Consider the following 120,922-nt stretch of genomic DNA (forward strand, 5'->3'; position numbering starts at 1 on the left):
ATCCTTGATTATTATTCAAGATTGCGACCAATGAGACAGTATTAGCACCAGAATGACAATGATTATTGACAGTGAATATTCACCGTGCACATGATGTGCCAAGACAAGCCTTTGTGATGACCATTTATCTGGTCTGATCAGAGGGATTTGCAGAGCATTAAACTCAAATCCGCCCCAAAATAGGATTCACGGAATGTTGTTCCTGTCTGATCTCGGACCTTTCGAGTGTAGTTACATATGAACAAGCCTCTTTCAAGAACATAAACGTCAAGGAAGTAATCTGGGATGACACTAAGTGCCACTTTTTGAAACTGCCATTCACACTTGAATGGAGACGGAGGTTGTAGACAGAGTGACAGCCAGGATGATGTTTTTGGTGTTTGCACTCAAGCAAATATTCTACTAATTTGCAAATTAATTAAGAGTGTAGCAACCTCCAAAGTTCATTCATGGGCTGAATCCCAATCTCCACCCTTACAGACTCACAGTCTCTGAGGCGCATTCGAGGTAAATCTGTGAGGGCTTAGGGCTGTCCCACTGTCAAATCAAATCGTCAAGTGCATGAGGGATCTCTCACAGACTTTTTGAGCCCTTTATACACACTTTCCATAAGTCCGCATCTATGCAGACTTTGCCTAAATGAATTACCCACAGTTCATAGCGTTCTGACGTTAAACACGGGGTTACCATCGTGTTATGTTGCGGTGCCCTTGCAGCCTCTCACACTTAAACACTTAGGGTGTAAAATGCATTTTTGTTTACTTTAGCTTTTACTTTAGGTTTTTTCATTGTTGTTGTATTTATGTGCTTTTTTTGCATGAACTGCTTCTATTCTTTTTAAAATGAAGTTAAACATCATGTTTGCAAATCATGAAAAAAAAGTCCTAGAATGTGAATGTGCTGAGAAAGCCGCAACAATAAAATGTAACAACAAAACATGAAACTCACTGAAGTTGAAATTTCATGACAGCAGGTAAGACTGAAGTCATACATAATTACCATAATTATGAGAACTGAATCAGTTGATAGCACTCAGTAAATTATTGTTTACGGTAGTTAAAGGCTCACAGTCAAAGGGAAGGTAGGTACACTATGGATAAAAAATAAATGTTGTTTTGTGTACAGGTGCTGCAATCTATTTTGATTTCACATCTCTAGACAGATGGAGTATGAAATATGACCCATCCAAAAATAAATGAGAGTGAAAGCTAAAAAAGAGAAGCAAGTAATTTCTCCTGCAACTTCAAAGGCTTAACAGTGCATTTGAACAATCCATTAACAACACAGTGATAAAAATAATTCTTGCACTTGTTTTGATTTTTAAACAAATTTGTTTTGAATTTTTCATCTTGTGTCAATGTACCTAAAGCATTATTTTACCCCATCCACACATCGATCATCTGAAATCACACTTCTTTACATCCCTTTATCTTTGCACTGACAGATGTTACTGAACAGCTGCTCTGGGCTTGTATCTAAAGCACTGGGCTCCCATCCATCTCATGCGACAAATATGGCAACAAATCAAGTCAATAGTGGCAAATGGTGAGTAGTATATAATCTATTGTTGAGAAATGCATGCAAGATGTGGCCTTCATCATTATTTATCAGGCTTGCAATGCTGTACCACATGCATTCCTCTTATCTCCATCCGCTTGCTTTTAAACCTAAAATAAATGAGTTTTCAGATTTCCTTTTCATGAGCAAAGACTTTTAAATCAATATACATACTGAATGAGCTCTGAGATCCCCTTTGCTCATTGCAGACAGAAATACTGTTTGATATGTCATTGCAGGTTGATATTGTTCATTGATGTATTTCAAGGATCTAAACCATAATCTAAGATCAAGAGAACCTCATCCTTTAAATAGTATTAAGAGGAACACACACAGAAAAATAATTAGGCTTGCTCTGGTTGTCTGCCTCGCACTCACTGTGGCCTGGCCTGCCATTAAAGGGATGGGACATTGGAGCATGAAATAATCACCAGATTAGTGCGTGCTGGAGAAATAATAAGTCATGGCTGCAGTTTGTTCCTCATTAGTGTCAAACAGCACATGGCTGCAATTGTCAGTGTTTGCTGCTAACCTACACAGTGACACAGACTGAAACTGTATATGTCAGTTTGAGTATAAATGGATTCAGCCCTAGCACAGCGCCAAATCCCCTTTCACGTCCCACCAGGTGACTTTCATTGACAGGCTTCTGCAACAATTCACCACATGACCACAGCACTGAGTCAAGCTCTTAAAACATCCAAGACCTGTGCAGTTTGCTATTTTGGAGCTAGTCTGTTGTCTGACTGGTATGTCCATGGAAAGGCTCCAATCTGCATACAATGCCAATTGTTGCTTGGACCCATAAGATGACCTTGACTGCAGCTGTAGCCTTTGCTGGGTGGTACTTTAACAGCCAGGATAAAAACAGAGCAAAACTAATTGTACATTTCAGATACACATTAAACTGTATTGCTCTTATTTTTCAAGAGGGAATCTGCGACTGAAAGACACAAAAGCAGAACTTATCATTGTACATGTGTTCAAAGTGTCAATGCCATACAGTTCGATTCTGAGCCGCTATATCTCACCCTGCCGTATGTGATGTAATGGTAGCCAAGTGTGAAATCCAGTTAGGGAAGCTACAGAGACCCTATTTTCAGAAGGAGGAGGTAGATGATGAAAAGAAGAAACACTCTGAAATAGACTTTGGTGGGCCTCCAACAGGAAAACGTTACAACAAGAAGAACATGGTGGATGTGAACTTTGATTCAACTCCAATGCTTGCATATCTTTTTGAATATGTGGAATTTTTATGTGGGCTAACTACAGATTGACACATTTGTAAAAATCAGATGCTCCTGAGTCTTTCATCGGGGTGACTTCAAATTATGTAACACATGTTTTGCCACTTATATGGGATTAAATAAATAATAAATATTGAAACAGCTAGCTTAGCCTTGTTTAATTAGAACTGATTAACTGCTATGTGAGCACAAGTTATCATGGATGTGAACATAGTTAAAATGCAAATTAATCTAAATAAATTAGCATTCATCGGTTGAATACCAATTATGTTTTAAAGAAATATTATATCTTGGATTCGTTTTTGTCTAAAACATACAAAACTGATATACAGTCAGATACATAATTAAAACATTTAAGTAATGGACTGAGCATTTTCTGCATTTCTCAGTTGAGTACTATTAAAATATAGTTTTTTTCCCTGCTAAATGCAACAAATTCTGGCCTAAACCAACCAATAACAGCATCAGAAAACAAGGATATCTTAGAGGCAGTTGCTATCTAAAGGGCGTACTTGTATTAAGATACCTGTCAATTGATATGGAAGTAGTAGTGGGTTCTGATCTTGGGGCAACCCTTTTTACTCACATATAGATTCATTTAAACTGCAGCATTACAGTAAGTGTATGCAGCGCTTTGTAACTGCATTAACAGGCAGAAGCTCTCCTATGACTCTGTAGAGCTGTGGCAACAGTTCCACTGTGATAATTTACCAGCACTCAGGATATACTGTGCCCAAGCCAATCCTTATAATATTAATGTGGTTAATAGGCCAGCTGGATTCCTGGTAGATGTGACACGTTCATTATCAAAACCACTAAGCAGTCAGTGCAGAACACGAGCTTGTAATTATACTTTCTAACTAGGACCTGATGTGGTATCTAGTTTTGTGTGCAGTGGTGACAGTGCCAGTCTGTAGAGGCTTCCCTCCAACATAGACCCTGTTGCAGTGTTGTTTGGCAGAAAGTCTTATTTAGTAAAGATAATATAAACACAGTTTTGGGGGGCTCACAGCAGGATATCCCAAAATTTTGTTTTTAAATACATCAACCATTTTAGCCTTTATAAACAAACCTTTATGCTTTTCCTGTTTGTGTGAGTGTGTGTGTGTGTCGCAAAGAGACATCATACAACTTACTGAAGTTTGAACCACTCTTGGTACCATTCTTTCACAATACATTAAACACCTCTAACATCAATGTGCATCCTCGGATAGTTCATGCATCAAAAATTACACTCTGGAAAGTAATTAGAAGAGAGTATTAATTATTCAGGGGCAGGAAGTCAGTCTACAGGCTTGTGCTGTCAAACACCAACAGTCAAGCCAGCAGCTGAGCCACAGCACCCTCTTTTGGTCACTGGGTAGCTAAGCAGGGACTAAATACTAAACTAAAAAGTAAGCCTTCTTTTGAATCCCCAATTTAATAGATTTATATTATTTTGTTTTCCTCAACTGACCTTTTTTTTTTTTACCTTAAACAACATGAGTTCACACACAGAAACAATGGGGTCATTTGGATCACTAAATCATTCTGACATTTCCAAGATAACTTTGTATAAAAGTGTCCTCCCATTAGATCGATGACACTTCACGTGAGTTTGATTTAAACCCCATTCTCCCTGTTCTCTGTGTTACCTTGTCCCCTACTGTATTGCTGTCTTACTTTCAAGAGTCGATGAGAAGAAAGAAAAAATGTACTGAGGTACTTTATATGTAATGATCTTCATGGGGACATTTCATTCTCTAAAGTTTACTCAGAAGAGCAGTGCACAGCCACAATCAGAATGTCCTTGCTGTGAGGCGACAGTGCTAACCACCAAGTCACTGTGACAAGCGCTCGTTTATTCTGAAATTGCATGACACTTTACATGCAGAGACAATATTATACTAAAAAAAACATGTTGTTCTTCACTCCCACAACCCCTCCGCCGCTTTCTGTTATTGATCAGTTAAATGACCTACTCTGCTCTGTCCACATCACATTTCTTTACCAACCAGAACTCTAGTCACATGTTCTCTTTTGGTTTTCTTAGTTGCACTGTGAAATGTAGCCTCATGATTCTGTTGGTTGTGTGTGTTAATGACAAGAGAAAGTTTCCTAAAACTTGAATTTGATAGTTCGAAAGCTCCAGCAGCTACCAAAAATGGTCCTTGAGATGAGGGTGCTCTGTCACTAAAGTTTCAATCTCAACCTGCAAGTCAACATTGGTGAGAATAGCTTGCTTTTTAGAAAAATCAATAATTCTGTGAAAACTGTCTGCTGATGAAGATTGTGTGATGTGATTGAAAGCACAAGAACAGCTGCTAAATGGAGCTTGAGGTGAGACTGTTTTGTCAAGTATAACATGGTGTTAGATTTGGCTGTGCAAATTCTTTTCCCACTTGCTGGACTTTGACAGTAGTGACACACTCCCTCCCTGCTCTGTTTTTGTATTTGGATTAGCGCATTTTGTTTCACCACCGCTGTCTTATTGCAAAACACTTTGGTCACTTAGGAACTTGTTTACACTGTTTGGCAGTCTAACATTACAACACATTGTAAGTTGCATTCTTTTTTAATTGTAATTTGTTCAACATCAGCATTGAATCTTTTTCTTACTACACATCCTTTTCAAAGACCCTTGTTTTGGTTTTATAAGGTTAACAATAACAAAATGTGACACCTAATAAACTAAATGTATACGAGATGGCAAAATGTCTGGCTTCCAAATCCGTGAAAATACAAACTACCACTGGTATTTGTGTTAATTCCAGGTCACAGGACAATGTGTCAGAGACCTTTTGATGCTATAGTGATTTCCCAGTTGTGTGTAGAGGTCAGTAAAAGTCATTGGTTACCTCACATTGCTTATCTTTCTGAGACATATGTTTGATAAAAGTGGCCTTGATTACTATAGACATCAAGGTGGAAGAATGAGGTGTGGAATTATGAAGCCTTCCATATGAGCAGTGTGGATGTGTAACACATGTTCAGAGTCTGAGGGACGAAGATTCTTCGACCAGATTTGATCCTTTTTTCTATTTCTGAGGTATACCTTTGGGAGACCTGAGTGGGTGAGCTGTCAAGACAAGAATGAGTTGCTTCGGAGAAGATGAGCTAACCCTGACCCAACTTGAAATAGCTTACTCTGGGGATTTCACCAATTGTTTTGAGACAAAGGAAGAGCATTGATTGTGTTGTTTATGACGTTCAGTGACTTCTCGGGACTACAGAAAATGGGATTGAATGAAGTGAAGAAGTCTTTCCAACTCCAATCCCAAGTTGTTTTTCCAGGCACAGTGGTGAATCACATTTTTTTACCCACTAACTGTGGTTTTGCATGTAAAGCTTTTTGTGAAAAGGTAAAAATGTGGGTGGAAACAGTTTTTTTAACGTACATATGGAAAAGATCAAAGTATAAATAGAAATCTTCACATGTGAAGTCATGCGAGCTACATGAAACCATAAATACAGTAAAAAAATGTTCACCCATGAACCTTCATGTGCCCAAAATATACAGTAGATTTGAATTTATATCCGGGGATACATTATATTGCTTTGTTTTTTTGTTTTTTTAGTTTATATGTCAAGCATACCTATGTGAATGCTGGTTTGTTAATGTGATTTTGAAAAGTGTCAAAAAACAAGCCCATTGTCTGAGATGGACAGTAACATCCAATAAAAATACGGTTAATGATAACATCAATAACACATGCGATGATAATTTGAAGTGGGGTGGGGGAATAAAACATCATCTATCTGTAACATTCTGTAACATTTGATGGATTTCTTGCAGACTCTGTATCTAGGGCACGAATATGTGTCTAACTTCTCGGATGATCGCACATTTCTCACTACCCCGCGAGTGGTCCTATAGACATTGACATTTGATACAACTGATCACTCAACTAGCCCTGCGATGGACTGGCAACCTGTCCAGGGTGTACCCCGCCGTTCCCCGATGTCAGCTGGGATTGGCTCCAGCCCCCCGCGACCCTGTACGCAGGATAAGTGGTTGACGATGGATGGTACGATGGATGATCACTCAACTAATATAAATGCATGAAAAGAAGTATCTACAAGTGGGACTCAGCCTATGATGGCAGCTCGCCAAGATCTTTCTAAGAAAATTACACCATTTTATATACTTAGCAGCCGCAAATGACTCAGTGAATGAACACCTTTTACACCCCTAAAGACGCTAATATTTGCTCCATGTTAATAAGCTCTCATCTATTTTGTTGCCTGGATGAGATTTGCCAAGCACTTTCAGAAGGTGGATATTAATCATTCCAGATGGATATCAAGGATCAGAAGATTTCCAGCAGGGATGAGTAACCAAGGATAGCGGCATGGCGATACAGGCATACTTAACCTTTAAGAAAGAACGCAAAAGCAAAGCTTGTCCGTTTTTAGGAGATTATGTAAATGTTGTACACACGGTCCCCTCTGTTAATCTTCTGCCACTTACAGAATTTTGAGTTTCCCATTGAGACACAGTAGGGTGCAATTACCTGCATGTGCAAATATATGGTCACATGTCTTGTTGGTGGCTGTCTGTTTATGACAGCTTTCATATTGTTAGTTGCCTCGCACCCCAGGAATAACCTATTCATGATGCTGGTTAAGGTTAAGGATGTTATTACAGTAATACTGTCACCTCGGAAAGAGGGATGCATATGGGTTAAAAAAGGAAGGAAAAAAGGGAAACGGAAAAAAGTAAATATATTAATTTTCTGAGTACTGTAGAAACGCCTGTATGTTTCATAACATACAGAGTTCGTGCGCATGTTTGTGAATCAGGTTCTGCTGTCATACTGGCCCTGAATGTTTCTCCTTATGGTTCAATTGTAGCTTTTATCTTTGATTTACTGAACAAAGTAACAACAGATTTACATCAAGTGCACGCTGTTGCTGTGCTGTGAACAAACATAAAATTCAACTTTAATTTCAAATTTTGCCGGCTAAATCCAGAGCCGGTAAAAGAACCCTAAATTTCTCTCGCTCTGTGTTTCTCTGTTTTAAGCACGTTCAATGAGTAAACTGCATCATGTTCACAAAATGTAAACCTTAAAACTAGATTATAACTCAGGGGCCCCTCTACTAGATAGGTCCAAATAATGCAGCAGTTGCCTTAAAATGTATGTATTTTTAAACCTGTGCTCTATTTTCACATATTTTGGGGTCGAAATGACTAGATGGTAAAAAAAAGGTTTTGGAATCAGTAGATGGCTTCTGCCAGCAGTCGCGATTAGGCTGCAGTGGCTGCAACATACTTCTTAGGGCAATTGTGCCCATCAAAATGATGTTCACAAAAATGTATTCTTTTTGCCACTGACAAGCACAGAGTGTTACACAAGGTGTGGAACAACATCATGGAAAGGGTCCCTATGAGTCACTCCTGGTGACACCCTTTGTTTTTAAAAAGAAACAGAAGTCTCACTCAAGGATTATTCTTGCTCTGAAATCTTGCAAGAGGTGAGTTGTTGCAGGAAACATCTGTAGAAATAAGGGAGAGAAGTTTGTTGTGTACATAAAGGAACCATTTTTTGCCTACTTCTTAAGCATTATATAAGTGGTTTATAACACATTATATTACTGGAACATGCTCTTTGAAGCAGATATGTATTTTATCAATGTACAGTATTTGTTCATGAAGACATATTGTATATTATTACAACTTGTACTTCATTATTATTTATTGTCTGTTCATACACTAGCCACCTTTTGGGTACCTACAGGAGGAGTTGTTGACAAATACATTAATAAAGACTTGAATCTGCTTACAACTATATTGTAGTGTGTTATAAACCATCTTTTCAAGATTCCTGTAGTGCTTATGAATGCTAAAGAGGGGGACTTGGTATTTATATTTATATGTCACGTGTAACAGTGTCAGGCCCACATGTGTCTCAATATGCATACTAAAGTATAATTGTACATGTAATGAGTGCAGGCAAGTTAAATTTTGAATTACTGTCCTATGACATTGTCAACAACATGACACTTTGCTGAAACATTGTTCTCTATAATGCATATGTTGTCTCAGTCCGCAACAGCAGTCTGTCACTGTGTGTCAACAGTGAAAGCTTTTACACCAAAGCTATTTTCAGTCTGTCTTTGTTTGCTGCTCAGTGTGTGCTGTATTACAAACAGTAGAGGTTTAATAGATGGGCGATTGCACCCATTTGGCACAGTTAAGTGCCTGTTCACTATAGAGACCACCCATGCAAAAACTGTACCTTCAGCTGTTTGTGTATAATAGCTACTAGAATAATCATCATTGGTTATTTAACATTGTATTGTCGCTATTGCACACAACACAGGTGCAATCAAAACCTGCCCAATTCATTAAGAGCATGTGTTCTCTTTTGAGAAAAGGTAGTTTATATATTATAGTATATATTTACAGGCAGAGTCAGAAGAAAATAAATAGTTTAAACATCAAGACTACATGCTTTACAGAATAAAAATGATTAAACCATTTAAGGCTAGAGAAAGAGGGAACTCATGATAATTTATTTTTAAGCCTATTCTTCTGTTTTGAGCTCTGGAGACCCCTGTAATGTCCTTATGTTTGATTGCACGTTTCTTCATCGGCATATTACATTTTAGCAAACAAAATGAATATACATTTTTTTTTAATGAATGGCCAATTAAGGTTGTTATATTTCCTTATTTTGTGTACTAACAAAGGTTTATTACCATGACTTTTCTCAACACTTTTCCACATATTTGATTGAACAAAGTCAGAAGGGGGAGGGTGGTGATAATACAATTTGAGATATAAATTGGTTGCGCTTGAAATTATTATGATTGTGATTAATAAGCATACAGCTGTAGGCTCTGTGGGACCTCAGACGGGTAAAGGAAGTTAAGATAACAAAACACAAATCAAATACAACAGGTCAGGATCAGAGTGTCAAAAAACCTGTTCGTGTGAAAAAAGCATGTCGATATTTGTTTCTGCCCTGAGACTGTTTAATACTGTATGCCAACCCCTAAGTGTTTCATTTCCAAACACACGTTTAAAAGCTGTTTGAGAAGATGGTGCCTGTGATAAAAACGGACATCTTCTGCATTATGTCTCGGTAATCCAATCCTACTAGACGCAACTTTTGAGAGACTGCAGAGGGAAAAGTGGTTTGGCAAAGGCCCTGCGATCTGTTGAATGTAGAGTTTGTTTGAGGGGTGAGAAAATATGTCATTTCGGAGTCGTGGTTTATTCCAACGTAAGAGAGTGCGCACCAATGAGAGGCTGTTACGCTCCACCCATACCTGCCTTCTTTCCGCCCCCCCCCCCCCCGCCTTTTCCATCCACATACTCACTACTGAACACGACCTGCCGCCTGCCACATCTGGAGACGCTTCCCAACACGAGAAACTTCAACTTTTGCATTTACTCTGCGCAGAAACACAGACTTGTCTATCCGTCAGGGTGAATTTGGCTTTCTCTTGGTAGTAAGTAGAGATTCTTGAAGTCACGTTGACGTCTCTGTCTTTCTCTTAGGGTTTTACATCACCGTTGGTAAAGAGAGCCCGATTAGGAGTTTCATACATTCAGCTGCTGTTTTTCTGCCATGCTAGATGTTATAGTTGAACGCGGTTTCTGGAAATAACGTAAAAGACACATTTTACATGCTGGGTTTTCGTAATGCGTAAAAAAAGGAGCCAGGGAAAGTTAAAGTGCCTCAATGTATTAATTGAGTTGATGAAAATCATGCAAATCAAGTAAACAAATACATGAAAAGTTAATAATCTCACGCTCTGGTCTGTCACGAGACTGTTTTTATTGTTAAATGCTGTGAGTATACCCTGTCTGAGACCTTGCTGCTTTCACTGCACGATATAGGCTACGTAGATGGTGACATGAATCAGAGGGAATCAAACAGGGAAAATCAACAGCGACCAGTGATGGAGTGATAGCCTACATGTCGAGCTTGTTTTGTCCAACACTGATCTAACACTTGGAAGAGAAGACTGGAATAAACCATAAGGCGCACAGCTCCATACTGAAGTGTTTAAGTTAGTCTGAGGGGAAATTTAAAAGACCTAAAAATACAGCGTTGGTTTCTTCCCTACAAAGAATCATTTGAACTTCCCACCGCAGAGCGAGAGCGACATAAATAGTTCTGACATGTGGATGTAATTTCAGACGAGGAAAAAAGACAGATGCAGAGAAATAAAGAGCGGGCTGAGCCTGAGAATATAGTAGATTATAGGAAATTAAATCGAGGGCAGAGCGAGGCGATTACTGAGTTATGATTTCACAAGCCGCCATAGGCATCGAGAGGCCAGATGGAGTAAAAAAATACAACTCGCTCCACTTTGAAGAGAGTTAAGTAGCTTAAATCATTTCATCCGACCATCATCAGCGTCTGTTTGAGCCCCACAAGGACTCTTGGAGGTAGAGTTGCCTCAGGTCAGGGATGGGATCCGCTCAGCTGTTCCACAATCTGGACTTTCTTCTCATCTCACTACTCAGCAGTTTATGTCTGGTAAGTCATTTTTTATGTATACATAATGCAACTATCTATCCTGTGTAATAACCAAAATGTAATTTTGATGGTGCACTTGTGAGCTGTAGAGGTCCAGTGGTGCCTCCGTTTCACAGATCATTGACAGCATGTCAGAGAGCAGGTAGAAGAGCAGCATATGCATTAGGAACTATTAGGGGAAATTAATTGCGCACGTTGATGAAATCTGCAAAATGTACTCTCAGCTTTTGATTTCTACAGAATGTTCTGATTGCATCTCTTGCACATCATGATTAAGAGAGCACATTGTCAAGGTTAAACAAAAGATGCATGATGACCTCCAGAAGAAGGGACAGAAAGAGAATCAGGTTCAAAGTCAAATGCTTCACACTCACATCACCTCTATTTTCTAGTCTCTGTGCTGCAGTATGTCACACTTCGTCTGGAATTGCTATGTTGCCAGTGAACACAGGCTTAATTGCAAATAAACTGTATATAAGCTTAAATAGTTGGAGATGCAGTTGTGTACTGACACACATATTGACAGAGTCATTACTGGACTGAAGTGGTTGTCAGGGCTCCTAAAAAACAAGCTGCTGTGATTAGCGATTACACTCTTGTTCCATTTGCATCTCACCAGAGTTACAATACAACAACACTGTGTTTGTGTAAAGCAGTGCCTGGTAACCTAGTGCCTGTAATAAGCAGGGAATTGTGTTTACTACATATTGTTTCATAGCTTTGCCAAACTCTCACCTGCATGAACTGAAGCAATTCATGCAGTCAAGAATGGAAGTAAATATTTCATTCATTACTCCGGCAGCACCTGAATTTCATCTGTCTGATTCACAGCTGTAATGATTTACTTTTGCCCAACATTGTGATTTATAATTGCGCTCTCAAATATTGCCATAGCTGTATCCAAAAGGCCTGCTGCACACACTCACACACACACACACAAACACTCTGTGCACGCTGAGCAGCGCACCAAGTTGGTTCTGTGTGTTTTGGCTGAGGCTGTTGTGCATTCAACAGGCAGTTCGCCCAGGCTCTGAGGTACAGTGCAGTTTCCCAGTGATGTGGTCCATCACTGTACCGCAGTGGACCACTAGGCTCATTGGTTTAGATGGCAGAGGAAAACAATTATAACATAGCTGTGTATTTATAGCTGATTCAACATTCAGTCGTTAAAAGGCTCTGTCTGTGAATGGTGTTTACCCGTTTTTTAAGTTTGGTGTTTGCTTAGTCTTCCTCGCCACAAAAAGGTAACTTTTCTTTCCAAACTGTGACCAAATGAGACGATTTCTCTGAAAGCCAAAGCTAAGAGTGGAAAGTCTGTGCCTCTGTTTGAAGAAAGCTTTTTAAATTGATACATGCAGTTGTCAAACTACAGGACAACGCCACTTTCCCAGAGGCTCAGCATATAAATGATGATATTCTGGTATTAAATTTACAAATATTCAGCAGTACACAGAACACAATGACCTAGTTGGGTCCAAACGCCATTTTTACCTGTAGGAAATTGGCTGATATAAGAACAGACATGGAATCTCTCCACTGTGTTTTATCCCTCAGCAGGCATGCTGCAGTGACAGCTCACAGACAAAGCACTGCTTCACAGCCTTTGTTCAGTGTGACTGGCTGCCTCGCTTACTCAGTTATTACATTTATTAAGCGGAAGCACTGCTTTCAGGAACCTCAGTGAGGATTTAATTTTTACCTCATGCCTGTGTTTTCCACCGTGATGACTTGCATGTGTCTGCATCCTTACTGGGAGGACTAGAGATGTATCTGTATCTGCCTGCCATAGCCAGTCAGCTCTGGACAAAATATGACTGCAAGGACTGTCATGTTTTGTAGTGCACAAGGCAGTTAGGACTAGCTTGACTAGTTGTGGAAAATATCTGATGTTGACGACTTTATCCCAGAACTTTTTGCAGAGAAACAGTGGCTTGGTTCTTCAGTGTAACAGAAATATCTAGATTTAGTTTTTAAATCAATTTTGTGTTTGACCTGAATAACAATCGATTTCACATACTATATTTGTTGAAGTAATACTAAACTAAAGTGACTGATACAGAACTTTTAAAACGCACATAGATGAAAGATTTATGCCCATTTTCCTCAGCAGAGAGACCCACCCCTTAGATGTTCCTTGACACAATTGATCAATTTGAAACCACAGGATCAGGATTGTAGTCTACAGTTTCATTAAAATGCATGTAACGGGAGAGAAATGTGCCATATGCACACAAAGTACAAAATATAGTTTTTCATAATACATCTCTGCCTCACATGTTGCCTTAATTTATTATTCAAGCCTTTACAGTAAATGATCCTAAAAAGCATATACAGCACCACCTTACGAATAACCTTTCAGAGTAGCTATATCCATCTCTGGCAAATAATCCTCAATGGAACTTCATAATACAGATTAGAGTGTGGGATAATCTCATCTCAGTCTGTCTCTGGTAATTAGGGGCAACAGATTACTTCTCACTAATTCATATGAACTGCTGGTGCATTTGTGAAATAGGCTTTAATATTGAAATTAATTTTTGCATGCCCTTTTAACTGATCTCCAGTATGACTTATGATAATTTATTTTGGCTTTTGTCTGAGTTTGTGTGTGTATGGAGTATGAAATGAAGCATCTCCTTAAATGTATTCCACAAATTTGCTTTTTGATAAGTAATTTAGGCAAAACTGTAGAGACCTCAGTCAGTTTGATTTACCTCTTTTAATTATACTTACTCTGCAGCATCTTGCAGTTATTTACCATAAATTTCCCCTAATAAGAGATGATGCAGTTGACCCTACTGTGTAAGGCTGAGTGATAGTTTATTATATTCAGTTGTATAATTTATCATCTCACTCTATAACCACATTGTGGCAAACTTGACAAACACATTATAAATTGGATACATTTCAGTAATTTTAGTTATATGATTTGGTTCTCACAAAACACTAAAGATCATTTCACTCAATAGAATACACATGATGTAAATGTTCTTTGCTTTTATTTTGACTATTTTAAATATATAAAATTTAAATATAATATTTTTTTAAATTAGTCTCGTGATAATGCTGCGTTAATTAGTGCAATATAATTTTTCTCCACATTGCCCCCCCCCCCCCCCCCAACTGAGGTGCCTCATTGTCTTTCCAATTTAATGTGCAACACGGATTCATTTGCATTTGAACCCCTTCACGAAATTACAGGTGACATAACAAGTAAATCTCTGCTTGCAAAATCTGGCTGTGAAATGCTTAAAGTTAGATTTGGTTTGTATTTTCCTCTTGTGAAATCATGGCACTAGTCTAAAGTAAATCAATCCAAAATCTATTAACCATATACCTTTGATGGTTTCATTAATTGCATTGTGAGATATTACAAAGTGCCACCTACTGCACATGTCACCAGTATTTCATGCCGTTTGGATGCAGCCTTGATCTCAATTCCCTCTCTTATCTGGCCCCATTAAGACACAGAGGGACAACAAAGTCCTGCCAGGACCAATTTACTCATCTCAGTGTACATTTCTGTCAAGTCATCTCCTATTCCTTTTATTAAAGGAAGAAAACACCTTCAGATATATGTACACAGTAGGTAGTATCATCTATGTGTTGTTTACTGCATCCTAAGGGTTATATTATCATCAATGGCTCTGTTTTTTTATTATTATTTTGTGTGTGTGTGTATGTGTGTGTGTTTGTGTGTTTGTGCATGGCCAGACTTTATATTGTGACCTTTACTGCTCCCAGACTGGAGAAGAGAAGCAGTAGGAGGTGTGTCAGCAATGATTAAGTAGCAATGTGCACTTTTGTTGTAAGAATTACCAGGATTTGTTGCTGCCTTCAGACGATTTCAAAAGCTTATGATACCATTTTAATCTTCTATTTTTGTGTTTTTTTCCCCACACAATGAACAGATTTCACCTACAGTAAAGGAGTCTTTTAAAGCAATACATTTGTGATGTGCTTTTATGTTTGACTTAATACCTCTTAACATTCCAATGGCCTGCCCATGGGCCGTCAGGTCTTGGTGGCAGCTTTCGGTATATGCACACAACTGCTATGTTAACTTTATACTCATATGATACACCGTTTGAAAGCTAAAATCCTTGTGATTCGACCAATGTAAACCATTTCAAGATACAATCACCACAGCGGGTACAATCAGCGCCTCTGTCAGACCTACCAGTACAATCAAAATTAATGCGACTCACCTATGAAGCCTCATAGTAACCTAATCCAAATGGATTATATTCTTAAAACAGTGCTCTTGATATGTTGTCAAAGGTCCAGACGATCCAATCCAGTAAAAAAACATTTAGTAAAAAAGACATTATTCCATCAATGAATCCAAAGGGATTGCTGCTGCATCATTTCTTATTCGCAGACGTGGCTCGGATGTCATTATAAATGTAATAACTCCTCTTTGGACGTAACCAACTATGATATCTTGTATTCAGATTAGCCGCTGAACTTTGACCTTTCGAGTGACACCAAATTCGACCCAATAGGAGCTCACATGTCCCTTTTACAGGCTACAATAGCCCACGAGAGCCTGCGCTGTAAGGAAGGGCCAGCCCCTATAATTTCGTGGGTAGGCCGAGCCAATTGCAACCAATTGTGCTGATGGCTGGCACTTCGTGTAGCCAATAAAATTCTGAAAACAGCGATATCCAGCTTTAAGTAGGAATCTACCAGCAAAAAAACACATCTGCGTCAAGCTACGGGCTACTTCGCATGATGACTGTTTTGGAAAAAAATACGCTAAGACATACCCTGTGTAAAATATTAGTTTTTCATAGTAAAGGTATAAAATTTAAATTTAGACTAGGTAAGGCTTTATGCTGTGGCCCTACAGTGTTTTCCAGCTAATAAGTCCCAGCTATAGTTGTCTGCATGCATTTGTTAGCAAGTATTTTCAAGCAGACACGATAATATATTAAGAAAATATATTAATTTTAGTGTATTTAAACTTATATTAATTACTTTCAGTAGCACTTGTGTGTGTACACGTGTATTTACTCCAAATGGTTCAAGAAATACATTCAATTTTCTTTGGATTTGCCTTGAATAGGTGTTTTGCATGTATTTTACAGGAATGGTAAGAGGTTAACCAATCTCCACTGGAGCATTACATAGGCTTTTACAGTTTTGACATTGGTCACTTTTGTAGTAAGTTGCCAGTTGATTTACCAATCAGAGCCACTGCTCACAAAAACAATGAAAATTCCTGCAAGGAAGCCCCCAGTTTTAACCCAGTTTATTGTCCTACTTTATCCAATTAGTTCAACTTCAAGCTGGGGATCCGTGTAGCGGATCGCTAATTATTGCTTAGCTTGAAAAAATGTGAGCTTACGCATGGTGTGAAGTAGAGATGCACCAATTGAATGGCTAGTGACTGGTGACACACCACGTGAATCTTTTACAAGCACAGACCAGGTAAAGCAACACACCTATTGGTGCCACTGTCATTCGGTACCATGTTGGTCTTGATCCTTTTGAGAGGCTACATCTTTAACAACAAACCTCCTCCACAAGTCTCACCTGCTTCAGTCAGAACAGAATCACGGGTGAAAAAGTCCCAAATACGGGTTGTATTTTTTGGGCAACTTTATAAAAGATACTGCTGACAAAGAAAGTCAACACAGAAGACACGTACAGGAAGAGAGATACAGGTGTAGCTAGAGATAAGAAATAACCTACTAGAAATAGGTTAATATATTCTTTAAAATAAACAAATATACCCAAAAAATATAAAGCTCTGTCTAGTAGCCACTTTTTTATTTTGAGATTTGGTTGAGTGATAGTGAGAGAAGGTTCTGTAACCTGGTGCATGTTTTGGAGAAAATGTAGAAGTATAGGTAATAGTTTTATTATGAACAAACAATTGAATGGACCCCATGAACACTTATGCTGGTGCTAATGGGGATCCTAAGAAAGGAATAGGAAAAAGAATTTTCCATTAAAGAAAGAAACAAACAAAGAAACAAAGAAAGAAACAAAAAACGCAATCAGAAGGATATTGGAATTGGCCAAGAAAATTGCAATCAGTGCATGTCTAGCATGAAGCTACAGACCTGGCCTGGCCAAGGAAACACTGGCCATCTGGCCATGTGAATCCACCAAAATCCACACCAGAAAAAACAAACAAACAGACAAAATACTTGATAATCTAGCATGTGGGCTCACAATCAACATCACTTGTAAGAATAACGCCGGGATGAATGCATTTTAAAACTATTGCTGCTGTTTTTTGGGAAGTTTATATTCTGTATATGTCTAGAAGGGACTGAGTCATAAATTGGATTTTTTGTGTGTCAGTTTCCTTGGGTATGGTTTTGTATGGTTCATATATATTTTTATTAGCTTTGCTTTATTCTTGCCTGTTGCTAAACACAAAACAGACAGTGAGCTGAAACTAGCCCTAAGGTAGTTGTGACATATTTTTATGTTGGCTCATTTGACTGTGACACTAAAGCATGAACACATTTCATTATAGCTTTAATTAGGCTTAGAGTTAATGATTTAATCCTACAGGGAACTCCCACTGTCTTCCCACAGAGTATCTGGTTGTTTGGAGAATTTGAATAGTACTACTGTTACTTCAAAATGTCTCATGGATGTTACTCTGGCTAAATGAAGGTTTAAAAATGTCAGTCTCTCACCTAATATGATTAAACCATTCCCACTGAATCATATGGTATCATGATCTTTTTATATTATCATTCTGCACATTTGTATTGTCTTAATCAGGAGTTTTCAATGTCTGACGCTTGGTGCTGACTAGGTAGCATACAGTGGGTTTGTCAGAGGAAAACAACCTTCTGCTGTGGCTGAAAATGAGGTTGATAAAAGCATTGAGACATAAGTGTGCTATAAAACCAAAACAATGAGCTGAACGATGAGCTGAACACTCTGTAAAGCTGAGGGGAATGGCAGTAATTCACTGTGAGTTTGTCACTATGAGTAACTCCTTAAACATCAGCCTACACATAGTCATTTGATCCATTCTTTATCCAAGATGTTGATTAGTGCAGCTCAGGGTTTTGTTTTAAACAAATGAGGAGTTTGGTCTCAGTGTCAGTCTCACTTTGTAACAGTGAAACAATTCTTTGCGTTGAACATCAGTCTGATTATTTCATTTGTGGTTTTGCATACATTTGCCATAATGTGACATATTTGTCTTTGTACTAGCTAGTTTATGAACATTCACTTAACTTTTGCAACTTTTTCCTAAACCACGAAATGAATAATTAATGGCTGAAATTGAAAATGTGAAACTACTCTCAGACAGTAGACTGCATGCCAGCTACCGTGCTAATTCCAGTTTGGAGTGCTGTCAGTGCAAATAGTGAGTTCACATTATTGCACTGTTGAAATGTATCGGCCAATTGGGATACACCCTGGACAGGTCTCCAGTTGATCGCAGGGCCAACACATATACAAACAACCACTCACACATGAGGGCAATATAGACTCACCAATTAACCTAGCCAGCATGTCTTTGGAGGGCGGGAGGAAGCCGGAGGACCCTGAGAGAACCCACGCAGACATGGGCACAACATGCAAACTCCACACACAAAGGCCTGGGACGACCAAGGGTAGATCCCAAGACCTTCTTACTGTGAGGCGACAGTGCTGAAAATGGCACCTGTGGCTGTTATATATCATTAGATTATTATTTGTCTTGCAGTAATGTAAGATCAGGACTTTATATCAATCGACTAATCTTTTCAGCTGTAGCCTACAATATTTCTCTCTGAAATGTAGTGGAGTAGAAGAAGAAAGTGGCATGTAAAGAAAAGACTCAAGTAAAGTACCTCATATTTGTATTTAAGTGCAGTACTTGAGTAAATGTACTAGTTAAATCCCACCACTGAGATAAAGACTAGATAAATACTACAACACATTGTTATAGATAGTGGCAATCTAATCATTGCAGATCTAGCCACTTGATATGATCATAAAATTAGTCCATAACAAATTGCTAGAAAGAAGGTTCAACCAATTATAGTGAGCTCTTTTACCCAGAAAGTTCACTCTACAGGACAATAAACAAAAACCCACCACAGGCTAGATGTGAACTAACAGTTATAAGTAGTGACAATAGGTCAGTAAAGCTTTTGAAGTTGTGTTTGAGGTATAGTTATGGATAGTGCTGCAAACCACAAGAAACTTGCAGCTGTGTGGAGACACCGCTCACTTCTAAAATGAAATGTCACATCAGCCAGGAGTCTCATCGAGTCACTGAAACGGTCCAATAATAACATGTTTGCAGTCTCAGCTTTGAGAGTATCATGTAATTGTGCTTCATGGATCAGCACTTGTATATAAAGCTGAAGGATTTTCCAGGGCATATTTCAGTGCACAGGTGGGTTGTACACACCTTGGTAAGATGTAATTACTCCATCGAAATAGCAGATTTGAGACATCCAGATTTTTAATTTAGTTTTACAGCACGTAATGTGGATTTAAGCAGCATGGAGGTGTAAACTCTGTATCAGCTGCTGTACATGGCTTGTAGCTCCAGATTGTAAGTCATTCGCTGTCGTCACTGGTCAGCTAACATGTTTGCCTGAATTTTCCTGGGATCAGTCTGGGATTCAGCTCACAGAGGCAACTTGTAGTGGGAAAATACCCTTCACACGCATATCATTATGCTCTGTATTTCACTGCAGAGCTTTACGGTAGCTGAGAGGATTCCTAAGATAATGTAGAATAATCAAATTTTCTCTTACAAATGCCATGGTTATATTTTTTTTATTGACTGACATTGCTCATTTTTTAGAGGGCCTGTGAGTCAGACTCCTAACGTGTGTGTTTGTAGGAGAGTCTTCAGTTTCACCAGCATGGTAAGGTTATACCATGGCTGTGTTTGACTCAGGAAAGGGCTTGTTTTCTTGACTTACCATGACCTCTGCTTTTTTTCTTAACGTTTCCACTTGAAGAATGCTAGAGCATGCGTAACTCAATGCCACTTTTACACCTGACTGAAAAACATACACTTCTAACATATTTTAATGATGTGACTCTGCATTATGAACTTAAGCTTTCATAAATATCTGCCGTCTGGCTGCGCACTCTATGAGTTTGACTTGGTCAGCTTTCTTCCTGCCTTATTTTCTTAACCTTGACGACTTAATGATGCATTTAAAGTGGCTCGTTTGTACTCAGTGATCCTGTGTATGATGCATCTTCAAAAGCTAACGAGTAGCAGTCTGACAAAGATCAGTGAAAGCAAAAGTGGCTGTACAATGATGCAAATACATCTGACTACATCTCACTCACAAACTCATCGCCTCTCGCTATTTCTTTTTCTCACTGTGGACATGTCTTTAATGAAATTTAAGGTTTTTTTCTACAGACAGGAAGAAGTTTCCAAGTTTCAGCTGAATACCTGAGAGATGCCATATGTGGCGATAGTTATCTCAGAGAAGTTAAAGCCACAACCATGTGTCAAACATTTGACACATTTCAGAGTGATAGGCTGCCTCTCCTCTGTCAGTCTTTGATAAGGTGCTCTGACTTCTACTCACTTAGTGTTGAGAATGTCCAGTATCGACATTGTTTTCACTGAAGCATTGCACAAAAAAATTGGTGGACAGAAGAATAGCAGTATATCTTAATTCAACAATTCAAAAATTCAAAAATTCAGGCACACGCTGATTGATTGCCAGTGCTATGATGAGTTTGTGTCCTATGTGGTCCTTTTTCATCAGTCACCTGCTGTATCAATGTTGTGGTGCAGACTTCCTTGTGTGCAATATGCTTGGAATCCCACGGTACCTCAGTTGAGTTGACATGTGAAAATTCTCAGCTATGTAGATGCCTTCGCCCTTGACCGGCACTTCTGCTCAGCCCTTCCCCCGCTGTTGGTGAAGGGATTGAGTTTCAAACATACAGAAGCTTCCAGACTCATTCTACTCTCCTAAGTGTAGCAAAAACTGAGTTTGCAGTCAATTCCCTAAATGATCAAGAGCAGTAAGAGTAGAATTTCACACATCTGATCCAGTTGTTTACATGATTTGGAAGCAGCTCAAATCTTGGGCAGGAATACTCCCCTGGCACATGGCTTATGGCTTAGAGGAGGCCGGATTTCTTAAAAGGACCTTTATTAGTTTCATTGCAAAACTCTAGGGCTTATGGGTTAGTAAGTATGCAGTTCACAGCTCCAGATTTTTCAGCAATAAGTAAAAAATCCCCAAACAGCAGTAGAGGAGAATTCTCAGTCAATTTATATTGAGATAACACTACAAAGTTTAGCTGGACCCTCTTGCATTAGCTCCATGGCATTTAACACATGAGTCAATGAGTGCACAAACTCTGAATACAGTTAGTTGAAGTTCAAGTCATCGCAGAGCTGAAGTTAAAGTGCTCCATATGAATACAATTGTATAGTCCTGGAGGGATTTAATTGATGTTTGGGACTGACATTTACAAGTTTAATGTTAATTGTATATTGAAAGTCAGATGGATGATTAATTAAAAGTGTAATCACACATTATTTTGCTTGAATTTTTCCTCCAACCTTAGAAGACATTGCTCATCGGTCGAAGTTCACTGTGTCTTTGCCTGGTAAATTGGTGACGTATGTGTTTGAACGGGCTCCAACCAACCCTGTGGCCCTGTATGCTCAGTGGATAGTAAGAAATGAATTAATGAGTGAGTGAATAAGTTCATTAAGAAGAATGAAATATAACCTTTGTTGATTGTATTGTGTTTTATTGTATATAAGATGTCTGTAAATTTTGTTGCAGGATTATTTTGGTGAGCGTGTGTTGTTTGACAAACAGCAAGAGCATGTAGGTGAATTAGTGTATTGCACCAATCATACAATGCCTGGTGGTAGTCATGTGTGCATTTGCATGTGTAAAAATGTGCACTAAATAAAAGCATTGTTCGAAATGTAGCCAATGGATTTCTTACTATATGTAATGTAGCAAGTGTTTTTGCAAGTGTTTTAGTATTGAGCTTCCTAATTCATCAAACTGACAAGGTCAATTTGATGAAGCTTACCAGATCTCTGTAGCCTGATCCTGATCTCTACAACAAGATAGTTTTAGCCAGTTTTATCCCATTGACTTGCCTGAGCTTTCAAAAACAGTATCACAAATGAGAGTGTCCTCCAGCTCACTTGATGCTGAACTTGATTACTAAAAGTAATGGATTCTGTCAGGCCCCATTTGATTTCTGTTTTTAACAGCTCCTGGTTGTGTCCCTGATTATTTTAAAACTGCTTGTGTAAACTCACTTTAAAAAAACCTGGTTTAGATCCCTCCCTCCCTCAAAATTTTAGACCAATTTCCAAACTAGCTTTTATAGCAAAGATTTTAGAAAAATTGGAGTACTGCAACAGCCTTTTTACTTGCTTGACCCAAAAATCGATTGATCGACTGCAAACTCTCCAAACTCTCCAAATCTCAGCTGCCTGGCTTTTAACCAGAACAAAGAAATATGACCACATCACCCCTGTTGTAGCTTCATTACACTGGCTCCCAGTATGTTTTAGAATAGACTTTAAAGTTTTATTGATCACTTTTAAAGCTCGTCATGGCCTCTTGCCCTGTTATATCTCTGACCTTTTAGTCCCATACGCACCAGCACGTACCTTGAGATCCTCGGGCAGAGGTCTGTTGTCTGTTCCAGAGTCTCGACTGAAAACTAAAGGGGACAAATCGTTTGCTGTCAGGGCCCCGAGGCTCTGGAACAGCCTGCCCGAGGAAATCAGGTCGGCTGAGTCAGTGAACTCTTTTAAGACCCTTCTTAAAACATACTTTTATAGGAGAGCCTTTCCCGATTAGATTTGATTTGATTTGATTTGATTATATTTTAAATTTACTTTTAACGTGTATTTTTGTCTCTTAAGTGTTTTCTTGCTTTTATCATTCATTTGTTTTTATGTGTTGTATTGTCTTTGCACTTGTTAAAGCACTTTGTAACTTGTTTTTGAAAAGTGCTCTATAAATAAAGGTTATTATTATTATTATTACTTGAGGCTAGCGGCTTGAAGCTACATTAGCTGCTACTAGCATAATGCACCATAATCTCTGTCTGTCAGTAAAAAATATAAATGTTGCATTAATGAACCTTATTTTGATCTGCAAGGTACATTAGTTTGGCTTCAGTTTGAAGTATGTGACAAGACAGATGGAGTGATGTCTGGGGTACATTTGGGGACTGCTAACAATTATGCCAATGAGGAAAAGCTCAGAAACCCTGGTACTGAATGATTCTTTGATGTGCCAGATCAGTTCTACTTCAGTTCACCACTGCGTTTAAACAACTGATGTAAAATACATTATCTAGGTTTAAACCCAATAGTTTCTTGTCATTGGGCAACATTGCAAAACACCAGACATTTAAAAAACTTAAACAAAACCATAGTTTTGTGTTTTAGTGCTCCTTTTTAGTGACTGACGTGGAAAGCAAATTCACTTAAACTGTCTTACTTTATTTACAGTGAGCCAAATGTATGATATCAACTTGTTCTCATCCGTGAACACTGTTTGCCTTTTTCTACAGATTCTGACTTTTACCCATGAGTTCAAGTCATTTTCAGTCAAATAAAAACATGGTTCAAAGACCTCAGTGCCAGTGACCTTGTAGTATATGGAAAGTGGAAAGCTCATGCTGGCAGGCCAGTTGCAGGCCTCTCAGTTGGAATAAATCGTGTAGTCCATGTGTGCTTGCTTTTCGTCACTCAGAGCATCTTCACCCTAAACTATATATAATATTTGTGTCTCGGATATGTATTAAATACTTTAAATACAATTATAATGTATATATCTAGGCTATCTCTACATTTAATCCATTAATGGCTCAGCACGTCATTTAGTGGCTTCACAGAATCAGTCAGCAGGCCTGCGAGCAGCATTGGAGAAGTTATATGAAAAATGCAAAAATGTATTGGTCATAGACAGAGAATCGAAATAGGGACTACCTGGTATGCTTCTTACGTTTGTTTTAAATGTTCTCAAATGGATCTTCTATAAAAGCTTGTGTTTCAAGTGGACTTCTGTCGTGTGAATGCTTTTTCCTGGGAGTCATTAGAGAGAGAATTATGGTACATGTTATTTATGTTAACCCTTTACAGCAGTGCTTTAGGGGGAAGATGCCACATATACACAGTTTAAATATCACTTTGAAGGTCATAGTAATGTTGTTACTATCATGTTATATTAATGTCACAGGAATTTTTTCTGAACCACAGATTCAGAAGAAATATTAAGAATAACCTTGTGGTAAAAATATATTGTAATACTATGAACTAATTTGGCCACATCTCAGTGTTATTAATTACACTTTTAAACTGATAAATATTTTATAATGGTTGTTAGCTTAATAATTAGAGGGTAATTCCTATTCTTTGCTGTTCTGTCAAATTAGAGAGCTCTGACATGACTTTTCCTTTGGTTCATGATTTTAAATTCTGCTAGAATGGCCTCTTTAAAAAGCGCCTTAATCAAGGTGGCCATCTGCACAAGGTTCCCTCTCAGCAGCCTCTTCAATAAGCAAATCAAAATGATGAAATATTAGCAGGCAAAGAGAGACACCTTGGATGATTAAAGCTGGTCCTAATTTGTCTACACTTTAGAGGTTTTATTGGGAAGGCAGTTACAATTAGGGTTCTTATACAAACTGTGTCCTTGTCCTAGTTCTTAGTAGGCAGCGGGCTGCTTGGTGCCCCTTTGGTTAACAGTGAAAAAGGGACTGATTGCTTGGAGTGTTGCCCTCTACACATGTCACCTTTTTGTACTCAGCTCTTTTTTCACTCAAATGTTAAAATACGTCCATAACACTGATTGCTTTGTTGTGCTCTGCTCTCACTGGTAATGGCGTGTGATATACTTGTCGCAGATGATGATTTTCAACAGGATTTTAAGGTCAGATGGACAAGAGTCGCATTGGCTTGTGGCTTTAAAGTGTGCGTCATTGTACTCGCTCTTACCGGTCAAACTCGTCAAACTGTTTGCACACTACATGAGCGTCTTCACCTGAAATGTTTTGTGCATGTGTGTTGCCTCTTGGACAGGATATGCATGTGGTGTTCTCGCTCATTGAATTAGTTTTACCATTATGTGGTCTAAGTCACTCACTGAGCTTTTTTCGGCATCAATGCATCTGACTGATGACTAAAGCACAAGATCAACCTGAACAATGTAATAACATAGTTGTACCACAGCAGCTAACTGGTATTTTAATTATTGGCCTATCTGACAATTTATTTCTACAAATTTCTTATTTTCTCCAACCACCTGTGCAAAACTGAAAAGCATTCAGTTTACACTTACATTAAGAAAAAGGGAAGCAGCAATCTTTTCAATTGAGAAGCTGAAACCAATTAATATTTTGGCATAATCAATTTATTTTCCTTTCAATCAAGAAATTGTTACATCTCTCTAGTAGGATTTGGTGATATGTATAAAAAATGTTGTGCCAATATATGTCATTTATACAGTATCACAAGATTTATTTAAATTGTGAGGGGTGTAGAGCCGGTTGCTCGTGTTCCGTTAATAGGAAGATTGGCGGTTCAATCCCTCGGCTTCTCCAGTCTGCATGTGAAAGTGTTCTTGGGCATGAACCCCAAATTGGGCCCGATGGTTATTCCATCGGTGTGTGAATGGGTCAATCTGATGTAGAGTAAAAGCACTTTGAGTGGTCGAAAGACTATACAAATACAGACCATGACATGGTAAATGATATTGAGAAGTAATTTGCATATAAAATAACCACGTAGTAATGTTTAGTTTTGCCTAATTCAATGGATTTAATACATGAATGATCAAGGTAGCCCTTTAATTTGATGAAAAAATTATGTAAATCCATTATTTCCATAAATGAATCCTGCTCATTTATTTGCAACACTGCCCACAACTGCCTAATACAACCAGGAACAGCTACCTCACTGCAAAAAGGATAACATAATCTCAGCTGTTTGTGAATAGCTGCCTTTAAACCATCAATTAATTAAATAAATGTATCACACCAAATGACCAAGAATACAGAAGCACCTTTGTAATGCACAGCTGTCCTTTAATATATAATACCTAATAATTTTCAACCCTTTATTAAAAGTTATCGTTATTTTGCTGCTGGACATATGGAAATGAGGGAAAATATTATCACTGTTGACACATTTGTCTGTTTGTTGTTGACTCTATAAGGAACACAGGAATGCATAAGCAAGCAGAACGATCTGCATGCTTAGAATGCTGATGGTGGCTGACACTCGAATTCATTTAGACTTGTGAATGCTTTGATGCTGTGATGTTAAACAAAGTGGAATATGAATTTAAAAAAACTCCCTGCAGGCAACTACTTAATAATATATATAATGTTGACAGTTAGATCGAGTACTCAAATATTGGAGTAAGGTTCTGCATATTAAGTTAAGTGAATTTGCTGTTAATTACACACTGAAAAATGTGTGCAGTGGTGAAGACGCTGATGTGAATGAAAAGAAACAAAACTGTGTTTGGATGCTCCACCTGAACCAATAAATCAGGCCACATTACAAGACAGTGACTTCACTGTCATCATTCATTTATGAAACTTTTGATTACCTTTGGAAAGCTTTCAGACACTCGTCCAGTTTTTTTTCTTGCAGCAGTATGTATTTTAGTGAACATTTCACTTAAAAATGGATGAGTCCATTAGAATGTACAGTACCTGCTGTCAATCCTTATAAATATTGTAGTGCCCTACTTTCTGCAACCTCAACTATTTTGTGCAACCTCACCTATTTTGTTTTCACAATTACTGTAGGTCAAGGCGATTTGCAGGTACGTAATTAGATTAACCTACAAACTTGACGCTTCATTCATTATCCAAGCTGATACAAACAAATGGAAAAAAAATTAATTAATCCAGTCTGAATGGCTTAAGTCTATTTCTCAACATATAATGTGTGAATGTGTGATGTATTTGTTTCCAAGGTGGCAAAATGTAGTGGATAGTTTTTTTATTTGTATCAGTGTTTGTCCAGTGATGAAAATCAACATGAATAAATGATGCTTTTCGAATTCTAATACTGTATGTCAACATCTCATATTTTATCCTCAACTGCTGTGATTTAGAGGATTACTGCTGATGTTGCCAAGCTGTGTTGGAGAGGGTATCATATTCCACTGATGCTAGTGTATGGAGTAAAGCTACACGATCTGTTACATTTACGGATTATATATCAACTTTAAAACATATATTTTTAACCCATAATCCTCATAATCCATATATAAAAAATGACTATATTTATATGTATTGTAACCCATTCTCTTGCTAGCGGTCTGCCACAAGTGTCACACTTGTCTGACATGCATTAATATATTAAGAAATATCTAGTGCATTTGACTGTTACATAATCATTAGTAGTTTTTAAGCTTTTGATGAAAATTAAAATGCTGCATTTGCATTGCTTTATTGGAGGAATGACCTATACTTTGTCTGTTAAATCACTTATATAAAGCAAGTATAGCCTTTTTTTAATTGGATAGAACAAAACTATCACAGCTATCTGGGCTCCATGAAATGTACGCTGCCTCTCAGAGCACACACAATGTTTCCATCAAGGACAAAAGTGCTGTTCTGCAGGCTTATGACCAGAGCAGGGTATAATTAAGAACTAAATGCTGCTTTAAGTCAGAATGTGGTCCGCAAGCATTTCCAAAGGACAACCAGTCTTGTGGTTTGTGGTTTTTATCATCAAATGCAAATTGCACAGTTGAAGAGGAGTGGCACTGACTCATAGAGTTTATAATATCCAGGAACCTCATCCGCTAAAACATTCATGCGGTGCAATATGTCAAAAGTAACATATTCATGTTTTTTCCAGATAGTGAACAGGCCATTAAAAACAAGATTCAGCAGAGTTATAATTTTCTAGACCCCCTTATTTTGTGGAGAAAAAACTTACAGGAAAGTCCAAAAGCCCTTGGGATCAAATTTTGAATATGTGCCAACAACAAGGAAGTGAATGTTAGCCTATGGTGTAAAGAATGGCAAATGACCAAAACAAGTACATAAAACAAACATTTGACTGTATTCCCATAATAGAGGCGCTTTACAGTGACCAGAGTAAATATTATCTGTATATTATTTATCATCCATGTGATGAAGTGTGACCTGGAAAGGAAAGTTTCACTTTATGCAACCATTTACCTAAAAATCTCATCCTCACTGATGAATCAGCCAACAGAGAGAGGCATTATTGGAAAACTGAAGCGATAGAGAAAATTAATATGGTTTGTGTTTCCAGTTAAAATAGTAACAGTGATGAGAGTTTTATGTTTACAATCCAAACGTGCCAAAACACCAAGGTATAACAAAATAATGTGAAATGTAACCAGAAATGAAAACCCATAACATCTACAAACACATCTCCAGATACTGTATGGTACACTTAACATATCTCTGTTATAAGCGTCTATCAATAGGGAGAAAAAAAAATCTGATTTATGTAAAACATTCAACATCACATTTGGTTCACCTTAGCAAAGAATCTGCCATGATGTATATCATGATGTTTCAGCATGTATTACAATATATTCATAACACAGGAATATGTAATTATGCTTCTTGTGTAAACACTGGGTGAACAAAAGTAAGTGTTATTTTTTCCCTTAAGCTCCATCACTGTATACAGAATGTCACATGATCAAAGTATCGTGCAAAAACTGCAATTGTAAAGATGTACCCATTAGGGATTCACTTAGCATTGTTAATAGCTAATGTGCTAGAACATCAAACTCTCTCTTTGATAATTGAGACATGAATTGTCATTTTATCTTTATTACTGTTCAGTGAAATGTTTTAGGCACATCACACTTTTCTGCTGTTGGTTCCTGCATTCAAACTAACATATTTTTTTGTCCAATGTTGGAGAAAAAGATGGAGAAACTGTTTTTTTGGCTCTTCGTAACCTACTAATAAGTAATCTACTGTAACACTACATATTTGTTTATTGGGAGCTGTGGAAATGTGGAAATATGCTCTTTGTGATTAAAAAAATCTGCATCAACTACCCATTCTTACTGTGAAAATGTGTTAATCCTGGTATAGAGCTTTTCTTTTAACTTGACTTTAAGGGAGGTCAGTGCAAAGGTCACATCTCTTTGAACCATCAAGGAATACAGTATAGAACTCTGCTGTCGAACATTGTCCAATCATCTGCTTGAATATGGGTTTGAGTTTTGTTCACGTCTGAGATACTACTAATGAGATCATTGGGCTGTACTTTGACTCACAATCCATTGTTGACTCATTATCGATAATTATACTCCATTGAACTCGTGTTTTTTTATGGTTCATTTAAACTTTTTGGGTCTTCAAATTTTTTGTTTTGTGCTTTCTAATGAAAGTCTACCTAACAAGCTCCAGCATCTGACTCTCTTATTCACTGTAGGGCATTTCAGGAAATGACTTTGGTCAACCACAACTTTCTTGAGAAAAAAAAAAGAAAAAGTGCAAAGCTGTCCACAATCAAGACTGGTGGTAGTGCACCGGAAACCCAGTGTCTCCGCTCAATGTATGCATGCCGTCTATCGAAAAGACTCAATTTTTGATGCAAGATTCTCTTTGTTTTATCCTTTTGCTACAAAATTTTACAAAAATCAATAATTGAAAACTGAAGATATTTATTTGTGGCATCAGGCAAGCTAAACTATTATAACTAAATATATTTTAGCATTAAGTTACTAAAACAAATCATTAACTAAATGCTGGAGTTAAAAAATTTAACTGTAAATGTGCCTGCACTTTCATATTATATAGTGTCAGTATTTAGTCGTAGTGTTAAACACTGTCTTGACACAGCAACCTAAATACAGTTCTCTCAATATTGGTCTTATATCCTTGCAGAGTTGGACTGCAAGAATATAAGACTCCAGTTTAAGTCATCAAGCCGCAGTTTGTGAAGATAAATAGAAACTTGTGGCTTATTCAAGTGGAGTTTGTATTCTAGCGACCAGTGATGAAAATATATATATTTATATGGTGTGTATTTTTCTAATTTTCATTTTGGCACACACTCAAAAGCATTTAACAAAAAGATGACTGTGTTTTGAATGAAATGCAGTAAATAAGAATGTCCATGTTTCTCCCCGTGAGAGTTGTGTTTACTTTGGAGGTTTGGACTCTGGCCAGTGGAGGAGGAATAGTTTTCAGAAATAATCAGGAGGCACACTTATTACCCAGGATTCTCTTCTTAAAATGTTAAATGATACTCTTCTACGTCCCTGTGAGCAGTAATCAGCAGATGAAGGACATATTTCCCTAGTTTTTGAGAAAAATGAACCCCTGAAACTCCATGCCTCATTTAGTTTAATGTTTCACAGGGGCTCAAACTGCACTGTAAAGGTTAAGATATTTATTCTTAATGAGCAGCTTCACTTACCATGTTTGTATTAAAAAAAAGCTGAAAAAAGGAAACTGTTACTCATGTGCACCCTGTTTTTTCGAAGTGTCGTTGGCTTGTTTAACCAAAGTAGAAATGACTCTAATGACAAAAAAATGATACATATGATATAAAGTAGATGCATAATATATATTAAAAACTTGTTCATTTCCACTCAACTGTGAAAATACACACTTACAAAATTACAGAACCAAGCTGATACTACACTGTACTTTACAGTAATGATAATAACAAGTGCTCTCAGAACAGTTACCATCCAGATTCACTGTTTCTGGTTTTCTGTTGGTTGAGCTTTCACCTAAAGTAACACCAGACAGTTATTTAGATGAAAATAGCGTGAACGTCTCAGGAGCGTTCAGTGGAATATTCTATATTGGCATAGTTAGTACAGTAAACAGGTAGTATCTATCCTTGTTCGCCTGCGGTCAAATGTTGTTCCATCTGTGGTTGTTTGCTGTGCAAAGCCATAAATGTCTTCATTCTGTAACCTTATTCAGCGCTCAGACTGGACATCCTTATTTCAGGGCTGAAAGTAGTGAAAATATTGATGGATTGAGGTATTATGGTTTTGTGTGCACCAGATCCACGCTGGCTTGGTATTTACAGTTTCATTTTAAGCATCAGAGACAATGTATGCACGTCTTTGTTCCCAAATAACTCCTTCTCTCAGCATGCAGATTTAGAAGTTCCATAGCTGATTATTTCAGATTATAAACAGGCACCAAAGAGGGCTTAAAAAGTATGGAAGATATAAAAACTTTGCTTTACTGCAGTAGTTGGTTCTCATGTCATTTGCAGCAGAACAATTTACTGCTTAGCATGCAGTACTTCTACAACAGTAACTGTATGACTACTAAGTACATTTACTCAAGCACTGTACTTATTGTAACTACAAATGTAAAGTACTTGTAATATACTTGAATATTTCTATTTTTTACTGCTTTATTGCATTTCAGGGAGACATATTGTACTTTTTACTCCACTAAATATTAAAGTCTGTTCTAATTATTATGTACTGTAGGATTCAATTCATTAGATGCCACAAATATTAGTATGCAATCATCTGCTTTTTCAAAATAATACTCAGTTTATTGTTACTCTCAAATGCTAGTTTGTCTCTAGTAAGTAAAAAATTAATCAAGGCCATTAAAATCTCATTTAAAAGGGGGACATGAACAAATCAGTGGCATCAAATTCTGGACAGACTGGACAGACAATAATCATTGTCTCATAATAAGAATATCCTAAGAAAATCGCCACACTGCCTTTGCTTTTTATAAGCTGGAGCAGAGGCTATGGTTCAATCTCGCATTTTAATTTGTGTCATTTATTAACTTTTTAACTTTAAGTAGACCTGAAAATGGAAGTAATGCATTTTGTTTAATTATTTGCATCGGTATATGCATTTAACCTCTTCACTCTCTCTGTCTCTTTTCATTTCTTACTTCTCTGTGTGTTGTTGCCTCTTGGCAAATAGATTTTCCATCACTACGTAAACCTTCCCACCTCTTGTTCTGATATAAGTTAGAGCAGAATTTGATTTCTTTACATCCAGACATGTAATTTGTGTCTGAAAGTGACAAATGCAACTGCAGCGAGGGAGTCAGCTGCTCTGAGCAAATGTCTGTCTTTAATTTGCGCTGTTTGCTCTGCATCACTGAACCAAAAAAACAAGACAAGAAGTTTTTTTTTGCTGTACCTCCAGGCACTGTATGGCATACATGTTAGTTTGTCTTTCATTGTGTGGATACATATTGCATTTTGTTGCAGTATGGTTCAAAGCACTATGAAAAACCCTATATGAGACCGTAGAAAATCCTGGTGCTGTGTGCGCTGATGTATGCTTTAGTTTTAGCACTGGGCTTTAATTTCTGCGTTTTCATTTCCACTTTTCTTGTCATGCTCTGTTAAAAATAAATGTGGTCATTTTCAATACAGTCACATTTGTCATTGCTCAAAAGTGATCCACAGGAAAACAGCGAGCCAGTCAGTGTGACCTATTAGAATGGAAAATGTTTCCTTGACTGGAAAACCACACCTGAGGTACCAACCCACTCTCAAACACAATGTTCAAAAGCTAAGAAAATATATGGTATAAGAAAATGTTGGGAAATAAAATGTTGTTTTTGTCCATGTTATAACTTTGTCATGCCAGATTAGTGATCATATAGTGGATAAAACCACAGGAATATAAACTGGGGCTATAAACACCAAGTGAAACTGACACTGTTTAGTCAAGGAAAAACACAGTACAACCTTTTTTAGCTTCATGACTGTTACAACAGAAATAAATTTACCGCTTTGCTCATGAACACTTTGATGGGTAGACTGTTGCAGTTAAAGTACGATCTAATCTGACCTACCAGATACAGAACAGGCTGTCTAACATTCATGCCACACTGTTGCTTTCACTCATATTCCATTTAAGAAAATGTCAGTAGTGTACATTTTGAGAAACATTTCACCAAGAGATTTAGTAGTGTACATTTTGAGGAAAATTTCACCTAGGGATTTAGTGCTGTCCGCAGCACTAAGACCAGGGGTGCTAAGAGCAGTGGTTAGAGGGTTGTGAACCAACTGTGAAGAGAAAATCATGTCTGGAGATAGCAAAAGTTGTTAATTCAACATTGAGATATGGTCAAAAAGCAGCAGCAGTCAGTTTAAATGTTACAAAACTGCCATTAAATTGACGTTGTATTTGGGTCATGGTTTCAGCAATGGACTAAAGATGGATGACACTTATCCAGTTCCTCCCACACACGATAACTGTGGTGTCATGGTTATATTTCTATGCTTCGGAGAAGTCAAAGACAAATTTCCACTAAGCTGGACAATAAAGTCTAATCTAATCTAATACAAAAATGACGCCAAAATATCCCAGATATGTGCACTGCCATCTTGCACTAGTGACGTCAAGCCAGCAGTGCCAGAGTCGGCATAGAAGTGATCAAGGTTGTAGCCGCGGTATTGCCCATACACCTGGCGGACTCAATCTCAAGCAGGTCAGTTGTGACGTGAAACCCCCGTTTTATAGCATGAAATAACTAATTAATATCAAACCTACCAGAAAAATGAACACTTAAAACTTTTATTATACATGATTTTTTTATTTGGCCCATGTTCCATCCGCTAATATGGAGGGGGCAGGGTTTATGATCGACAGCAGCCAGCCACCAGGGGCCGATCAAGATGTTTTGTCATGCAGTCATGTCATCCATCTTCATATACAGTCTATTGTTTCAACATTGAAGTAGAAACATTTAATCGACATTGTCTCAATGTGCCTACTGCCACCTTTCCTGTATATATATATTTTAAATTAAATGAGGACTTGAGAGCAGTAATTTTAGGTGGGTGTGGGACACATGTCTTTTCAATAAAGCATTTTCTTCTTTGTGATGCATGCAACTTGTTTGGTCTAAAATTAAAAAGAATACAAAATAATTTATATGTGATGAAGAAATCTGAAAGTTGTTTTTGAAGGGAAATGGTAAATTAAAAAATGCTATATTCAACTACGTTAACTCCAACGTTTTCTTCATCTCTCACCAAGGTAAGTTTAAAAATTTTAACTAAGGAAAATGCCAGGTCAAATAATAGGTGCATTATTATTTAGGTTGATTGATTGTTATAGTTGTAAAGCTAGGCTAGTTTACTCTGTAAAGCTAGCTAGCGTTAGGCTTATGTTATCCATTACTGTCTTATGTTGACAAAGGGTCTCATTTTCAGTCTCACTGAAGCCAGCATATACCTGGCTTCTCGTGCAATTACAACCAAATAATGTAAGGTTAAAAACAGCCTCTTTTCTGCTGAGCAATTTGGTGAAAACAGATATGTTTGCTAGGTTAACAGCAAACTTTAAAAAAAAGTTAAACATTTTCATTTAGCTATTAAATGTCACCTTTGCTGGTTGTGCTCAAACTTTTAAACTTACATGCTGACCTAAGGGATCCGAATGGATGTCATGGATATCAAAAGAACATAAAAGACTCATCAGCATTTTAAAGTCATATTTTTGCTTAAAGGTAAACTTTCTGCTGGTTCATTTTCAGGATTCATCTTAATAGTATCTGCAATTCAATCAGTCAGACTTGTCAGACTTTGACAATAGGTGCGTCTGAGTTCATGAGTTAGAAAGTTAGAAATTGTGTCCGACTTTCGGTGTCCACACTTGCTTTTCTCCAGCTGCACAAAGTTGGAACCACCTGTTACCTGATCTCTAAGCATGTTTTGTTTGCAAATGACTATTTCCTGTTTTGAATACTAGCAGAACGGTTCTGGCCATAAAGGTTTTAACAATGTAAAAAAAAATACAAATAAAATCTGTCTTCTTCTTCTATGTTCTCCAAGTATTTCACTCAGTGTTTTGTTTGCAAGGTATGCTGTGTCTTCTATTTGTATATATACGTGTAAATTATTTCTCTTAATATATTTGGGATATAAGAGTAGAATTATAAATATCCCACATTTAGTAATTGATCCTATAACTTACTTTTTGGAAATGTTTATGAGTTAGCCAGTTAATTTTTTTCGTTTAGTAAAGTTTTCTTATAATTTATTATTATATATGTAGAGAACAATATCATGTACACATGATGTCATGAAAAGGTCTGGTTTCTTGTAGTTATTTACTGTAATATTGTTTCAATATATTAAAATAAACTGAAATTCAATTCCAGGCACCCTTTCATATAATGGGTGAATCAGTGTTGATTCAGTGTCAGTCATGATTGAAAAGCTGACATTTATCCAACATTAAACATAACAATTTGGTTTCACTGTCAGGCATCAATGTGGATTCAGTACTTCTGCCTGAAAATATTTCACTGTTGATTCATATTCATGATTCATATTTTGCAAACTGAGAGCCAACTTAATGCTAATTCGCACTGCATGAGTAAAGCCAGAACCTTTGCTTTAGATCCAGATGGAACCACACTGTCTTCTTCAGATGGATCAAAAATGGAATACTGCTTTATGATGTTGTTTATTGATTTGGGTTTATAACATGCATTTTGCACATCGCTGCCATTTACACTTAAAAATTTCCCCTATTAACGCCATGTCATTGTCTTTTTTTGCAGGTTTATGCAGATGATGTACTGACTAAAGAGGAACAGATAGGCCTGTTGTTCAGAGCCAAACGGAAATGTGAAGGATATATCAAGTCAAAGCACAAGATTCCTGGTGAGTAAAGAAACAAGAATAAGAGTCTACTACTACAGCCATGCTAGGTGTTAGGCAAAGCAGTGCTTTGAACTAAACGCTAATATCAGCATGCTAACATGTTCACACTGACAATGTTAACATGCTGATTTAGCAGGTATAATTTTTACCATGTTAAACAACTTTGCTAACATTTGTTAATAAGCCCTGAACACAGTACAGCTGAGGCTGATGGGAATGTCAGTAGTTTTGCCGGTATTTGGTCATAAACCAAAGTATTTGACAAATTGCTAAAACCATTGACCTTAATGGTTGGCACTAGAGGAAGAGTCAGGGGATCCCCAAATTTATTACAATTAATCTTGAGGGGGATAGGAATGTGTGTGCCAAATTTCACAACAGTCCAGTCAGTAGTTGGCTGTGCGCCGGGTGTAACACCCATTCACTTCATCTCCCCATTAAGAAAGATGCTGTGCACATTTACGCATGAGGAGCATAACTTCATTGATTATTTAAATCTCCCGACACGCAGACAAGACAAGTCAGGATGCACTGACAGCAGCCTTTCTAATCATTAAAGTAAATCGTTAAAGAATGCACTCATACATCAATACAAAACACAATAAAAAATCACCAGGAAGAGAGAAATGTGACCCATGACCAGTTCATCTTAGTTTGTAATAATGCAGCGCACTGAGGATACAGATGTTTCATAGACAAAAGGAGTATAATATAACATGGATCCATCTGTCTGTCACTTTTAAAAGGCACTCCAGTCCACAGTGTAATTCATGCACTTCACATATAAAGAACAGAACTGTAAAGTAACATTAGGCTTCATGATCAAACAAAGTTTTTATGTCATGTCGGCACTTAAGTCCATACTCACACATTTTTGCTCGTCCACATAAGCTCTCTCTCTCTCTGCAAGTCTGCATCATACTTTTTAATTTATTTGTATATTATTACAGTTTTTAAGTTTTAGTTTTAGTTTTTAATGTGCCATTCCTGCACCATTTAAATAGTAATAGTAGTAAAGCGAGATGACAAGAAAATGGGAGATGACATTGGTTAATTGCATGTTAAGCCCAAAACACACCAATGACTAATTCACAGACAAAGTACAACCCCTTTGAACTATTTTTTCAACCATTAACCTAGCAAAATTGGATTTGGACACAACCTAAACACAACTGTGCCATGCGCTTTAAGCAGTGCACTTAGATAGTTTAAGTAGGGCCCAAAATCTTAACACATCAACCTCATGATGGCGCTAGTGGGAAAGTCAGAGGACCACTAAAATCAGTAGGATTCATCCTCAAGGTTCTATGAATGTCATGGCAAACCATGTAATAATTGTTAAGATATTTCAGTCAAGACCAAAGTAGTGGACCGATTGTAGCAACGCTGCTGAGGATAGCAAGAATGACTATTGTGGGATGTCTTTTTTGCCACTGATCTGATTTTTTTTGCAAGGACATCCGTAATCTCTCAAGTGCTGGTAGCTTTTCTTCTTTAACTGGATCTTGATTTCTGTCATAGCATAGCAATTACATGAGTGTGGTAAATAGATATCAGACTAAATCGATAAACATGTCCATCATAGTTTGTGTATATTGACAAAAATGCCTACTTGAGCAACAGTAAAGGAAACTAATTATGTAGGATGTGTGACTCGTGATGGTAATGACCCACTTCATTAGTCTTGATTAGGTTTCTAATAGTGTGATTTTCCACTACGTGCAACAAGTTGCTTTTAAAAGATTTCTGTCAGAGACACTTGTGTTTATAGTAGGCCGAGCCATGTATCACAGCAGAATGGTTTTATTTGTCAGAATAAGCTTAGCTATTGTGGGAGCTCCCCAATGACTTACAGCTGGAGCGAGAGGTTCGATGGAGAGAGTAATAAATCCCCCAGGGGCTACACAGATTTGAAATACACATAATGTGCAAGGCAGGGGATGCCATCAGACGTAGGAGGAGTATCAGGAAAAATCTGGACTGAAGAAATCAACAGAAAAAGTAAAGTTATTCTAGGAACTGTGTAAGTAAACAACAGAACCATGATGATCACAAGAGTGAAAGTGAGAGGGAGTCAGACTGCAAAGACTGCGTTGTTGTCTTGATTGAACGTGATTGGTGACTTGCTTGAATGTGATTGTTGATTATAAGAGCTTATACTAATCAGCTGATGTAGCACACTCCTGCGCTTTACGAGAACCACCTTGATGCTTCATTAAAAAACTTCAAGATAGATACAGATTTTGGAGACTGTTACCTACTTTTTGCTGATAGGTTCAAATCAAATACCTTTTTTGGAGCAGTAGCCAGGCAGTTGAATGTGTACTGTAGTTTGATGGTTACATTATAAAATGCTGTTCTGTTTCCTCAGTCCTCCCTGTGGCTTTCCAACGGCTGGGATTGAAGGCGAAGCTGATCCTGGGGTGTATTTGTGTATTTATGGGTGTCTGAAGAGCACCATTTTCCAGCAGACCCCAGCTTCTACTGTATCCCATTGTGGTTACTGTCATTTTCCCAGTTGATTGTTCAGAGGAGGATTTTAGATTCCACAGCCAAACCAATCGTATTATTTTCTCATTAACTCCAGTGCCTTGTGGTCACATCGAGTTCTTCGACCCTCCAAACGATACCCCTTGTAAATGAAACACATAATTAAAAATGTTTACTTCCAGGGTAAGAGGACAAAAGCTTTTGTTGACCGTTCCCACTAGTTAGTTACATTGCCCCATGTGGTATTTTCCAACTTTTCATGGTTTTGATAAATGTCCACAGATCTCAAAATTGGATTTGAAAAAATATGACAGAATTGCTACTATTGAGAACTGCAGGCGCCAAACAGCAGCTTGCATAAGATGTCCAGGGTTTATATAACAACGTTGTGCTTTTTCTCAAAGCGCATTTACCAAGACGGCCATAGATGCTAATGCAGAGCAGTCAAACATTAGGCCTCTCTCAGATGAGGTTGTGCTGTTCATCTGACCACCATCATGCCTAATCCATCCTGACATGTTGTAGTGACTGGCAAGCCTGGTGCCACCACCAAGCACATTTGCAGCTCTCTTTTCATTTACATAATGTTTGTAGATTTAATTTGAATGTCAGAATTTAAAAATATTGCTGCATGAAACCAAGTGAGAAATTTCATGCAGTCTTGGCCAAACTTAGATGAGTGGCACATATGTCACATTTTATAATTACTTAAAGGAATAGTTTGGCATTTTGGGAAATGTGCTTAAATGTGCTTATGTGCTAAACCTTTTGTAGAAAGAAGCATGCAAATGACACATTGTATTTGTGCTATGCTAAGCTAACCATCTGCTGCTGGCAGCTTCATGTTTGCTGTACAGCGTGGTTTTCCAAAATTATGAACTATTCCTTTAATTGTTGATGTGAGTCAGTGTAATAGCTACATTTTCTCCATGCAGTGTAGAAACAATTAGTCAGGTGATTTTAGTGACTGGTTAAGTCTTTTATCAAGGAAAAGTGCCAAATATTCTCTTTTTTTCCGGCTTCTCAAATGTGAGTACTGTTTGTTTCACATGATGAAAAAGTTTTATAAAATTTAATAAATTGGTATCTTGAACTTGGGCGGTGGTTAGCACTGTTACCTCACAGCAAGAAGGTTATGGGTTCAAACCCCGGTTGCCCCAGCCTTTCTGTGTGGAATTTGCATGGGATTGGCTCCAGCCCCCCGTGACTCTGTACGCAGGATTAGCGGTTTACGATGGATGGATGGATGGTAGTTCGAACTGCTGGGTGGATAAAACAATTCTCTGTATTATTAACATTTTTGTAGGCTAAACAATTATTGTATAATATAAATAATAGTTAGCTGCGGTCTTATGCAGTGCACTATACTCTTTCATGGGCATATTTTTCTGCCTGTACATTTGGGAGGACGTTGATACTGAATCTGGACTCTTAACAAGACCGTTAGGAATGTCTGACTGGGATTCTGTAAACGCCTTGAGGTGGTGTTTTGGGGGTACATCAGCACATGAGAGCTGACCTGCATACCTGATGATGGTGATGTGACTCCTGCATGTGATGGCTGTTTTCTGACCTCTTTTGGAAGATTGCGCATATGTGTTCAATCACATAACAGTTGGCAGAATTAATATAAACATATTACCTTAATAAAGAAAAGTAAAAAATCCCTGGTGTGGTTGTACGCATGGATAAGCACGTATGTGCTCATTAAACATGCTTGATTTCAGATTTTGTTTACTTAATGGCACATGAATTGCTTTGACTTCAATTCATTGAACTTGATTTGAACTCAAGTGTCTCATCTGGTTGTTTGTTTGCAGTTATGTAATGTGGAAATCATTTAAAATCTGGGTTGTGGTTTGTCTGTGATGCTGAGTAAAATTTAGGAGACTGTCGAGATTTCAGATAAAGTTCAAGGAAAGCATTACAATTACCGTGCTTTCTGGTGACCCATGTAAGCGTTTTCCTTGAAGTGATCATTAGGATTTGGACAGAATTCAGTCATGTCATTTTTTTAAAACATTGTCCTTTTTTTATTCCTGTATTGTGGTGTGACTTTGAATGTGTGGGTTGAGGTAAAGTCAGAGAATAGCAGCTAGCGTGCATTTTTGAGGACTTTGGCTTTAAATCTGTATTCATCTTGCCTGTGTCCTGCCTGACCACCCTCAGAGTTTTTTTCTGGCACTGTAAACTTGTGGTTTTCTGAGCTATTATAGGAGATGTGGAGTGATGACTATTTTAAAATGCTTGTGTAAAATGTAGGATTTTTTCTGACTGAGTAATGAATTGATCGTGCAATTCTAGGTTCACTGAGAAAAGGATTAGGTCACTGTGTGAGGCGAAAATGTCGTTTTAGGATGTATTTGAACCTTGTATTTATTTGTTTTTATTTCTCATTTGTGTTTAAATACACAAAAGTCTCCATTACGTGACTAAGACAAGGTTTTCATTGAGGGAAACACTGAGGTTTGCCTGGAGACTACAGTGGAGGGATGTGGGTTCAATGCCCCAGACCTTGCAGTGTGAAAATAGCTCAGCCTTCAAGCTTGTGGTCTGGGTGTAGAATAACATCAGCAATCATTATAAAAAGGTTGCGTGCATCATGAGAATATGCAATATGTGTTTTTACATCTGCAGGTCAGAATCAAATGAGTTTGGGGGAAATAAAACCTTATTAAAAAAGTGACATCACTAATACCAAAGTCCCCCCATAGTCACATTTATATTTAAATCGTGGTCAAGAAACATATGGGAAATTATATATGTGCTTGTGTTCAGTGTTTAATTTAAGCCTGTTAGTAGGTGGTCCTATGGTAATAAAACCTATTGCAAAAGTGAACAGCAATTCTAGTTTTACTTCCAGGATGTGTGGTGTGATTTTCAATACTAAATGCTGTTTTTCTCCCACCAGAGGTCTGCAGGAATCAGTCTGCTCCACTCAGTCTGCTCTTTAATTTTGTGCTTCAAGTGACAGGCAAATAAAAAGCATGTCGTCATTGCTTCAGATGTTTCTTTGTAAGTTTGATTACAGGAATGAGAAAATAATGGATCTACTGCAAAGAGAGGATAGTTTTAGTTTTATCCTTAGCTACTTATTAGTGGTCAAAGTGGGGCAGATGTTTTCAATAATACAACATAAATGCCAAGCCATAAGGGAGGCTTTTGCCAGGAATCTGTGGGGAAAGGGACTTTGCTCCCACTATCAGAGGGCTGAGGTCCATGGTTTAGCTGACAATTAAGGGGCTCTACGCTTGAAAATGGCATTTTTTGCCTTTGAACCTGCAGCTCATTGTCTGAATGAAGTATAGATGTTTTTTTGTGATCTTCAGGAAAAGCGCTCCATCAGCAATCTTGAAGGAGTCTGAAGAAAGTGAGAAAAATACTGAGAAGTTCTTTTTACATGCTACATGTTTCTCACCACAATCTAAAAACTTTAATTGAAAGTTTTATTTGATCAGCCAGTCCTGGAATTGAAACAAAAATGTATATACAGGATATGTTATAATAGTTTTTATTGCTTTGCCTGGTTATGTTTATTCATTAAAAATGCAAGGATGACAAAAGAAATTCTAGAAGATATGATAAGATAATTAATATCAATTAAGTTTATTTGTTAATAATATTTTTATTTTTATTAGATAGTGACAGTAGAGAGAAGACAAAAGATCACCACCAGGGTTTCCCGACAATTAAGATGAAAGCTGAAATGATTAGTTGATAAATCGATTCATTAATCAATAGAAAAATAATTGGCAACAATTTTGGTAATTGACCAAATGTTATGGTTTAACCAAGCAAAAATGGTAAATATAAGTTTGCAGCTTCTCAGATGTAAATATTTGAGATTATTCTGTGTGATATAATTTCTAATTGAATATCTCAGGTTTTGGACTGTTGGTCTGACATAACAAGACATTTTAAGAATTGTCAGCTGTTATGAAATTTCATAGACCAAGCAATTAACTGATTACTTGGAAAAAAATAGAAAAATCAATAATGAAATTGACAATTGTTAGTTGCATCCCAAATTAAGATGTATTTGATGCAGGTAAAAAAACACAACCTTATTGTACATAGAGTTAAATATAAATATATATAGATATATATATATATAAAAAATAGCACTTTTTTCCCCAAAATAGGCTAAGGATACAACAATTCAGCCAGTGTTGCAGGAATTCCTCTTAATGATATCCATTCTGAAACCAGTTATGGAAATCTGCTAATAAGCTAACAAACACGCTTTAATGAACACACTAGATTCAGTGGACAGCTTGTTATCTGCATCCTGGGAATTCCATGATTATGGGTTTTAATTATATTACAAAAGATGGGGGGTGGGGGTATCCTTTGGATGACCCCTGTTTTCATTCAAGAAAACAAAAAAGGTCTAATTTACAGTACAGGCGTACCACTAATTGCACAGCTGCTCTACAGTGCTAATTTACATACTGTATAAAGTTCGTGTATCTGACCTACTTTTTAAAGGACAACTGAATCCTTGAAAACATACAGTATTGCTACTCTTGGAAATGTAATGTTGGGACCAAGGGAGGACAGCACTCTGTGTCTCTATTTTTAAAAGTCAGCACTGCTTTTTGTCTCCACAGATGGTTTCTGCTCACCAGAATGGGACGGTATTGTTTGTTGGCCTGAAGGGCCTCCGGGAAAGCTTGTATCCACCTCCTGTCCAGACTATATCTATGACTTCAACCATAAAGGTAAGACTGGTCCTGGATAAAGTCAGCAGTTGAAACCCAGGAGTTTAATTTCAGTTGGTGAAAGAGCACCAGGCTACGGGTGCTTCTGCACACTGACAATCATAACTGGGCTCTCTCTGAAACCTTGTTTGCAATTTATACAATTATGCAGCATCTTGTAAGAAACAAGTAGAGGATGAGTAATTGACTGTGTGGCAAACCGCTGGCAAAATCTGTAATTAAAAATATACTTTTCTATTTGGTGTCTAGGACTAGCATACCGTCGGTGTGACAACAACGGAACGTGGGAGCAGGCCACAACCAACAAGACATGGGCCAATTATAGCGAATGTGCAAAATTCCTCTACCATTACAACCATAGCCATGAAAAGGTGAGGTACATCGCTTCACCATTTACATACTCATAGACACACTTACAGTTCTGAATAATTAAGAGCATGTCTGTTGTGAAATGTATTTTGTATTATACCCTGCAATTACAATCCCTTTCAAATGTGTAACACATTTTTGACATGCCCATTAATGAAATGTTGAGATGATCATGGGGGTGGGTGGGGGGTGGGGGGGTAATGTGGATGGATGGAAATGTGGTTGCTTTGTGATTATATGAGGATGCAATTAGCTAAATGTCCGTTCAAACATAAACTGAAACAGTGTCACATTACTGCAAATTGCAAAACTTCCCAGAAATGATTTAATTAAAAAAACTCACCAATCATGACTAAACCTCAAAGCTGCCTTCACAGCAACTAGACAAGTGATAAGGAGCCATTTAGACCCAAGGACTCTGCAGTGTACTGATGTTGCTTTCCTGATAATGATTTTATCAAACAAGAAGGAGTGTCTCACTTCCATTTGAGGCTACCAGTATGCTAAGTTGTGTATCACATATTTAAAGTGTTAAAGCTGTATGCGCTAAACTTTATACTAATGTGTGAGTGTTGAACATCTTCCAAGATTTTGAAACCTGGCTGCAAGAATTTGCTTCAGCCACAAGAACATCGCTTAGGTAACTGTGACCTGGCTCACAGTCGGCGGTCCACCGCGTCCCAGGTGTCCTCAAGGTGTAAAATGGGGTTTGTTCTGGGCAGGCTTGTCAAGATCTTCTTCACCAAACTAAGATAGCCATTTCTTTATGGCCACAGGGGGGATTGTCTCATTGAAGCAGAAAAGCTTTCCACAAACTGTGGCCATAAAGTTGGAAGTGCACTACTGCCACTGTAACATCACTGTATGCTCCTCAGTGCATGCTATGAAAATTGTTTTGTAGAAAAAGCGCAGCAGCCTTTCACTAGCATGATCCCCATGTGACTGACAGAGATAGATGTGACCCTGTTCGTAGTTGCTCATGCAGTGTTTCTTTCTACATCATTGTGTGAGTGTTGGATGTCAGAACATAACACTAGCATTGAACAGGACAACTGGGTATAGTAAGAGTGGAAAACCGCTATAGCCTGGCTGTAAATGGAAAAATAGCATTTCTCAACCATTACTGTGAGTATATGAACACGTTTTTCTTGTATAAGAAATATTGCATTATGCACAGTAATGATGCTGACAAGGCTTTTAACAGCATTTTTTTTTAAATTATAGTCTGAAAGCTTTTTAGTAATAACATTTTTGCCATGAGACGATAGAAATATCAGCTGTCCCACATAGATTTTACTTTCCCCTGCTTGAATGTGGTGTAGAGGATGTGGGTATACCTTATCATGGAGCCCTTCATTTTCTTTCTGACTTCAGATGTTTATATTGATGGGCTCCTGAGGGAGCGGATTCAGCAGTAAATGACAAATACATATGCACGAAGGAAAGCCCCACACAGCAAAACTTCCATACTGCGGACCACCAGCACAACTTAGACACCCGTTTTTTTGGCACAGGATCCTGATGCTAAATGATAACAGCAGTGGAGTATCTGGTTACGTCACACTGGGCTCTTGGCCTCCTCAGCATGTTGACGCACAGAGGGTCTGGTTAGTGGCTCTCCTTACAATGTCCTCTGGCTGCCAGCTCACTGCTGGAAGATCAAACTGCCCCACCCAGCCTTTCCAAGCTCTGTCACCCATGTCAAATGTTGTTTCCATCAGTAACGTCTGTGTGCTTGAGACATTTCTGTCACCAAGTAGCAATGTATTTTCACACACAATGAAGTTAACACATTTTGTCGTTTTTGGGGGGAACATGCCAATATAATGTGAACTTTCCTCTTAATATGTGTATTTACTTTGCCCTTTGTGAAAACATGCTCTTTGTAATGAAATCACTTGCCTAAAGTAATGTGACCGCTAAAATGTGAACATAATGGGATGTTACTAAACACAAAGAGTAACCCTGAAGCCTAAGTATCCATGTAACCATGTCTTGTAACATTTAACAAAAAGATATGTAAATCAAACATCACTAAAACTGAATAAAAGCCTGCCAGTACATGTGCTTTTCCAACAATTTAGAGAAAAACATGATATAGTGTATACTAACTATATATTCATGCTGTTATCCAATGTATATGAGCATACGAGCGACGTGTATATGGCAAATATAGGCTATTATGAACAGAAAAATAATGAGTATGGATTTGTCCAAAGTTTGGTGCTGACTGCTATCCGATAATATAATATTATTAGCCATTTCTTCACGTAAATATGGGAATTCAATTATCAGTTTTCTTGCAGTATATATGGTGGCTAAAAAGAGAAGATAATTGAGGCTTTTGTTTTTACACAAAAATGCAGTAATCTAACTCAAACGTACAGTACATTTGGGAGGATATGCAGTAGTCCTCTCATTTTCTCATTTTGCTGCCCTATTGAAATTCTAACAAAAGATCGTCTTCCAACAGGAGGTCTTTCACCGTCTATATCTCATCTACACAGTGGGATACTCCATCTCTCTGGGATCACTCATGGTGGCTGTCGTCATCTTGGGATATTTCCGGTGAGTCGATGTCACTGGATTTTTTCCAGTGACGCTTCCAAGAGAGGGATTTAGATACAGGGTCCGAAATTGAGGTATAGCAATTATGGAAGGTATCACAACAGGGAGTTTAAATGTTTAATGGTGTGATGGTACAATTTATTACCATGCCAAGGCCGGTCGCAAATATTTTATCAGTCGCAAACATACAGAGAAGCACAGAGCATATTAAATTCATGATGACTTAATGAAGCATGCAATTCAGTATTGTGTCATGGCAACAACATGAAGCACGCAAATTGTGTCAAACATTACCTTTGACTTTTACTTTGACTTTTAACAGACTTTGATATGTCTACCTTTGAGGAGGAGTCTGCCTCCAGGCTTTCAGTAATGCATGCTTCATTGTCTGACATTTAGGTTCTTTGTTATTTTCATACTGATTTCAGGTTTCGGTGATAAACAACCAAAGCTTGGATATTGATTTTGCAATTCCACCAAGCTTACAAAGATTATAGTTCTTAAGCTGTAAGTGTACCCCCCGGCTTGAAACAAAGAAGATAAAATAAGTTTTCAAAAAACTATTGAGTAAAATACTCAATTATTATATTTAAACAGCTTTGCCTCTCCTACTGTAGCAATATAATAGATGAAAGGATTTGTCACAAACGCAGCCTTATCTGGATTCTCTTGACTTAGTGGCAACACTGCTTAAATTCCTTTTTTTGTGCAGCAGCAGTCAGATTTTGTTTTTGTTTTTCATGGCTTATTAATGTCATTATTTGCTTATTTTGTTTAGCATGGGGAGTATCAGGAATCAATGTGAAGGCGCTGTTTACCAATGTTCCTACCAGTGTGACTTACCATACAGGCAGGCAGTCAGAAGGTTTGAGGAATGCTCCCAACTGGCACCAGGAAATCTATGGACCAAATGAGTTTAATAAGTTATCCCAGGGGCCCATCTGACATTCTGGCTCCGGAGCACTCCAGCCACTTCTTCCCTTCAACATGTCGGCTTTTAGACAGAAGAGTTCATAAATGTTTTCCAGGGAGAGCAAAGGGATATTTCACATTAGCAGTTGTGTTCAGTATTTTTCACCAGGGAAATGTACGCTAGATTAGTTTTTTTTCGCAAACCACTCTGAAATCAATAGTTCTTTAAGGGTAGCTCATCAAATTTTAAGCTTGTTAATAAGGCTTTAGAGAAATACACAGTTAATAATGGATAGCAGTGGGCTAAATTCAGTATCCAGTATTTTTTTTATGATTTTTCTTGAGAATAGTTCAAGTTCAAGTGCTTTTGGTATTTATTAAAATGCCAATGAATATTCAGTATTATCATGAACTTTCTTTGCTTGCGTTTGTAAATACATAACCTTTAGGGCCATTGATCCAGCAACCTGATGCTAATACTTGTGCCTGACCTCATAGGCCCACTCCGCAGATGCACAGACAGGATGTTTTGTAAGAATCTTTGACAGATAAACTTGTGCTTGTCTGGAAAGAAATTTGCATGCTTTTCTCGACACATGCTTGCAATTTTGTTTTTACAGCTCGCTTTGAGCCGAGCAATTCAATATTTGTGTGTTTGAAGCCCCTAAATCTCAAGAATGTGTTATAGTCAGCGTGGAATTCAGCTGGCTCTAATTAGGATGAGTATTGTTCGTCTGTGTGAAAATACTTACACACACTTACGCGAAGGTGTGCCTGCCCACACATACTCACACACACAAAACACACAGACACACAATTTTCAATGACCTTGCCACTCTGTTTTTGTTTTCTCTGTAGACGATTACACTGCACAAGGAACTACATCCACATGCATCTATTTGTGTCCTACATGCTAAGAGCTATAAGTATTTTTGTGAAAGATGTTGTGCTCTACTCTGGATCAGCCTTAGAGAACATGGAAAGAGTCACAGTGGAAGACCTCAAGTCCATCACTGAGGCTCCGCCAGCCAACAAAACACAGTTTGTGAGTACACCAACACATCTAAAACACACATACAGGTGTGATCAACATGAAAATATACAAAGAGAAGGAAAAACACTCAATGAACTTCTTTTCAAAAAGAATTTTCAATTTAAATGCAATATTAAGCAAGACAAACAGCATGTATGTATTGTGATTTCCTATTGTGATAAAATCACAATAGGAATCATCCTTGTTTGATTACATTAAATGCGCAGATAATTTGACTTGTAGTGTAGTTGGGCGTTTGACGTTTTGTTTCCAAACAGGAAGTGGTATTTTGTAAAGTCTCACCTGCTTTTCCAGTGCTGGAGCAAATAAACTGTACTGTCTGTCACCATGCCAAGCTTTTACTAGGCCAGTACTTGGCTTTCCCTTTCAGAGTCAAGTTTAAAAAATGGGTGAAGACTGGGTCCTTTTCATGCATGCTTTAACATGCAAACAAACAATTTGTGCAATATATTTAGTGGACACTTTTATCCTCTGGCTCTCCAAATTGGGTTATATTGGATTAAAACTGCTTTGTTAAAGTAGGTGACATATATGCCACCACGACGGTACACAGATGTTTGTGCTTTTGCATTCTGTAGACTGTAGTGCATGTATCAAATAAGACGTGGTGCACTAATGAAAATGGGCACATTATCAAGCCTGTATTCTAAATGTACTGTAAATATATCAATAAAAATGTAAAGTTGTCTAAAGCTAGATGAAAATTACCTCACATAACCAGGTTATTTCACAAAAGTGTGGACAGTGTTTGGGTTTTCATCATTCCCTTTACATTTGCACATTTCATTTCATTTGCTGACTGACTGCATATCCATGATAATTTGATCAACCTGTCTGCTTCCTACACACCTATCTTTTATGTCTATTGCAGCTGGTCTGTTCTCAGCAGTTACACAGCACATGGTTTGCAACAAAGCTTCACTGGCAATACCTCAATAATCAGTAGATTTATACGTGTTTAAAAATACAGAATGTTCATAGAAACAAAAATATTCAAATCACAGACCTGTGTCTCTATTATAGGCGAAAAAGTGCTGCCACGTGACAAAACCCCTGCTGAAGCCCATCAGTGCTTGTTAGAATACAAACTGATGAGAAAAGATAGAGATGACAATTACAAGACTGGTAATCAGTACGGAGAGAAAGGAGCACTGAGAGGAACTGGCTTCTAATAATCATTGCATGACAATACAGTGTGGAAGTTGTCTTTAACTGGAGCAGAATCGATAGCTGACTGAATCATTATGGGCTCCTGGGACTTGTCAAACCAATAGCACACAAAAATACTAAGTGAATTATTATTAAACTCTGTTCAAAAATAATCTATAATGAAGGAATGTTACTTTTAATATCATACAGTAAAAGCGCAGTTCTTGGTTACTCATTTTGAACCTGGATGTTTATTAACAGATTAATTCATTTATTTAGTTTTCGATTTAATTCAGTTTATAACTTTTGTGATGTGTCTCCCGATTTTTACTGCTCTCCAATACAAGCCAGCAAGGCCCAGGGGAAATACACATGGTCCCAAAAGCAATTAAAACACACACAAAGCTGCGACTTGCTGCTGTGACACCTATGGTTTTCCAATAATCTCTGCCCTGATCTCTGAGTTCACTGTATATTGTGGTGGCTATATTTATTGTTTTAACAATCATTACATAGTTAGCATATAGACGGTTCCATCCATGTCAACATTCACTTTTTATGTTACACTGTGATAAGTCACATCATTTCTGAACTGCAAATGATTAATTAAAAACATTCAATTACTTTCAAGTTCACTTGTTTAACAATCAAAGTGATAACACTTTCAAACAATAAGCTCAGAGTAAAGCGTGGGCTTCCAGTTAATTGTAGGTAATAAAGAATCAAAACACTGTCTCAGAGAAAAATAACAGGCTGTGAACAACACAGGCACAAATGTCATTTAAAATGTGTGAATTTATAGTATACTGTAGGCTGATTCTCACACACGGTTTAGGATTGGACTGTCAGGAGAGCCAAAGGCATTTTCTTCTATTCTAAAAGCAAATTCTTTGTCCATTCACTACACTGCATGGCCTCGCTTCATATCTGCTCTAGATGCACTTGAATATAATACAAATAAAAGGCAAACATAACCTTAAGTTCTTTTTTTTCTCTTGCCGTAGCCTTCACATTTATTAACAGTATTTTAAAAGCAGCTCAGTATCCCTAGGGATTACATCGATATTGGATGATTCTGCAGTACACGATCCATTCAATTATTACGTACCAATAAAAGAACTGTAGCGTGGTGAATGATCATTGTGGTGAGGTCAGATTAATGGATGACGGCGTAAAGCATTCAACCTGCAAAGTTTGGTGCCCTTTTTAGAACAACAATACATGTTGGCTTTTGACTATAATTAACAATAATGATAATATTTGTATTTCCCTTGTTTTAGTTTTTGAACCTTAACCATTTCAGCTTGCAGTCTGCCACTGTGTGACTTTTTATACCGATTGGATTAAATACAGTCTGACTTAACCGCTCTGAGTAGGCAGCACGGCGGGTCTTTACCATTTCTGGGTTGGCCCCATGTCGGTATGGTTTTTGTCTCTGTTAAAGGCATAAAACTCCAATTAAAAAGCTGCGCCATGTCAAATCCCCTGCTGTAACCCATCAATGCTTGTTAGAATACAAACTGATGAGAAAAGATAGAAATGGCAATTACAAGACTGGTAATGAGTACAAAGAGAAAGTCTTACTAGTTCAGGGTCAACACCATATCGGCCTCCCGCTAGGAATGTAAGCATCTCCCATCTTTTTAATTCACAACCACTTTCCAAAACGCTTCCCTGACCTGGTTACTTGCATAAATTAGTTTAAAATAAAAAGTTACACTACTATTACTACTAATTATAAAAAGTTTCAATTTAACAGACTTTTTACATGACTTAAATTAAAAAGGAGAACAAGCAAAGAACAATTAATTTTGTATTTTAATCGAAAACAATCTTTTTTTTTCACACAATCAGATCTACACAACATATGTACATCATACAAGTCAGTAAAGATATTTCAAATCAATATGGCTTACATCAAGGCATGCAAGTCAGTACAAGTTTTGGAAATGGGGGGGACGCATGGGAATGCCTTTCTGAAATTGAAAGTCAGGGAGCGACTGCTTTCCTGCTCAGATTTCGAAAATATATTCAGTGTTTTTTTATAGAGGGAAATCATGTATAGGTATATATGCTGTTTCTAAAACGTGTTCATGAAACGAATATAATTTATTGTCCTTGAAGGTAAATTTGTTTGTCATATTACAACAGGGTCTGTGTGCCCTGAGATGGACTGGCAACCTGCCCAGGGTGTGCCCTGCCTTTCACCCAGTGTCAGCTAGGATTAGCTCCAATACACATTACTGTTGCTGCTCTTGAAACAACATTTAGTTATATTTAAATTATTCAGTTGTAATCCTGTTCTGAATGTATTCTTTTTTTAAATAATAGATTTTTTAAAGCACTTTTAGTAATGAAAAAGAACCATTACGAGTATTGATAAAGAACCTGAACTGATAAGAGCAGTGGTGTCAATAAAATCCTAATGATACCCATTCCTAAACACCCTTTCAATTTGTCAGAAAATACATTTTAATGGGAACCCACTTAATTTCCCTGGGACCCACTCAAATGACCACCTGTGGGTCACGGGGACTCAATAAATTGAAAACCTATCAACATCACTGAAGCTATCGAGGAAACTCAAAATCAACGGTGGTGGTTCACTTATTAATTTCCTCAAACATTAGTGGCGTATTTGACATATCTGGTCTAGTTAATGGAATATTAATCTTGATTATTTGACAAGTCATGGTTTATTATTGTGGTTGGAGAGGAGAGCAGAGCAGCAGAGAATAGAAGGAGAACACATTTTTGGAAGCTGAATAAGCAACGTCATCTGGTCTGTCATCAATAAGCTCTCACGATATCGAGTAAAATCACTAAGAATTTATTTTAATCACTCTTATTATCGTATCACACCCGCCATATTTACTCTATTAGTTTATACTGTTAGCATGGTAACATTCCCTTATTATTTTGTAATGAATTGGGCAAAATTTAATTTTTACCTGATGATGGAGCTAGAGGAAAAATCTGAGGATCGACAAAGTAATTCAAATGTGTCCTCCTTGGACCTTGAACATCTGTAGCAAATGCAGTACATTCAATAGCTGTTTAGACTATTTAAACTAAAAATGTGAAAATGTTTCACATGCTGTTCATGTTGTGAAAAAGTCAGCGGAGGTGGCCATGTATGTCTGAACAACATTTATGGCAATCCATCAAATAGCTGTTGAGATATTTCAGTGTGGACCAAAGTGGTGGACGACAGCCACCCTCAGAAACTTTGGCATTTAACCTTATCTGGGGTTTTGCAGACTGTTCACATTCTTTTAAAATTAATTAAAAAAAGCATTACTGACCTTTAGTAGGGCAAGGCAACACCTTTTAACATCAAGGCAATTCAAAATGCATTTTAGCACATAAAAGGCATTAAGACAAGATTTAAAAGAAACACAGGATGATGAATGAATGGTGACAAATTTCATTTAGTAAAAGGCAGTGGCAAACGTTTTAAGGCTTATTTTAAAAGAAATAAGTTGAAGGAGAGCTCAAATTGCTGCTAAGTCTTGACGCTGGGAATATTAAGCAAACTTGTCCCAGATTACCATGAAGAGGGTTCATCATGTAGCAGCATGTCAAAGATGTATTTTGTCCCTAAACCATCCAGTGCCTTTTAAATCAGTAGCATTTTCAAAAAAATTCGTTGACACTCATGAAGCCAGTGCAAAGATCTGAAACCTGGACCTGACGTGACCCACTTTCTTGGTCTAGCAGCAGGATTTTGAATCAGCTGCAGCTGTCTGAGTGAATGGACTGGGTTTTATTTCAGGTTACATCAGGGAGTATGCATTCAGTAATCTGCACAGGAATATTCCAGTACAGATTACTGAATATTATACTCCACTTTAAAACGTGGTTTTCGCTCTCAGCTATTTAAATTTGTGTTACTGCAGTGTAAATGTATGCTGTTTTAAAGGGAAGAAAAGAGAGATGAAGAAGATACAATATATTTTTTAGCAAATATTTGAAAATTGTGAGTTTTTGTCAATGTGGGAATTGATTAAATATGTTCTTCATGTCTGATATTTTTGTATAGATTGGCTGCAAGGTGGTTGTGACCTTGTTCATGTACTTTCTGGCGACCAATTACTACTGGATCCTTGTGGAGGGTCTGTATCTCCACAGCCTCATCTTTATGACCTTCTTCTCAGACAGAAAGTATCTGTGGGGATTTACTTTGATTGGATGGGGTGAGTTCTGCTTCATTTCCATTCTACTTGCATGCATTTGATTACTATATGATTAGTAGATGTAATACCATGCAAATTAAATCATATGTAAGGTATTTCATTTTGATGGTATTTAGTATACAAAAACTTTTAGGGGGAAAATGAGTGGCGCTGTCAAATGCATTGCTGATATTGTATTGATACGTTGGTGAGGACAATGGAAAATGACTCATGTCAGTGTAAATGAATATGGGCTTTACAGTTCCTGCATTGTACACACTGTGCGTATAAGTCACATAAGCACAGCGCATACAATGTGGATGCTGTGCTACCCAGGTTCTACCCATATGAACATATTATGGACTTTGTATAGAATAATTTAGAATCTTTTCGCATAGTGATGGCCATTTTATCACAACAGTTTTAATATTTTTTCTTTTCTTTTTCAGGAGTACCAGCTATGTTTGTGACAGTTTGGGCAACTGTGAGAGCCACATTTGCAGACACAGAGTACGTGATCTGCATAAATAATATTTACATTATTCTTGTTAGCTTTAATACAGAAATAAAAAAGTCATGAGATTCAACAGTATATGCATAGTGTATACATAGCAGCAGTTCACACAAATTTACGTTTCAATGCCTTAAGTTGTAACAACAAGCCTACAGATATCAGCGTTCTTCACAATTCATGCTCGCCAAACATGCCATGACTTTCTGTAGTAAAGATTGAGAACAAGTTTGTAAGCTAAAAAGACACCTTCCATTTCTGAATGTGCACACCTGTCAGGGGGAAAAGTGCCTCAAGAGGGGCCCTAAACCTTCCCTTACTGGTACTATCTGTAGTCTCCACATTTGTCCTGTACGATGGTCGAACATTAAGGACGCTGGAGCTGAAAGCTTTCGGCTAAGCTGGTACCCAGCTGCTGTCTAGTGGAACTAAACCACATATTTCATTTCTCAGTCAGCAAGAGAGTAGCAGAAGATTTATACTGCCCATCCAAGCCTTCATAGGCAGAAAAACAAACCAAGCACAATGATAACCACAGCTCAGGCATGTAGATTCATGCATGCATTTGGCTGAAAATTTAATCTATCTACAGTAAATGCCATTGGTTAATATCAACTGCCTCTCAATGCTTTTTGTCCACAGATCTATGAATCTTGTTCCTAAAGGGCACACAAATATATTAAATAACAAAAACAAAGACTAAATGACCTCAGTGTCCACATTGGTAGCTACAGTCCTAGTTAATGGCATGTGACAGTTTAAGCTGAGAGAACTGTCTTGGTACCAACTAAAAAAAGGCATGGATTTTATTATTTCAGCACCTTGACACAAAGGGGCTTTCAATGAAGTACTGTATCAATTCAGCAGGAATTAAGGCTGGAAATATTACATTTAATTAATTTATGAATGGTACCAAATGATACTTGTGACAGATCATACATTAAGAGCCAGGGGAGGTTGAGTAAATGTATTTTCTAAATCTGATCATTTAGTGAAATGATGACAGAGATCATTGGAAACACCACAGTTGAACACAGAGAGAGCTTGATCCTTACTTATCTCTGGCTGATCCCTGTTTTGTTGTTTATCTCCTGCAGGTGTTGGGACTTAAGTGCAGGCAATTTGAAATGGATCTATCAAGTGCCTATCCTGGCGGCTGTAGTGGTGAGTGCATGCTCTCTGCTTGCAACTTTCCCCTGCTGTGTAGGAAATAACAGTATTTCACTGCACCTGTGGCATTACAGCTGTTGGATAAGACAACTGATTATTTTTGCAGTAACACTCAGCTATACCATACACCATCATACCATACACCATCATACCATTATGTTTCTATATTCTCTTCAGGTCAATTTTATGTTATTTCTGAACATCATCAGAGTCTTGGCAACTAAACTACGAGAAACGAATGCTGGAAGGTGTGACACAAGACAACAGTACAGGTACTGAATACTAGCACAGTGCAAAATTATTATTTCTGAACTGCTCCTCATGATTCATTCATCACTGCCAGCGTGACAATACCATGAATGTATTTACTCTGATTGCATTTGCATCGAGAGAAAGTGGGGATTACAAATGGTATGTAACAACCAAAATAAGGCTGCGATTAATGATTATTATCATTACTAAAACAATCACTTAGACTTTTTATTTTTTTAAAGATTGTTTGGTCTAAAAAAATGTTAGTGTAAAAATGCCTAGCACAATTTCCAAGGTGATGTCTTCAAATTGCTTGTTTTGTCAAAATAACAGTCCAATACTCTCAGATATTCCACTCAGAGAAAAGCAGCCAATCCTCACATTTGAGAACCCGGAAACTATTTGGAGAGTATTTAGCATTTTTGCTTGATAAATGACGTAATCCTTCACTAATGTGCAGAATGTTTGACATACTACTGTGTAAATGTTACTGTTCTGGTAACTTTTACAGGAAACTGTTGAAGTCCACATTGGTGCTGATGCCACTCTTTGGTGTCCACTACATCATATTTAATGCCATGCCATACACAGAGGTGTCTGAAGTTCCCTGGCTGATCCAGATGCACTATGAAATGCTGTTCAACTCCTTCCAGGTAAAGCTGTTGTGGTAGATATGCCAGAAATGCTATTCTAACTGTGAGGGTCCCAATAAATAACAATTTTAATTTCCAGTTGAACAAATCAGATTGACCTGAGTACTTAGGGTTAACGTGTCTTAATCACTGAAAAACACAGCCAAAGTCTCAGGAAAACACTGGAAGGGATCAGTTAACTCATGTCTATTAGATGCTTATTGTTGCGATGTCTGGTGGTTAGATCTTAATTAAGATAAAAAGGAAGACATGGGGTGGCTGATGATTTAAATATCATACTAAATATCAAATTATACAGCTAAAATGTCATGTTAAGTGCACACTAAAGATAATAGCTGCACTGGAAATTCATGGATGATGCAAGTAAAATAACCCTCTATTCTTTTCCAGGGATTCTTAGTGGCAATAATATACTGCTTTTGCAATGGGGAGGTAAGAACTCAGAACGTTTTGCATTTCACTCCAAAACTCCTGCATGACATTTAAGCTCTTATATAGCTAAATTACTTCTTCTCTTCTAAGGTGCAAGCTGAGATCAAAAAGTCTTGGAGCAGGAGGACTCTGGCCCTAGACTTCAAAAGAAAAGCTCGGAGCGGCAGTAACACCTACAGCTATGGACCTATGGTATCACACACCAGTGTTACCAACGTCACTGCCAGAGGACCGCTGGCCCTCCACCTCACCACGAGGCTGGGGCCGGTGCCTGTGAACGGGCACCGGAACCTCCCCGGGTACGTGAAGAATGGCTCTGTCTCAGAGAACTCTATACCTTCATCAGGACAGGAGCTTCACATTCCTGACGAGGAGAATTCAGCTCACACGCGGCCCTGCGAGGACGAGAAACCCTCACCTGTGGTGGAGGAGGAGAGGGAGACGGTTATGTGACCTCCAGGACCGCTGTGTATAGAGATGAAAACGGGAGGAAAAAACAAGTCATGAAACAGTCTCAGGGTGGTCTGGAGGGGATGGCTGCATACTTCAACACTGCCAGTTTTATCTCCTGTGAATCGAGCCAGAACATTGCCGACTGATGAGTTTCTAAGGCAAAAAGGGTGTATCACTTTTGTGAGCTGGCCAGCCCTTTTTTAAGGAACGATGACCCTCGTTGTTGTGGCAGCTCTACTCCCACCTGCCACAGTGAATGTGTAAAAGCATGAAAACAGACTGCCGTTTCGTATTTCTTTTTCACTGCCATAACTGTTATCATGTTTTCTGTTTGCTTTTGTGCATTCATCGAATCGGGGTTAGTTATAGTAGTTACCAGGAACAGCCTTAATCACACGTGTGGGCAATTTTAACAGAAAGTATTCGGATTAAGCCAGCGTTAAGTAGACAATGCGTTGGCTCGGATTAAATAATTATTAATGCTACTATTTTGAGGCATCTGATCATGCTTTCTGGCATGGTATCTCATCTGTTCTGCATTGACTTAAATCCACTTCAGTGTAAAAGGGAAGGTACTCAGGTAATTGAAGCCCTCTGTTGTTGCACACCTAATTTTATACTTTTTTAAGTGGTGTTTTAGCATGGTGAGCATTTCTCTGAGGGTATTGCTTTGTTATATAAGGCTGTGTTAAATATTCTTTTTCAAAATGTACAGTTTTTGTTGATTAGAAAAGCCCAGTATTCATCTCTCTAATTACAACAGATTATGAAGAGTTCAAATGATTGTTTCTCACACACTCTCACACACACACATACACATACATACGCAACATGATGCCAAAGTAAGAATATTTCTGTGAAGACTCTGTCTCTCTCCTCGGGTTCAGTGTTAGTTGAGGCAAAGAAGAACTTTATTGAAATCTGACAAAAAAAAACGTATCATATGTTCTCACACAGTTTTCAAAGGAAGAGACCCTTTAAAAACACAGGGTGCAGGAAATGGTTATATTTTCCAGTGGAATGTTAATTAAACGAGGAATCCAAGAAAATCTCAAGTTCTGCTGGAATTCCAAGGGTGACATTTGTGGTGGTTATGAAGTTCAACTCAAAAATGAATAACACAGTAATCTTTACAGACAGTCTGGTGGTATGCTGCTTTTTGATGTATATATACAAGTCACAATGTTTACAAAGAACAGAAATACATTCTAATTGTGAGCTAATAGTGTTCATGCGTATGTTATAAAGCTATGTTTCAATGTATTTTTTTTTCCACGTGTGTGTTTACGTAATGTTTGCAATATTTGATTATGTATATAGTCCAAAAGAAAAACAGTGAATATATTTACAGGCGACAGAGGGCATTCAAACTAGCATTTAATGAAGCATTCCACAAAAAATTTTAAACTGTAACTTGTAATTTACAGCACTTAACTTGCGTGGTTTGCAGGTTGGGTCATTATTACATTATTATACCAAAGAGAAAAGGTTGATGATATGTTGCCAGAGAAAAGGTTATTTTGCAGCATTTCTTTGGATTTTCATCCACCATCTGGTTTACAGTGACCAAAAAGTCTTAAAGTTGCAGTAAAACTCACTCTCCAAAAAAGTATTTGCTGCTGGTTGTTGGGAAAAATGTCAAGACAAAAATGTTGAAACAGAGCACACACATGGATTGACGTTTCTTTATAGAGACTCAGTTTCATGTAAACAGCAGTGAGGCAAATGAGAAAACCATTCACAACACTCAGTAGCTTAGTAACAATAAGCAGAGACCATAAATATTAGTGGCAGTTTTGTTGCTCTTAATCCTCCACTTGACTTAGTCTCAGCTTCGTCTCAAATGCTAAAGTCGCTATTTGGTTTGGACTAAAATGTCTGCTTGATTTAGATCATATTCAGCAAAATGGATTTTTACCTCACAATAATTTCAGCTAATATGTGGCCAATGCTAATATTTGCTTTTAAACACAGTCTCACATTTTTTATTTTGATCATACAATATTGACCACCATTCGATGGCAAGCTCACCTGTCCCTCTTGTTATTGTGTTTATTCTTGTATTTATCTTTTTGGTGACTTCACACTGACTGGAATTATGCTCCCAATTCACTGATTCCCAGTTTTGCTCCCGCTGATGCTACATCCATTAAGGCGTGTGCTTTGGCTCAGTTTTGAAAGTCTGCCAACAAGTCCATTCAGCAAATTTATTCTGCATCGAAAGGAGTAGATGACACTAAATTTAGTCCATACTTGCTTTAGATTAATATGAATAAATCAGACAACTTTGCAAACCGTTTTCACTGGTTTCCCATTATGCATGTTTCTTATTGTCAACAAATCCCATGAAAAAAACAAAACCAATTAAGTAAATTTTAGGTATTGTCTGAAATAGCGTATTCCTCTGTGCCATATTGTTGTCCAAAGCTTTTAAAAGCACAACATGAAGGTACACTTTTGCACTGGGTGACATTTTCCTTTATTACAATGAAGGTGAGCGCTGTAGTTTATTTTGAGTCTATATACAAACACCGTCCTTGGCGCGTAAACACCAAATGTAATAAGCTAAAAAAAGTCGCCAACAAATTCACCATTAACACATGTTTGCTAATAGCTACAGTGCCCTGCTGTTTTTGGAAATCATGTAACCTTTTTAAAACAATTAAGTATGTAACCCATTTTTAAAGATTTGGAATTAAAATGGGTTTTTGGATAAGAGTTTTTGGATAAGAGCCAAAGACATGATAGGGAAGCACTGAAAGACGGAGTTACACGTTGACGGGTTTGATCTTTTCATGGCTTTTCTTAGCAGTAAGAAAAATACAGAATGACTCCAACCTTGCAGTTATTTTAGAAATGTCCACATTAATTTCAGACATCCATTCAGACACTTGTGCATTTTGAACAATTAGCAGTGGAATTCTGAGAAGTGCATTTTGGCTCAGAATGGACTCAAATTGGACTCAACATTTCCATGGGGATCGGTCGTGATTGCGTCTTGAGGTTGTGTGGATTGACTACAACACTAATTACGTTGCAAGCCACAGTGATGATAGAAGGAAAAGACTGAGGTTGGGGGAAACCTTTGTCACTTGATAATACAGTATCTCACTTAATAATTGTTCATATTTAACTGACTTCTTTTAGCTGGTATTTATTGCATTTCTCACCATTCTCTGTAAATGTATGAATTTGTATCCCTTTAAGGAGTACAGTTGTAGTATGTACATTTATGTTGTTGATGAGGTGGTTGTGCTTCAAATTCAACTTGGCTTTCCACTTATTAACATGTTACTAAGACAGTTTTTCATTTAAAAGGCGGCTGGTATGAGACCATGAAAATATTTTTTTAAACACTTGGAAAATTATATTTGAGCACTTTAATACCCTATAATACAGTATTTCATTCTGATTGTATCTTGTAAAATGATTGTGTTTTGGAATCAAGTGTACAATAAGGCCAATAATCATCGAGCTGTTGTATTTCACTGTTTTCAAATACCTCTCATGGAAGTATAAAATGTCTTTCATTGTCTTTTATTTATCTTGTACCGAAATGTACTCAGTGGAGTTGACATTGGTCTTCATTCTTTAGATGCAGTATGTGGGCAGTGTTTGCACACATCTCACCTTCTTATCATTCTATAGTGATGTACTGTAGGCATGTTGTAAATATCAGTGTAAACTTGGAATAAAATAGGAAGATGTTTTCTGGTATCTAATGTTCATCAGTGAATTGTGAATTAGACAATAAATGATTATAATTTTACTGTACTCTGATATTCTTGCAACTTTCATGATTTTGAAGTAGACAAATGATGCATTTTCTTATATATAAACCTTTTGTTTATTTTAAATATACTATAATACAAATTTCATTTTAGAAAACAAAAGCACACAAAATGCTTGCAGTGAAAAATATTAAATGATCTTTTTCTGTGTTTGTCCATGAAAGGCAGAGTTCACTTTTGAGCTTTCTTGGATCCTCCTTTAGCCCCTCCTTTGCCTCCTTTTTCCCCTCTGTCTCCCTTCTCTCCAGATTTCTTCCCTTTCCCCTCACCAGCTTCTTTCTTGGTTGCTTCCCTTTCACCCTTCTTCTTTGTTGATGCATCCTTTTCATCTCCTTTCCCTTCTTTGGCACCCTTACCCTCTTTCTTGCCCTCCTTGGTCTTCTTTTCTTTTTTATCGGCATCCACTTTCCCTGAGACTGTTGTCACTTCCTCCTTTTCTTCTGCTTTAGCAGCTGCAGGAAACCAAGAAAAAAAGGTTAAAGGCTTCCTAGCAGCATTAGGTATCATCACTGGCCTGCCTGTAACCAGGGGCATAGGTATAGACAGTGCAGACTAGCTCCATATGCAGTGAGGATTGCTGGGTAATATGTGTATGGCTGCCCAATCTTAAGTTTCTATTTGATCATGTGACAAGACTCCAGACATCTGGTGAAACGCAAACTCTGACAAGTACTAGCAGAGCACACGTGCAAGCTAACAGTCATGCTATTCAAACATAAAAGTAGTTTTAAAAAGAGACAGGAGAGAAAAGAACAGAAGGAGAGGGGCGCAAAGCTCCCAAATAAGATTGTTTTGGATTTTGTCAAAGATTTCGCTCAATGCAACCTCATCGGATTCATTCAAATAGGCCATTCAAATAGGTATGGTAACTTTACAAGTGCTTTTTCAGTGGAATTGGTGTGGCTGTGGTGCCCCTGCTTAAAAGGTGGTTATCATTTCGGGGGACAGATCGCCACTGAGCACCTGTTTGTGTGGATGTGCTTGTGGGTATTAAACTATGTGTGCGCCTTAGCTGGCCTGTTTTCAGGACATGGTGTTTTTTTATGAGTAGGCCACCTTTCTTTCTTATTTATCATAATCTCTTGCATCTCTGTCAAAGAGGAATGTGGTTGCCGTGATTCAGGAGGTTATTGTACTGAAATTGCCCGAAAAAGTCATCTCAGCACAGTGGACACCTCACCTGCACTTAGCTGTTTGTAGTGACATTACAGGATTTTGATAATTATATCACTGGTCATGCTCCTTATAACTTTCTATAACTTTCTCTTTGACTTCTGTAATTTGCAAATACAAAAGTCTAGGTGACACAGTCCGACTCTAAAATCCATCACATGACGGTACTTTAGACAGCTGCGTCCAGGCGCACGCAGCACAGCCACATCAGCAGCGTGGGTGGAGAGAGACACACACAAAGTGAACTGTTGAATTTAATATGTTAATATGGAAAGAAATCGATTTAAGGAGCTTTAAATTAAGTAGGTTAGGTATTTACTGCATCTAATCTTTTCAGTTGTTAAACCACAACGAGGAAGGCACACAAATTTGCCAATATAGGGTTCCCCTCTAGACACGAACACTGTGTGTGTGTGTGTGTGTGTGTGTGTGTGTGTGTGCGTGTGTGCGTGCGCGTGTGCTTCGTAACCGCGTAGCCCAAGGGCCCATCTTAACAGCCTGCACTGGGGCCCATTGTTATTACCTTATGCTACTGCCTGTGACATTAATTGGAAGGGAGAATTTAATCCAAACAGAATGCCAGGCTAAGTAGGTTGCATGTAATGAAGGCACATCTGTCAAGTGCTTTTTGTATGAGAAGTGAAGAGCAAAAAGTAGTCAGCTTTGTGTGCGTTTACAGAGACACTGTTTTTCTCATAATTATTCAGGAGGTGACACCCTGAGGATGTACATGGCTAACAGAGGTAGTGAGGGTGAATATCTTGTTAGTTACTGGGTTAAGGTTGGGGAAAGGTACGTGTAAAAAGCAAATAGAATTTCATGAATATTTAAAATGGAATAACTTGTATGTAGTTAAAGGAATAGTTTGAAATTTTCAGAAAAAACATTTACTCACTTTTGTTGAGCATTAGATGAGAAGATCGTTACCACTCTGATGTCTGCACTGTAACTTCAGAGCTAACGCTAGCGGCAGGTTAGCTTAGCATGAAGACTGGAAACAGGAAGACACCTAACTTTGCTCTGTCCAACAGTAACAAAACCAGCACCTCTAAAGATCATGTTACATGTCATTTTTTTAATTCCGGACATGACTTCAGGAAGTTATTGCTCGCAGCCATGATAAAGTGCAGCACATACCCCCTGTAAAACAGCAAGTTGATGTTTTTCCACTTTGGTTTTTGTACAAGCCACAACATGTTAATTAGAGAGCTTTTAGATGCTGGTAGGTGGATTTTGTTGCCTCCTGACTGAGAAAGGCTAGCTGTTGTTTCCAGTCTTTAAGCTAAGCTAACTGTCTGCCTGCTGTCTATGAAGATTCTCAGTCATCCAGGTCATAGTTATCCAACGAAGGTTAAAATGAAGGGCAACTGGACTTGGTTGAAGCTACTGGAAGACGTTTCGTCCCTCATCCAAAGGACTTCTTCAGTTCTGACTGACTGGCAGGGAAACTCAGCTATTTAACCTCAGTGGGGTCGTTATCTCGGGTCATCGATACCGCTGGTTCGTTAGTGTTCCTTGTTGCTGTGACGACAGTCGTTACAGTCGTTGAGACTACCTGTGGCCAAGACTGAACGACCATCGTTGGTATCTTCACCTGAGGCCAATAGGTTACGTTTGTTGAGTTTCCTGGGAAGTGATGAAAGGACAGCATTGTAAGTGGGGGATAAGTGGTGGCGTAGACCCCCTCCCCTAAGAGGCTTGAAAGAGGTGTCAAGGAAGCCATCTACACCAGGGTTGAGAAACCGTCATTGAACAGGGAGGAAGTCCTTTGGATAAGGGACGAAACGTCTTCCAGTAGCTTCAACCAAGTCCAGTTGCCCTTCATTTTAACCTTCGTTGGATGTCTGCCTGCTGTAGCTACATGTTCAACAAACCACATGTATGAGAGTGGTATCCTTTTATACATGTAATTAGGCCTCATTTATTTTGTATTTTGCAAATTACACCTGGCTGTAATATAGATCAAAACGAAACGAGCAAATATTGTGTAAAAGCTGTGAAAATTAAGGAAAGACTCCGATTGGGGCCAAACAGAGCTTCATTGCTCTTTGTCTTTTTCCCTCTCTTTTTTTTTTGCATGTTTTCCCAAAAGGAAAGCAAACATTTTCCCTGTGCTCTACAAATGCTGCAGAGACACTGGATACACAAACGAAGGCCAAGAAACAAACACACACCAAATGCCAACAGTTGCCGGAAGGGGTCAGAGGAAACCTGAAAATATTTTGGTTCTGTGTTTTACTGTTTTGGATGAATCCAGCTGACTTAAAATAATCAACCAACCATCACAATGTCTGTGAATAGATTTCTTTGTGTTTTGACTAAATTCTGAAACTGTCTTGCCTGGATTTCTCCTCCACTCATAAGCTCTTTTCTTTTGCCTCTTTTTCTTCTTGTTTCTTTATATAACAGTCTGATTTTGACAAAACTTGGGAGAGATGATGCATCAGTGGGTTAAAGTCTGGGTCAGTGATGGCTAAATGAGCTGTTATTAAATGTCAAACATTTAAACCCAGATGTGTTCCAAATCTGGTCAAACTGAGACTGCTGGTGCCTATTTGCCCATGTATCATGTTGTTTATATACTGTGTATGATAATGGAATAATTAAAGGCTAACATTGCCTTCTACAAAAAGCCTTGACCCTCACACCATCACCAAATGTCAGAAGTCCTGCTCAGATACAACTGGTACAGTCTGACTGGGGCAATATAAATGTCAAAACTGTAAATGTAATCCCAGAAGTGATGTTTCCGCTGTCTTACTGATACATAAAATAATGCCAGTTCAATTCAAATAAGTTTGCATTTTTCATGCAGGGAGTGTGACTTGTAACAGGGCCAAATTCCTTTTCACAAGTCCGTCACTCATCAGTCGGCGTGCTGTGAACCTCAAATGACCTTTTTCCCGCTGCCCATTCAGAGCTCTGGGAGACAGATGTGTGAGAAATGTGTTTATGTTGTTACAACAAGAGCTGCAACTGTTTGGTGACACCGAAAAAGTATTCATCTTCAGCTACTTGCATACTATGCACTTCGTACTATAGAAGCAGCTGCTCTGTTGAGAGCTGATGACAAATAAGTGAAGATGGCAAATAGGAGTTAATTTAACAATTTCTGTCTTTTCAGTGTCTTTTTTTCAATGTTTGTGTGAGTGCTTGTGAAGGAGGCGGATAGAGAGGGACGATAGAGAGACTAAGGCTTTGTTCATTCCTGTGTGTGTGTTTATAACTTATATTGACTGTGAAACCGGAAAGGCTCACTGATTTATTTTCTCGTATTTTGTACCAGATGCTTTTAACAGCCTGGTAAGTATGTGTAAATGGAGGTGCAGAGAAATTCTTAATGGAGAATCTTGTCACTTCTATCACATGAAACAGACCTAGGTTAGTAGTCTCGGTTGATGTAAAGCACTTTGTTGGTTGCTGTAAAGTGCTATATAAATAAATGTTGATTGATTGATTGATATAAGTATAAGCGGCCCATCAGAAAAACAGCCATTTAGATTTAGGTTAGCTTATTAGGACAGATTGCGACCCATATTTACAGTCTCGTTAGGCCACGACCTCTAGTGGCAGAAGCAGTCAGGTAACGTATAAAAAACGAGAAAGTCCATGTAAGGGGGTGGATGCAAGTGTCAAGTAAGCAAAGGACTCAGGAGACTCACGATCGAGTAAAGTCGCAGTAGAAATGTGTGAAGTTAAATATTGTTTTGTAGGTGACTTATTTAATGTACTTATTTTAACCTAACCCACAATATTTTCTTAAACCTAACCAAGTAGTTTTGTTGCCCAAAACCAACCAAACTACCACCATTTCACAATGTTTACCACATGTTAGGTCTTTGGTCACATGATGTGCATAATGTATGGAGGGTTCTATAAGCTTGTCTCTGGACTGGTATTTGCCAATGATCATACAAGTCATTTGTAGGGAATGTTCATATATGTTGTTGTACTTGGACATATTTGTTGTTTTTGTCATATGTGTCATCTTAAATGACCTTTTGGGACATTTGACAATCAACCTATTTTGTCATTTGGGTATGAGGACGTGTTGGTATAAGCTCACTTTCATTGTCACAACATCTTAACTTTTCCCTAAGCTTTTACTTTTACACAACACATCTTTTTTTTTTTTTTTATCGCTGAATGCACCAGAGGATATTTTTCTACACATGCATAAACAGATTTGATAAGCTTCTGTTATTCACGAGCACATCCAAAAGATAAGAGTGGGCATTTCTTGCTCCTCATTTGGGAGAGTTAATTAACTGCTAAGTTATATTCGTTGTTTTTACTGACTGCTCTGGGAAACATTTTGCAAGTGTACTGTTGTTTTGCATAATCGAGCCCTTATATAAAAAAGAAACTCACAAAAGGCTTGATTATGAATTTCATTTTGTATTACGATTTTTTTGCTTAACATTCAACCACACTACATTCCCTCTGTACTCTCTGTATGTGGTCATTTGGTTTGTCTGATACGCTTGCAAATATCATCTCAGTGTCCCCTAAGTATGTCAGAATTACTGCAGCAAAGCAGCAATTTGCATATTTGCTTGTACAATTATGTTGCCCTCCTCTTTAGTTAATCCAGAAGCAAGCATTACAGTATGGTTTGTTTGGAGTTTATGGTTGAGAGCAGCTGAATATGTGTTAATCGTGACTCTTTATAATGGCCGCAGTCAGTGTACCTCCCCTTCAGCCCCTCTCCCAGCCACACAGTTGATTAGTTATATAGTCACAGAGGAGGATTTACTTCAGTGCATATTATATCAACTCTCTGTGATGACACTAGACATGAAGAGATATGGATGCTCTCGCCACAGTAGGTTTACAATGTGATCTTATTTCATACAGTCAAGAAAAATGTATTGACAGATCCATGTTTTTTCTCCCATAATTAATTACACAATGAGCAATTAATGGATTTGTGAACATAAATGCAAACTATATCATCAAGAAGAACAGAACGAGACAGATGTCAGTCCCTATTTGTCACATTTCTTAACCTGAAAAAGGCACAGCAAAGCAGCTAAACACACATGGCAACACACCAAATTCCTAAGAGAAAGAGATGTGTAAAAACAGGAACATGTAATCACATATGAGACCATTGTTGTTGACATCAATGATCATATTTAATTTATACTGGCAGGAGGGAATGTTTTGCTTTATTCAAGGCTAATATCAGGAAAGCCAACAGACAGGTAGGGAAACAGACAAACACAGAGAACAAACAGGCATTTTGCATGTATAACCATTTCCAATGCTTGTAGTAATAGCAATTTTCTGCCTCATAATTTCCTCAAAGTTATCATAGTCATATGCTTGTGACGTTTTCATGCAAATATGCATGAAGCAAAATATGTACATCTGTATTAAAACACCTAGGCCTGAAGAAAGAAGAGAGCCTCACAAAATACAAAAGTATAAACTACAAAAGTCCAGCTGCCCTAAAGAAATCGTATTTGCAAAATCCAGCACAGTTTGTATTTCACAGCCACAGTAAAAGTTTCTGCTGTACCCAGTTGCTGCACTACAACTCCACTTCCAAGCAAAATTTGGAAAATTCAAATTGTTCTTTTCTGGCTATGCATTTTTATTTGTTTGAATTTCTCCAAAATTCCACTCGCAGCAGTAGCATTTATGGAAGACCAGATGGACTGACTGCAGGATGGGCATTAGAAGCATGAGTAGGTCTTTTCGAGTGTCTGCCAATGTATAAAGTATGTTTTATAAAGTCGCTTAGCCAACAGGAGTGTCTGAAAGAAGATAAGAGCATAAGAAAAGGAAGAAAAAATCACCCCGTCTCTGACAAAGTGAGGGAGCTGTGGTGCTCCTCGCTCAGCCTAACTACTGAGAGCTGGCTGTTGTTAGCACTTTGAGTTTGGACCTGCTCAGACACTGTCTGTACTGCAGACACTTCTGGGGTAGCTGGAAGAAAAGCAGGAAGGAAGAGAAGGGAAGAGAAATGGAGGAAGAGAAAAGAACAGAAAATTTAGTACAAAACAGAGCAGAAGAATTGAAACAAGTGCAGTAAGGTTTGTGAGGTAAAAAAGACACAGATTTAAGGAATTACAGCTGCCCTAGAAATGATGTTATGCAAGAAATACAACTGTCCTTTAGCCTCAATCATAAAGTGGCACTAGAGTCTTATACGACCCTGTTTGGACTATTTCTCCTATTTTTCAGATCTCTTGGGAATTCTTTGTATAAAGCAATCACAGATTGGTGCACGAGCGAAGCGTGCATAATGTACTGTGCAGTTTATTCATGTCACAGGACTTCATTGTATGAAGGTTCAAACAGTTTTCAAACATTTATCTCCCATTTGGAGCTGGTGGCTCCCATTGGAGCAATTGAAGTTGCCCAGTGCAGCAGAGTATTAGAAGAAATGGTGGCACAAGAAAAAAAGCAGAGCCACTTCAGGAAAGCGGCACAGTCGACATCAGACTTAAAGTACCTCAGCTTGTTATTTTTTTATTACCAATTTAATATAATCATATTAATATTGAAAAGATATTAAAGAGAGGTACTTACATCCTGGGATCTCGGTCAGCTCATTTAGAGGTGGCACTGTCTCTAATGTGTTGGCGTATTTCTTGGCAGCCTGTCTTTGCGCGTGCCGAGCCTCTATTTCCTTTTTAGTTCTTGGGATTCGACATTTGAATATACAACATAGAGTGATAACTGAGAGAGGGGAAAAACAGGGATATGATGAGTTTATATTACAATAAATGCAACATCTTATTTATATATATATATATATATACATACATACATACATACATATTTAATTTTTAAGTTACTTCTAGTGGTAATCGTGAGCAAAAACTGTCTCTGGGCTAGACAGTTTTGCCAGTTTTTGCAATGCTCACAGCGGCAGAAGAACTGACATTTACAAAGTTCTACAGCAACAACAATGTTTCCATTAGTCTGGACAATCCACATACATCAACAGTATTTATTGGAACCACTTTCCACCAAAAAAAATCATCCCAATGAAAACAGAAAGGTCTGAGGATTATCCAGAGTGACAAAGAAATTGTTTATGGAAAAGATGTTACTGTTTTTAGCCATACTAGCAGAATGACTGTAGAGATGGAATGTCGGTCTGTCTGTCTGTTGCTTAGGTGGTCAGTCTACAATGACTGGATGGACTACCGTGGCATTTGGGAATTTTGGTGATCCCTTGACTCTTCCTCCAGCGCCTCTGTGAAATTCACACATGTGGTTTTGGATTGCCATGAAATTTGGTACAGACATAAATGTCCCCCTCTGGATTAATTTTTATAATTGGTTGATCATCCAGCATCATTACCAGGTCAAAATTTTAACTTGCAAAACCTGCTAAATTAATGACATTGCTATTCTGAGCTGTACTTTATGTTTACTGCAAACTAATGTAATGCTAACATGCTAAACTAAAATTTCAAGCAGCGTGTCCCAAGTCCTGACAAATATCTATAAAACACTAAATTGTATTAGTTTTTACCACAATTAAAATAATAATTACAATATTATACTTGTTTCCAGTGCTTACATACCGTAATTTATTATGTTCTGTCCTACTCATTATTACCTAACCCAGGAGTTTTCAAGTGTGAGGCGGGCCTCCATTGGGGTGCTTCAAACTGTTTCAGGGGAGGCTCAGTGAATGGAAGTGAAACAGTATTTCATTAGTTATTGCATTAGTTATCAAAAGGAGATCACATAGAATAGCCTACATGTATGAGAGTACAGAGATACAGTTGTTGGGAACTGTTTTACCCCCATCAGACTCAGAAAGTAATAAATGCCCTTGGACAGACATTTTTTAAAAACTATTTGGTGTAGTGAGAAGATGTGTCAAACAGCAGTATAAGGCTATTTTGGCTCAAATGTTGAGTGTCTATGGGATCTAATAATATAATCATGATCCCATAAGCATCCAGGAATTGAGCGAAACTTACCAAGTAAACTTAAGATGTGGTGGGGGTACCCATTTCCCAAGCTTTGTCTGAGGGGAGGCTTGCAGTCTCAGACTTTGAAAACCCCTGACCTAACCCAATATAAAAACTTAAACAATGTACCATGTGCCTGAATTCAATACTGATTTCTCTGTATGTGTGTCAATCAATCAATGTGCTAGCTGTTACTAGCTGATATAGGCAAGCGCCGCTTGTGGCTGTTTCTTACAGAAGCTGTCTGTATGTTAAAGTAACGGTTAGCTGTCATGCCGAAGAGAAAGTCAGTTTTTTATTTTTTAATTGTCCCCTATCCTGATGAAAACACTGATGGTGCGTGCATAAGTGCCTACGTGTGTGTGCATGAATGTGTAGTACACTTCAGGGTCCCGGTTTGGGGGTTTGAAAATATGGTCACTCTAATTGGGGTTGAACCAAAAAACACAGAGATGTATATGTCAAAACCTGGGCAAACAAAACTCAATTATTTGCATGGCTAGATATTACTGGAGGCTAGTGAGAAAATATTTGTTTTCTTAATTTGAGTGAACTTATCCTTTAAACAAAGACTTGCTTTGTTTTCTGTAAGATGTGAAAAATGACTGTTGGTGTTGTATTTTCCTTGTAGTTGCTGTGTATTTTATGTTTCTGGGTTTTTTTTCTTTTGCACTGCTATAACGTGACACTGTCACTCAAAAGCTTTAACATTATTGTCCATTTGTGTGTAAAAAATCAATGAACAAAGATCATAAATAAAATAAGACTAGGCCAAAGATCCTTTTGTTGACAATTTTGTAACAAATCACAAGGTGTCTCAGGTATACCTTATCCCTACATGATTTTACTACACAATTAATTGGTTCAGATTTAGAGACAACATCTTTTGTTTCAACATTTGCCATTTTGTTTAAACCAACATTAAAACCATTAGGGTGAAAAGCAAAGTGAGAGTTTATTTTTCCTAGTTGCTACTATTACTCAGATTACTCCCTTCTGGAAACACTGTAGTGATCCCTCTCTTTCCTGACATAATATCTGAGTCATTACCACTAATCACACTGTGGATGCATAATTGCAATGCACAGACATCTTTGGCCTGCAGTTCTTTCTCAAGATAGCTGTCTATTTGAGGAACAGTTTGTGAAAGTGACAACAAAGTGATTTCATGAGATATACTGACCAACTGCTAAAGCAAACACAGCAAAGATACCGATAACCTGCCATAACCGCAGGCCCCAGAAAACAACGGTCTCTGATGTGACAGGGTCTGGCTTCTTTGGGGGATCTGTGGGTAAAAGCTGTGGGGAAAAAAGAGACAACATAGATATTTTTTTTATGTATATGCACAGCACAAAGAAACCTTCAAAAGCAGGGTTTACAACAGAGAGCAAAGCTCAAGGAGTAAACAAGATCTTAGAGTAACTAAATCTCCTAAGAATCATGTTCAGTTTTCTGTGATACTTTGTTCTTTAGTCTTGATCTTATCTTCAGTGTAGTGTGCCAGCAATTGGTTCGAGGTTTTTAACCACTCCTGATCTTTCTGACAAAAAATGATTTAATACATATTAGAGTCATACATTAACTAAAATATAATAGAATAACATCCTCTAAAGGGCACAGATTCCCTTATGCCCTCTTATCACACAAGTGTCAAACGGCCAAAATGCTCAATTTCAGTTTCCTTTGAACGCAATCTGTCCGCAGCCCTACCTTTATTTTACTTCTGAACTCTGTGAAGGTCAATCCAAGATGTCATACTTTATTGGTATTGATTCATTTACTTTATTAGATATCAAATTCTTTAGGTTTATGACATTTAACTGAACTGACTTGAAGGAAAAGTCAGTTTTTTTTCCTCAAGGCATTAGCAAAATGTTAAATAACAAAAGGCCCAAAAGAAAAGGTCTTTAGCATTTCTTATGCGGCTGCCAAGAAAACAACACCAACATAACCTGTGGGTTTTTGTGGCTCTGTCTCACCTCCGTTGGAATCTCCCCTTTCTTGACACCGATAAGGACTGAGATCTGCAAACGTGACCGGCATGATACCATGCAACTAGAGTAGGTTGGTTTCCAGACTTTTCCTGCATTTTCTTTGAACTTTCGCAATGGTCTTAGGTGTCTCAATCCTCTGCTGGACAAAGCTCAGTCGATAGTGTCCTAAACATACATTTTTCGCATTTCAAAACACCTTTCTCCAGAGCTGGGGATTGGGGAATACGTATAAAAACTGTGTGTGCCTTTGTGGCAATTCAATGGCTTGAATGACTACTTTGCCGGAGCCAACAGAGCATCAGCTCCCTGACAAAATCACTGTGAGATTTCTCGCTGTCTACTGTATATTGATCAGTTGATTGGATGATACAAGGTTGTCTAGGAAACTCTATACTTTATTCCATCAACCAACAAGCGATGGATTAGAAAGTGGATACTTATCACATTTGCTGCCTTGACTGATAATTCCATTATGTGGTAAAAAAGGAACTATGTTCTAAGAATAAGCTGAGATTGTGAGAAGAAGAAAAAACCTGTTTTGGCTGTTTGTCAGACCTGATAGGCTTCAGCAAGCTAACATGCCAAATGTGACAGTACAAGCTGTCTTCAGGGCCTCTGTAATGTTTGTTTGCTGAGGAGGACACAAGAGGGGCTGTGAACTTGAACGAGAAAGCTGCAGAGAAAATGGTTTGAATGAGTTTGCACTCTTATTTGTGCAATTCCCACGGAAGGATTAGCCTTGATGGGGATATTTAACAATGCTCTTAAATAATAAAATGTTTTGCCTCGAGTGATTATGTAATGCTAAATCCTTTCCTCTGGAGGGGAATTTCATGTGGCAAGGATATAAGCCTAAACTTTTCAGCACATTCTCAGACACATGCTGACCTCAAGTTAACTCATGGTGATCATTTTATACCCACATTAATTACATATTTTTGTTTGACGGACGGTTAGTTGATTCATTACATGTTCAATGTTATGATTGGATATTTTTCCTCAAGTGTTTTGTTCGAAGATCCTTGGAGAATAATCAAGGAAGATTAATATCATTGAACGGAAGATTAACGTCTAAAAATAGAAAAATCAGCACTGGGATACAGGTTTAGTTATCTGGGACCAATTACTAAGTAGTTACTTATAAAAGGATATCCTGTGTAAAGGAGATTCACATATTTGTGCCATGTTTACAGTATTTAGATTATATTTACTGGTGTTTTCTGTTGTTACTCTATTGTGTGTTTTACCTGAAGAAAAAATTAATCAATCACATGCGTCACGTGAACGTGAAAGTAAAACTAATGTCACCCAAGCATTCTTTGTATGACACCTGCAGAGACTTTTGATCTAGCCTTCAGTATAAACAATATAAACATTATATTTATATTTACCATAGAAGCTGTTTCTAGAAGTTTCTTGTGCTTTCTCTGACTTTCTATAACATAATAATCTTCTGCTGCAATGCAAAGTTCAGTGGACGTGGATGTTACATTTAAAAAACAGTATACATATGAATAATGACAGTCTATTATCTGTTGCCTCCTTTAAACTGTATACAGTAATGTAATCTATGGGATTACTCATAATCTATTTTGCCCCCCAGCAATTTATTGTAATGTGCAATTTATTGTAGAATACCACAGCTGATGATTCATTCTAATTTAAAGGGATGTTTTGTCAGTAATGAATGTGGTATTTTGTCCTTTCAGTCATGTACACGGTGTCCTGTATAGATATAAAGCAAATGTCCTATTTCTCAGAAGCAGAATTATTTTATCACCTTGCTTTTTAGAAAACATAATGGATTTCAGCTGCTTTTTTGTAGTCAGATTGTTGTCACATTCTCTGCAATGTAACCCTCTTCATCCCCAAAGCACAAAAACAACTTGCCATGCTAGGACTCATCATATTCATCATCCTGCACCCATTAAAACACGTGGCTGGCTGGCTGACGACAGACCATATAATGTATCAGGTTTCAACATGCTCCTCATCAAGTAAGGCAAACAACAACTCTGGCAATCAGACAAAAACTATCAGTTACATAAAGCTACCTTTTAAAAAGCAGAACACCTGCACCCTTCACAGAGAAAGCCTCAGCATATTCCTAAGAGGAACCTGTGGAGGACATGGTGATTCATCTCTTACCTCAGGATCCGGGATCTGGGAGAACACGGAGGACAAGCACTGAGACAGCAGCACTGCTCCCCAGCCCCATGGCAGGAGCTGAGGTGGACATACAGGCTGATCCCCAAACATTCTCTGCCCCTCTTTCTCCCTGCAGCCACCCTGCCCCCTCTCTCCCTCTTCCCCTGCCTCTTCTTCTTTCTCTCTGTCTGCCTGCCTGCACTGGCGCCGTATACAGGACAGGACCACAATGGCCCTGGGTGATTAATGGTTACTATGGTGCTGACGCCTTCCTCCCATCCACAGTTGCTGCTCTGCTCCTCTAAATCTTGGTCTTCTCCCACAACACTGCAGAAACCCAAAGACACACCAGCGATCACCACTGCAGGCAGCTCAAAACAGCTCTACTACAATCGAGAGAGCCAACCCTGCTGTTAGGGTACATTAATTAATTAATAGACCTGGTGTGGTTTACAGCCAGCTCGTCCTGCTGAGGACAGGAAGTTAACACAGTGTGGGGGGATGGGCAGTATAGTTAACCATGAGGTTGGCCTGCGCAGTGAAGCAAACGGCTGTGAGCGTCATCATGTTTACTGCCTTAGAACCTGGAGCGTAAAAATCCTCACAGCCTCGTCCCTTTAGTGTGGCAAAAGGGTTAGTGGTTAGTGGTGCTGTGGAATCCAACCTTTTTAATATGCACCCGCCTAAGGAAAGAGCAAAAACATCACAGTCAGTTTGCTTTGGTTGCAGTCATTTGTGATCAACTCAGAAATTAAGTTAATGTTATTTCAAGGTTTATTGTTTTTTTTTTGTGTGTGTGTGTGTGGCTGCCCTTAATCAATAGGATATTTTTCTATGACGCTTCCATCCATCTATCCATCCATCTTCAGTCGCGGGGATGACGTTTCCAGTGGTGGGAAAATAATTAGTTCAGTTTAGTAAGCCACACTACAATGGAAAAGTAAAACAGCATCTTACATTCATTTATTTAGCTGATGCTTTTATCCAAAGCGACTAACAATTGCTATATATGAGATTGCATGCCTCTGGAGCAACTAGGGGTTAAGTGTCTTGCTCAGGGACACATTGGTGGATGTGTCACAGTGGGGAATTGAACCCGTGTCTCTCATACCAAAGGCATGTGTCTTATCCTCTGCCATTAAGGCAGAATGAGGAGGAGTTGCAGTTTGTGAAGACAGCAGTATAAGTTGGCCCCTCCACCTCAGCTTAACAATACCCGGAGTGCATGCCCCCTGACCGTGGTTGCCAGAGCACAGCCTAGTGTACCACCTGCAACAACACATGCCTACATAAGGCAACGACTCTTCTGATTACCTGCGGGAAAATTAGTGATTTTCAATTACAGTGTAAGCCAGTGCAAAGCCCCAGGGGAGAAGAGGCAGAGGAGTGAGAGCTGGAGGCAGAGGCAGAGCGAGGGGAAGAGGTTGATACCTAGCAAAACACAGCAAAAAAGAAAATGCAGGCAAAGGGCAATGTCTCTGCAGACGCAGACACCACCACACATTTCTAGTGGGTCATAGTGGTGATTGTGAGGGAAAATCCTACTCATTCTGCCCTTAAACATGACTACAAAAACATAAATATACAACAACAAAAAATGCCCAATACTTTTCAGCCTGTTGAATTGTAAATCTGTATTTTAATGTTAGAGGTGGTCCAGGTTTTGTAGACAGGTCTAACTAATTTGTACAGTACTGACGGTGGCCTAAACTATAGCAATGCATAATTTATTTATTATTAAGTTATTTTATGGTTTGCTAGTGAAATTTTAATCTGTAAACCACCCAGTACAGTAGCCATCAGATACGAAAGTGCAAGCAAAAGAATGACAATATCATTTCCTTACAAAATAGAAATACCACATAAAACACCAATACCATTAAATAGTCAGTAGGGCTTTTTATAATGCCACTTGGGAGTAGAAACAAGCTGTAATGTAAAAATGTACATATTATCAATTTAGTTATTTAGTTGATATGGCGTGATTGCAAATCGGTTTGCAAACTGAGCGACTGGAAACAGGGGGAAACAGCCTGGCTCTGTTCAAAATATGTCTACCAGCCCCTCTGAAGCTTGCTGATTAAGACATTATATGCTGTTTGTTTAATGAGAGCAAAACCCATAGTGTAAAAACAACATGTGGTGTTACGGGCATACCTGCCAACAATCAAATTTTTTGGTTTCTCCCAATAAACTCCCATAATATACATGGCCCTCAAATGTTATTATGAATAATCGTCATACACAGATCCAAATTTAGGATGTTTGTCTGACATCACCCAAGTTGCCAGATCGTCTATGAAACCCAATCTACACACAATGCACACACTACAGACAGTTTCAACCCATCTGTCATCGCAACCTGGCAATACACAAACCTGATCCAAGGGGCATCAGCGCAGATGCTCTCTCTAGCTTAATGTTGTGCAGGGCGGTGTTCCACCTAAAAAATCGAGATATTATACTTACTTTACAGATAAAGGTTTCAGTTAAATGACTTTTAAGAGATATTTCAGAGAGATGCTTTTTGCGTGGATTCAAGTTTCATCCTCATGTCTCAGGCAGGTCTCAAAAGCCCTTTAATAAGAAATGCCATTAGTCAAAGTGAAATCTCATTATAGTTCCATTTGTCCAGCCTTTTCTTGGTCCTGGAAAGTTTTTATTTAACAGTGACAAAATATCTCAAATCTGTCTAAAAACCAATACTGTTTGTCAACCACTTGTCAATGATGTTCAAAAATATCTTGATAACCACAGGAATGCATGTTAAAACCTGTTAACACTGTGTTTAAAATATAGCCAAAGCTGCCATAACGGAAGCCTGACTTTAGCCTATCACTAACCCAAATTCTAGCCTGCAAGTTCATGACCCACATGGCACATACTGGGCCTTTCTCTTTCCAAATATTAAATATAAGACAACAATATCTTAAAAGCCCCATGTCCTTCTTTTAACCATTGGTGGTTCTGTGAGTTCTCTGTAAGAGTAGTACATTGCATGTATGACACTGTGTATTCTTATTTCTTATTTGTGGATATCTGCACCAAGAAGAATATTAGTACAACAAACACTTAAAATAGCATTCAAGAAACCCTATTTATTTTAATGACAATAAATATTTTAAAAATTCTATTCGATAGATGCACTCGTGCCAATACCACATATAGACTGATTCATGCATACTGAATTCTATGCTAAAATAAAAGAGTGCACTTAGTAGACCTAGGCTGGTGTTTATCAAGCTTCTCAAAGTGCCATTTTAGTCTTAAGTGCTGAGAATTCACGAAATTGACTCCTACTTTCAAACTTAAAAATAAAAGCAAGTTATCAAATTTCTTTAAGCTAAGAATCACTCTTACTCTCCCAGTTATTTAAGACAGCTTGAGAGGTCTCTCAAGTGGTTAGAAGTTGCCAATGTGGGCTTGAGATGGCACTGTTGAGACAGAGACCTGCGCAAATCTTTCAGGAGAGGAAGAACGTTTCTGAATTATATGAAAACGCGCAGAAGGGTCCAGACAGCACAGGCATAATCTTTGTCAGCCAGTTGGTTACGGAAGTCATCTCACCACTGAATTTACGCAGTAATGAGTTTTCGGCTAAACTGAAGGTGGTAATGACACTTTGTTTCTTTGCCACAAGACAAACGCAGCAATTCTGATGATTTAGGGCCATCACAGCCATCAATAAGTGGAATTGTCATGAAAACAATTATGGCACTTACAGCTTCACTCATTGTCACGTGTTTCATCGACTTCCCAACAACACCCTCTGTAATCCAACAGAACACAGTTCATGCAAATAACCAGCTTCACAAGAGTAGTAGGCGTAATTGATGGCTCTCATATAAAGATAAACTTTTTTATCTTTCATTTCCAATGTGTATAATATAATTACAGAAGCCCTAAGCGGCCATCGATTCAAATATTTAGTTTACTCCATTTTTCTGTGATAACAGGATAATATTCTTGTGATCTGGAGATAACGAATGTTGTTTTCTTGTGATAGCGGGATCATTTTCTCATGATCTCAAGATAACAAACCATAGTTGAATGCAGGGGTTGGCAGGTGCGTTTCTTCAGGATAATTTCCAAAACTTTACTGTGTCACAGGTTATCTCAGAGTGCAGGACTCATAATTCAAGGATTGATGGTTTGACTCCTGCTCTCAAGCACTTTTTTTTAATGTTTTTTATCATCCTCTTCAACAAAGTTGTTATGAATTACCCTGAATGAGAAGCATATGAATTTCCTCTGCCTGGGAATGATGGGGAAATGAAAAGTCCATAGGTTGATGAATGTGGACCAATCGCCGGGATGTGCACGGTCCAGCACGTGCTTCATTGTGAACATGTGAAACTTTCTCTTCATAAGAACTTTGTTGAAGAGGATTATGAAAAAGATTTGTTTAAAATACGTCTTCAATGAGGATCAAACACACAATCCCCGAGATAACCACTGACACTGCAAACTGCACTGAAATTATCATTAAGAAACTTTCCTGCCGACCACTGTGTTTTATTATCTCGAGATCACAAGAAAATGATCCCGTTATCACAGGAAAAAAATATTCGTTATCTCAAGATCACAACATAATTATCCCATTATCAAGGGAAAACGGAGTAAAAAAAATATTTGAATCGATGGCCTCTTATGCCTTCCGTAAATAATGTATTCTCTTGAAAATTCTTTATCATCAAATAGGAATAGGAAAAGGAATTTCACCATTCAATGTGCATTTATTTGAGAATATTCTTAAATAAGGAAATATATTGAGTGAATGGTCCTTTCCAACATCATCATCCAAAATCCTGTTTGCAGCACAGCAAAGTGTCGTGAATCAGCACTAAGACTGACACTTAAGATTTAGTCCTACACTTCACTTAAATTAGGTCTGACATCCTTGATAGCTAACTTTTAAGTGCATCTTTGAGCCAAGATTTTTTTCACTCTTAAGTCAGTTCTTAGCAGTGTTCTTATGAGTAAGTCTGAGAAGCTCGATAAATACGTAAAAGTAAAATTCTGTATCATACTTATTTTTCGATTACTGAGCTGTGTGTGTAAGTCACTGAATTACCTTAATAACTGTGACCAACTACTAGCAAGTGTTAATCAGGCTTAAACACAAACTCACTTGGGCGGAACTACCCCAGAACTAAACCCTGTCAATATTTATATATATTTTTTGATATGTGGATATAATCCATCTATCCATTGGTACATCCATTTGAATATAAATCCATGATAGACCATGATTTAGATGAAAAGACATCTCTCCTTCCTTATATGATGTTTTCATGGATGGAAAAAGATAATATCTACAAATATCTATCTGTTTATCAACTCATGATGGATAGTTGGTTGAGGGTCAGATGGATGTGTGAATATCTATCTGTTATATATAGATCCATAAACAGTTCACCTATAGTATATAGATATAATTTAATTTAATCAGATAGAATTGTTTTGAATGAACAGACTTTTCTAGCTTTCTGTTTTCTTAAATTTGAATAGAATAATATAATAGTATTGTAACTGTAACTGCATAAACTTAATAAGAAAACAATAAACAAGTCCCAACTTCTGAAATGTATTTATTTATTTAGAACATGTTGTAACACACCACACAAAATAAAACCCATTTCTACCTCCCTCTCCCCTCCCAAAAAATAAAAGGCTAAATCTCACTCTGTCCCTCCTGAGAAACGCCTGGTCTCAGGGGGTAGAGGACAAGGTGGTAGAGCCTCCACTTACGGCCTAGAAATGGGTAATATATTTAATAAATATGTCTTTTCTTTTTATTTCTTTTTCTTAAAGAATTATTGGTCTTTAGTGTCAGGAATGAGTCACATGGGAAATAAGGGCAGAAGAGGTCGTTCATTTAGGATTGTTAAAAAAAGCTTCAAAACATCTTGAAATGTCTGAGAATCTGAAAATGTTTGAATTGCATACCACCTTGACATGGTGCCATGCAGGAATCTGTACAGACACAATGATGACCCATTAAGTATTAATCAGTGGATGTGATTGTTGTATCAAAACAAAGCTTCACACATTTATATTCATGAAGCATACACAGACAGTTTTTCAGTGAGCAATAAGCAGCCTCCTGGGGTGTCATTGTGGCTCTGTTGCCACGTCATCCCCTTTTGTCTCTCCCAATTATTTCTGTCTGTCTCTGCTGTGAACTATTAGATTAAGGTAAAGCTACAAAAAGCAGCAGCCTGTGATAGTGGTGCTCACGCACACATCTTCAGAAGGCAACAGATCCCACTGGCAGTGATCATATTTGTGAGCAAAATATCAATGCCATTGTGTGTCAGCATGGATGATCAATTTTGTTCGCTAAGAGACGCACTAAGGATATCTGCACCAGTGGTGATGGATACACATGACACAGACAATGATTTAAACATCCAGCTTTGGTACATTTTCTTCTCACTTTAGCTAATGTATGTCTGTCTAAATGTGTCTGACATTGCAACCTTTCACAAATGCCTTTAGATCCCTTTCAACAATGAAACCTTACAAAATCTGATGTCATTGTACTTTGTCCCCCAGCTTACAGAATTTAAATCATGGCAAGCTTTTGACCTGAACTTGTATTTTGAACTCCACGTAAAGAAGACGCAGATCCTCTGGTAGAGCACAACTAGCCATTCCTAGGTCTAAGCTAAAAACTAAAGGAGACAGGGCCTTTGCTGTCAGGGCCATATTGAATTGCTTATGTTTTATACACTGATTGTTGTAAATCACTGTTGATGCCAATGTTTATCTTTTTAATTTTGACTTTTGGATGTTTTTATATTGATTATTGTAAACCACTGTGTGAGGCCTATTCTAATTTTTAGCAAATTTTCTCATAAAGTACTTTGTTACCTGTATTTAAAAGTGCTATACAAATGAACCTATTATTATTTATTATTAATATTATGTACACACTGTGTGGACACACTGTATTTCTTTCTTCAGTGACAGTGGTAGTTTTTGAGGTACGTTAAAATGCAAAAATGTCAGTGGACTATATACTAGAACGATATTCATTTGAAACAAAGCAGCTTTGACAGGCAGCACTGCCTTCAGATGTGAGGTGGAGTGATTCCGGATGAAATTGATTATTTTCGAGTTTGACGGGGCATGGAGATCAATTCAATTTAGAGTGCGAACGTCGCTCTACGGGGTAGGTCAGATAAGAACAAGCAACAAGTCAAGAGTGATGGCTAGGTTACTACAGCAATTGCAGGAGAATAGCAGCATTTTCTTAGTAGAGCATGCACTATGAGGAGCTCAGTTTGTTTTTCTAAAAGTAATGCATTTTTATTTCTGCTTATCTAGTTTAAAAGACAATACTGTCTCTACAAGAATATGACTATTGCATCATTATTTCATTTATGATATTTATTTAATCCATCACTTCCAGAAGCATTATGATTAGTTTTCTTTACAGTCTATTGATTTATTCTCAACTAGGTAAATAAAAATGTGCTGTATTGAATAGATACTGCTCAGCATACTGGTCCATTTTTTGCTTGAGATTGCATTCTTGCAGCACAATCAGAAAAAGTAGTTGATATATAGTACATGACTAATCACACTGCCATCTAGTGATGTTAAATGTATTCAAACTTGCTGAAATAAACAAAATGACTAAAAAATAGCATACAGTATTGACGTGATACATCACTGCACAAAAGTACGTCTACTAGTGAAGCCAGAGTCTGAAAATCCGTAAATTTCAAAAGTTTGAAATAAAAGAGTTCAAGAGGCACAGATCAAAATCAAGACCAGACAATCTGCTGACAGAACGTGTCTCGTCAATGCATCACCATGAATTGTGGGTGACTGTAATGAACACCTTGATACCTGATTATGGATATCAATGTCCTCACCAATTTAACTCATGCTATAGACCTTGAACAACATTTCACATGCAGAAAAAGTGCTTATCACTGCTTCCCCACTGTCTTAGTAGATAACAGCGCATTACTTTATTTCTACTTACTGTAAATGAGCACATTAGGACTCCGCTATTTATTTTCTTTCCATTACATGTAAATGAGAGGCACTAAGAGATGAATGGACTCATAGAGGCACAAACCGTTTTCTGGCATGAGTAAAGTTCACAGATCCCTCATATACTGATGGCTAACTTTAACCTCTGCGTTCACAGCTCCACTATTTACTTTAGTTTCTGGATGCAGTCAATGGTCTGCAGGAAGCATTGGTCCAGAACGAGGGAATACCTCTGAGGAGAAGGATGGAGAAAGGAGTCATTCAAACCTGGAATGACAAATAGGTGAGGCTGTTTACGTATGCTGTGTTTACATAAGTTTGTGTTTGGTTTGGTGGGTTATTGGGCATTTTGGAATAAATCTACACCTTTCTGCGTAATACAGCTATATAAAACAATATTAAAATTGTTTGGTGAAGTGTAATTTATTTGAAAGTGATGACACTCTTTAATGACTGCAGTCAAGAGAAGTCATATTAATCTATGACAACATTGGTTAGTAACAGAAATTGCACAGTATAATGAGTATTCAACAGCAATAAGCTTTATTTAAAATCAAAATCAACTGTCACATGAAATAAGAGCTTTAGATTACATGTTTCGGAAAATATTGTAAATGCTCACAAACATGGACTCCATTTTTATATTAAGTTGTTATGGCAGATTAAAAAAAATAAAAAATACAACCAAACAAAAATTTACTAAATTAAACATTTTCCCTGGAATCGGATGCAGTTAGGGACCATGACAAGTATTTGCTTCATCAACACCCTTTTTGACGCACATTACTACATTTGATTCGTGTCTGTCAATGCCGCAGGGCCTGTAGTCATCCGGCTCATCTAATCATCTCATCTGTTCCTCCAATGACACCACTCATTCTAATACATTAAAGGGAGCCTCACCTTATATCCAGGAGGTATTCAATACAAGTTGTTTTTTGTTACTCTGAGCATAAAGGCTTTCTGTATCCTGTCCAAACTGATATTTTTGTCTTGTGGCACTTTCTCGCTCAGTCCAATGGGGACCTGCCAATCTCCCACAGGGTCCTGGAAGAAATAGTGCGGTATTTGAAGCAGCACACTAACTCAGCCATGGTTTTAAATTAAGCGTGATGTGGAGGGAGGGGAGAAGGAGGGGGAGCTCTGCTGAAATCCTTTTGGCTACATCGGAAGAAAATAACTCGGATGTTAGTATGAATGTAAAGGCCACTCCCACCAGGCCACGCACATCCAGACAACCTTTGGATTAAGAAGCTAAGATCTACATACATGTGACATGCTCTGGGGAGAGTATAAAGGACTACAGTGGGAGTTCGTGCAGCTTGAGTCCGCATTCATTTTCAACCACTATTCCCACACAGCTGGTTTCGAGTCAGAAGTAATTAGCAGTAAAATTTAAAAGGAATATTGAAGTTTTTGGGAACTTAACTGGGGTGTTGACTATTTGGATTGGCCTGTCTCACGTTTATGTACAACTATCTGGAGCCAAAAAACACTTTTTAAAAAGTCTAGGAGGGTCACGGCCATGAACGTAAAACAATATATTTAGAAGATTTAGATTTAGAAGAAGATTTTGTCCCTTTTTATTGATTAAACTGGATGTTTCATTAGTTTACAAATATACTTTAAAAACAGCTCTGTATACATGTAATGCACTTCAGGCTGCCAGTGGAGTAAAATACATCTATAGTGACATTTATAAAATAGCACACAGACAAAATATAAAACTATGGGGAGACATCCTATCAGCAACATTTTTGCAATCAGTAGGAACATTTGTCAGGGTTGAAAGCTCTGCAACCCAAGGTCAACTGGTTAAACCGAGGTAATCGAATGCACAAAGGAACCATCCCATCACGTCTTTGAGAGTTCAAATGGGAGAAAAACACGGAGATCCGTATGATCTTGTAAGGAGAGCCGGTTTCCTGCAGGCTGCTGTTTGTTACGTGTGACAGGAGAGGGTAGGGCTCAGCTGGACGTGAGGCTTAGCAGGGACCAGCCAGTCCCCTGGTTAGTGTCTTGTCTGGGCTGTCACAGAGCCTGCAGGAAAACATGCTTGACTTGTCTCATCACGTCACTGCAGAACTGTAGGTCATGGTGGAGAGTGCTCTTTAGCTGTGCCCTCAGCGCCTCCGTTTCCTCCAGCTAAATGACCAGCCAGGAGACAACATCCATGACAAGAGCAACATGAACATCTCTGTGTAGCCCAAACATGAGTGTTAGAATGGACACTGTCCATAGGCAGTGTGTCCATTGCCATGCATCATTATTTCTGTCATCTGGTGTAAAAATATATTTTTTCCCCAGAACCAAGCTCAAGACAACTACAGTGTTGTCAAAGTTAGAAATAAAATGTTTACAAATAACAATGGACTCATTGTACAGTTTACTCAGCGTGTCTGTGGACAGTCCCTGCTGCTCAGAGACTCCTGCCACCCTGGTACTGAGGGATGCTGCTTCTGAGGGACAGAGTCGTGATAGCCAAAAGCGAGACAGTCAAGGGAGAAATTGATGAGTCAGAGCATTAAAAAAAAAAGACTAACATAAAAATCTGCTTGACATTGTAGCATCATGCTGTCACTGAGTCTTGGCATACCAGTTTTACCCTTGCTGCTTTTATTGCTCTTACTTTGAATCTAATTTTGACCTCTCCAGCTGCTGCTCCAGGATTACTATCCGGTGGCGCTCCTCCAGGTACTTCTGTTCTGCCTCCAAAAACATCTGGTTTGTCTCTTTCTCTCTGGAAGATGATTAATGGATAGATTGACTTATTTAATAATAAAAATGTATAAACTTAAAGGGTCATTTCAGTATTACTTATTTTGCCATGTTTTTATCTCTGTGTGACTAAGTGGGACAACAGTTTTTGAAATTGGTCCAGTATTGAGCGAGCGCACTGCAATCGGCAGCAGCGAAACCGTGCTGCAACATAATCCTTGCGGGCAATTGCAACAATTATGTGACTTTAGTGTTTTAAAGGGTTAAAAACACCAAAGTCACACAAGCAAACTAACTGGCCAAGACTGGATAATGAGATAATGCAATTTCAGATTTAGTCATACAATGTGATTCTAGGAAATATAAAATTAAATTTCTTTGCATTGTTTTGACCTCAGTTGCATGTGATGAAGGCTGTAAATCTATTGGCTTCAGTGCACCCTCAGGCATGATTTTGACTAAATAAATAAAATAAACTCCAAAGCCAAGTGGAAACAACCTTGCAATCCTCAGAAAGCATTACGTGTCTATGGCCTTGAAATGGGCACATATATGGACTACAAATTAATAGAATATTATAGTGGTGTGGTATTGAAATGTTCCCTCATACCTTATTAAAAAAGGAAATAAAAATATAAACATGAAAAATAACATTTCAAAAGGTTCATAGCTCCTTTGGTAAATAATTTAATTTATTTGTACCTGCAAACAAACTCTCACATGCTGCCACCACTGGTAAGGATGCGTGCTATAAGCCTAATGCTTTTGTTCTGTTTACAAAAGCTAATATTACTGACATTTCATTAACCCTTTCATACATAATTTATTGAAAAGAAAAACATTTTTAAAGATTTATACAACCCAAAATTGTGCTATAATTAAAATATGCAATAAAGGTGTAAAATGCAATTTTAGTAGCAATATGGATAAATAATAAAAACCATTCACTGCTGATACAGTAACAACTCATTATATTGTTATCCTTGTCTAACTTCATGTTAAATCATCTCAGTTATAACATATTGCATCCAATATGTAAAAGATTACATAGTGCTAGTAAAAACTGGAAAAACCTGGAAATCAAAAAGGCAAATTTGTCTCTGTATGCAAGTATAAAGTTGCTATTTAATGTTGTAATATATACTTTTGCATTATTTATGTTCATCCATTTGTTTTATTATAATATAATACAATTCATCACACCTTCGATATACTAGCAGGTCACAGAAATCAAACTTAATGCAATCTGACTCCACTGTTGCATGATGTCTACATGTGTGGACAGTTGGTTTTTGGTGTATAAAAACATTTCACTCTAAATTTTTGTTTAAAAAAACAGACATGTAAATAATACTTACACACTTACACTTTTTTAACCTTGATTGACGCCCTTGAATTTCACAGATATGCCTGAGCCATCACTATTGGCCATTCATTGGACTGCTGAGGTCATCAAACAATGAATATTTGGAATCCAAGATAGCACTGTTACAATATTGCTATCAATCAAATGACATTGCTCTCAAGTGGCTTGGAGAACATAACCATGATATATTAACTCACAATGGAGTTCAAATACCTGTCCACAAATGTGGACACCATGCATGAAAGGGGTAAGACAATTTAATATTGGATAATTTTAGCAATAAAAAAAAAGAGCCAACAAGATACTACGTGTATTTTACTGAGTAATCTCTGACTAAATCCTCAATAAGAAAGGTAACAGAATGGAAAAGTTATTGCTTTTGAGGATGACTTATGGCCAATACTGCTGGCACACATTATTCGCTTGTTTTGTTGTGATATTTGTTTTTTTGTTCTCCAAGATAGGCATTTCACCAAACACCATGCAACAGTGACAGGAAAAAATTGAGATCAACAAAGTGGAGACAAAATTTATATTACCTTGTCTGTAGGACATTAACCAGCTCAAGGAGTCTGTCCTTCTCTGTGCAGATAATTTTATATTCACTACACTTAGTGATCAATGTGCTCAAATCAGCTGAACACTGTGGACATTTTGAAGAACTTGGACCCCTGAGAACAACAGGATACAACATTAAAACAATCGTTTTGCTGTTAATGCATTTCACAGTGGTACAGAAATTGATGAATGTATCAAGAAAGGAATAAATAGAGAAGCTTTATGTCCACTTACTTGAATTCTATATTATTTCCCACCGCAGGCAGCACCAATTTATGACCAAATTTAGAAACTGATCTGGAAAAATAGTTGATAGACGTTGATTTTAACAGAAATCCCAGCTAAAAACACTAACAAAGCAGTAAGGCAACAAACTAAATCAATAACCTGATTACAGAGAGTCCCCCATCAGCCAGAGTGAATTATTAACCCTTATTTTGCCAGACAAGATGTATTAGAAACCAGTTAGTAGATATGTGTCTTGTATTCAGACTGAATAATTAATTAAAGTAAATTAACAATATTCACACTCCAGTGATCATTTAGCATGACTACAATGAGCACACATACCCTGAAGATGTTATTCGCTTGTTAATGTCTCCCTCTTCAGGGGGAAATCCTGAACTGCAAATTGTTGTCTTGAGGCTGGACTTCGGTCTTTCCATGCCCTCTTCCTGTACACATTTCATGTGAATGACCAAGCATTATGAGAAAACTATGAACGGACAAATAACTTTTCAACTCAAATTTTGTGCTGATTGCTAAGACGTCAAATACCTTCTCCTTGCTGAGTTTAGATGTAATTCCCATGACTTTGCTTTGCTATTGTTTTGTTTACCTTGATAGAGAGCTGCTGGATTTTCTCCTGTAGTTCTTTGATCTTTGCCTCTCTCTTAGCAACTATCTGCTTAAGATTCTGGATGAGAGTGTTGTGCTCTGAAGGCTCACTGCTAAGCTTTTGTCTTGGGCTCTGCTGGATCTCCTTGCTCTGTAGGTTTTGCTGTTGGCTGAGCTGTCTCAGCATCTCCTGCATCCGGGTTTGCTGCTTCTGCCACAATTAGAAGGGGTAATTATTGTTGAGAACAATGTAGTACAGCATGGGCTTATTACAGAAGATCCTTCTTTCCACGTCTGTGGCTTATTTTAACTCATAAATCTGAAATCCCTGTTTATTTAGTTTTTGGTCTGTGTAACAAGAACCAGTCTGTATATGTTAATGACCTATTGTAAAACATTTCATGCCTTTCGTGGAGGAGTAGCTCCTAAACCACAAAATGTCAGATGGGTTATAATTGTTTAGTTGACAAAATTCCATAGTCATTTGGGCTCATGAGCTTCAGAAAAAAAACACATTTTGCACAGTGGTCAACCTGAAAACATGCCTGCATTTTTTGCTCAAAAGATGATTCACAAGAAATACAGGGTTTTCACATAATAACTGAATCAATACCTAATTAAGATATACACCATTTGTGTGTACACATAACAGAACATACACCGAGTATATAAATATAACAAGATATTTTTCTCTCATCTAATTCCTTACCAGCAGAGCATCGACAAGCTCATCGTCATGTTTGCCCTTCTTCAGGAGGGTGGAGATCTGCACCTTCAGAGTTTTCATTTCTGTGGACAGAGATTTGTTCCTGGCTTTAGAGGCTTCCAGCTTTTTCTTCACATCCTCGTGGTCTTTCAGGAGGGCCTCATGGTCCACTGAGATCCTCTGTACAGTTTTTGAAGGACGACAGGGCCTTGGCACATTAACAAATTCACATTTTAATGAATTTACAACTTATGGATACACACCTCTAACGCTTCCCTCTTCTCCTTCTCAATGGTGCGGATGTGGCCGAGGTTCCTGTTTTCAGGAGGTTTTTTTTGAAGGACCCCCATGCCCAGAAACTCTTCCTCTATACTCAGGACATTTGGTTGTCTTCGCTGTGTTGACTGCTTCAACTGCTGCTCAAGGTCTCTCACCTGTTGCACAATTCACATTGTTAACGTTGAATTCTATGTTGTTTTATTTGCTATCTTAGTGACTTTGCAAAGCACTTTATTAACTCTATAAATAACTGTGTAACCTTATTTGCAGAAGCACATTATTATCTACGTTATAATAAATTTTTTATCTTACCCTAGTCTGAAGAGCCAGTATCTGCTGAGAGCGACCTCTAAAGCTCCCAGGGCAGCTTAGTAATTGCTGAAGGTTGACCTCCTCTCCAACCTCACTGATCAAAACCTACAACAGCAGGAGCAGTTCATATTTTGGAATACAGAAGTCACTGATGACTAATCATATGATTATGTGATATTCTTCTTAAACAGTTAGACTACACAGGAAAAAAACTGTACCACCTTCTGAGCTACTTTCAACTCCTGTTTGACGGCTTGAACCTGATTGCGATACTCAATCACTTTCAGCTGGGCAGCAGCAAATTTTTCCTGCAGTGATTTCACCACAGGATTTTCCTGCTTTTGTGAAAAAATGATATATGATTTAGATTGAGTTGCAATCATTCAAGTTAGGGAGGCATAAAAATATTCTTTTGGTGAATTTTAACCTCAATAATTACCTCACAGTCTTCAGATGACCTCTTGTCTTGTGACTTTGTGTCTACCTTTTGCCCAGGTAGAGAGTGCACCAAAGCGGCCTGCAGCTATAGAAAGGAGTATAATATTGCAATTATTCATTCTTCTCTCTGTAATACATCATATCATTTTACAAATATTATAAACAATCTATCTTTGTTTATACAAATATATGGTTTAACACAAATTATAAACAGCTGTGTGCTGAAATGATAAACATTCATCCAACATATAAAATGAAATGATATTCCTAATACAAAACTTTGATACCTCTTTCTCAAGCTCTTTGATTTTGTTGCTGTTTTGCTTGAATTTACTCTTTTCTCGCTCAATTTCAGCAGTCAGCTCTCTATTTTTCTTGGACAGCTCAACAATCTTGGTGGCTGCTATATCTCCTGCCAAACCAGATGTGCCTAAACAGAGTGGATGAGTCATGAGGAAGCTGTGACCTATCTATAGCATCATCACTGTGGTCCAAAATAAGTGGAAGTAATGTTATTATACCTGTTAAAAACAGTAGTTCTCCTTCTCTTTTCTTTTTCAGGTGTTGAATTTCAAAATCCTTTTCACTTAGAAGTTTGAAGAGCCGACCATTTTCATCCTTAAGCTCCCTCAGCTGGTCCATCAAATTTTGATTGTCATTCTGTAGCAGTCTATGGGAAGGTAATTAAAATGGATTGTGTCTAATTGCAAGTTAAGACCATGACAATTCATGTAGGTGATGAATATTTCACTTGAAGAATTCTAATGTGTGCTTATTTATATTTATATGTTTTGTTTAATTAGTCCAAACAATTTAAGCGGTCACTGAGTAAAAAAACTTTAGTTAACATTTATTTCAGCATTTGTAAGACTTACCTGTCTTCAAGATTGTCTGCCAAAATACCTTTCTTAGACAGATCCAAATCATCCTGGGTAACACCATTATTAAGCCTATTTGGTACTTTCTCCTTTTTCCTATCCAGTTTTCTTTTCTCCTGCTGTTTTTGTAGCGCTTGAAACTGAAGCCGCAGATCATTCAGTTCATCATCATGCTCCATGATCTCTGGTTTATGGTATAAGGAGAAAATAATCCACTTTTAAAGGGGGAAATGGCAGTGGAAATCAATATAGACTCTCATGGACTCTATTTGAAAGCTGCAGCACGGTTAAGTGGCGCACCTTTACCAGTATAGCAATCTTGGCTCCATTGTTAACTTGTCTTACAGACAAAGTTATAATACTTGTTGTTTAAATAAATGCCTTAAATGTTTATTCATCCTTGTGAAAGTAACGTTAGCAACAAAAACAATAGCTAGCTAGTCCTCTTCATAGCTCCTTAAGATGGCATCTGACAGCCCTCCTTCTTGTTGTGCATCACATGGTTATGTTGATGACCCTTGTAGCCTAAGTGTGGCAAGTCATGAGCCTATAAACAGACTGAAACTGATTACCCCAGACTTGTTGGGGAAAAAATCCATTACAACATTAATGTTTATGATCATTTCAGTGACTGTGAACACGTTGGATACCTCCCACTCTATTAATCCTACTCTTTCAAGTTCTTACTAAGTGGCATATACGTTAAGGTTGTATAAAGACAAAATAGCTCACCTGTAATTTATCCAAGTACCGCCCTTGTAAACAAATTAGAGGGTGTTTTGCATTGAATCATTTTATCTGGTAGGTGAAGACTCTGTAGCAGCTTCCTGATTGCGACGCTACGGTATCTATAGCAACGGCATCCAGAGACAAGATCTCGCGGGACTACTAGTCTGTAACGTTATAGTCAGGGCTGGGCAATAAAACAAAAAAAGACAACCTAATTATCGCAACATAATTTTCCTCAACAACAATACAACATATGTTCAATAAATGTTCAATAGGCTAAATGTTTGATTTAATTCATTTGAATCACAAACAAATTAGCACCTTTTTATATACAGTCTATGATTAGCACTTAAGATAAGTGAAGATTAAGCCCTTAAGATAAAATAAGATTAAGATATAACCTATTTATTTTGTTGAGGAAAAAGGACTGAAAAAAAGATTTAACCTAATTTTAGTCATGCATATTTGTTGAAACTTAAAAGAAATAATGATTTCAATGACAATCAATATCGAATGATATATTTTTTTAAATTGTTGTGATGACATTTTTGGCTGTGGGCTTATTGCTCAGCCCTAGTTCTAGTAAAATATTTTTCAAGTTGTCGATCTTTCACACATCTTTCAATTTTTCACATTTCAATTTCAAGTAAATTGAGGAAGAAGACCTGCAAGTGTTCTGTTTGTCAGTCGTTTTTTAATTTGGAGAGTAGTTTGGGGGAAGTAGGAGGCGGGAAATGAGGTGTAAAGTCAGCGACACTAACAGTTAACTTTAGGTTAACACTGGCTGTGTCCGAAATCACCCACTACTCACTATATAGTGGACTATATAGTGAGCTTGCCATTTTGTAGTGCTGTCCGAATGTATAGTAAGAGTCATTATACCCTATATAGTCCACTCAATGTATCCCAGAATTCATTTTGAAAAGTAGTTTACAACCGGTGGTCACTAACCAAGCCCTACATACCATGATGCATTGCGCTGATAGAAAAAAACTGATTGTCCGACGGCAATGAGGAAATTAACGACCGATCGGAGTAGTGTCCGAAAGTGTTGTTTTAATAATGCGAGTGAGCTCACTATATAGTGCTCTACATACCACTCCCTACATAGGGGCTAGGGAGTAGTGAATGAGTATATGTCTATGGGTTAACAGGTGCAAAACCTCTTGATTGATTAAAGAATTATTCTTTGCTAAACTATGCCAAATTAATAAGTGATGTCCAACTTTTACTATAGTGGTACGGTTGGTTTTGCTGTAGGCTAGCGCTATCAGTAGTTAGGAATATATTGACCTTGTTATTGACATTACGGTGCAAAAGGTGAGTTCAAACGTGCCACAAAAATCTTAGCAAAAGAGTTGCAGGTCACAGCAGATGTGAGGGAGAGAGATGCTTGCTGCAGGTCCCCGCTCAGAGGAGACTTGCCTCGTCTCTCAAGGGCAGCAAGAATCGTGGTCGAAAACCTCGAAAGACCTACAAGTAAAGTAGGCTATGTATAATATTAGCAGTAGGCCTAGTAGTATGTAAAACTAGAGTCAAGCCTTTATCATTGAGCAATATCCTACATGACCACAAGGGGGCAAGATCGCAGCTTTTTGCAAACTGCCAAAGGTAAATAGCCTAGACTATGGGATATAATAGGTGGTAAATGCACAATAGCACATTCATTTTGTTTTGTGAGGTTGGAAAATACTGGCTAAAGATGCAAACATTGCCTGTTTAAACCATGTATGTTCTTAGTTTTAATTAACTCTTGAAACAGAAAAGAGGAATACTTCTTCTTATTTTCCTGGAAATGTAAATCCATATTTAAGTAGGCCTACCTCAGTCATCCCTTGATACATATCCATGTAATATTTGTGTAAACAATGCAAAGCTACAGAGTTAGCATTGTCAGCCTACGTGCACCCTCAGGTGTTAATTTGGTGGACTAAACAAGTAGGTACCTGACAAACATGCTCTCCACTTGAATTTTTGTGAGGTACACGGCATTACCTTGTACATGAAAGTTGCATAATATTTACTGGATCTCAGGTAAAGACATTTTATTGTGAGTAAGAGTCTACTCATCATCACAGCAGTTCCCAAAGTCACAATGACACAGCATTTTAGGGCATATTGCTGCCTTAAATTAGTGTGATGTATTTCTGTTTGAATTGGATCCTATGGTGGGGCAGTGCACAGGAAAGCATAACATTAAGATATCCACGAGGGCAATCAGATTTTTTATTTGATGGGAGTGGTAGGGTAATTTTCAAAGATGTTTAATGGTTTTATTGGTTGGAATTTTTGGACAACAATTGGTTCACAATGAAGTGAGCACTAAACATGGTCTATTCTCAGGAAACTAAGTTCACTTTTGGCCTCAGGTGAGGATAACAAAGATGGTCATTCATCGTGGGGCAAGACACACTACATAGCAGCTTTTGACAAAATGACAAAGGTTTAGGAGTAGATTAGGGGTATATAAACTCTTTAAACAGAAAAGTGAACTATTCTTCTCATTTAACAGGTTCTTATTTTACAAGTACCTCAGTCATCCCTTCATACACATCCATGTATAATTGTGTGTACAAAGTATGGGGAGTGATGGAAGCTACGGGGTCATTACTTACATGCACCCTGAGGTGTTACTGTGTTGGACAAAACAAGTAGGTACTGGACATACACTCTACTTGCATTTTTGTGAGGTACAGAGTGTTACCTGGTACATGACAGTTGCATAATATTTACTGGATCTCAGGTAAAGTCATTGTGCTCTTGAGTGATAGCCTACTCCTCATCACCACGCATTTACAAAGTCACAATGACACAGCATGTTAGAGCATATTGCTGCCTTAAATTGGTGTGATGCAATTCAATTGAATTGGATCCTAGGGTGGGGCAGTACACAGGAAAGCATAAAGTTAAGATATGAGGGAAATCAGCGGTTTTATTTGATGGGAGTGGTAGGATAATTTTCAAAGATGTGTGATGGTTTTATTGGTTGGAATTTTTGGACTGGTTCACATGAAGTGAGCACTCAACATTGTCTCTTTTCAGGAAACTAAACAAGTTCACTTTTGGCCTCAGGTGAGGATACCAACATAATCTTTCAGACTTAGCCTCGGGTGTCTCCACAGACCATAACGACTGTTGTTACAACAGTCAGGAACACTAACGAACCAGTAGTATTGATCCTCTTAACAACACCCCCACAGAGGCTAAAAGGTCTCCCTGCCTGTCATCCAGAAGTCTCTTGGATGAGAGATGAAACATCTTCAAGGATCTTCAACAAAGTCCAATTGCCCTTGATTTCAACCTTTCGTGGATTGTCCAATTACCATGAGATACAACAAGGTTTGACTTAACATACAAGAACATCATTTGTAAAAAGCTGCACATTTAATTAACAGTAAGCAAGGTAAACCTAACTAAAACGAGTGTAGTCTTCAATGAACCATACCATTATGTTGTAATGTTCACCTTTTGCTAGGTGTACATAGGCAACTGAGTGTGTGTTGGGATGTGTAACAAAAAAACTACAAAAGTGCAACTTGGGGAGGTTTCAAAATGTAGACAACTGATTTTTAGAATTACGAGACTGTAAATTTTTATTTCCAGAGAAAAAGCTAAAGACACAAACTTAACATTCTCAAAAATAACGTTCTGTATCAACACACAACATTAAACTCAACATTGTGAATAACTTAACAAGGCATCTATTATAATATGATGTTTAATAGATTACTGTACAGTCTGATCGTGTACCTCAGTTTGTTTAGCTGATATATCTCATGAAGACTTGTGAAGCTGCTAAAATGAAACAATGGACTGCTATTTATCACAATATGATGATACAAATATGAATAGAAGACTTGGCATTTATTAAATTTTAGTTATACAGAGTTTCATTGGTTTTTTGTTCTGTTTCCTATTTCCATGTATTTACTTTTTTATACCTTTGTTTAGTAGGACAATCTGACACTGTAATGAGTCAAAAACTATTTGTGTCCTTGTTAAAATAATGTGAAAGCATGGGCCTTTTCTGTAGGCCACATGTTGTCAAAGGTTTCCATAACATTGTATTGTTGCACTGCGATGCCCAAAAAAGTGGGCTTAGGTGCAGAATTTTTGATTTGGCAAAAATCCCTACATCAGTACATCAAAGAACATAGCAACAAAACTCCATCAGTAATGTCACCTGTCCATACAGATATCAAACCAGCTGGGTTTCCAACTGCAAACAGTGTGCACACAGTGTGTAACCAGTGTTAGAACAGATCAGTACACCTTCTCAATACAGAAGTGATAGCTTGACCCTCACTTAGAGGACAGAAAGTATAATCAGTGAGTTATAACTATTTACATTGGAAGTGAGCTGCTGAAGGGATGTGTGCATACAAAAATGATGACACATCTGTAAAAATAAACTTTCTACACACCTTAATATGAGGTAATATTAAGGGACATACAATGTCAGTGTGAGAGTTGACGTTCACTTGTGTTCTGCTGCTTTCTGTTGTTCTCTGGGTTTTGCAATGTACTCTCTGTACATCGAATACAGGACCCCTAAAAACAAAGAATCAGAGGGATACGTTACACGATCACCCTTGCATCTACTGCAGCTCCAAGATTCAGGTCTATACTTGTTAATGAGAAAATGTTTAGTCCAAACCAATTATGGTAACAAACTGAAACAGTGCAATCAAGATATAATAAGAAACGTGACACTTGTAGGCTACATACCAACAGTCATGGCTCCAACCACAAAGCCTTGGGCTGCTACACGCATGTGGATCAGGTGGACCGACATTTTTGTATCTCCCCGATTCTTCATTTTATACAGCCTGTACCCAACAATGGCAAAGAACCCAGCCATTCCTGGAGGAAGCAGAAAGACATCTCAGTGCACATAGATGACTAACAAAAACTTAAAGACAGCTGGTACAACAGAGGCTACTTTAAAACAAAACTGTCCTGTTTAAACATAAAAATGTTTTAATTTCTTGCAAGTTAATTCAAGTATTGTTTTGTTTTTCTTTCATGATGTAACCATTAGGGCACAAGATTTACTCACCAACTGGGACAAAGGGATTCTCCTTTGCTTTTCGCAGGAACTTGGACTCATTGTCATCATAACTAACGTCAGACATCTTGACTAAAAAGAAACAAAGATAGGGAAAGTTAGCTATTACAGTCTATGGTATTATTTCAAAAAACATAGCATGCTAGCTCTTTCGGTGTGGGTGGGATCCATTTTAAATCCTCACTGTGAACCTCAATTACAGTTATGGACAAGCTTGAAGTCTAAGCCTACTAAATTAATGTTTAAATTCGTACCTCAAACTGGAATATAACGTTAACTTGCTATTTGGAGCTAATGTTGATAACGTTAGCATTAACTGCTCTCAGAGGTGACACATGAAGGGCAGCGAAGACACATCCTATGGCCCAGATAAATAGAAGTTACATATCCTGGCACATTGTGAGACACGTCAACCACTGTGCAATGCTAAGTTATAATATTTTAAAGTGTCTTACATTTTGATCAAAGGCTATATAGCCTAACAAAAACACCAGAGTCAAATAAAACAATCGAGAGCGAGAATTTCAACAGCAAATAAAACCTCCATTACGCCGCAGTAGGTTGAATCTGATTTTTACCTGTTTTAAATGCGTGTGTCGCTATCTGAATATAAATAAAATATCCAGTGAAGTTACATGAGTCTTCAGAGGCTCAGTTTGCACGACTGTACCGGACTGTAGAGAGGAAGGAAGGACTCCGCTACATGATGTAACTACCATTATACGCAAGTCTGACGTCGGCAAGTTGTCAGGGGTTGTCGGAAGTCTGTGTTGCGTTCATGTCGAGGGGAGAATGTCTGAAAGCCAGAACCCTAAAAATATTTTTTGTGAATTTAACAGATCAATCCAATATGGGGTATGTCATTGAACATATATATATATATATATATATATATATATATATCAGACGAGAGCCGATACCGTTCACTTAAAAGACCGGCACATCACTAGTGATGGAGGACCATGCAGTATTCATGTTGGCTAAACATTACATAACGTAACACAACCATTTAACAGAATAACAAAGGTTTGCTGTTATCATTGTGGCAGGATTATGTTTATTTATCCATAACTTTTGACCTTAACCAGGGCAATAGTTTGACGACCATAGTAAATCCGATGTGTATAGAACGCAGCATCCGTTGTACAATCCTCTCACAAAATCAAAGACTGTGAATTTGAGATAGTACTGTCTGTCTAATAGGATGTTTGTTTCGCAGTTGGAAAAAAAAAACGTCTTTCACACTGTCAGCTGATTTTTCATGTCATGTAAAGTAAAAGTATCAAGTTGGTTTACGCTCTTGTATGATCCTTCCCACCGCTATCCTCTGCCTCAGTGTTTTAACATCTAACTGTAAAATGCGTCAGTATTCTAACCGGTCTTTAAACGAAGATGGAAGTAGATGGAAGTGAATACCCTTGCTTCACGTGTTGATCTCTGGAATGACGTAACAGTGGGCTGTCATGTCACGTCCACAGCCTCTGGTCACGGCTCTGGTCATGTCATGAGGGCTCGTGGCAAACTCCCAGGAAGTGCGCAGTGTTTTGAAGCCTATTTGACTAGTGGCCAAACCGTGGAATTGCAACTCCCGGGTCAATGAGGTGATGCCTGATGCACACTGTCCCGAAGAGACATTTCCCCATGAGTAAGTGGATAGGTTTTTTGAGCGTCACAACCCTCCAAAACGACTCGTTTGATTCAGAATTTCATCCATTTGGTCCGATAAGATTTGGAAACTCTAAAAGAGCTGCTTGAAGAGTTCTCTTTAATAAATCCATGGCTCGTGATCGCACTTTTTAAAAAAGGTTCTTTTAAATAGCCTACAGTTGGCTGCGGCCGATTCAGAAAAATGTAACACAAAACTATTCGGCCTATATACAATCCATCCATCCATCGTCAACCGCTTATCCTGCATACAGGGTCGCAGGACTATTATATTACCTATTATATTATATTATATTATTATATTACTATTATAATACCTCTAATCATAATCAGAGTTTATGGCCAACTTTTGTATTTTGTATTTTTTATCATTATTGTAATACTAATATTGTATTATAATGTAGAACTTTAACCAATGTGGCAGGCTAAAAACTAACTTAAAGATTTTATACAAATTGCTCATGAGGTTTAAAATTGCACCCCATACAAGCAGCCTGCCACGTTTTTGTGACAGCTTCTGCATCGTGTTCAACCCTCTTGAGAATGGAAATCAAAAACAGCTTTGAAGCCCTAATGAGCCTGTGGCATTTCTTTTATGTAATTATAGACTATCAGTTCCCACTGATCATGCACCAGGCCTAGTACACTGTAGATTAAAGTAGAGTGCTGCAAACAGCCACCACTGATCTTCCAGACAACCCACTAAGAATGTAATTGAATATGCAAGTAAAATTAATTTCCACTTGTTGTTTAGTGTTATGGTGCCATTCCTCATACTTTCTGCTGATCTGAACTGGAGAATATTGTGAATTATCGACTAATATATGAGTTCTAAGTTAGCTATTGACAATTTTTCTTTGCTTTTGCACAAACAAATTGTACTGAAATTTAGAGAACTGTTGTAAAGGAAACTGCCTTAGTCAAATGTAGTCATGAGGATATAAAGAAAATATCTCCACCCAGTGGTGAATTTTTGAATCTGTAGGGAGGTGAGATGGTAACTGTTCAGTTTACTGCAAATAAAAGGGGGGGGGGGGTAATCATTCATCAATACAACTTTTTCAAGCTAATTTATATTTGTATATGAATGCGTTTCATATGCTTCGAAAGATTATGTTCTCAACTGATCTTTATTAGAAACAGATGGTATGGTGGCAACCTCAGTGCTACCTCAGATTCATCAGTTTACCCCATCCAGGGATGGAAAAGGCAAAGATTCATCAAAATGTATCTTAAAATATGATTCTGAATACCCTCATTTTAAGTGTAGGCCTATCAAAATAAACTACAAAATACAGCAGCCACGCTATTTATTAAATAAACTACTTTATTTCTGTATTCTTCTTGACAGGTGCAATTCTATCCATCCATCCATACATCCATCCATCGTCAACCCTGCGTACAGGGTCGCGGGGGGCTGGAGCCAATCCCAGCAGACATCGGGCCAAAGGCGGGGTACACCCTGGACAGGTCCCGGCCCTTCGCAGGCAATTCTATCAATTCTATTTTTAACTCAGTACATATCTTGAATAAATAAAGCTTACAAATAGGTTGTAATGGTTTAGACACATAGACTGTAGTTTTACATTAACACCCTGCCTTTGACATATTTTTTTTGCATTCCAGCAGGTTATCGGTCCTCCCCAGAAAAACAGCCCAATTGGTCGTGTGTGCATCCCATTATTGCGACCCATCTTGACATTTATTGTCGCAGCGACCTCTAGTGGCTGTACGATGGTAGCAAAGGAGTAAGTAGGACTTATTATATATCGCAAGAAAGTCTCAGTAAAGGCATTTTGAGGAGGGAAGCGACTGATCCTGCAAAACTGTCATGGTCGTCTCATGCAACTTTTTTCAGAGCATCGGCTCAAAACTGGATGTATCAGGTAATGTTATGTATAGTTTTATCTTAGGCTAGGCTATCAAGAAAATCTAGTCGGAGTGCTTGTCTGCCTGTCTATTCACATCTTTCCTCACTTCCATGTCTGAAAAGGCCTTTACTGTATGTTCAAACAGAATGCGAATCAAGCTTTTCGCACGACGGCATTACATACAAAGTCAATGCATGGACGTGAATTGGGTGTCACGAATTGGGTGAATACACGAAATTCGCGTGACTTACTTTCGTGATGCAAAAAATTTGCGTGTATCGCGGGGCTTTTCAGAGATGACCGGGCACAGCAGAGGGAGAAAGCCTCTGCTCACTGGCTGACAGTTACTGAGTGACAGGAAGCTCTGGAGGAGGGAGCCGGGGGCAGCACCAGAGCTTCTGGATAAATAAACACGCACCAGATTCTGCTCTGATAATGAGCTGTTTACTGACAGGAGGAGCTCTGAGGTAATTTTCTTTATTAAATAAACTTTTTAATTTTAATTTTGGGAATTAAAAAGTCACTAGCATTTCTAAACCTGTCTACTACTTCCTATACATACAGAAACCGGACAAAACAGGAGATTTCTTGGTAAAGTAAGTGAGGAAGATGAACTACCTGGTAAATTATGAAAATATGCACCTGTTACTTGATTCCAGTTATCATTGTACTTTACTATGAAACAAGTTAGCATAGCATAGCTCTGATCTATCTGAACGGTATTTAGAAAACAAGCATTATTAATTAATATTATTAAGTTCTTTGCTATCTTGTGGACAAACCTTACATTTTGATGCATTTATTGCAAATAAATCACAACAAAATGTTTATTTTGGTTACATACCGCTGTAGTAAACCAGATTAGGGCAAATATTAGCGGGTTGTGTTTCTTACATTAGTCATGTAAGTAAACACAAAGAGTCCAGCAGTTAAACTCGTGCGAGTAACGCAAAGTGAATATTTATTTTACGTTGTACGTGAGCACACCATAAGGACGCTGAAGGGGTGAATGGGTCAAACCAACCCATGACTTTCACGCAGGAGAATGGCATTATGTGAAACCAAGTAAACAGTGAGTTTTGATTTTTTATTTAAATAGCATTACTAACTTCCGTCACATTATGCTTATTTCTCAAGTTTTCAAAAGACGTTTTCCAGTTTCTTCCGGTTGTTGTTAGTGTCAGTGGGCACCCAGAACTCTGTGGGACTAATGCTTCATATTTATATAAAAACCAAAACTAGACATTACTTGGAGAAAAGTTAGCAAGGAAGTTGAACTACCGGCTAAGTTAAGAATACATGTGTCTGTTACTTGATCCCAGCTAACGCTCCCAGCCCTTTTGAGCCCCACAGCGGGGTCTTCCCACCCATGACGCCAACAGGGGCAGCGGAATGGCAGCTTTTCTGCACTGGTGTGTGGAGCAAGATCTGGAACTGGTGGCATGTCTCCTGCCTCGTTTCTCCAGCTACTGCTGGACAGGGATTTGGCTTTCAGCATGGTTAAGACCTACGCTGATGCCATCTCATTCTGACATGAAGGTTTTGGTGACAGGATGGTCTTCGCACACCTGCTGGTAAAGTGTTTCCTGAGAGGCGTGCACAGACACCAAACTGTATCACACGCCATGGCTACTTAGTGGGATTTAGCGCTGGTATTACGCGCGTTGATTCAAGCTTGATTTGTGTTCACGGTGCAATTTATACTTCTGCGTCAAATCGACGGCGTAGCCTCTGCATAGCCCCCTACCCTACGCCGTCGCCTACGGTGTAGGCTGACGTGCATCTCCTCAAAAATTACAACTACACGTTTTTTACAAATTACAATAACTACACGTCGAGGCAACGCGGGCCATAAGCCCTGTGATTGGTAGGCTAGGTAGCCTCGCAATGCCTCCGAGCCGACAGGAAGTGCCCGTGCTTTGAAGTAACTAGCGGCTAAAACAGCGGCTGTAACACGGTGGATCAATATATTTGACCAACCGAAATGACTCGTTTCACTATCAGAATGTGATCGATTCGGTCGATAACATTTGAAAAGGCTTTATACTCCTGCGTAAGGCATTTATACTTGTGTGTCCATGTGTCCGTCATTCTGCAATTACACCCCCAAACGCTAGTCGGCAGTAGCGCTACAGCGTACACTGTGTTGACTTTTGCTGGCCGAGCAGGCTAACTTTCGGTTTAGCGCTCCACTAACGTAAATGGCGGTAAAATTTTATACATGCGGCTGGTGTAGCCTTTTCAAATGTTACCAACCGAATGGATCACATTCTGATAACGAAACGAGTCATTTCGCTTGGGTTGCGACGGTCAAATATATTGATTCACTGTGTTACAGCGGCCATTTTGGCTGCTAGTAAATGTTACTTTAAAGAGCGGGGTACTTCCAGTCGGCTCGGAGGCATTGCGAGGCTACCCAGCCAACCAATCACAGAGCTTACGGTCCACGTCGACTCCACATGTAGTTACATTTTTGAGGAGGTGCACGTCAGGCGACGGTGTAGCCTCTGCATAGCCCCATAGCCTACGCCTTCACCTACGCCGTCAATTCAATGCAGAAGTATAAATTGCACTTAAAGCCCCCTTTAGAGACAGTGGTGCCAAAATTTCTCTCCACTAAAACTGCTCTGCTTTTGGTGTTAACATCAGTCAAGAGATTAAGCGATCTGTCTGCTCTCTCTGTGGCTCCTTCATACCCTTGTATCTAAGAAGACAGCAGTTCAGCTGTCCTGCATCCTAACCTGGCCTTCATGCCCAAGAATATCACTAGCTCCTTAAAAGTGAATGTTTCTTTCCCCCTCCTCACAGGTCAAAGGAGGAGGCTACATCCTATCTTCTCTGCCTGGTGTGCGCCTTGTCTTGTTATGTGGCATGCACAACTGCCTGGCATCTTGGCCTTCCCCATGTTCTTTCAGCCGCTTTTACCTGCGAAATGTCTCTCGCTTCTCCATGACTCACTCTATACTGTGGACATGCGGTGCGTCTCCCTTCCACCGGACCACCTTCCACCTCCCTTCCACCTCTAACCCACTAGCAATAGTCTTAGAGGGCAAAGCTTATACGAAATAGAACAATAGTTAGGTATTGTAATGACATATTCTATGAGTTCAGGCGCAGGTCTCTAATCTATGGGCCTCACACGCTCCTTGAGTGACTGAAGACAAAAAGCTGTTTGGGAGCCAATTGTCCTGTTTCATAGCTTTGTACACATGGTGAGACTGTGCTTGTGGCCCACCGGTGGGCGTAGGCAAAAGCTCTTCATTGCTGCACGTGTGTGCGAGGGATGAATCCACTAACGATAGCCTTTGAGCCTACTTATAGTATCAGTAGTTACAAAGCAAAGATGCAGTTGCCTCATTGATAATTTACATGAATTTCTGTAACTTGGTGAAGTGGCATTTGTTTTGAGTATTTTACATTTTCCTTGGCTGAATTGAGAGGGTTGTCAGCTGATTGCTCTCACCTGGGTCCATGGTCTATAACAGCTGGCCCATGTATTCAGTCCATGCTGTAGCATCTTGTTTTGCACGTTTACTTTAGTTTAATAAATTATACTTGTTTTATGTACCTTGTGTTGAGTCCCTCTTTGTCACATTCCCTGAGCCAGTTTGCTATACAGTAACAAGTCTGAGAGCAGTGTTGGTAGTAGAACTGTCAATGCAGTTAGGGAAAACAGTTATGAAACAAGGATCATCCCATTTTGGCGATTTGGGGGTGATCAGTGTCTGATTTTACACAGAATTACTGTTTTTCTTCCCATAAGTTAATATATAGCCTATTATGATATAAATAGCATGCTGTAAATAAGTGAAAAATATGCTTTTAATAAATCGTTTTTTAAGTGCATGAATAAATCCAAAATTATAGGCCTAGCACTTAATGAAGGAGGGGTCAGTGTGTGTGGTAGAAGAGGAAGAGAAACAGAGCAACAGCTGTGCCGAATTGTGCGTGTACCTTGCAGGACGTTGGAATCATTTATCACCATTGATGAACACACAAAGAATTTATCATTTCAAACAGTATTTTGAATAGACCTGCGAGGTGCATGCACAAGACCAGTAAATGGCAGACAGAGCAGAGAGAAAATGGTCTACAATTAGCCTCAGTTTAGCTGCAAATGTACATTGTAAGTTACAGTGACTAATGAATAGAGACTGCAGCTCTGCAGCTTCTCATGATTAAAGCGGAGCTACCATGTGTAACCCCCAATTTGTCCTGTCAGTTCCTGCATCTGAGTTTGACTGTGTTGGAAAACTATGGCCTGTAGTAAATGAGGAGAAGTGATATGTAACACCACCAATGCACCAATAGAGGGCACTCGATCACCACAAATGCCTGGTCCACAACTGTTTTGTTTGTAAATATATTTTCTGTGTTGTATAGGCCACTGTTGGAGAATAAAATAAAGAAACAGCAAACTTAAGAAATACTGATGTCCATCTAAATAATGATTGCATTTAGAAAGCCTGACAATGACAATATACAAATTTAACACTAACTACTGCAGTCAGTAGGAACTGAACATTGTCTTGGAAGCCATTAAGTTCAAACACCATACAGCTGTGACCAATTAACACTGTCACAACCTTGGCCACCATTAAGTTGTGTTTTCATGGCTGACACTCTACTAATTGAGATATACACTCAACCTGCTAGTAATAAACAATTTGACTTTTTTGAGGATGAAAATGCGCATTTATATATAAATCTTTGTAGTTGTGATTATAATATTTTTAGTTAGTGCTTGAGTAGCTGAGCATGACAATATATAGACACATTTCACATTTTTTCACATACACATTTTTGAGTGGCCTTTTGTTGTGGCCAGCCTAAGGCACACCTGTGCCATACCCATGCTGTCTGATCAACATCTTGATATGCCATACCTGTGAGGTGGATGGATTATCTCGGCAAAGGAGAGGTGCTCACTAACACAGATTTCGACAGATTTGTGAACAATATAGGCCTTGTGTGTACATGCAGAAAGTCTTAGATCTTTGAGTTCAGCTCGTGATGAATGGGGGCAAAAACACAAGTGTTGCATTTATAATTTTGTTCAGTGTATGTCCTGTCTCGCTCCTCCTCTTGTGGGTCTTCACCCACCTCCATCTCCACACATATTCAATATTAAAACAATAGTGTATTCTACCCTACAACACTTCTAAAGAAATAAGACTGAAATGTGACATCATCTGGATATTAGTAAAAAGTGTATGTGCATAAGACAAAAGAGAGTTAACATCAACATAAATACAAGCAAGGTTTGTGTGCTGTGTACTGTATCACATGACTTTCACAGCTTTCAGAGTTGCAGTCCACTTGCAAACGCCCATTGTATTCATGTGTCTAGTCTTGTATTTAATCAGCCCTGAGTGCAGGTGCTAGAAACAATTTGTTAAAATCCATCAGTTATTATGGCCTTCCTGAGCCTCTGAAACAGCCTGCTAGCAACAATTTTTAACTGGCTGTGTGTGTCTGTTTTGCAAAATGTGTAGTATGTGGGTTCTTATAATAATGTGAACGCCGCAGCCCAAGATTAATAAAGCTGAGCAAGGAAAGCTGCACCTTAAGGTTCAGTGTATCTTTCAATAAACACCTTAAACATTATTCTAATAAACATGTTGATGGTTATCCTAACAAAACTAGGCATATAAAATATTCACACATGATGGATACATTAAAATCTTCAACGACTGTGGGTTGCCTATCAAATTAGATCTCAAATGCTAAATCTCCATTGAGGAAGATGTTAGCATTTTGAGAGAGAAAATGCTTGTGGCTACATTTTGATGCCTTTTATGTGCTTATAGAGATGTATCTGCATTTATAAATAAAAAAGAGAGCAGTTTATAAATTTCTTTCTGATCTGCCGAAAGCTAAGCTTCACACTTTAGTTGGTCATGTGACACACTAATCCATCCATCCATCCATTGTCAACCGCTTATCCTGCGTACTGGGTCGTGGGGTGACACACTAATAAAATCTTTTAAAAAAACATAAAACCCCTAACGTTGGTGGTAAATATCTCCTAAATTAATCATTTTTATCTTATACCAGGTGCAACTTTAAGAAATAAACATCTTTTGAGTAGGTGAAAGCTTTAAAGGAGTCTGCTGCAAAAATGCCATTGCAGTAAGCTTTTAAAGTTGAGTAGGTTGAAAGAAAGTTGAGTCTGTACTCCCATTGAAACCCATTCATTTCAAAATGCATAAACATGTTAATACAAAATCAGCCATTACAGATATCAGCAATGGAGGTAACAGCATGAATTTGTGCCTGAATTTGTGTCACCGTGTCTTTCATGCAAATGAGCCCATCCTAAGCAATGCACCAGGCTCACAAAACTCACATCAAACTGTAAAACTAGGGAAGGCTGATTAAATATGAATCAATATCCTGTTACTGGATTGCCTGTTTCTCGCCGAGTTCATTGGTCCAGTGCGTCCAAACACGTCCTCACCAGAATCTGTCACTATGAACACATGTCAAGACCATATGCTGCATTCCTATCAAAGTTGGGGGTTTTTGCATAACACTAAAAGCCAACAAAAAACATGGCTGACGGTGACAAACTGATGGTTCTTTGTCAAGTGTACACACAATTGAACCCTCAGCAGTGCCCTTGGAAACTGTAATAATAAGATAACATTGTAATTTTCACAATGTTGTTTAGTGTTATATAGTGCCATATCTGATACTGTACTTTCTGCTTATCTGAAATGGAGAAGTAACATGCTCTTGAGAAATATCAACTCAACAGGACTCATAATCTAAGGATTGCAGGTTTGACTCTTGCTCTCAACAACTTTTTTTTTTCTTCTTTTGTGTGTTTTTCAGTTGTTATTATGAAGGGATTCAGGGGAATCCAATTACACATTTCCTGATGGCTATTTCAAAGGTTCCAAATTAACCGTCAGGAAATGTTTAACATTAAATGGATTTCCCTGAATGAGAAGCACAGGAATTTCCTCTACATGGGAATGATGGGGAAGTTAAAAGTCCATAGGTAGATGGATGTGGACCAATCGCCAGTCTCTTCATAAGAACTTTGTTGAAGAGGATTATGAAAAAGATAAAAAAGAAAAAAAGGTTGATCTTCCGTGAGGATCAAATCCACAACTTTAAAAGTATGATTCCTGTGCTCTACCAACTGAGCTAACCAGTGACACAAATACTTGCAGTGAAACTGGCATTAAACCACTGCGTTAAACTATTGCTTTGTTATCTCGAAATCGCAAGAAATCACGGGAAAACGGAGTAAAACAATGTTTGAATCAATGGCTGCTTAGGGCTTCTGTACCAGAAAGAGTCATGTTATAAAAACATCTCCACCTAGTGGTGAATTTGTGAATCCATTGCAAGGTGAGATGGTACCTATTCAGTTTACGATGTATCATAAAGATGCCAAAGTAAACTGCAAAATAAAGGTGGATATAAAAATCAATAATTCATCAGTATCACTTTTGTCACACACATATATATTTGTACATGAATGCAAGTGTGCTTCAAAGATTATGTTCACTAGGCTGGATCTTTATTAAAAACTGGTGTATTTGGTGGCAGTCTCAGTGCTACAGCAAATTCATCAGTTGATCCTGGCTAGGGAGTCTATATGCACCAATGTTATGATGAACAAAGTGGTCTCTAGTCATCATAAGAAACCTACAACTACTACTTAAAATTAAAATACATCAAATAAATTAAAAGTTTGTCATAGTTTTAGACAGGCACTCCTCTTTGTGTAAGTTATTAGATAAAAATCCAAACGTTACATCTTAAATCTACAGAACCAATCTTATCACACTATGTAGATGGGTGGCAATGGCGTTTCGGATAAGCCACATTCCTTTGGCCTTTGACATATTGTTTTACATATCAGCAGGTGGTGCTATATGTCCATGTAGGAAGTATCGGGAACACAGAGCAGCAGACTTGGGAAACAAATTTGTGTTCAAATACTTTTGTGGAGGTATTATGTTGCTCCTTTCTCTCCTTTTCAAAAGATCAACATAAAAAAGATAAAGTAGTAAAGTGTGGTTAATTTTCGCTTGAACATTTTCAAACAACCTAATAATATACATAACATACATAAAGGGGAAGAAGTTGCCTCATTTATACTTTACATGTATTTCTGTAACATGGTCATCATGATGGTGGAAATTGCATCTCCTCTGGTTTAACCTCCATATTAGACAGAGCATGTGTTATCTTTAGTAGCTTTTGTTTCACAATTGTACATAAATAATTAGGTAATCTGTCAATCAAGGAAGCAGACTCAAAACAAAGGTTACTGGACTGGTTTCACAAGAAGAACAGGTTTGATCTGGAATGTCCTCTTTCTTTTGAACCGTAACTTAACATAACATCAAATCCTGTAATTGTTAAAGTGAGTATGAGATAATACTGTTTTAAACTCCACTACATAGTAAATCTTTTTTTGACCAAGAGATTATGAGACATAAGACAGGAGTAAAAACAGGTATATTTTACTTGACTGGATAAACCTATGACACATAGTCTCTCAGATAGTTTTACAGTGTAACTGCTCAATGAACCCATTAACCATTAACGCTAAGCGACTTTTATCCAGTAGCTTCAGCAAATAAGCTATTGCCGCAATCAGCAGTTGTAAGGTTGAGGGTTATGCTCACAATCATTTCACTGTGCTCGGTGTGGTGTGATCTGCTTTCTTCTTGCTGCCACTGGCCTGCTCACAGATTGTAGGCAGTGCATCCAACATTCCTCTGTTATCTGTATTAATTAAATGATTTAAAGAACAAACAAACCAACTTTTAATGCAATTACAATTATTACTACTGCCATTCCTGCTGTGATGATCCATCCATCCATCCATCGTCAACCGCTTATCCTGCATACAGGGTGGCGGGGGGGCTGGAGCTAATCCCATCTTACATCGGGCGAAAGGCGGGGTACAGTGATGATGATGAATGTTATTATTACAAGGTACAAGGTGGATCTTTTTATCATTTTACAAAACAAGGTTGTATAGTATGGAATATAGAAGATAGAAGTTGTAGTTTTTGCTACTCTCAAGAAGCAAGCGTTATATACAAAAATGATCTATAAACTAGAGGGGTCAAGTCAAAGAAATAAAACTATTTAACATGATGGAGTGCTGAGGATGAATTTAAGACTCACAGCCTGGGGGAAGAAACTGCTCTGTAGTCTAGTGGTAAGACAGCGGATACTTCTACATCTCTTTCCAGACAGCAGCAGGGTGAACAGGCTCTGGTTGGGGTGGGAGCTGTCCTTGAGTATCCTTTGGGCTCTGCGTAGGCACCTCACCTCAGCGATCTCGCTGGTGCTTGGTAGATGGGCACCAATGATCTTCTGAGCAGTTTTAATCACCTGCTGCAGAGCCCTCCTCTCCAAGGCCGTCACATCCCATGCCAGTTCTTGGATCTTGGTAGTCAAATACAACCGTTTCTTTACCACCGTGTAGATGGCCATGTCATGTTCTCTGGGATGTTGATTCCCAGGAACCTAAAACTGTTCACCTGCTCCATGTCAGCTCCACTGATGTAGACAGAAGTGTGTGCCTCATTTTTTCATAAAATTAATCACCAGCTCATTGGTTTTGCCGATGTTGAGCTGTAGGTTGTTCTCTATACCACTCTGCAAGATTGTTGATTTCCTCCCGATAAGTCTCATCCTTGTTATCATTATTTGTAATATTATTATTACTACTACTACTATTACTACTACTACTACTACTGTACTGTACTTCTGTCACTGTTGATATTAATAGGTATTATTATTGATAGCAGCTTCAGATACGAATATAATTCTCTTTTTTTAATATCAAATGATGTTAAAATCTACCAACAGAACACAAATACTTCTTACATAAATATTTCAGTCAGGAGAGACTTCATTCTGAATGAACGGATATTATTTAATTAATTGTGTGTACAATAAAGATGAGAAATGCAAACGTAGTTGTGTGAACGTCACTGCTTTATTGGAAAGAAAAGTGTATGCATTTCCTGGAATCCTGAAACCCGTCCCACAAGCAATGGGAGGAGTAAAAGTCTGTTTAAATTACAGGTTGTGGACCTTAACTCCAAAATCACTGTGTGGCTGCCAGAGCACTCAGTCATGGGACTACTGCTGTCTATTGTTCTTGGTTTTCTTGCTGCCCTGATTGGAGGGCTGTACCTACTCGGGGTGTTTAGACAGCGGCAACCAGGAGAACCCCCCTTGGATAAGGGACTCATCCCTTGGCTGGGTCATGTCTTAGAGTTTCGCAGGAACACGTTAAAGTTCCTGGATAGGATGAAACAAAAGCACGGCGATGTTTTTACAGTACAGCTGGGAGGGCATTACATCACATTCCTTCAGGACCCTCTTTCATTTGGAGCACTTGTTAAGGAGAGTCGAGAAAAACTGGACTTCAGCAAGTTTGCTGTGCATCTGGTGCGTAGAGTGTTTGGTTACGTTGCTATAGAGAACGACCACAAAATTCTCCACGAGTCCAGCAGCAAGCATCTGAAAGGGGATGGACTGCAGGTAATGACACAAGCCATGATGACTAATTTGCAGAATCTGTTGTTGCACAACATCAGCTCAGCTACAGACCAAAGGACCTGGATGGAAGACGGACTGTTCATGTACAGCTACAATATTCTCTTTAGGGCTGGCTACTTATCCTTGTATGGCAATGTGTCAGAGGGAAGTGAGGAGAAAGCCAAAGAGAAAGACAGTGCTGAATCAGAAGCCTTATTTCACGAATTTCGTAAATATGACCAACTCTTCCCCAACCTGGCTTATGGGATCCTGCCACCAAGGGAAAGGTTGGAAGCACAGAGACTAATGGGATTCTTCTGGAATTCTCTGTCAGTGCAGAAGATGAAGACCAAGGACAACATCAGTCGCTGGGTGTGGGAGATACAGCAAGCCAAAGAGGAGTTGGGAATGAATGAGTCAATGATAAACAGGTACATGTTTGTGCTTCTTTGGGCCTCTCAGGGCAACACAGGGCCTTCTGCATTCTGGCTGCTCCTCTACCTCATGAAAAACCCAGAAGCCATGACAGCAGTGAAGGGAGAGATAGATAAGGTTCTGAAGGAATCCGGGCAGGAAGTCCTACGTGGTGGCCCTTTAATCAACCTGACGCATGAAATGCTGATGAAAACACCAATCCTGGACAGTGCTGTAGAGGAGACCCTCCGACTCACTGCTTCACCCCTCCTCACCAGAGAAGTGCTTCAGGACATGACCCTCAAGATGGCTGATGGGCGCGGATACTTCCTTCGCAAGGGCGACAGAGTGGCAGTCTTTCCTTACAGTGCCGTTCATATTGACCCAGAGATCCACCCTGACCCACATTCATTCAAATACGACCGCTTTCTGAATCCAGACGGGATGAAGAAAACTGACTTTTACAAAGCAGGGAAGAAGGTGAAGTACTACAACATGCCCTGGGGTGCTGGGGTGTCCATGTGCCCTGGTCGTTTCTTTGCCACTAATGAGCTGAAACAGTTTGCTTTTCTCATGTTGGTCTATTTTGAGATTGAGCTGAAGAATCCTGATGAGAAGATACCTGAATTTGACTTCAGGCGATGGGGCTTTGGTTCGATACAACCTACCAGAGACGTTCAATTTCGATACAGACTCAGATATTAAACCAATCAGTAAGTTTTTTGTGCACACATTTTATTATGTTGTGGGTCTGTTTTTAGATTTTTTCAACCTGTAATTTAGACTTCATTTGACCAAAATTACAAGATCACATTTTATGATGTCAGAGACTATTGATTCAATGAGACCAGAGTAGTGACAAAGTACATTTTCCTTGACTAGATAAACCTAGATTGGTCTCTGAACTTTATTGTTTTCCAGTGTAGTTGCTCAGTGACCCATGACTGGTACTTTATTTTAGCAACTTAGAGCAGCTACAGTAATTTAACTATCGCCACATTTAAATAATATTGTTGCTTACACTCACATCATTCAACAGAGCTGACTGTGCAGTTTATATGACTGATGTTGGAATCTATTATCAGAATCTTGATTTTGAGAGAATTGTAAGTCCATATGTAATCCAACTGTAGTTAGGCCTATGTACCTTTTAACATGTTAATATGAGTCATGACATATATATCACTATTTCTGAAACAGCTTCTGCATCTGTATTTTACATAAATCTTCCTGATTGAAATTTAGCTCTGGTTAACATCCTTAAAGAATGTATTTCTACAAGTTGGTGGTGGAGGAAGTGGTTTAATTAGGTGATTGCTGTCATACAATATCACAAACTGGAGAAAAATATAATCTATACTCACATTACTTTCAGTGTCTCAAAGAAATTAATATAACAGAACATAAAAGAACATAACAGTCATCTAGGGAATCATAATTTATATTTGGGCTTGGGGAGGGTATCAAGTCGGTTCGAGTCAAAAGGCTGAAGTCCAAATGAAGTCACAAGCCAGTAGGGTTAAAATCAAAATCAAGTTGCAAGTCTTTTTTGATTTTGTCAATTTGAGTCTAAAGTTATCATATTTGTGACTCAAGTCCACACCTCTGCTGTCTGGGAATATGTATTGGCTGTTTTTATTTAAAAAGTCCTTCTCCATTTTAAGGAGAAATGCTGTTTTGCATTCAGACGATACAGGGACAAAAAAGGTCCAGAACATACTGATTTCCATTACTGATTTGCTGTTAAATTGGATCTAACATTTTTTTTACTTTATTTACTTTATGAAACTAAACAATATATTACTCTTTTTATATGAATGATCACATTACATGTTTAATTATCAGTTGAGAAAAATCTTCAGTTCATGCTTTGAAATCAGTTTTTCAACCAACAAAGACAAACTTAAGAATTTCAAAAAGCTTACAATGAAGACAAAGAAGATTTTCACCCCACCCTCACATTTTTCCTAAAACAGCTGCTTTGATGTTTGTTGAAACATTCAGTGCTCATGTGTAAACACGCCAGGCACACATCTGGCCTTAATGCATACCACATGACATTGGTCAAACAGAGTCAGTATTTGCAGAGCAAAGCCTGTGACTTGATGTTTTGTTTTGCCCTTTCCAATTAAACATTGTACAAACATAAAGATTCATATGTGTTTTCTTTTTATTTTAAATATAGACTCTGACCATGAAAACAGAAAACCTTGTAAAATGTGATGTAGCCTAATTCACTACAATAGTCCTACAAAACTTTGAGTAATCTGTGCTTTGTGTGTAACGGGGTAGACCTGTATCAGCCAATTTTGAGTGCAGTGGTAGTGTGAGGGGTGAGCACTTATAGTGAGTGTGCATTTGGTGGGTGTGGTTTTGCACTTGGGTTAATTGCATGGGTATGGACTAATGGCAGACAGGTGTGCTTGGGCATGACATCCATCTGCAAACTATTTAACCAGCCACACACTAGGCTCAAGAGTCTTCTGTTTGTCTCCTGTGTGCAGGTACAGAGTGATCTTGACTGTCTTCTTCCCTGGGGGTAGCTCTTGTTATGTGGGCTGGTGGTATTGTCTGTATGGGATGGTTTATAAATTGATGTTGTTCAGAATAACACACTTATTCTGAATATATAATACACATTTGCTCTTTAAATATTTTCTCCTGAATACATTTTTTTTTTATTAAACTCAAAAGCCCTTCTCTTTCTTTCTATAGCCTACATAGACAAAGGTAGCGTGGGAGCGGCCAACCCAGGGCCCACACTGGTGGGGGTCACTTTGCTGTGGACTAGTGATGTGCGGATCGATCCTAAAGTATTGATATTTCTGATACCAACGAGTCCTGCTCCAGGATCGATATCTAAACACACTCATTTGGAGTGAGTGTGTGTTTTATAAGTATCTTACTATCACCAGTATGGTCTAATTATACTCAGTTGATAGGAACTACTTTCCCTTCCTCTCCTCTCAGGAGCATTTCTGCAGCGAAGCCTGTAACGTTAGCCTGCCCCACATTAATGACTTGTTTTTGTCCTTTTTGTGCTTCTACGACATTCTTCAAAGCTCTCGTTTCTTGGCTTAGATTTTGTTGATTTGGCGATTAGTGCTTTGTTTTTGTGCTTCTACTATGATTAAGTAGGCTATATAGTAAAAATGTTTCCTTTTGTCTGATTTAACTGTTTATTGTTGATATACCATCAGAAGCATGTAACGGGAACCTCAAACTAAACCAACACAAAAAACTGTATTTTCACTCCATTTTCCAGATGTTTGCATTCTATTGCCAAAACGGTTACGTTTAGGTTCAAAACCTAACTAAAAAGAAAAATACATTTTTAAAGCCTGAACTCCTTATCAGGACACTGAGCGCCTATTTCTATTCCTTACTGTAATGACCTCTGTGAAAGACTTCAGGTGAAGAAAAGGTACACTTTGTTTTTGTTTTTTTTATTTCTCTGTTCATGTTTTTAAAACAAGTTATTTTTCTCTTTGCTCTTTAACAATTTACATAACAGGGGGAAAAAAATACAAAAGAAAAATAGATAAAACAGCACTCTCCAGCTCAGATAATGTGGAAAATGCAGAAAAGAATTACATGTCACATGAGTGCTTTCCTTATCACAAACATTTTTACATGTTTAGACATGTATAATCTTTTCTATTTTATGATCAAGCTGAACTGTCTTTGGAGATTTGTGAATGATAATCATCCTATATATTGCTTATTCAACATTTCCAATAGAGGGTACTGTATCTTATTGTGTCACCAGCTACTGCTGCAAGTCAGGTGAAACAAGCCATTTTATAATGTGGCCAGTGTGTTAAGATGTCTTTCAAATACTTCTGATTTAATTATGTTTTATTCAGTAATGAATTGATGTTATACAGTTAAAGCCTTCCCCTTGTTTCTTCTCTTGAACTTTAAGTCATTTGTGAAAAAAAAAAAAAAAAAAAGCATGATGATTAATAACAATTGATCAGGCAGGCAAAACAGCAGTGGTTATACAACCCTGAAATTACAAGAGATGAATTACTAAACATACCTGCTAATTACCTTACAGATATTTAACTTAAACACTGCAGTAAACAATCAACCCAGCTCTGGCTCCACCTCATTTACAGATTGGACTTTCAGGGCCACTGCAATGTCAGTCATGTTATCAAAAGCCACCTATAAACACAAACTAGTAAAATTGCATAGCTCTACTAGAGAGCCTCTTTTTACCTCAGGGTTATCAATCTCCAGTGCCTTCTCTGCAGTGAACTCTAGCATAACAGGCTATACAGTCTACAGGTTCTAGGCGGCAGGTGGCTTGAAATGCCTGCAATGAAATCAAGTTAAGACATGTTCACAAAAGTTAATACATTTTCAGCCTTGATGCATACCTTCTAGAAGACATACCTGCTAACCACACAAACACATGCCTCCAGAGAGATCCTGAGTGCTCCCTGTAAATCAACTGTTAGAGGCACAGGTGTGTGCCTGCTTCTGTACAGACAATGGAGTTTCCCTGAGAGGTTGGAACTGATGACTGATTAATTTATTGATTGAACTGTGGATCACCTTTTCTTGATTTGACATTCAAATTTTCTAGACTTCATGAACGGTTTTCTCATAAACTCAACCACCACCAAAATGCTGTGTATTTAGACTCATTTTGCACATATTTACATGTAAAAACTAATATATTTACATTGAAAACCTAAATAAAAAGACAAAGAAAAATAATCAGGATAAGTGCCTATTTTTATTCCTTGATGACCTTTTTGAAAGATTTGTGCCAGGTGAGGAAAAGATACAAGTAAGGCAGATTCCAGACATTTTGCAATTATATGGGGCAATGTGGCAATTCACAATGGTTTACAGCCCATCCCAGGAGAGTGTCACTTTTCTTTCCAAATGCTTCTCTTTTTCAAATCATTTCCTCATGGACAGTTTATAGCCACCACCATGGAGCGGTTGGTAAGGAACGCTGTACAGATGAGAGAGAGATGTTTGCCTGTTTGCGTAGTTCTGTTTTGGATACAAGTTGAAATAGTTTGAAGTTTATATACTGTTAAAAGAGACATGTGTTTAAAAGTTATGAAACAATCCATAATTTTGATATTGTAAAATGACTTGAGTTTTCCAGTGACTGTAGCAATCAACCTCTATGGTTTGACAGTTACATTGTGACAGAACAGAAAAATCAGATCAACACGCTAGGTTTTTACTTCAGCTGTATTTACTGTAGAAGCCTCATCATAAAAATGTTCCATAACAATGAACTGCACCCTGTGTAACAAAAGTGTCATCCCGCATACAGTAAAACCTACATAGTACATATTATCAGGGTTTGCTGAGTGAGTGCAGCAGGAGTGAGCCCAAACGCATGACACTGTGAGCTGTGATTGAGTTCCAAACACACATGAACAGAACTCACGAGTACAGGAACTGGTACATCCAAAAAGCAGCAACATCCAACAGGACTGACACAAGACAATGACTGGACAGGAAATGAACAGAAACACCAGACATTTATACACAGTGACTAACGAGCAGGACGGGAGCAACACAGGTGACTGGGATCAGGGTTAACGAGGCAGAGAGACAGAAGGGAAAACGGAGACTAGCAGGCAGGCAGATTACTGAGGGGGGAAAAGACAAAACACAAGTTACTCAACACTGAACATCAGAGTAATATAAACAAGTGGACAGATCACAAATGAACTAACACCAACAAGGAACACAGACAGAAGCTAAGGCAGACACCGAGATAACAGGACAGAAAGTGACAAGTGAGAATAAATCTGCATAAACTATTAAATGTGATATCAACCTTTGCTAAATCAGTTTTTGAAGCATTTTGATAGGCTACACAATATCTCTGTAGTCGAGAACATGCAATAACAACTGGGATACCAGCCTCTCTTTTACATTCATGGTGAAACAGTTCTTTGATCTGTACAAAACACAGATAGAACAGCAAACCTTTTTACACATATAGTCTATTTGCTTTTTATATGATAGTTCAGAGTCAATCTATAGCCCCCGATATTTTAGCCAATAAACCTTAATGCATCATCATGGGGAGAGAGGGAAAGAGAGAGAGAGAAAAAGAGAGAGAAAGAAAGAAAGAAAGAAAGAGCCATGAAAGCAGAATAGAACAGAAACGTAGTGCACATAAGCATAAAGCTTGTCTATTTGAATATTCAACCAGGCATGCATATGAATGTTAGGCAAAACGTCAGGGAGGCGCCTCAAGAGAAAGTTTTTGACTCTGCGCAAATGAACTCTAAGCACCTCTATGACGCATTATCTAAAGATATAGTTTCCCTTGATGGCATCGCCCTGGCCTCCAGCACCACTGTGAGGAATCTTGGAGTTATCTTTGATCAGGACATGTTGTTTAAGTCTCACATTAAGCAAATTTCAAGGACCGCCTTTTTCACCTACTTAATATTGCTAAAATCAGGAATATCCTGTCTAAAAATTATGCAGAAAAACTAGTCCATGCATTTGTTAATTCCTTATTATCAGGCTGCTCGAAAAAGTCCATTAAGACTCTTGAGCTGATCCAGAATGCTGCAGCACGTGTTCTGACAGGAACCAGGAAAAGAGATCACATTTCTCCTGTTTTAGCTTCTCTGCATTGGCTTCCAGTAAAATCCAGAATAGAATTTAAAATCATTCTTCTTACCTACAAAGCTCTTAATGGTCAGGCACCATCTTATCTTAAAGAGCTCATAATACCCTACTACCCCACCAGAGCACTGCGCTCCCAGAATGCAGGGTTACTTGTGGTTCCTAGAGTCTCCAAAAGTAGACTAGGAGCCAGAGCGTTCAGCTATCAAGCTCCTCTCCTGTGGAACCAGGTTCCAGTTTGGGTTCAGAAGGCAGACACCATCTCCACATTTAAGAGTAGGCTTAAGACTTTCCGCTTTGATAAAGCTTATAGTTAGGGCTGGCTCAGGTGAGTCCTGAACCATCCCTTAGTTATGATGCTATAGACCTAGACTGCCAGGGTATTTCCCATGATGCACTGAGCTCCTCTCTCCTCTACTTTCTCTCCCTCTGTATGAAACCTCATCCCATTATTGCATGTTACTAACACAACTTCACCCCCTTTCCGGTAGTCTTGTGCTTTCTCGTCCCTCTCCTCTCTCTTCCTATCACTTCCTGCAGGTGTTTCTGGCTCTGGAGTTGTGGAGTCTGGATCTGTGGCTGCGAGTCACCTGCTGCCCCCGTGTTCCTGCTAGAGACCCTCTGCCACAACAACTGTTGTTACTAGTCCTATTGTTATTATTGTTATTATAATCATTAACATTACGATTATTATCATTAACACTACTATACATATCTATACCATTTTTCATTTAGTCATTTAGTCTATAGCAACATCACCTTTACCGTCTGTACCTCTGTGTGTATATTGTGTAGGCTGCCTCCCACCCCTCTCTCTCCTTCCCTCCCTCTCTTTTTCTCTCTGTTCCTCTCCTGCCCTCTCTCTCTCTCTTGCCCTCTCTCTCTCTCTCTCTCTCTCTCTCTCTCTCTCTCTCTCCCCCCTTCACCCCCAACCGGTCGAGGCAGATGGCCGCCCACCCTGAGCCATGGTTCTGCTCGAGGTTTCTGCCTCTTAAAAGGAAGTTTTTCCTTGCCTTTGTCGCCTAGTGCTTGCTCTTGGTGGGAATTGTTGGGCTTCTGTAAATAACATCATAGATTATGGTCTAGACCTGCTCTTTTATGAAAAGTGCTGTGAGATAACTGTTGTTGTGATTTGGTGCTATATAAATAAAATTGAATTGAATTGAATTGAATATAGGGGACAAAATTAAAATTATCATGCAAACTTGAAAATGAAAATGTAATCCCACAATAACATTATAATTTTTCACATATGTATGTGTTATTTAGGTAATAATTTCTATGAAAATGCAATCATTTTCATTTTCACATACTTGTGTGAGCATTCTAGGACCATATTAAAATGAAAATGGAAACAGCATTTGACATTTGATTTTCAAAGACTTAGTCTGCTCTATAGTGGACTATATTCAAATGCAATAAGTGAAACAGCGCCCCCAGTCTATTGCATTTACATGTCCATGTGTTCATGGTCTTTTTAAGTCAAAAATAAGATTAAAATGCCAATTTGTAACTATGTGACAATGAAAATGAGAACAACATTTGACATTACATTTTCAAAGACTTAGTCTGCTCTATAGTGGACTTTATTCAAATGTAATGAATGAAACAATGCCCTCAATCTGAGGTGTTTCTTTCCATCTTAAAACTGAAAACCCTGTTATAATCCTGCAGTGAATACTAACTTCTGCAATATTGTAAATCATTAAACCTCACTATCAAATTTGTTCACTTTTTCATCAGTGTGTGCCAGAGAAGTATTTTTTCAGTCATATTGTCACAAATAAAATAATCTCAAATACTGATTCTTCGTGAAACTGGACATCCGCCAGGAAACAACTGTTGAATAACCGTTCTTGGCACACTTTCAATGGACTTCAGACGGACCAACCACATTAATGTTTTAATTGGTGGCCATTTGCTCAGCCAGTTGTTTCTCAAACCTTTATCCAATGTACTATTTCTTTATTATTTGTGTATTGATTTGTTTTATTTATTGAACTCAAACCACTGTGATGTGTAACAAATTTTTCCCTAAATTGCACATTGACTTGTTTTGATACTGATTTTTATTTGGCTTGTCTGTGTTTTAAATTGATTGCCGTAAAGCACTTTGTTGTTGCTATACCAATAAAGCTATTATTATTATTGTCATCATCACCATCGTCATCATCCTTACATCTTGGAAGTCCGCGGTTTGCTTAAACTGTGAAAGGCTTGTGTGTGTCAGCGATCCAGGCTGAACACAAGAGCAGACTCAAGTCTGGCCAATTAGATAGAAATAGAGTGGCAGGCTTGCAAGAAGGGCAGAGGTAAGGGGGTTGAAGTCCAGACGGATACTTTGCTGGGAGAGCTGGCTAACACGCTTGGAGACTGGAGTAGAATCTGATAGTCGGTGATCCTGAAGGCAGAGGATAACCAGAGTTTGTATTATTGTTTTACAGAGTTGGTTGTATTTAGAACACTTTGGGGTATATTCCATGTATGAATACATTCTAAATTAATTACTATGATATAGTACAAGCTCTACTTTCTCTACATGTAAGTTCAACATTAATTTCATACAGTCACTACATTTGTGATACAAAAAGAGGTCAAACATAATACCAAAAAAAGACTATCAAATCTTTTGTGATCATCAGGTTTTTGGCATGCCATGGTGCTGTGAGTCACGACAGAACGGACCCAAACGCAACGCTCAGGTTTAAACAGGTTTTATTAAGGAACGGTGGCACAGTCAGCCGGGCTGCCACCACAACACCATGGCATATCAAGAAAAAGAGCTGTCATGCCATATTTCCATCAGCTGACAAAAACAACAAACAGCCCTCTGCATCCAGCTGAGGGAAAGCTTTACACAAGCTTTTTGGCCTTGAAAATAACCTTTAGAAATGGCAAAGAAAATAATAAAATGTGTACTTAAACCCAAAAATGCCCTGGAGGTTGACTAAATTGCAGAGATGCTCATAAGTCTTTGAGCTAGAGTCCAAGTCAAATCTCAAGTCACTGAGTAAGAGTCCAAGTCAAGTCTCAACTCTCTTCTCAACTTTTAATGAATGTTGTATCACTTGCTGCGTTCAAACCAGGCTGCTTATAAAACTGCTTCACTATAAAGGATTCTGTAACTGTAACCTGTTTTTCTTTTACAGAGCACAACCATGTAATGTGCAATGCAATTAATGACCGCCTATTAATGTTGGGCCATGACTTTAAATTACCCTTTTTAAACTATGTGTAGTCCTCGGTCCTATGTGTTCTTTAATGAAGCAATAGAAGAAGGTGTTTTTGGTCAAAATTAATCAGTTTTATTACAAGTAAATGAATAAAGCTTCCAGAGCTCTGGGATTTGAGTCTTCCTTAATTCCCTGACCACCAACAAGCTGCTTCAGTTCATGAAGTCTGACTTGTTATCTCTCCCTGACCCAGTATACATCCCAGTATACATCGTTAAGCCATAAAACAAAAGTGTAGGTCAGTGGATGATTGGCCCACATCCTCTGCCCCCAATGTTTCGTCATCCGATTCCACGAATCACCATGCTGTTGCTGGGCAGATTACGACAGTAGTCCCTGAAATGAGATATCTTGGAGATCTGATCTTTGGTGCTACATTCCAGACCACCCCTCCCACATCTGCCTGTTTTCTTGTTCAGGTCTCCTTATCTGATCATGCAGAGACTCCCTGTAACTTCCCTTCTCCAAAAACACACACATCCAGTCTAGTTTAATATAAACTTCTACCTATAAAATAGATCAGAGATCAATATGACAAAACACAATAATTTTGGTTACCCTGAATAATACACAAATCATGCTATCATAATCTCTCATTAACTACTGTAGGTCAACACCAACCGCAGGCTCTCAAACCCAGTGTAACGTTAACTACATAAAACTGTAATGTAACATGATCAACAATAAACCTGTATCCTGTATTTCACAGAGCACAATCATGTAGGCTAATGTACAATGTGTCTACAACTAATCACAGCTTTTAAACTACTGTCAGTCAACACATCCCCAAGACTCTCAAACCAGTGTATCGTTATGGCCTTACTAAATAAAACTGTAAAGTTACATTGATCAACA

The 120,922-nt window shown here is 38.2% G+C and overlaps 5 protein-coding genes and 2 long non-coding RNA genes across 11 annotated transcripts; 3 read left to right on the top strand and 4 right to left on the bottom strand.

Annotated features, from left to right (window-relative positions):
- The first annotated feature begins 4,804 nt into the window (after positions 1-4,804).
- Positions 4,805-6,547, top strand: LOC119901988. Of its 2 annotated transcripts, none has more exons than XR_005444273.1 (2): positions 4,805-5,341; positions 5,558-6,547. It is a non-coding gene; the product is annotated as an uncharacterized LOC119901988 (long non-coding RNA). The 2 variants fall into 2 exon arrangements; XR_005444272.1 differs by having other exon boundaries at positions 4,805-5,123.
- A 3,574-nt stretch (positions 6,548-10,121) lies between these two features.
- pth1r (parathyroid hormone 1 receptor) lies at positions 10,122-58,045 on the top strand. 2 transcript variants are annotated; one of them, XM_038717786.1, is made up of 13 exons: positions 10,122-11,281; positions 35,771-35,873; positions 42,974-43,084; positions 43,334-43,455; positions 45,927-46,021; positions 47,792-47,978; positions 53,179-53,332; positions 53,761-53,821; positions 54,920-54,986; positions 55,170-55,264; positions 55,756-55,897; positions 56,288-56,329; positions 56,420-58,045. In XM_038717786.1, the coding sequence occupies exons 1-13, from the start codon at positions 11,213-11,215 to the stop codon at positions 56,780-56,782; spliced, it is 1,611 nt and encodes a 536-aa protein (XP_038573714.1). In that variant the 5' UTR covers positions 10,122-11,212; the 3' UTR covers positions 56,783-58,045. The 2 variants fall into 2 exon arrangements, with proteins under 2 accessions (XP_038573714.1, XP_038573715.1); XM_038717787.1 differs by lacking the exon at positions 35,771-35,873.
- A 2,670-nt stretch (positions 58,046-60,715) lies between these two features.
- On the bottom strand, positions 60,716-74,239 carry tmie (transmembrane inner ear). The gene is made up of 4 exons (XM_038717806.1): positions 73,835-74,239; positions 70,873-70,990; positions 68,287-68,436; positions 60,716-61,025 (listed from the first exon to the last, which is right to left on the bottom strand). Exons 1-4 carry the CDS (start codon positions 73,943-73,945, stop codon positions 60,745-60,747), a joined length of 660 nt encoding a protein of 219 aa, XP_038573734.1. The 5' UTR covers positions 73,946-74,239; the 3' UTR covers positions 60,716-60,744.
- Positions 74,240-82,364: 8,125 nt separating this feature from the next.
- On the bottom strand, positions 82,365-90,120 carry ccdc13 (coiled-coil domain containing 13). Of its 2 annotated transcripts, none has more exons than XM_038717785.1 (14): positions 89,934-90,120; positions 89,580-89,728; positions 89,346-89,488; positions 89,060-89,143; positions 88,842-88,958; positions 88,621-88,725; positions 88,293-88,463; positions 88,033-88,209; positions 87,325-87,534; positions 87,057-87,160; positions 86,721-86,783; positions 86,468-86,599; positions 84,474-84,584; positions 82,365-84,303 (listed from the first exon to the last, which is right to left on the bottom strand). In XM_038717785.1, the coding sequence occupies exons 1-14, from the start codon at positions 90,113-90,115 to the stop codon at positions 84,264-84,266; spliced, it is 1,788 nt and encodes a 595-aa protein (XP_038573713.1). In that variant the 5' UTR covers positions 90,116-90,120; the 3' UTR covers positions 82,365-84,263. The 2 variants fall into 2 exon arrangements, 1 of the variants encoding a protein (XP_038573713.1); XR_005444269.1 differs by lacking the exon at positions 82,365-84,303 and adding an exon at positions 85,929-86,005 and having other exon boundaries at positions 84,498-84,584.
- A 4,111-nt stretch (positions 90,121-94,231) lies between these two features.
- Positions 94,232-96,468, bottom strand: higd1a (HIG1 hypoxia inducible domain family, member 1A). The gene is made up of 4 exons (XM_038717805.1): positions 96,312-96,468; positions 95,725-95,805; positions 95,394-95,528; positions 94,232-95,216 (listed from the first exon to the last, which is right to left on the bottom strand). Exons 2-4 carry the CDS (start codon positions 95,798-95,800, stop codon positions 95,143-95,145), a joined length of 285 nt encoding a protein of 94 aa, XP_038573733.1. The 5' UTR covers positions 95,801-95,805; positions 96,312-96,468; the 3' UTR covers positions 94,232-95,142.
- Positions 96,469-109,349: 12,881 nt separating this feature from the next.
- LOC119901973 (5-beta-cholestane-3-alpha,7-alpha-diol 12-alpha-hydroxylase-like) lies at positions 109,350-112,366 on the top strand. The gene has a single exon (XM_038717789.1). It carries the CDS (start codon positions 109,389-109,391, stop codon positions 110,913-110,915), a length of 1,527 nt encoding a protein of 508 aa, XP_038573717.1. The 5' UTR covers positions 109,350-109,388; the 3' UTR covers positions 110,916-112,366.
- A 2,572-nt stretch (positions 112,367-114,938) lies between these two features.
- LOC119901987 lies at positions 114,939-116,553 on the bottom strand. Of its 2 annotated transcripts, none has more exons than XR_005444270.1 (2): positions 115,633-116,553; positions 114,939-115,223 (listed from the first exon to the last, which is right to left on the bottom strand). It is a non-coding gene; the product is annotated as an uncharacterized LOC119901987 (long non-coding RNA). The 2 variants fall into 2 exon arrangements; XR_005444271.1 differs by having other exon boundaries at positions 115,526-116,553.
- Positions 116,554-120,922: the final 4,369 nt, after the last annotated feature.

The sequence above is a fragment of the Micropterus salmoides genome, unplaced genomic scaffold, assembly GCF_014851395.1.
Source record: "Micropterus salmoides isolate LMB-PRFRI ecotype aquatic unplaced genomic scaffold, ASM1485139v1 Ms_hic_scaffold_14, whole genome shotgun sequence".
NCBI classification, from domain to species: Eukaryota; Metazoa; Chordata; class Actinopteri; order Centrarchiformes; family Centrarchidae; genus Micropterus; species Micropterus salmoides.

Coding starts and splice junctions, on each gene's coding strand:
- pth1r (XM_038717786.1), top strand. CDS start 11,213: ATGGGATCCGCTCAGCTGTTCCACAATCTGGACTTTCTTCTCATCTCA. Junction 55,265..55,755: donor GACACAAGACAACAGTACAG/GTACTGAATACT, acceptor TAACTTTTACAG/GAAACTGTTGAAGTCCACAT. Junction 56,330..56,419: donor ACTGCTTTTGCAATGGGGAG/GTAAGAACTCAG, acceptor TTCTCTTCTAAG/GTGCAAGCTGAGATCAAAAA.
- tmie (XM_038717806.1), bottom strand. CDS start 73,945: ATGTTTGGGGATCAGCCTGTATGTCCACCTCAGCTCCTGCCATGGGGC. Junction 70,991..73,834: donor CCCAGATCCCGGATCCTGAG/GTAAGAGATGAA, acceptor TTTTCCCCACAG/CTTTTACCCACAGATCCCCC. Junction 68,437..70,872: donor TGTGTTTGCTTTAGCAGTTG/GTCAGTATATCT, acceptor CCCCTCTCTCAG/TTATCACTCTATGTTGTATA.
- ccdc13 (XM_038717785.1), bottom strand. CDS start 90,115: ATGGAGCATGATGATGAACTGAATGATCTGCGGCTTCAGTTTCAAGCG. Junction 88,959..89,059: donor GGTCATCTGAAGACTGTGAG/GTAATTATTGAG, acceptor TTTTCACAAAAG/CAGGAAAATCCTGTGGTGAA. Junction 87,161..87,324: donor TCCAGCAGCTCTCTATCAAG/GTAAACAAAACA, acceptor AAATGTGTACAG/GAAGAGGGCATGGAAAGACC.
- higd1a (XM_038717805.1), bottom strand. CDS start 95,800: ATGTCTGACGTTAGTTATGATGACAATGAGTCCAAGTTCCTGCGAAAA. Junction 95,529..95,724: donor GAATCCCTTTGTCCCAGTTG/GTGAGTAAATCT, acceptor TGCTTCCTCCAG/GAATGGCTGGGTTCTTTGCC. Junction 95,217..95,393: donor GGTTGGAGCCATGACTGTTG/GTATGTAGCCTA, acceptor CTTTGTTTTTAG/GGGTCCTGTATTCGATGTAC.
- LOC119901973 (XM_038717789.1), top strand. CDS start 109,389: ATGGGACTACTGCTGTCTATTGTTCTTGGTTTTCTTGCTGCCCTGATT.